Below are 104,921 nucleotides of genomic sequence, written 5' to 3'. Positions count from 1 at the left end.
TGGCAGCTAGACAAAACAATCCACGGAAGAACAGCACTTCCGAGGTCGCATCCATTTCCGTTTTCAGCCACGGACGGCTCTCATTTGAGTCGCAAGTCAGTACCGACTTATCAATACTAGATTTCCCCTACCGCGATGACCCACTGCCTCTCGACTCAGGAGCTAGCACCGATAGCGCACGCAAGCTCGACAAAAGCATCACTCCAGGCTCTGTGCTTGCCGATGACCTGTCACAAGAAACGCACTTGCGAGCCCTCCAAGGCTGGCCAACGTCACCGCGGTCGGTCGAAATCTCTACCAGTTTACTGATCTGGTACATTGTTGTCGACATATCACTACTGGCGATGTCATTTACTTTCTTTGTTTTCGCCATCTTGGTCCTCTCATTCGATCAAAAGCCAACAAGCTCCCATCAACGAGCAGCTCGGAGATTCGAGCAGGCTTCGAATTGGGTGAGTCGAAAGCTTCCAGATCTCGCCATCAAGCTACTTACTGGATCCAGGGCCCGACGATCTATCCCATACTCTTTGCTTCGGTTGTCGGGCGAGCCACCCATGCTATTCTGCTTTGGAGATTTGAGAAAGGCGAACGTATTTCGACCCTAGACATACTAGCTGGCAGTACATCTCTCACTAGTACTGTTGCTTCACAATTCCACCTGCGGACGGTAAGCTACGTAGGTCTGGGCTTGGTCGCTATCTGGATGCTATCTCCTGTGGGTGGTCAGTCGTCTTTTAGACAGATAACTTTCGGTCCAAAACAGCACTCGGAGGGCGCAAGTTACACTTATGTCGTACCCGGACCTGGTATGTGGGCGCCTGACCAATTCACAACCGAGTCGATTTTGAACAGCTTCTACGTGGCCGCGCTCCTCAGCCCAGCTACCAAAGAAGCGTCTCCGCGTGATGCATGGGGCCATGTCAAGATCCCCAGAATCGAACACTATGAAAGCATGTCCAGTGCTGACAAAGACGGCTGGTATCCGACCGACAACGGCACGGGCGACTCTTATAGTTCATTCATTGGCGTGCCGATGAGTGGCTTAGACTCACCGGATTACGCCGACTACGCAGCTAAGATCGAGGCTATGTATTTCCATCCGAGATGTTCTGATGTTTCATTCCCGGACGACGAATACAATCACTCAAGTTGGATCGGGAATCTACACTGGACCGAGAACACCGTGGAACGATCCAGACGTTCCGCTGAGGAAATAAAGCCTTTCAGTTTCGTCTGGAAAACAAGAGCGGAGCCTCAGCCGGATTATAAACCATTCGTTTGTACTCTGGAAACGGCCTACGTCGAGGTCGAAGTCTCGTGTGCGTCACACACCACTTGCTCGGCATCGCATGTTCGACGATCTCTTCTCAAGCACCCGCCTGCTGCGTACACGCAATTAGGGCTGATTTACCGGGAGAACGAAACCATGTGGGAGAAAGCAATCGAGTCGTCTTCGGGGCTACTTTCTGAAGGTTACGTTCAAGACCCAACAGACCCGAGAAACCAATTACGGACATCGAAGGAAGAATCAACTGCCGAAGTAGCTGGAATACGAATCGGACAGATGCTCAACGCATACTGGGCAACTATGAATGGCAAAAGCGTTTTCACTGGCGCGTTCAACGAGCACACGACGTGGCTGGACCAATCCATCGCTTGGAAGTACCAGGACGGCAGCCAACTGATAAGCTCCACTGGGCCAAACATCTACATTTGTCCATTTGGAAAGACCTCAAATTGTAGCTTCCAGTCGCCCGGGGCGGGCCAATCGTCGACATGGAACTATGATCACTATAGTTTAGCAAGAACATGGGCTACGACGGGCACGAAACGCAGCAATGTGGAGGTCTTCCACGCCCACTACCAATGGGTCGTGGCGCTCATCATCTCTTCGACAATCCTCATCATGGCGAGCCTGGTTCCTTTTTTCGTCCGGACGAGGCTTTCGTGTGGCCCGGACATATTGATGAACTTCTCCAGCCTGGCGACTAGGGATAATCCTTACGTGGCTTTGCCGGCTACGGGGACGCATCTCGACGCAGCTGATCGATCGCGGTTCATGCGACATGTGCGCATTCGTTTTGGGGATGTGGAGGGAGAGAATGCGATCGGGAGGTTGGGGATTGGGCGGTTGGATGGCGATGTTGCGCCGCTGAGGAAGGGGAGGCAGTACGCGTAGAGAGCTCAGCAGGTGGCTTGGAAAGGGCGTTACGACACGGTAATGGTTGCATCATTCCGAGCTCATATCAACTCCAACGATTCGTAGTATGCACGAGCTAGCGATCATCTTCTGACCCGTACGCAAACCAATGCGTATTCTGTCAATCTCGAAACCGATTCATGAATAAAACTGCTATGGTACCAGAATCTCGTCATAGGATACAATTGATGCCATGCAACAACATGAACAAATGCATCTTCGCGAGGCCGACGCAAATGAGGAAATAAAAAGCGAAAAACAACCCTTTGGCCAAAAAGAGGAAATAATGTTTGACGAAGCTTCGTCACAGGGTAGGTTTGATTGGAAGATATGTCTGGCAAGCTCATGGCCATCTCCCGGATAGAGGACCAGAACGGTTTGTCAGGCCCGGTTCAGCTTCTGCGGACACTAAGGTGCAGTCCTATTTGTGTGTTACACTTGGCGCTGCTTCCGGTTCCGGAGGCTCGTACTCTAGCCGCCGTAGTATGATATCACGCTCTTCGGTGTGATCATCTTCGTGTGTCATGCAGCGACCCTTCGTCCTTTTGCATGAGTCACAAGGGCATTCCTCCTTTGAGCTCTCGACGGACGATATAGGTACTGTTCCTGGCTCTTGAACACCGGAAGTATGCGTTTCGCTTTGTTTGGATGTTCCAAATACACTCTCCACTGCTCTTCGTAGTACACCTCGACGGCCTTGAATGGATGGATTCAGTTCGGCTAGCGCCCAGCCAATCACGTTGCAACTCTTCTCATAGTCCCGACGATTGCCCTTATACTGATCTCTTGGAACCAGGGCCCGAGGATAGATGCAGTTATCAATCTTGAATCCATGAGGTAAACTCTCAACGTCAACTGTCTCGATGTCACGCCGGATGGTATATTCTGTTGCAACACCATCATGAGAGTATTCGAATGTCGCCCACTGTGCACTAGTCTGCTCTTGGTAAAGTCGCCCATGCCTGTGGAACGACTGCTTAATGTCTTCCATCCCTCCAGATTTACATCCTTCAGTGGGGGTTTTGGTGATTTTGCTATCTGATGGATCAGAAGACGATTCCCTGTTGTTCTGCTGGTGGTAACGTCGCCCAAGCCTCTGGAACGAAGCCTTAATGTTTTTCATCCCTCCAGATTTAGGTTCCTCAGTGGGGATTTTGGTATCTGATGGATCCGAAGACAATCCATTATCGTTGCCTTCTGCTTTCGAAGAAGACACGTCGCCTTCGTCAGACCGGGCAATGCTGCGGTCACTTGAGCCGTCTGTTGATTCATCATCAGAATCAACACCAGAAGGTAGTATGGCAAGAGCTATTTCTTCCATATGACGTGCAATATGGAGTGATAACACATCACGGTCCCTTGAAGTGAACTCGACACACAAGGGGCACGTCACTTCTGAGACTCGAGCATCCATGCCGTGCTGATCTTGTAGATGGTGCATCAGCCCATCGCCGTTCTCCCAAAAGACGCCTGTTCCGTGGCATTCGGGGAAGAAACAAGCGTATGCGAGTATATCATCAAACACATGCTTCCTAGAATGAAGCCATTAGCTTTGATGCAGCACAGGCAGTGTGGAAATAGTCAACTTACTTCCAAGCTTTGGTCCGTTGAAACCGCACCTGCTTCTCGCAGATCTCGCATACGAAAGGTTCGCCAGACCGCGCTTGGGCTGGCAGTGGTGGCACACGCTTGTGACTTGCCTCAGCCCTGCTTGACATCATCGAGGGTTCGTAGACACGCTCTGCTTTTACCCCCGCAATTGTTTGTGCTGGTACCGACGTACCCAAACCAGAGTCGTGGAAGATGGTTTTCGCTTTTCCGAAAGTGGTCTCTTGAAGCTCCTGCTTCATTGCTTCCCGTTGCAGACGAAGAATGTGATTATATCGATCCCAGTTCAACCTCCCAAGTTGGGCCACCATTTCTGGGGGAGCGAAAGGGAACTTTTCTGCAACACTGCTAGCGTAGGCCTGCTCCGGTAGGGTTTCTCCGATGTCTTTGATAGTACGAGGCTTCTCTTCGTCGAAGATTTCTTCAGCCGGTGATTCTAGGCTGGGTGCCAACATGACCAGTGTATCGATCTTCGTACGGAAGGTTTGACACATTGTCTCCGCGTCGTGCTCGGGCTGATAAGCGTAATCATGTTGTCGACCGATCATGTCCGTGACTTGTTCCAGAACAGTTGCAAAATCGGTAGACTGTAATATCTCTTTTCGATGATGCTCGCTGACCACAAGGTGTATCAAAGCTGACTCGAGTTAACGTTAAGGCGATACACTGGTGTGAGTGAAGTTTACTTACAAGTGCTCACAAATCGAGAGATGGATACAAGAACGGCCAGGCAAGTGTCGCGCAACTGGGGAGAGTCTTGAAGCACATCGTCGAGCTCGCCTCGCGGCAGTCCAAGGTCGGTACCCCAGAATAACAAAGTTGCGCAGGTCGACTCTAGAGAGATGTAATACCTATCGTCACTGTGTTGGCTCCTGAACTCCTTCATGATGAGTCCCAGCGTCTCTGTGAGAGATCTGAATAGTGACCCAAGGATTCCTAGCTCCTGTAGCTCGACATTTTGCACAGTGTCCAGGGCGAGCGGTTGTGAATCCTCGTCCTCCTCTTTCTTCACAGAAGAGTGAGCTGATCTAGCTTTGCTACTCCCAGTCGTTTCCTTCACGTCTTCGAATTGGGGTTGAGAGTCGACATAAGGCGTGGGCTTCTGGTCCGAGATCTGATGTACGAATGACCCGATGTCATCCACGAACAGTGGATAAAGCAACTCGACGATCTTTTCCGCGTTCGCCAATTCCAGGGCACGCTCGAACGGAATCCAGACACCTTTGAACTGTGTTGGCCCGAGTTTAACCACGTGTTTAGTCTTCTCACTCTTCAGCAAGGCGCCTTTGCGTGCTGCTGTCATACCAGCCAACGTGAGCAGCTTGGTGCCGTTGATCATGCGATTGTCGTCGCGACGAGCTACGGAGACACCCCTAGTCTCGACTTGATAGCAAAGACAGCCTTCATCTTTCCAAAGAGCTGTAGTAAAGTTAGATGAGGTTTCCGGAGGAGCGATTTTGCCTGCACGACCGAAAGGGACCGGTGGGTGGTTCTTTGAATCGGAATCGGAGAAGGTATGGGCGCCCGGAGACCTTGGTAGTAATTGTGTTGTAGACGAAGTTGTTGGCTCGATCGCTGGCGACGACGCGGTGTCTTGCTCGCGTTCCATTTCAGCCTGCCGGCGCTCCCTCATCAAGTCGCTTTCTTCGGTAGCCGTTGCATTACGACGGGCCTTTGGTGGAAGCATGGGCGCCGACTACCTGGCACACCCCGATCTTCACGCGCGGTAACCCCCCTCCTAAGGCTCCTGACTATCGCAACGCGCGCTTTCTCTCTTCAATGCCCGCTCTGCGTCGAGGGCATGCAAAGAGCTTGCCCAGATGTCGTTGGCGATCTGCACTTTGCGAGCCCGCTGCGCTCTGTTCGACCGACTGTATTTAAATTGATTAGAAACCAGCGGGCACGGTCAGTAGATGCTCAAGGGCGGGGAGACGATGGATTAGGACATGCGCACCAGCTGAGATCATGTAGCTTTTGCCAGGATGCCGACACGGCTGAGCAGCCACACGTGAACGGGCTGCGCATTGGAGGGGTATGTGCCGCCTATCGTATTGGGGGCCAAACTGCGCCTCGCTCAATCGACCTTGGAAGACGGGCATCCCGAGACTCATCAACTCCCATGTCTTTTGAGACTCATCCTCCACACCATGTCCGGCATCGAAATCGCAGGTCTAGTGTTCGGTGTTGTGCCCATTGTTGTCGAGATTCTGAAGTCATACGGTACGGCCAAGCGCACATTGGCGACCTTCTCACGACACGCGGAAGTTGCATACGACATCCAGCTGAGATTCGAAGTAGCAGCAGCAAACTTTAGCAACGAATGCCGCCATCTGCTGCAGGCTGCCATCGCCCATCCGAGCGATGTCTCTGAGATGATGGAGGACCCGACCCACAGGAGCTGGCAGGAACAAAGAAAGGAGATCGAACAGCGGCTGCGAGATTTGATGCAGCACGATTACGAGCTATGCGAGAGCATCGCGACGCGACAACGCGATATCCTCCGTGAGACACGGAACAGCCTGTCCAAGCTCGAGAATAGCCTGGGTAACGCAAAACAGTCACAACACGAGTTCGCACGGAAGCTTTGGAACGCGTTCAATACAGCTCGCAAGGAGAACGAGTACCTCCGACAGCTCGATTCGTTGGATAGATGGAATAAGTCGCTGGGCAAGTTGTGTAAGCAGAGGCGCAAAATGCAGAAGCGTCGCAATGTTCCTTCGGCTTGCATTATCCGCAAAGCCGTGCCAAGGAGCTACCAGCAGATCCGCGTCGCCTCACAACAGTTAGGAGAGTCCATTCACGACTCGTGGTCTTGCACAAACACCTCTCACAGTGGACACCAGGCGAAGTTATCGCTCGACGCCAAAAGCGAGTACGATAATGTGCAACTCGACGTTGTCATCGCTTGCCAGCCAAAGCCGAATACGGCAATCCAAAAGTATGTCAGAGCGGATAGTTTTCGCAGCCCGAAAGGAAGTAGAAACGCTGTTGACTAACGACGATGTGTAGTTCATCTAGCAACGTCCCAATATGGCTGCAAATTCGGTCCATTACATCCCTCGCGATGTGTACGGCTCCAACGTTACCTCCACAGGCACTAGCGAACGCGTTTCGTTGTGGGATCAACGACGCGTCGGAAGCTACGACCCCAACGCCGCCCATCAAAGCCAAGTCCAAGAAAAGAGTCCGAATCAATGATCCCAAAGACGACATTAAATGTGTTCGAACACCACCAATAAGCCACACGTTAGCAACACAAGCACAATCTTTTGTCATGCTAGACCTAAAGACAACAAAAAGCGTATGCTGTCATGTAACGAGAGTGCGGTCATCTACATCGGCATGTCAAGATAGCTGCGTGGGGTTTCTTGAAGTCGCAAAGAGTCAGCCAACAACCCGCTTCATGTTCTACGATGCCAGCAAGCTTGCGACCAACGATGTGCCTTCTTGTAGCCGGCGACAAGGAGCGCTACCGATCAAGAACCTGGTGCAACGCTTCCAGATCCTGCAAAAGATCACACTCGCGCAAAAATTGGCTGAGGCTGTTCTCCAATACCATTCAACCTCTTGGTTACCGCAGGCATGGACACTTCAAGATGTAGCATACTTCACGGATCAATCTCAAGCCGACGCGAACAATGTAGCCAATGCACTGGACAGCTTGCATTTGAGCAACCGCTTCCCAGATCCAACTTCGCCGGACGGTGTATCACAACAATCCTCGCTTGATCTGAAGCATAACTTCGGCATCCGCAACCTGACGCTAGCTAAACTCGGCGTCGCGCTACTAGAGATATGTGCTCAGACGGATAGCACGACGCCGCAGCTGGAGGGATCGCCTCAAATCCGTGAGATCATCGCCGCGAGAAAGCTGCTTGATGAACAACATCATTCGATCACGACTTTAGGCTCGCGGTACTTGCAAGTCGTGCGCAAATGTCTATATTGCGACTTTTCCTGTGACGATGACCTCCATGGCGAAGCGCTCCAAAGTGCGGTGTACACCGAGGTCGTGTGTACTTTACAGGATATGGGAACTCAATGGAAGAAAGTGTTCGGTCTTTGAAGGTTCGCGATGAATGTTGGATAGTATGGATTCGGTAGATAGCACCCCTGCGAAGCAGAAGAGTGCATGAGGTGTGCAACGTCGAGGTGCAGCGTTCCATTCCGTTTCCGATCGGAGCAACATTTGAATGACGTCCGCATCTAGCCCGCTTCGGGTAACGCGTGACACCGCCTTCGCGCTCCCCCCAAGTCCAGCTCTCGGTCGGTGTCTACTCCGGCGCGCATGAGCAAGGATGAGTCGATTGACAGCGAGCATTTGAGCATTCCGTCGGATAATTTCGCGCGAGTAAGCGCTAGGAAAGGGCGTAATGCTACTACTATCACGCAGGTGTCTACATAACTGTGTTGAAGGGCGCCTGCCTAGGTAGCTCAACCTTGGAATGCCAACGTCGTCACATCCCGAGGTCCCCTCCTTCTGCACATGCCTCGACGCTGAGAAGTTCAACTTCAACAACACTCGCAAGCATGGCACCACAGAAAGCGGAGTTTATTAAAGTGCCGACTGATAACTCAGATGGCTTCCAGACAATGCCCGTAGAGCCCTCAAGACGGTTGTCGGAGTCGGAGTTGCGTATCGAGAAATGCACGCCGGATGATGCTGAGAAGATCGTGAGTTACTCCATCAACCTTGACCCAATCTTCCGAACCTACCCAGTCTTTCTTACCTATACATCTCATCATGCTAACCCCCGACCCAGGCCGAGGGCCTCTACCTGTGCTTCCCAGATGACTGGTGGGCCAAAAAAGAGCCCCCGGAGATCCGCCCAGCAGGCGAGGACAGCCTCCAAATCCGGATCCAACGCATGGCCCAACGACTAACCCCCGCCATCACCGACCCTCATCATTGCTTCATGAAAGCCGTCTACACGCCCACGGGCTCAACAATCGGAATAGCAGGCTGGACCCTTCCCACCAACCCCTCCGTGCACAACCTCTTCCGCCGCAGCGCCGCGACGCATTACTCCTGGGCAAAGTCGCAAAACTGGAGCGACGCCGATCTCGATCTCATGTGGTCGCACGTCAGCTCCGAAAACTGGAGCGAGCGCTTCGCCAAAGACGATGAGGTGAGGAGGGAGGCGACGGGCGGAGAGCGGCATTGGTATCTTGCGCCGTTGCTTACGTGGCCGGAGTGGCAGGGGAGGGGTGTGGGGAAGAGGTTGATGGAGTGGGCGTTGGGGCAGGCGGATGAGAGGGGGGAGGTTGTGTATTTGGAGAGTAGGCCGAGTGCGAGGGCGGTGTATTTGCATGCGGGGTTTGTGGGGTGTGGTGGGGAGTGGAATATGATTAGGTGGCCGAAGGGGAGGGAGGGGGGAAAGGGGGAGGGGGAGGAGAAGGGGGAGGTGGAGGGGGAGGTGGACGTGGAGGTTGCGACGAAGGGAGCGAACGCTAAGGGTGCGATATGAGCCGACTCCTGCGTGATGGGACGACAGACGAAGCCGCACGAAGGGTATCATGTGAATGACATATGGCACTGTGCAAACCTTGGGGATAGCTAAGCAGCTACAGGACTAATGAAGAAGAAATAGTCATTTGACCTACTCCATAACCTTACTATCTATCGAACTTCGCTTGTAGGGCGTAGTAGCCTCCTCGTCCTAGACGTTGTTCCTCCATCCGTTCCCGATATGCCATAGCAGCCTTGATCCTCGCCGACCCTTCGCTCAGCCCCTTCCCCAAACAAGATATCACATCAATCGCCAGTTGGCCCGCGCCACCCAGCGCCTTCTGGAACGCAGGTTGCAGCTCCAGGTGTTGGATCTGAGCCATGATGTAACCCAGTATCTCCTCTCGCAGGGCATCACGCTTCGAAGGGGTATCGTGGTCTTGAGTGTTGTCGTTGTTGTAGACAAAGGAAGCCAGGGCGACGATATCTTCGACCCGCTGCGGGGTTGTTACGAACTTTTCTTCCATGCATAGTTGTAGTGCAACGTGGAGCTTGGACATGGCGAGTTTCTTCAATGCGGGGATGAGGTAGTAGTCAGCGAGGCAGTACATCTTGGCGTGGAAGAGGAAGACGTCTTTGTGCTTATAGTTTATACCGCCCACATGTTGCTCTTTCATGTGCGAGGCGACTTCGTCCCAATCTTCTCCATAATAGCATGGACATTGCTCCTTGGCGACAAAGCGCTCGTAGGGCGTTGGGTAAAAATGTGGCATATGCCACATTTTTTCAGGAGTGGTTGCTTTGGCATATTCTTCTTCGCTTATTGTAGGAACCCAGTCGTCCAAGGTCTCGCACGATCTAGCCTCCATGTCGACTTCGACTTCGATATTGGGGTCAATTTCGCAGGAAAGGACGTTGTAGTCACTGCGATATGCGTATTCGACGAGGCCCAGGAAGACGTCGCGTTCGACATGGGGCAGAGCCGCGCACTTCTCCCGCGCTTCCTTCATTGGGCCGTTGATAAGGCGGTCTAGGGGCTCAGATACCTCTGACATGATGCCGGCATGGACGGTGACGGGCTCGCGGGTGGCTCCTAAAAGGAACGTGAACTGCGCGGAAGATAACAACCTGGAATGTGTTAGCAAGATGTGAAGAATGTTGCAATGTAATATACTTACTCTGTGAATGAGGGTGTCATTGTGTTCGGGCTTTTGGGATGTCTAGCGGTTGTACGTGACGAGTTGAGAAGTTGTATGTGTAGGTAAAGGAAGAATTGGCGCCGCGATTTGTAGGCAGTGTGGCGATGCGCAGAGGACTGCGCCCCTTGCCAACTTTGGAGTGACGACAAGGTAGGCACAGACTCGCCTTACCCGCGGCCAATCAGGCCTGTAATGCCATTGGATCAGTGAAAGTATAAGAGGTTTGCGAGTACACAAACTCTCGAAGAAGTTCTTGTACAGTGTAATCCAGACTGTGAAGCGGTACTGGAAGTGTGAAGTCGACACTTCCCATTCACTCGGCACTGAATGGACGAAAGACCGGGTGAAAGGCGTTGTTGAAAGCAGTATGTTGTGCGCATCGCTGATATAATGACACCCCCCGAGGGCGACAACCTGAAAACGTGCTTCCGTACCTTCATCCGCATATCTCTTGACTCTTCATTCCAAATCGACCGCGCACGCTTGCAAATCCTTTAATAAAACTAGGATCGTACCTGACGGCATGGAGGTGTCTCTTGAATCAATGAACGCGCACTCCTCACACACGAAGACCTCAGGCATCTCGAAACCCAAAAGCTTCCTAGATCTTCCCGGTGGTAGGTGATGACGATGAGCTTGCCGGCACTTTGCTAATCATTGTTCCAGAACTACGTAACCGGATATATGGTTACTGCCTCTCAGGCGTCGGACTGTCGACAGCGCTCGGTTTGGGCAATGCATGCCGAACCACTCGGTCGGAGTACATGCCTCTGTACTTTGGCTCGGTCAGGACTCGTATCCACTTTGTGCTGGTAGAACGCTTCCTCCGGACATTCTATAGTGAGACGTCGGCCTTTGCTCCACTTCCCGCCTGTAAGATAGTCGTCGGACTCAGTCGCGATCACGGCTGGGGACCAAACACCAGTGTCGACCTCAAATGGGTAGGCGAGTACCTGCGTGGTCACCCCAAGGCCGAGGTCGTTATTGAGAACGGCCCGATCAGTCTTTTTGAAGCGATTAATCATGTTCCGTCACTCTTGGGATTCTGTTTGTGGCTTAAGGATATGGATGCTCTTACCCTATGCGCACAGCCAGTGTCGTGTCATGCTCCGTCTGGTGTGCGTAGGCACGCGATTGATTGGGTGTTGACATTAGTCATGAAGCCAGAGGCTGCGCGCCGCATAAGGTGCTGCAATCGGAACCGAGTGGACTACTTTGGAGGGATCTTGACGCGTCTGCGTCTCCGGGGTGGAATTGATGGAGAGAGGATTAGCTCGCTTGAGTTCCGGGTGTCTGGCGGGGGTGAAGATTGGCAGGTCAAGATGGCTATTTAGAAGGCGTGGTGAGGTGCTGGTGACTACGGTAGAATGCATCTTCGTGGGCTGTGACCAGAGTCGGTGTTACCATGATACTCGTGATGGTGATGTTGGAGAGACGTTCGAGGCCGCCCGCGGAGGCGCGCATAGAACGGCCGGCTAGCCGGATTGGAGCTGGGACTAGCGCCAATTTGCGCGCGCCAGGCCCGCTCATGCAAACATGACGGACTCAGTCTCGCACCACCACCACCATGAGGGTGCGATTGACGCCGTTGCGCCTCGTGTGCGTCGCCATAACCCTCGTGACCTTCCTCTTCACCTCCTTCGTCTTCCGGCTATGGCGGGGCGAGCGCGGTTACGACATACTACAGGAGCGGCCCCCTCCCGCTGGGCCCGCGCCCGTCGCTCCGGTGCACTTTGGTGAGGAGTGCTCGCCCTTCACCGCCGGCGTCATGGAGCGTGTCACCATAGTGCTGAAGATTGGCGCCGGGGAAGTCGCGACCCAGCTGCCGCTATATCTCAACCGATTGGGAAGGTGCAAGCAGGACCTGCTCATCTTCTCGGACCGCAAGGACTCGCTCAACGGCTTCGAGATTGCCGACGCCCTCGCCCACCTGCGCCCGGAGTACAAGTTCAACAACCCCGACTTTGACGTATACGACCGCATCCAGGCCACGAATAGCACCCAGGACAAGACGGAGGAGGGGTGGCGGCTGGACAAGTACAAGTTCCTGCCCATGATGGAGTGGACGTCATACATGCGGCCCGAGTCGGAGTGGTATGTCTTCCTGGAACTCGACACCTACGTCAACTACGACAACCTCTACCGCTTCCTCTCCAACTTCAACCCCAAGACGGCCCACTATTTCGGATCCCCCGTTTGGCCCAAGAAGAAGACCACCTTTGCACATGGTGGGACTGGCTTCGTGCTATCGCGCGCGGCACTGGACAAGATAATGGCGCTTGGCAGGATGTTTGGCGAGAACAAGCACTTCCCCGGGACACACTTCTTCGGCGTCGACGTCAAGAAGCAATGCTGCGGAGACGAGATGCTAGCGCAGGTGCTGAAGAAGAGCGGAGTCTCCCTCCGCGGATACTGGCCCATGTTCAACGGCGAGAAGCCCTTCAGCATGCGCTTCGACAACGAGCAGTGGTGCGAAGCCATCATGACGATGCACCACCTCGGCGAAGACGACTTCACACGACTCTCCCAATGGGAACAAGCGCGATCGCATCCCGAACGGCCGCTCATGTTCGAAGAGCTCTTCACAATGATCGAGCCACACTTGCAGGAGAGGGCCGAAGACTGGTCCAACATGTCCGAAGACGTCACATACCGAAAAGGCAAGACAGCCTCCAAGTCCTTCGACAGATGCCAACGGGCTTGCGCGAAAGACGGCCGCTGTCTCCAGTTCGAACACGACGGCATCGAATGCCGCCTCGGATACTCCATCCGATTAGGCCACCACCAGAGCCGCGAAGGCGAGCGCTCATGGGTGTCTGGGTGGATGCTAGGCAGAATAAAAGCCTTCAAGCAGGCTCGCTCGCCTTGCCAGGGCGCACGTTTCGTTCATTCGAATCCTTGAGCGCGGCTGCGAGGACGGGATGGACGAAACGACGACATGATATATCTTTCCTGCACGATTTTACGGCATTGTACGGCGTTTGATACCCCAAAGGCGTTTTTGAGATGGCACGCTATTGTATATATTGTGCAGGTTGTCGGCATATACGCCATGGGTTGGAGAGGTCATGGGTGGGTTGGCGGAAACATGCCGCAATGCGACGCAGAGTAATGGAAGAAATTCTGCGCAGAGACCCTGCGGCGGCCACGATCGAGCCGGCGTATGAGGATCTCGAAGATCGATCTTTGGACGCAACACCGGCCGCGTACTGTGATGATTAGCGCATGACGCGCGATCTAGTCGTACCTTACACGAGATGGTTGGGACATTTCCACACATCTTCAACCTCAGTCTACGCTTCCGGTGCTTTCGAGGCCCAACGCTGCTCGCGAAACGCCAAGACAGAAATGATGGCTACAAGCTATTGAAATGAAGGGACGGACCAGTATGTAACTACTCAATGATCGTACTTAATACGACAATGATCGATATTTGCAGCGAGAAGAATTCTTTCGCGTCTCGTTAAAGGCTCGTCAATTGGTACTGATGATTCAGGATCATGAGGTGTGATCATGCTCAAACACCACGAGGGATTCGAGCAAGCTTCTCATTGTACTCACGAGGTATAGAAACCTTCTCCGCGCAGCCTTTTGGACGTTCACGATACGACTACTTCCCACTTCCACCATCTGAACATGGAGAAGACTAATACAACAAGCAACCAAGGCAAAGAAGTCAACTTCGAGAACTACTTTGTACAAAAGGTTCCAGGACTGTACATCGCCCTTGATTCCAGTAACGACAGTCATCAAACTTCCGTAGTCAGGCATGACAAGAATGACAACAACATGTACCCGGTATGGGACTCTACATGGAAACAGGCGCCAGAAACTCTTCCCATGCTGGAAGACCAGGCCGTTTTCACCACCGGCGGTCCCCACCATATCTTTGCTGTACCCACAAAGCTGGAGAACACGGTTTCCGTGCACTACAACCCACTCGAGGGCCAGCAGACCACTATTTACATACACCCCTCCGACAGTGTCGAGCAACGCATCCCTGGGTATATGAGGACGCTCGATGCGGCGGACGTCTCACCGGAGGATCTTGCGAAGCCGATTCCGCCATATGACCCTAAATCAGGCGGAGGGGCGGATGTGCACCAGAAGAAGCTCGGTACGACGGTGGGGCCTGCTTCAGAGTACGATGGAGGTGACGACCAGGATGAAGCACACCCAGGTGACGAGGAAAGTGAAGAGGAAGACGACGGCGACGCAGCGATGGCTTCCGCACCCGCTATCGCTGCGTCAGCGGGTGCAAACAACTGTGAGTATACTGAGATACATGCATGGCCTCACCCCCAGGTACTAACGATCCCCAGCACTCTTCCTCCATGCTCACGAGCACCGTACGAGCTACGCAACCCTCACCCTTGACGAGCACTTAAGGACGCTAACCATCAACCCCATAAAAGCCAGAACAAACCTTAAAGTCATCAATCTCAGAGGCGCGGACGGCCAAACACCCATCACCATCCAATGCTACCCCTTTCAAGAAGGCCGCACCCTCCGCTTTGTCGATTGCGGCTTCAAGACTATGATCGACAGAAAGGAAGTCTTGTACAAGGAGTGCCATGTTCATCTTCCGTCGGATAAGTGGCATGCGGGTTTCGAGCATGGGGTTTTGGGTGGTAGGGACAGGACGGCGTATGGTCCGCATGATTCACGGCATGCGGAACATAATGCTGGTGTTTTTGCACGGTTTATGGATGCGTTGGAGACGATTTTGGGAGTGGGAAATGTGGAGAGGTGTAAGAAGGTGGGTGATAAGATTGTGAAGGAAGACGCGGAGGAGGAAGACAGTGATGGAGACGTTGGATAGGTTGAGAAAGAGGGAGAAGATCTGCTAGAACAGTAGGTTTGAACATGCGGCCTTTGCAATTGTTTGTACTAATAAGACTATCGCAATCATGTCCAAGCTGAAAAGCAGGTTTGTGCAAGCTGTGCGCCGTACTCACGACATAAGAGGCTCGCCTTGTCGCCTAGTTCATGCTGGTCAGTTCGCCTCAACCAGGATTTACCCTATCAGTATGGAGAACCCCGAACAAAACACTATGGAGCACGAGAACGCCGAGCATCGAACCGCCGAGCACATTACCGCCGAACGTCAGACCACCGAATCGGATACCACTCAAGATGCCAAAACAAAGGGCCCAGAAGAAGGCGCCAAAGATGAGTACCGGCTATATGACAACATCGCCGGGCTCTACATCACGATGAACCCTGCAAACGTCCACGGCCGCACCACAGTGATCAGACATGCCGGTACCGAGGACTTCTTAGTGTGGGACTCTTCATGGGACCACACCCAGCCATTCGCCGAAATGACAGTGGAGGTAGCCCGCAACGCGGCTCATTCTGCCCTGGGCGTTGTAACCGATTACGAGAAGCTGAGTCAACCGATTACAGTCTATCATGCCCCGGTCAAGGGTATACCTAGCATTATGCGATCCGAGCCTAAAAGCGCGCGTCTTGAGTTTGTTCAAGAGTACGCGAAGGCACACGATCCGGCACGGGTGACTAAAGATGACTTCAAGGGGCCTATTCCGGCAGCTAGAATGGGCGATAACGTTAACCCGATAGTCACTGGCGACTCAGCGTCCGGCAGCACCGGTGTTGTAGCTTCAGGTTTGGATGACTGTAAGTACTCTATACCACATCAGCAAGTTGGCAAGACAAAGCTAACAATATATCAGCGTTATTCCTCTATGCTCATGAGCACAACGCAAACTGGGTCACTCTGATCCTCGACTTACAAGACCCGAGCGCACCAAAGATGCAGCTAGGCAAGAACAGACGCGTCGATCTTCTGCAGCAAGACGATACCGATGAGCCCTTTCATATCAAATACTACGCCTTCAAACATGGATATACCCTGCGTCTCAAAAACTGCGGCCATACTACACAGATCAGAGGCGGCCCTATAGAAGGGAAAATATTCAAAGGTAAGAGCACGAAGAGCAGCAGAGCAACAATCAAGTGGAAAGAGTTTCACCTGCATCTACCGTTTGATCGTTGGCACGCTCCGTGCAAGCACGACACGTGGGAAGGAAAGTACAATGGTAGGGCGCAGGGTATGCACAACAAAGACTATGCGAAACACAATGTGGTCATGTTTCCGAGGTTTATGGATAGGCTGGAGGAGATTATTGGGGAAGGACGTATATGGATGTACAAGCAGAGTGACGGAGAGCTTGATGACATAGATGCAGAAGATGAGGTAGAAGAAGAGGAAGGTGAGGATAGCGGTGAGGAGGATGATGGTGGGGAAGCTGCTTTGGAGGGTGGCGATGGAGGTAGTGAGTAGAGTACAGTAGACAACGAGAACACTTGCGATGCTACATGGAGGAAGGATGTGCGTTGATGGCGGCATTGGCGTCTGACAAGGTTCGCGTAATATTGCAGTAGGCCCTTGGGGCATACACTGGTCACGGCCAGGTCTTCATCGCCCAAGACGGCGCGAACGATGTCAGGCTAGGCCTTGGTGTTTGCGCATGCCATTCCTGAACACAAAACTGCATTGTAATCACGACAGATTGATGTGTTGTAAAACCAATCACGACAATAGAGTATGATGCTGCACTGCAGATTCGTGATAAGATTGAAAGGACTGGCGAGCAGTCTAGGAAGGAAATCACCATGCTATCTCACGCCTCGGGGAAGGTATTGGCACAGCTTCGTCCCCGCCACTGGTGACTCCAAATCTCAAATAACAGTAGTTGGCCTCTGTGACATGCGGTGAGTGCTTGCTGCGAGATCAAGCGCGACAGGCGCAAATGTCATTCTGGACGATATGAGTGTGCCATGCACAAACTTGTCGCATCCGCCAAGTTATAACACTGCAAGACGTCCAGCTACGACGGTCGCTCCATAGTCATATTGCAGCCGCCATGGACTACAGCTTCGAAAAAGACCCAAGCGTTCAAGTCACCTTCCAGAAACTCAAATCCGCATTCAAAGACTTCGAAGACCTCTTCTCCGGCCACGGCAAAGAGTACTTTGCCATCAAACGCAGAAAGGGGCTATACATACGCGCAGACGAAGGACGTTACCCACACCACTTCACGATCTTGCGTGAGTTCAGTGAACCGCCAAAAATCCAAGTTCTCTGGGACTCTGCATGGGAAGAAGAGAAGGTAGACCTCCACAGGATGGAGATTCAACCATGGCAGCTTGCGATCGAAGTTCATGGCCTTTTGATCTTTGGAAACGAGCTCAAAGAGGAACTGACGATCTTGATCAGACAGGGCGATGGTGAAGGTACAAGACTACGCGTTTCGCCTATGGAAGAGGGGGACAAGTATTGTAGGATTATGGACTATGTGAGAGACTCGAACAAGAAGCCCAACGACTTGCGGAAGAATAAGCGGGTTCTTCCCAGGGAATTTCTTGGATTGGGGGATGAGGACGATGCAGGTAAGTCGATTCTTATTGGGTTTTAACGAGAATGAACACTCACTATCATTAGAGGGCGAAGCGGAGTCGAAGAAGGAAGAGGACACATAATGGCAGGGCATTTGCGGTATCACTCAGGCGTCGACATCTCATTCGCACGGGTGATGACGACCACGAGCTCATGGTGTAGTTAGTATCGGGGGAGCTGTTAGTAGCTAGGTTGACTTCCATCGCATTTGTGCCATAGCTGCTGTGTCAAAGCAAATGTGAGTAGCTCATTGTACGTACCGAATGGAAGATGCCTAGTCTGCGCAAAACCGAGGTGTGTTGTACATGCCTGATGGAGCGTAAGACGGGACGACGGGTGACAAAACCGTATGGAGCGCATGGTTTGCTGATGTCGCGACGTTTGAAGACCGCCTGCTATGATCCAAGTGATCAATTACTGGGGTCAGCTTGACCTGACGCATGTGTGCTATCATCAAACTCACAACAAGGCCGACCATATAGAACGGCGCCTCAACCCAGGCTGTCACAGTTCTTCAACAGCTCAGTCAACTTAGACAATACGACAACAAGATGGCAGAAATGTACTATGTCCTTGATATCCCAGGAGTGTACCTCAGGACCGATTTCGCAGAGAGCCAGGTACGCATAGCAGTTTTGCAAGAGGACTCTGCAGACACCGGAGGAGCCCCCTTGTACGTGGTCTGGGACTCTCTATGGGAGTTTCCTGGTGTAGTCGATCATGAGACAGTGGACTTGTCGGGCACAGATGGCCTACGCGTACACAACCTCCTGGTCATCGAAGAGGAACTCTATGTGGGCGTAACGATCTTGAGTCAGCCACCGGGAAAAGAGGAACGCCGTTTGCATGTCTACCCTATGGGCGACTTTTACGGGAGGGTTCTCAACTATACCAAGGACAACGATGCCTTCCAAAATCCCAAGCTTCGATACAGGATGATACCTTGGCAACTATTCACGCCCATGGTAGAGGTTCCAGAGGAGGACGAGAAGGATGAGGAGGAGGCTGAAGAGGCTGAAGAGGTTGAAGAGGCTGAAGAGGCTGAAGGTAAGACAGCGCGAGTGCCTCGTTCTTTCATCGCTGACGAAGACGTAGCAGAGTCCAGTGAAGATGAAGACAACGAGATCGAGACCACACATGTATGCGTCCGTCGGCACGGCACAAAAACGTACTACCTCATCATCAAAGACGGCAAGCTCTTCCTCGTCCCCTTCGACCACGCGCCAGACTGGAATCGCATGCTGGAAGAGAAGCCAAAAGTCTCCGGTAAGCTGCTCAGGTTCGGCAACCAATGTAAGTCGTACCAGATCCCGTGTCTTCAAACGTCGCTAAAAGTTTCCAAAGCCAGCGTTGAGGTCTCCCAGTTTCCCAAGGGCTACGCCATCCACATGGTCAACTGTGGTCTCAAATCCAAGAAGAAGAAGGCGAATACTGCAGTCGGAGACCCGAAACGAGAGGCGGTGGATGACAATACTTTCTACCTCCTGCACCCAGCGACGAACACTCTTACCCACCGCGATTACAAAATGTTCACGAACAGGCAGGGTAACACGGTCGTAGAGGGGAAGAACTACCCACAGTGGCACACCGGCATTGCGCAGCACAATGCGAATGTGTTGGAGAAGTTCCTCGATGAGTTGAAGGCCCTGGTGACGAACGCTGCCGGCTCATGGACCGACAACAGGCATTGGTCGCGACATCGTAGGCATTGATCGCGACATCGTGGTGGTGCGGAGATCCAAAGGGGCCGGCGAGGTGGACATAAAATGGGCCTCGTGGGTGTTTTGGCATGTATCCAGTCATCCAATCTTGTCGAGAAATGCGCAGCCAAAACCACAATAAAAGCGTAAACGTGAATCGCGTCGCAAAGTGATGTGACAAGGAAGTCCAGAAGACAGGTCTTGTGCTTGAGCGGGGGGGGGCGGGGGGGGGGGGGGGGGGGGGGGGGGGGGGGGGGGGGGGGGGGGGGGGGGGGGGCTCCCCCCCCCCCCCTGACGAGCCCGCCCCACCGCCAAGCCCCGGCTCCATAAAATACCCGTCCTGTACCTCGGTGAAATTCCCCGAACACCAACATTTCACCATTACCCAATTCCGCATCTTTCCACCACAACCGCATCCTCTGACAATTGAATCACGCGGTTGCCGATCCGTTGAATGGAACTTCACGCCGAAGTTGCCTAGACAGGTAGGTATTGGGAAAACCGGGGGGCGAGGGTGTGAGTTACTGAGGAAGATGCTCCGTGGCCAATGAGCGGGAGGGATCGGTATGGAGGTATGGGATGGAGGGTACAGTCCGTAGGGGCTTGCGATGTGACATATGGGGTGTGGGTGTTGTTGGTGGCCGTGCTGTGACGGTAGATGAGGAGCTTGCCAATGGTTATGTTTGCATATAAACGTACTTTTGCGTGTATATGAGACTTGCAATGTGTTCAGATCATGGCCATGGCCGCATACATGTTCAGCGTAAAGACGTCACGTGGTGATGTCCCGCCCAGGTGCACGGTATCACGAGGGCACTTGCATTCCAAGGTTACCTACTTCACTCTGATGAAAACTATGCGCAATGCAAGACAAAGACAATACTCAGATGCGAAGATATGTATTCTACTATTACAACGATGGGAACTACATGCGATGCGAGAATATGTGATGCAGGGGTATTGTGTTGCCAAAAAACGCCAAATGGGACTGTGCTGGGCCGGAGCCGAATGATGTGATGCGAACGCCCAAACTACCGATGATATGCCGGGGGGTATCTTACTACAAGACTATCGAGAGAATGCGGAGAAGAAAAGGAAATATCGCTACACAACGAGCGATATTGCGCCACTGGTCTGTCTGTTGCCGGGTCTGCCGGGACCGCATTGGCCAGGTGCAGCAGCCATGCGTGGCTTGAGTGAGCTGCGAGATGCAAAATGCAATGCTCATGAATGAACACATCAACGACGCGACCGTCTCCGGCCACTCGACTCGCCACTCCGATTGCTTGGTCTAGCTGAAGCCTGCGAACTGCTTACGCAATCCCAATTGAAAGGTATCTGCGACGTCGGGATAGTAACACCTTCATACCTTCGCAGCCTCTCTCGTCGCGGAGGTGGGGAGGGTTGCGCGAATGCTTCTTGTCGGACCTCCTCAAGCGCCTGGTTGGTAGCGGCGAGTACAGCGAACCGTCTGTCAGGCACGCGACGAGCAGTTGTGTTTGGTGTACGAGAGCGCGCTTGGCGCGGAGAAGAAGCTGACTGCTCGTGCTGACGAGAACGGTGGTGGCGGTTTTGGGACCGTGATGATTCCGGGCTTGTCTGAGACGCAGTCGAGGAGCGATGCTGGCGGGATGAGCGGTTGCTTCGGGGTGAAGAATCCAGGGTCTGGTAACTGCGGTGTTCGCGCTTGGGTGTCTTTGGCGGGGAGGGTGCAAAGAGTGACCACCCCCGAGAAGGTTCTGGTCGGACATTCTTCTTCGATTTCGAATGTCTTACAGGGTCGCGCTTTGCTCCGCGCCCGCGCAGAGTGCTTTGCGACGTTTGCTTTGGGTGCTGCCGCCGACGGTGTTGACTTCGGTGGGGGCGTGGGTTCAGCAGAGCCTCTTGTGATGAGTTGACGCTACTTGGCTCAGCTGCACGGCGATACACCTGCGGCACTTCGACGTCCAGTGTCGAGCGGCGTCTCTCGCGAGTTCGGTATGCATCTTCGTACTGGTGTTGCGATCGCGGTCGGTGCTCCTCCCTCTCTCTTTCGTGGCGCGGTGACCGCGGAGATCGCGGGGTAGAGTCACCAGATCTTCTCCTTCTGCTCGAATCCTTTGAACTGCGCTTCTCGGAATATTCTGCAGCGACTGGCCTTCCCTCTCCATGAAGCGCGCTATCCGCCGGTCGGTCCCGCCTCTTCTTCTCGTCCGACGACGACGAGTCCTTACGCTTTTTGTTGCCTGGAAAGCCAAAGTTGAAGGACCAACACATTGCGATCAAGATGCAAGTCTCGGATCGCTATGCGCCTAAGGTTCAAGTCCAGTATCCAGGTTCTGAAGAGGTGATGACTGCATGCATGCAGATGCCGAAGTTCGGAAAGCTAAATTCGACGATGGGGGACGCGGGTGATACTTAAGACGCGCGACACAAGCCAATAGACAGGAACAATCTAGCGTTTCAAGGGAAGGAGACTTGAGAGAAGCGGATTGAGAATTATGATATCATGTGAAGACAAAGAGTGTTCCGGCCGGGCAAGGGAGCAAGTGCACCGCAGTCGCGGCGTGGAGGCCAAATTCCAATAGACGCATGGCCATAAGCTAAATCAAGAAAGGATTCAGTCAAAGTACCTTGTATCGAGGGTTTGCGCTCCAATCAGGGCACAGCCCACTTGATGGTGTGCGAGAAAGTGACTGATTCGTAAGTTTGCACACAGTGGCTTACTGGGCCACATGACACCTCGGGCTCCAGCTGATCGCCTCATTGTCTGGCGCACTGCAGATGTCGGTCTGCAGTGAAATGGAGTGTAGAACACTGGAACACCAGCGCAGGGCCGGCTGTCAGTCTTATAAGCTGCAGCGATCTGCCCGCGACGTTTATGCTTCTTTGTGTGCGGCTTCTGTGCGTACCTGCGTCGCTGCTACGTGGCACCTGTGCTGTACAGAAGAGCGGCGGGACGGTTGCGGGACGATCCTGGGTGCAGAGTTCGGCCATGCTGCGAGGGTGATGGGCATTGCTAGCTGCATGCTGGTGCATGATGGTGCAGGTTAGCTGCATGATGATGACCGCCTGACCAGCCGAGCGCTGCAACATGTAGGGTTCCTTATCCTTATCGGCCCATCAGCGACGTCATTGGTGCGAGAGCGCCCCACCGCCCCAAGCGAGCTGTGAATGCTGGCTGCGATGCCTCGCAAGGTTTCAGCCATTCCTCATCATCGCCTTCAAGGGTTGCACGGCCGCGGGAGTGTGCTGTTCCTGCTTTTGCACATCCTTAGCACAGACGGCGTTCGCGAGACACACGCTCCGCCTCGACGCCTTGCTGCAAGCAGTTCGCGCGCGTCGCGGAGTCTTGGTAGGTCCGAGATAGCTGGCCAATAGTCGCGCGCAGACGCCTTCTCCCAACCAAGTCATGGCGTTTCCAATGAATCGAGGAACCATTCGGAAGCAAGGCAGAGCAATCTATATTGCAATTGCCGCGACCGACACCATCAGAACGATATCGGCGGCGCCGGAGTATTGAGAGCAGCCTGGGTTAGAACATGTCGCATGCTATACGATGACTCATCCAATGAAGAGCTGGGCCTGAGCCGGAGCTGATCGACCCTCAAGAGGTGGGGATGCGGTAGAACCCGAGATCAAGTGCTCTGGACTCGTTCCGATGGCACCTGCACGAGTCCTGTCAGTTCGGTGTCGGGCTGTTGCATGGCGACTTGGCATGACCTCGCGTCAATGATATGTTGCGTCATACAGGAGAGAGACTGAAGAAATGATCTGAGAACATCGCGGATGGAATGCGACATGAGGAAAGAGCGCGAGGAGATGTCGGAAACATTCCGCTGTCCTGCCGAAGGCATCCACCCACGCTGTGCAATCACGCTAATTTCACTCGTGCCGCGCGCGCATCTTGCGGAAGCTTCATAAGCTACGGTGCACTGATGAGCGCAAAGAAGTCGAACTATCAGAAATATTATATGCAGGCGGAAAGAATGGATGGTCGAGACAGAAGCTGAAGCCCCAGGCAGTGCAATGGCTCAGCCCCAATGTTGTCGCGACTCATAAGCCCTGCCACGCCGCCTGCACGCTCCTCAACCTTCTTATTCTTGATCAATTCAGCTTGCTGCATTGAATCTGCCTCTTCAGCTAACAGCGAACATCCACATCAATGGATAGCTTACGAACGCAAGCGCGGGCGCGGTTTCTGTCAGAGCAGAAGTTCAAGTATGGTGCCGAATTACACGATGCTAGAATTTCGCTGTTAACCGTGGCGCAATATACGAAAGTCGAGACAACTGTCAAACTAACATATATTCATTGGTCCCAGACTTCTGGGATCTGTGACCAGATCAATACCACTATCCCCAAGAACGGCGACGCGACAGCAACAGCATCAATGCGGCTGATAAGCTTTGAGCGCGATTTTGACGGAGTCCTTTATATCGACCAGCGAACTTTCCTGGACATCTTTGACGACTTCGGGTATGATCCGTACTGGCTTAGCATGATACTGTCTTCGACGTACGGGTTCTTCTCTCGTATGAAGGAAGGTGGCACGCAGTATACTTACTACCTACATACCGTGTCGTATACGATGCTATGGACTTACGACTCTCATGAGATGACAACCAAAGCCGTGCTCATTCCCCGAGAACGTTCCCAATATCCTCAGCGGATCTTTAAGAGTGTGATAGACACCATCATCTACCACAAGGATCTTGTGAGCGACGCGCGGTTCTGTCCTCTCGTGTGTGCCATACAGATGGTCCGTTGGATCGAAGGCACTGCTTTCGAAAACTTGGCCCGCATTCGATCCATAGAGATTACCACTGGCCATGGCGCATGGCATGATGTGCAGCACGACTCTCCTCCAAGTACGGATGAGCTAATGAAGGACTCTAAGCGGCTAGGGTTCGTACTTACAGATCTCGCAAATATCTCCCGGCACGCTTGCATTGTGAGAGCAGTCCTCGACGACCTTGCATCAGCCCAGCCATTGTCATCTCGGCAATCGGCGCTTGCGCAATCCTCGAACACCACCAGTGTTCCAAGCCCCTTCGATGACATTGTCGATGCTGCATCAATGTTGGGAGGCCAGACGAAATCGGGCGAACTGCAGGCGGGCTACCTCCAAGAGCGAGGCCGCACACAACAGGCTGTAGTACGTTGACACCAAAGATCCAGGACGTCACACCACCAGCTGACCATGAACTTCAGATCTTCAATCTACTCACACGCGAAGATGCGAAGGTTAGCAAGGAAATTGCACTAGCAGCACGAAAAGATAGTTACTCGATGAAGACTATCGCGATCATGACCATGATCTTCCTGCCTCCTACCTTCTTCGCTACTCTTTTCGCTATGCCTTTACTCAAGTGGGACGGACCAAAGGTCATACATCCAAGCTTTGGCATCTATTGGGCTGCCTCCCTACCAACCACTGCGGCAGTACTTCTGATCTGGCATTGGATGTCATCAGAGGAGACCATCTTCGTTAAGGGATGGGCGTGGATTAAACCCGGAAGGCTCGAGAGCGACCAGGATGTTGACGTAGATAAGGCTCACAACGACTTGGAAGCGTTTCGCTGGAATGGACTGAGGTACAAATCGAAGCAATAGGGAGTGGGATACTCGCAGCATTTGTGTATCGACATCCATCAATGAGGAAGGTTCGTTCGGCTCTTCCGCATATCTCCGCGTCTTTATCTCCGGGTGGGGCACCCCGCTGTCGTCATCTCGCGACAACGACGGCAGGCGTGAAGCTCTCCATCATTAATCCTTACTCCGTACTACCGCACAACTCAGACAAAACGCCAAGATGCCTCTCATCGCGCAGAACCCCAAAGACCGAGTCATCCTCGGATTGATGACATTCGGTACGCTTCGCCGATCAACACCCCAACACCATGACTAATGCATCCCAGGTCCCGACGAGACCAGCGGCGCGCGCATCACAGAGTTTGACGAGTTCACCAAGCATCTCGACTACTTCCAGTCCCAGGGCTACGATGAGATCGATACAGCGCGCATGTACGTTGGCGGCAAGCAGGAGGCATGGACGCGCCAGGCGGGGTGGAAGGACCGCGGCTTTACTCTCGCCACCAAGGTGTATCCTTATGAGGCTGGTGTTCACAAGCCTGATAGGTTGAAGGAGCATTTCGAAACTAGTCTCAAAGAACTGGGAGCAGACTGCGTGGACATATTTTACCTCCACGCACCAGACCATTCCGTGCCATTCGAGGAGACACTCGGTGCTGTGAATGAGCTGCACAAGCAGGGAAAGTTCGTCAATCTGGGTCTCTCCAACTTCGCTGCGTGGGAAGTCGCAGAGGTGTACAACATCTGCAAGGAGCGGGGTTGGGTGAAGCCGACCATCTACCAGGCGATGTACAACGCAATCAGTGAGTATCTACCTTCTCATGCGGAGGGCATCGTCTAACCGTGCAAGCTCGCGCCATCGAACCCGAGCTCATCCCAGCGTGCCGCAAATACGGCATCGACATCGTCATCTACAACCCCCTAGCCGGCGGTCTCTTCTCCGGCAAGATCAAATCCAAAGACATCAAGCCCGACGAAGGCCGTTTCGGCACCAAAGCAGACCGCGTCGGAAGTATGTACCGCGACCGCTACTTCAAAGACGCCACGTTCCAGGCTCTGAAGATCGCTGAAGACGCTGCGCAGAAGCACAACCTGACGCTGCTCGAGATAGCGCTGCGATGGTGCGTTCACCACTCTGAACTGAAGACGCGTGTGAAGGGCGGAAACGATGGTGTGATTATTGGTGTGAGCAGCTTGAAGCAGTTGGAAGGTAACCTGGCGGATCTGGAGAAGGGACCGTTGCCTGATGATGTTGTCAAGGCGTTGGATGAGGCTTGGATGGCTGCTAAGGCTACGGCACCGACTTACTTCCGGTAAAGAGGTGGCATGTATAGCTTGATCTTATGCGCATCTCTCGATAGTCTTAGAATCGGAATTCAAATTTGAGGAGGGCTGTAGACCTCTGCAGGATCTCCGTTTACCTATTGTCAAACATTATTAATATGTTGCTCTGCAAGATGCAGGAGTCTTAAAAACTTAGGTTCAGGGCTCATGTGAAGCTGGAAGTGCTTGCGTCAACGCGTTACGACCTACGCTCCAATTCCCGAACTCTGTCCTTCACGCTACCGAACGTCTCATCACCACCTTGACCTTCCCCTGCTTCTACATCTGCCGCTCTCTCTTCTCCCTCGTTCGTCTCCTCCTCTTCATCATCTGGAACATCTGGATCTACGACATTTCTATTCGGATTCTTCCTTATAAATTCGCCCATTATATCTCTCGGATGTGGAATCTTCTGACCGAATCCACCATTGGATGGCTTCTCAGGAGGACCTTCAGACATTGCGCTAAAGCTTTGGATATGTTCTTGCTAAGTTCGGGGTAAGCTGGAAGTGTCGGTAGTGTGTGATCAGGGCGGTGGGGCAGGTCAATCGAGAGGCAAGAAAAGCGGTATTTATATGCCAGATCCAATAGCAGTTGTCGTTCGCTGACTGAGTGTCACTAGTGTAACTGACGGATTGAAACGGCTATGCAGGCCAAGATAGGCCGTTTGAACGTGTTACAACCAACAGTCTTATCATTGTCGCATCACGGCTCATACAAATCCATATTATCCTGCCCCCCCGACGCACCACCAGTACACGGCGTCTTAACAAACCCATCTTCACCTCCACCCTCGTTTGCCAGCTTCACGCTCTCCCCTTCCACGTCTTTGCCATCAACTCCCGTGGCGCCACCAACGTCCGGCTCTTTGACATATGGCGTATCATCAGTCTGCGTTCCCTTCGAGATGGTAGACTCAGAGGGATCTGGTGTATGAACAGACTTCTCTCCGTCAGACTTCTTGCGTGACTGCTCGTCCACGTACTGACCCCACAGGTTACGCCTTCTCTTGCGCTCGTTGACGTGTTCGGCAAAGCGTTCTATGTTGTCGGATTCTGATGCCGCAGGCTTAGCCTTGGGCTGTTCGGAAGGTTGGTCTCCGGCCATGTCGATGTTGCACGATGGTTGAATACGTGAGAGATGATGTTGGCATAACTACGAGGTTGCGCTGGACTTGAGCGAGCATATATACGTGGTGCTCATGCTACACCGACCCTAGGGAGGATGTCATGCAGGCGTTCATGTATCAAACGCATTCGATACCAACGTTGGCCTCTTCGCTCTGTCTATCTCCGCGCTCGCGTACATACCCCTCTTAGCCGTTTGCATCCCAAGTCTAACAAGACCAACCAGATGATGTACACCGGCCAGCACACCATCGATCACTTGCACATGACTTCCAACCGCCTCTTCAACAGCAGCTTTCATGTTCGTCATGCCAGCACACCCAAGCGTCAACACATCTGCACCATCAGCAACCAACCTCTTGCCTACGTCGCACATGGTACCAAGCACTTCCTCTTCAGGCTTCGATTCAAGTTCCAAAACCCCGAGATCACAACTTCTCACCCCAGCGCAGAACGACTCCAGACCGTAGTGTTTCACAGATTCCTCCAGCGTATACTGCGATCGTCGCGTTGTTGCGATGATGCCAAATCGTCCACCCAGCGTTCGTGCAGCGAACAGCGAGGCCTCCATAATACCAACAACCGGCTGTGAGAGTGCTTCACGAAGGACCTTTATGAGTGCGTGATCGCTGTAGCAAGCTATGAGGAAGGCGTCGTACTGATGTGCGACGGGTATGATAGCTCGGGCGGCGGCGGCTGCGGACATGATGTTGTCGAAGTTTGATTCTATAGCTGAGGGCGCTGGTTTTGGGGCTGTAAAGCCGTACACGGTGACGTCGGGTGGTAGTGTTGGTTTCAGCATTTCTAGACAGGCGTTTGTCATTGATTTGGTAGTGTTGGGGTTGCAGAGGAGGATGCGAATGTGCTTTGAAGATCTGGCGCCTGTGACGGAGGCCAGCGGCTTACGTTTACCATTGCTCGCTGTAGCCTTGGGTTCATGATGCGCGTATTCCGATTGTACTAGTCGCGGCGGTTCGACGACTCCCGTTTGCGAAGTCAAAATGCCATAATGCTCTGTTCGTCGATGCCTGGCAAAGTCAAACGTCCGCGTTTTTCCTGGTAGGCATCGATCAAGATCGCAATCGGCGACGATGATTTCATCCTCCTCCGTCTTGCTCTCAGCCATGATCTTCCCATCAGGCCCGATGATAGTCGAGCCTCCTACCAGATCGTACTTCCCATCGTCCAACCCGCATCTCGCTGCGCTGACGGAGAAGCATGCATTGGTGTATGAGTGGGCCTGCATGACTAGCTTGTGATGGAAGATGGCCTCAGCACGTGCCTCCGCTGGACTCACATCGGGGGACGCACCCCACATCTGAGGAGCGAAGCCAGGCGTGTTGAAGCCCACGAGAACAACTTCGACGCCTTGGAGACCCAAACACCTCCAAGCTTCTGCCCAACGTCGATCGTTGCATATCATCATGCCGAAGATGGGCTCGCCGTGTTCAGGTGTGGTCTCCACCAGGCCAGGTACTCGGAAGGCGTTGAACCCTAAATTACCCGGCTTGAAGTATCGCTTCTCAAGCTGGTTGACGGTATCGGGCTCGGGGAAAGGGTCAACATCTCCGGGTAAATGCACCTTTCGATACTTCGACAAAATAGATCCGGACTTGGCGTGATAATAGACGCAGGAGTTGTAGTGGTCGCCGTCATCTGTTGCCTCTGCGAATCCGATGCAAATGTCGACCTCCAACTCCTTAGCTCGTTCGAAGATAGGTCTTGTGTTTTCTGCTGTAGTCACATCGCCGTGCTCGAAGAACGACTCGAGTTCCGCTTCATTGGTGATGAGATAACGAGGCAAGAAGGTGGTAAAAGTACATTCTGGGAATAGTACAACATGTGCGCCTTGCTCAGCGGCTTGATTGAGAAGACGGACGAGTCGGTCTATGGTGTTTTCACGGATGTCAGTGCGATGGACTGCGCCAACCTGTGCAGCGGCTATGCGGAATGTGCGCGACATGCTGTTTCGACTGGCCTTGGAGGAGTACAGAAGCGTTCTGAGTGCGCACTGGCAACTCGAAAGGATAGTCGATCACACGTCTCGTCATTTCGAGGACCGCGAGTTGTTATGCGCGTCGATGAGCTTATCAAAGGTGGGATAGGGAGATAGTGATGAAGTTCTGGCGATAGAGGCGGCCAGTCGCGTGAAGCCAAGGCGGTCTTAGCGCCCCCCGCACTTCCCGAGGTCAAGCCTTCCCCGCTGCCGACCTTGCACTTCACTCCTTCTATGTATCCTATCAACTTCAATACAGGAGCTTGATGGCATAGCTTGCCTATCGATCATGCGCCCATGTAGATCTGCTATACTTTACTTACTCACTTGCTCCTTCTAATTCCGAATCTCACCAGAACAAGGCGGTGAAGCTATACTTAGCTTTCCTTCCGCATGCCGAACTGCGACGTCACGTGAGCGCCAGGTACCACCACATCATTAATGGAAAGCACAATGATTTCCGCAAGCGATCTAGCCATCGAACCGTCGCCCACGATCAACGCAATCCTTAGATGCGCATCCGGACCCGAGTTCGCAGGTACAACAATTAACATTAGTGATCGAGGTTAAGGCGTGCCTTGTGGGTTAAGCCCAGCCGTGACATCCAGCTTGGCATGCGACAAAGCCACACGACTCGCCCTGATCACAGCATTCCGGCCCCGATGCGTACAAGCCTTTGAAACGTCTGACTGTGCATGTCGACCACAGACTTGGCGGCTGATTCCTGTGGTACCTTTTTACGTCAATCGCAGGCTTAGCGTCATTATCACATAGCCGCGACCGCGAATAACTAAACAGAATCAGGCGTCCTATTGCACCACAGCGAAACAAACAAGGCTGACTACGATGTGACGTCAATCCAGCAGGGCGATGCAAAACCCTCGGTGCAACACGGTGGCTGGCCTTGGGATGTACAAGATCAACTCGACGCGCTCGTTCTACGTAATCATCACCACTCTCAATACCAAACAACCTCTACAAACACATTCCAAACATGGCATCAAGATCATCCCGACTCAGCAGCGCCCTCATCGCAGCATCCCTCCTAACCACCTCAGCTCGCGCCCAGAACAGCAGCATAACCTACTACCCCAACTCCGACAGCTGCCCCGACCTAAACCGTTTAGGCGACCACTACGAATACCCCGTAAACGGCAGCGGCACAGCAAGCGTCTCCGACCTGCGCATCTCCGTCACATTCGGCGAGTTCCGCGATCCAGACAGGTGGAGCAGGTCATTCGATGCCCAGCAAATGGTGTACCTCAGCGCTCCCCCCAACAGTCTCGACCAAACTTGCGTGTGGTTTTTTCACGGGGTTGATGGTGTTAGACAAGGCGACGACGAAAGCGGCTGCGATGGCGTACTACCGCAAGAATGCCTTGACTACCTGGAAAGCGAATTGACGCTCCCAGATGACGCGCTAGAGCAGATGACCAACGGCACCAGCGGACGCGCTTCGTTCGTATGCCCTCCACCGCACTTGAACGAGACAGAGATGAAAGAGATCTGTGGATCCGGTTTCTCGAGTAGCATGGGCATGATCGGTACGTCGGGTTTTTAGCTCCAAGTTCCCTTTATCTATGCGTTCGGTGTCTTTACTAACCCGCTTAATCTACAGGAGGCACCCTCAACACAACAAACATGACCTGCTCCGTCCCCCCAACCGGCGTCCAACTTCCAGAGGGCTACCACACCGCCCCGCTCGTCGGCTACGGTCCCGCCGGTGTAGGCAATTCGAGCTACGATCACGAGTTGGACAATTTCACCATGTACGACGAGTACATCACTCGTCCCCATCCTGTTGTTGTCGCATCTGTTGCGAACGGGAAGGCGAAGACAAGTGTTGTCTGCATCGCGCCCGACAATGTGCTTGAGGGGAGCCGTGTGCCTGCTGAGTCTGTCAATCAGCCTAGCGGTGATGGTGATGATGACGAGAGTGCTGCGGTGGGGATAGCATGGGGACGGAACATGGGTCTGGCTGTGCTGACGGCGGGGGTGGTGGGTATGTCTTTTGTGCTTGCGTAGAGGGATGTATGGAGAGCATGGCGAGTGGAAGTTAGTGTGTTATTAGAGATGATGGATACAATATACCCGCATATATCAAGACAGGTTTCACGAAGAGCTCAGTAGTTGGCAATCAGCATGTTTATTGACTCCAGATACTGTTCACGGATCATCGTGCTGGGCTTGAAACCATTTTTACACATCAACTACCTCGACAAAGTTCACCTCAGCATACTCCAATCCCTCAACACACTGCCAATCCCTCACCCATACCCAGGTCTGCCATATACACCATCTCCTTAACCTCCGCCTTCCTGCTATTATAGACCCCCCTATCAGCAGCAACCACAGCCATCACCGCCTCCTCCATGCGTCCCGCAACCCCCTCGTGGTCCCCAACCGCAAGATCCCGGGCATGCAGCCAACTCAAAAGTAGCTTGAAGTCGGCAAACGTATCCCTGGAGCGATCATCGAGGATATGTGGGTGCGATTTAGCCCACACAAAGAGCTCTACGTCTATACATGCTGACCTGTAGACATCGAGGTTCCTGGTCGTGGGCTTGGTGTGGAGACGGGCGAGGTCCATTAGTCTGTCTAGTTCGGTTTCGTTGGTGGGGTTGGAGAAGGTAAAGGTGTTGTAGGACCACGTGCGGATGCGGAGGAGCTGGGCTGCTATGTCTTCGCTTCGTATCTCGGCTTTGTTGCGCCATTGGCCTGTCTTCTCGCCCCACCTGTTTATCTTTTCACCCCGCCTGACCGTGTGCTCGCTCTGCTTTTCCGGTGTTGTCTCCTGCTTAGAGACGATGTCCTTCCTCAGGAACCTTCCAGCCCATTCACCTTCGGATACCGAGTTGTGGAGAGATGATAGGCCTGCATCCGCACCCGTTCTCATTGGCCTTGCTAGCTGGGCAGACTTTGTGCCTTCCCTCTGTCGTTCGCGGGGGTTGCGACGCAGGTTGTTTAGGTACCAGTAAGCTCGGCTGACGTCCTCAGGAGCATACCAGAAGTAAGGGGTATCGAAAGTGCCAGATCCACGGAATTGGGCGGGTGAGCTGCGGATCAACCAGACGATAGCCATCACAACTCGAAGGAGCACAGGCGGGGGGCCGGCACCGAGTCTAGATGTGGCACCGACGGTGATAGTATGGTGTTTGAAGTCTTCACGGTCGTCTACGTGCCATACCCATGGCTCCAAACTCTCAATGTATGCTGCAACAGTGGCAAGAGCCCCGCCGTCATTACAGATGATCCGCAAGACGTCGGTAAGGTCGATTCTGATGTGCGTGAGCGAGCTGAGGGTCTTGATGTATCCCCAGCGCTTAGGATCTGATTCTTCCCATGTGCGCATCTGTGCTGTATCTGAGAAGCAAAGGTAACCGCAGATTCTGCGTCGCCCGAAGTTTTCACCAAGGCACAGAATTTGCCAGCCAACTCTGTTACCTTGAGGGTCCCAGGAAGTCACCCTGCTAGCTTTTCCAAGCCTGACAGGGATAGTATCGAGTATAGGGTCGAAGTAGCGCGAAAGTAGAAAGAGGTAGCAGCGTGGGTCGCGGAGGCAGTGTTTGGAAATATACTCGTTTGCGCACTAACCCAATCGGGCGACTTCCTCTCTCACCCCGACGACGACCCCGATTAAACAACCGCGCAGCTCAACCCAAACCTTGCTTGCCCGATTTGAGTCCGAACCTTAATGGCTACATATCATGAGGCGTGGCTCGAGAGCCCAAGTCCAACTCCGCCATGTCATGGTAGAGTTCATCTTCATCTTGCTCCTGCTCGTCCACATTCTCAGTATACACCACGCTCGCATCCTCTTCCTCTTCCTCACCGTCCTCAATATACCCAACACCCGCATCCTCTTCCCCTTGTTCCTGGTATTGACCTTCCCCCGGCTCCTCCACATGCTCAACATGCACCACACCCGGCTCACCTCCCTCTTGCACCGCATTCTCATGCCCCTCGTCCCCCACCTGTCCTGCATTCACCGGCGATACACCATATTCCGCGGGATCCAACCATTTCCTAGTCCAATCCGCCTTTTTGCGCATCCACTCCGCATCTATAACAACGAAATGTAGGTCAATCTCCACATCAGACTGCCCATCGAGATGAGCCATTAGCCAAGGACCTATCTCATCAGGATCAGCGGTGCCAAAGTCTTCCAGTAACCGCGCAGATGCGTGGGCGGGAGAGTAGCCCCAGCTTTGATATAGCACCTCAGCTAGTTCCTTGAGAATCTGCTCTATTTCATCGAGCTTCGTGTAGATGGGTTGGAGGCGGGCTTGTATATCCCTCTTTTGACTTTCGAATTTTGCTGCAGACGTGCTGAGCTGGGACCGATACACCAGGTCTACGCTGTCACGAACGCTGTGACCGCCAAACATTATGAGTTGATCGAGTTGGTCGAGGTAGGATCGTTCATCCGTGATACCAGCTGCTTGCATGAGATTTCGTAGTCGGACGCGGATATTATCTCTAGAGCTCGTCAATAGAGCATAGGGGTCGTGACTGAACCCGAGCCTGAGCCTGTCTATGTTTATCCTGAGGCCTTGCATCTTTGCGCGCGTCGAAGCGGCATTGCGGTATACGACGTTCAACCCATTGATGGTTTCCTGATGCGTAAGAATCTCGCGGCATACAGCTCTGGCTCGGGCTAGGGGGTCGTATCGAACGAGTTCGGTCTTGCATAGCGGACATGATCGACGAGCGGCCGTGGCAGTGACGTCTCCGTCTATCCATGTGCAAATGCAGTCTTTGTGGAAGAAATGATTGCATTTCCAAATCTGTACGACGTTTCCAGAGGTAGTATGTTCGACCGTTGCTGCTGCAATCGCTGCAGCAAGAATTCTGTCTTGGGTCGTCATGCCGAAGACGTGTTCATCCGATGGCTGCTCTTCTCCTTGGTCTTGATGGGCGAAATCGAGCCGGCATATAGCGCAGTTTCCATCGGTGGGTGGGTCGTCCACAGGTACCAGTTCATTCTTCACAAAGTCCTCGTAGTTGCCGTGGAATCCCCGTGCCACGGGGGATGTCGTCATGAGGACGGCGTTGTTCGCTGGGGTTTGTGTGGGGTTGTCCATTTAAAATAATAGCCATGGGGTTTTTGTATAACGGAAGCAAGTTCAGAAATTTAAAAGTACTACATACCTGGGAGGTTTCCTTACCGCGGTACCCAAGGTCTGGGAGTATGTTTTGCTATGACATCGGGTGATTAGCGAGCCACTCACGAACCCGCAGCGCAACATATCGCATCTCATCCACGATGGTAGTCCCGAATAAGACGTCGCAAAGGTCAGAGATTGGCTCTGGTGACTGTACCATTCAGTCGAAAGACAGTGCACGCGCCACTAATTCTGGATGTTGGTTTCCAACTCTCGTATTTCCGTTGGACGAGGGGCATAATTACTGAGTGTCTGTTGAGAGGCAACCGATGTGTTCCGCGGTAGCGAGGAGCTGTACCACGAGTGCGAGTCTGGGGTTAGCAAGATCCGCTCCACGAGGCATGCGAGAACGATTCGAGAACTCTGCGAACGCTTTCTGGTACCCAGCAAGATCATCAAAGACTGTGATACATCATCGTCCTTTGGAATGATACCCCATCCTGCGTTGTACTCTTAGCTGGTCAATCTCACTTAACAGCCCTCCCGCCAGCAGTAGCTATGCATCGCCGTCGCGAAACGTTCGTTGACTTTGCTTCTGCGCTGCACCATCCGGAAGAAATGCGGGCTCATTGCGATAACATATCGCGACGTGTGACTTCGTCGATCATGGAGGCTGAAGATGTAGGAGGTTGACACGTCGTCCAACCGCGACGATCCTGCCTTGTTTTTCAGCCAATGCCCAGCCCCAGCCGTGTCTGGGCAGTCGCGAATCGCGTCACCGCTTTCTCCGCAAAACCTCGTACCTCAGCTCCTCAGCTCCTCCATCCCAACTGCTCTGCGCAGGAAGAAACATCAATCGCATCTCGCATCATCGACGCGAGACTGCCTGAGCTACTCAACAAACCTCAGGTCCATCACGTTACCGTGGGGAGCCAATCGAGAGCTGCACAGAGCTCCAGGGCCCTCGGCCAACCACAGCCCTCCTCACTCCCGAATACCCGGAATCCTCCCACCAGGTACCGTCAGCATGTCGTCCGCCCGCCACGGCCACGACAACTCGCACAACGTCTCGCGCGTCCTGTCCGACCACTTCAACAGCCGTTCAAACAATGATACCGAGTCTACACCTCTGCTGCACAACATCATCCCCTCGCACATCCATCCCGATGGCGAAAGCGGGCGCAAAGGGTTCCACCCATCGCACTTCATCAACGTAGCATGGCGCTCTGGTAGCAATGCCGCAAAATACACAAACCTCCTTTGGCCGTTCGTCATTGTAGCTATCGTGCTGCATTTTGCCGCGCCGGGCATGCCGATTGCTATCTTTGCGACTAGCTACATCGCCATGGTGCCGGTGGCCAATCTTCTGGGTTTCGCGGGTCAGGAGTTTGCGAGGAAGATGCCGAAGGTGTCTGGAATCTTGATCGAGACCGCATTTGGTTCGATTGTAGAGATCATCCTGTTCATCATCTTGATTGCCAAGCACCATTCTCAGGATGGGTCGAGTGAACATGGAAACCTCATTCCGGTCATTCAGGCTGCGATTTTGGGGTCGATTATCACCAACTTGCTTCTTTGCCTTGGACTGTAAGTACTATGGGATCTTCACGTGTATACAAATACTGATTACGTCTCTAGCTGTTTCTTCGTAGGCGGCCTCCGCCAAATGTCGCAAAAATTCCACGCCTCTATCAGCGAAGTAGGCTCCGGCCTCCTCCTCGTAGCCGGTTTCGGTCTACTCATCCCCTCAGCCTACTACTCCGCGCTCAAAGGCTCCGCCGTCGCAAAAGCGTCCAAGCACCACGAGTTCACCGAGAAGATCCTGCAGCACAACGTCCTCAGAATCAGTCAGGTGACGTCGATCCTCCTCATCATCGCTTTCTGCATCTTCATCTGGTACAACGCGCGCTCCCAGCACTCGCTTTTCGATGAAGTTCTCGAGGCGGACGAGCACGCTGATCTCGACCACCATGAAGATCTTGCGAAGCCCAAGTTTACGTTTACGGAGTGCGTCGTCGCGCTCATCCTTTCCCTGGCTATCGTAACTCTCCTCGCCGTCTTCCTCGTCGAGCGCATCGAAGATGTAGTCGAGAATGGCGTGCCAGACCAGTTCCTCGGTCTCATCATGCTGCCGCTCGTTGAAAAAGCCGCCGAGCACCTCACCGCCATCGACGAAGCATGGGACGGCCAGATCAACTTCGCGCTCTTCCACTGCATTGGCCCAAGTATCCAGACCGCACTCTTCAACGCCCCGCTTGTGGTTCTCGTCGGATGGGCAATGGGCAAGGATATGGATCTCAACTTTGAGATCTTCATGATTGTGCTGTTGGTGTTGGCTATTGTGGTTGTGGGCAATTTCCTGAGAGATGGAGAGTCGAACTATCTGGAGGGGGCTATGCTTATCGTAAGTCTATCCTTGTCTGATGACTGGTGATTGGACGCTTTTGCTAATAATTCGAAACAGATCGTCTACGTCATCGTAGCTGTAGCAGCGTGGTACTATCCCAACCCCGATGTCGCTACTTCGAACGGTGCGGAGTAACGGGAGACGTTAGGAGAAGAATTGGAGGGGCGCGGACTGCGGCAGTTGGTACGGCGGACCGGTGGTCGATTCATACTGAGATATTTTGGATCACCGGGGTTTGCAAGGTAGCTGGGGTTACTTTTTCTTGCTAGAAACTATTATGTAACCAAAAAGTGGCTTTGAAGAAAGTCATTTATTGGTTCCATAACAGTTTCTAATAGGAAAAAGTAACCCCAGCTGCTTTGTGAGCGATCCCTTGGTCAATTACCGCGGCGTTGGGGCGTGGATGGGATGCAAGGAGGAGCACGCGATTATGGATTGCGATATGATCACTGTATGATACACGACACGATACTGAACAACAAGTTACCATACAACATTACTTCATTCGCATGAATCTATCCTTTCCAAACAGAATTTACATACTCCTTCACCTTCCACCTCACACCTAGTACCCACAATCCGCTCCCGCCAACTTAACAAGCTTAGGGAAATTCGGAGTACCGAACCCAGTAACCGGGTCCCAACCTTCAGTAACAGGGAAACCTTCAACGTTGCAACCCCTGCTGAATCCCTTGGTGATATCAGTCAAGCCCTTGTACCCCTTCTTATACAACCACGGGTTCATGAAACCCAGTGCAGGCTTTCCGGCCGCCAACAACGCGTCGTTGACGAGTGCAAAGATACCACCAGTCAGCGGGCACGAGGCTGAAGTACCAGAGATAGTACCCTCAGTCCCGTTCCAGAAATACGCGAAATACAGACCCTGGGCCGCGAGATCAGGGTAGCCGCGCCCGGTCTTGTTGTACAAACCCTCATACGTATCGCCGAGCGACTTTACGTACTTAGGAACAACCTTATCCTGATACCAAGGCCTTGCGAAGTAGTTGCTAAACCCACTGCCACTGCTGTACAAATCGCGGAACCCAGCCGTCGTATTGCGGCTCGGGCGGTAAGCAGATTCCTCAGGCTCGAAGTTCATGGTTGCACCAACAGTCGTGACATACGGGCAAGACGCAGGGAACGCGGGCTGGAACTGGTACGTGTTCTTGCCGTCGTTGGTGTAGCAGGTATCCGTGCCGCCGAGACCGCGGTCGCCAGACGAGAAAAAGAGGGTAGTGCCGCGAGCGCCCACTTGGGCGAATTGCCGGCATACGCGCTCGGCGTAGCTTTTGGGGATGGTTTGCTCGGGCTCGCCGTACGAGGTCGAGATGATGCGCGGGATGGAGCGTTGGGTTAGGAGCCAATTTACCCAGGCGAGGTAGGGTTCGTTGGTGTTTGTGGGGGTGGAGATGTCGGGGACGAAGGGGGGTTGGCCGCCGGTCGAGTAGGAGGTTATGGGTGTTTTCCAGCTTATGCCTGAAATGGCTTGGACGTCTAGGTTGGCTTCGCGGCTGATGCCTTCGACGGTGGATTGGTTGTAGGTCAGGGGACCGTCTTGGACTGGGCCGGCGTCGATGGAGATTTGCTTGAAGGCGTAGGCTTGCGAGACGGCTTCTGGGCGGTACTTCTCGAGGAACATTTTGGTGTCTGGTCGGATGGGGATTTCGCCGAGGTAGTTTGTGAAGCCGATGCTGTTCTTGCGGCTGGCTTTGGTGTGGTACCACTTGGTCTTGTAGAGGGTTTGGAAGCATTCTGGGGTGACGGATGTTACGTTGCATACGGCAGAGATGGACGTGTTCTGGGGTGTGTGGTAGCTCTTGGGGACCTCGACGGCCTCGTCGACGAATGTCGCGGCGTGGGCTGCGCCGCGGAAGAAGGATGTCGTGGGCTGGACGGTGTCGATGTGAGCGTGTAGGTGGCGCGGGAGAGACCAGGCTGTAGTACGCGCAACGACGGAGCCATCCTTGTGCTTGTAGTTGTGGTATTCGGTGTCGAGCAGACTCTCGACCATTTCAATGGGAAGATGGACGATGACCCAGTCCTTGGCTGAGCTGTAGCCGAGGTTGCTGGTGTCGATTCCGCTCTCGGCGAGCCACTCGTGCACCAAGTCGTGGGTTGCAGAGCTGGGTGCAACGAGTTCATCGACCTCGTCGGCACTCAGATGCTGACCGTAGCGGGCATGGTCAGGGTCAGAGACTACACGTCATTAGCTCAGATGCCGCCGCATACCTCTGAATAAAAAAAAACATACCCTCATGAAGATGGCGATCAAGCTCCTCAAACCTCCCCTGCTTAAGACCAATCTGCAGCTGAATCGTCTTCCCGCCATGCGACCTCTCAAGCTTCGTCCACTCCCTCGGCGCATAATGCGTCTCCTTAACCACATACGGCGAGCGAGCCTGAATCGGCGAAGCCAGCGCATCCCGCGCGGCAACAGCAGCCAACACAACAGTGGCGAAGATCTGCATCGTAGGTAGCGATTGTATAAGCGTCTCAAAAACAGATGCAGACAACAACGCGCACGCCCAGTCCCACCAAGCAGCCTTGCCAGCTATTTAAGCTCCTGCGAAGCTCCGCCCAGACTCGCGTCATACAGCTTCATGGTACCTTGGCGACCCTAGGGCAGGGCGCCCCATCTGGAAGGACGATAGTAAAGCGCATAGTACATGCATGTCGATCGCCGTATCGTCGGAACAGCCTTGACTGGATTGCTATCGCCTGCGGTACGAGCAAGGCTAGACAATCTCTTCATCGCGACAAGCTCAGCGTTGCCAAGCTGGCGAAAACAACAGTCGGCCTGTCCATCGCGCGTCGTGATTCGTGCGTGGTGTGTGATAACGCAAATAGCGATGTTCACAAAGGCGGGGTGTGAAGTTGGCATGATAGCAAGGGCATATGACGGGAACGCTCTAGCCTGCGGAAACGGCCGCGCTAACGCTGGATTAGGCAGCTACAAAACTTCGACATCATCGTGCGCCGCGATAAACAAGCAAAGTCAAGCCACTAGCTGTTGGCTCCGACGGCGTGTTAGCTGCTCTTGGGCGTGCTTGACTTGCTCTTGGAAGGTGAGGGAGTGGATACGCGTTCCGGACCTCGAGAGAGTGCAGCTTGTACCCCGCCGCCAACCCGGTTGACGGCATGCTGATGGACCCAGCGACGTCTTTGCGAGTCTCTTGTTCGGGCGATGGACAATATGGTGCTCGCGCTTATCTGTGACTTGATATGCGCGCGCTCGTGAAATATCTGGGCAGCGCGGCAGTGTGGACGGAATGAGTGCATCTCGTTGCATCTGCAGGAGATCTAAAGCTTACCTAGGTACCTAAAGACGCCCACGTCACCACCTAATGGGTCGTACGGCATCGCATCTCCTTATCTCTTTAATCTTAAGGCAGGAGGTATCACCGTGTTCGTGAGGGAGAATATTTAAACACCTCGACGCCTACATCGACGCTACGCCTTCAACTTTGCTTGCAAGGTTACCATCATCCTAACGTACCTAGGTAGGCTGCAAGACTCTACGAGATAGTCTAAGACCAACGAGACCTTCCATGGAATGAAATCGACAGACTATATGTCGCGTTCACACGGAGACTGTACCCCGATAATAAACATTGACTAATTGTTGTCGTGATCATTTCTGCGTTGTGGAATCGCGATGTCAATCGCAAACCCCCAGACTCTCTTTAAAGCACACATCTGCTCTCTTGAACGTGTATCGCATACCTCTTCTCGGCTTTTTTCCCACGAGTAAACACTTATCTAAGCTCATACACTGAAGCAACACGCTACATATCTAGTAAAGCTTGAAGAACATGTCGACCTCAACGCCTGTCCAGGATGGGAAAGCGAAGATGGAGTCGCGCGAAGCAGGGAAGGCGCCGCCTAAGAAACGGGAGAACGATGGGAAAGACAATCAAAAAAGCGGAAGCGTTGAGAATGACGTTCACAAGGAAGAAAGGAAAGAGAATGATGGGGATAAGGATAAGGGCGACACTCATCTGGAGACATGGGCGGAGTTTCTGAAGGGATCGGAGACGTGATTGCGCAAGGGCGCAACTAGTAGCCATGAGCGAAGTATCGCAGTACCGCCAATTCCGTTCCTTGGGTTAGTTTGCGAAAAACTAGCTATGGATATACATCACACGACCAGTTCTTGTTTGACATACCTAGGCAGAGCAAGCTCAGCGACGTTTAGCATTTAGCATTTACTATGAATTCAACTGCTTTCCCTTCTTCTACGCGAGATCACATCACCCAAGAGTGCCAGGCTAATAAGAACCAGCCACTGCTTCGCTATGTCATCCTGGATAAAGTCATCGAAAACGACTCCTCAGGCCGATCTAGATGCCGCAGCTCAAGAACTCTACCTCCCCACCAGAATCCGCGGTTTGTACACTTCCCGTCCCATAAAATCCCTCCCCGTCCACATAAAAATCGCGATACGCCAACCTGGAGCGAACAATCTTCAGGTCGAGTGGTCATCGTCCTGGGACGAAACAAGAAAGGCTTGTGACGATGGTGTCACCATGCCAACCTTGAAGAATGCCGCTGATACAACCGTCAACATCCATGGCAAGCCCGGTGCACGTGTTCCTGGCATCTTCATCGCGAGTGAAGAGGTGGAGAAGCCACTGGTGGTCGTTTGGGCGCTGGAGGGAGGGACGAGGACGATTATACAAATTCAGCCCGTGGGTAAAGAGGGCAATCAGGAGAGGAGTGAGGCGGAGCAAGATGGATATGTGATGGTTCCGATGTTTTGAGAGGTTGGTAGTTGCCGTTGTATTCTTGCAGTAGGGGATGTTGTAGTTGGGTTCACTGCGCACTTACCTTTTGCCATCTCCCACGGAAGTCGCTCATCAACATGTTCTCCGACCTACCCTTCTCCCAAAGACAAACTAGTTGTTATCTTCTTGATCAATCTCTCAAATAGTCTGCGGACGTCAGATTATTCTCGCAGTTATCCGATAGATAGCCCGTCGTTTAACGCAGTGCAAACCCAGCGACCACTTACCACTCATCAGAACAACGCCCCTTCCATCTTTCCTAGTCATCAAAGTCAGCTTCCAACCTTGGAAATCCCGCCACCCAAACATACCATCCATCACTTCCCACCAACTTATCCACTTATCCACTCATCCACTCATCCCACCATGCCCGCCAGACCGCGCCTAATCGACCTAAACAATCGAATCGCCGAACTCACCGCCCAGCTAAGACTTGTCCGAAAAGAACTATACTTCCCCATCCAAGTTCGCGGCGTGTACATCTCCCCCAACAGAGACACATGCGAAGGCATCATCTCCATGACGGTTGAGCGGCTAGCACTATCGGCAAACGGAGAGCTCCAACCTGTACCCCCCCTCTACGCGATACGCCTGTCGAACCCGGCGTTCGAAGGATACAAACCAGAAGACATGGTGAACATGCACGGAAGGGTGGGTGTGCGGCTGCCTGGTGTGTTTGTTGCACCGGAAGAGGTGGAGACGCCGATTGTGATAACTTGGACACCGTTCGCGGTGGGGATGAAGAAGACGGTGGTGAGGATTGACGATCAGACGCATGAGGATCTTGTGAGGTGATATGGGTAGGGGAGGGAGTTTGGGGAAGATATCTGATGGCCTGAGGAATGTCTCTGCAGATGGGCAGAAGGATGAGCTGAGCGAGTAGTAGCAGGCGCCGAACATAGATTCTAGGAACTGTCTGCTTCAGCCGTTCGAAGCGAGAAGAAGTGAAATTGTCATCTTACTCAGCTGTTCAAGCGAAGCGCTGATGTGATGTTCACTGCGCACTTACCATTTGTCAATTCTCATGGAAGTCGCTCGTCAACATCCCCAGACTCACCTTCCTTGCAAAGACATCACCTTCCAGCAGCTGCGTCCTCGCCGATGCGCACGTCTCATGCACCCCAACATCAAGCCATCACACCACACAAGCCCCATCAATCAACCTACCGCAGACCCACTTACTCCCATTACTTCCATCCATCTATACAACGAAACGCGCTCTTCTCACCCATCTCAACCCACTCAGATCTCTTACCATCACCACTACCACCCCTCTCCATCCACCTCATCACCCAACCACATCATGCCTCCGCCTCCGTCATACAGATCTCAACTACAAAAAATGATCCACGATCACACTGAGTCACTCCGAGACAGCAACCCCCGGCTCTACGCCGCAACGAAAGAAGTCGATGATCTCAAAACGTCGCTCCGGGACAGCGACGCTCGACTCCACAACGCAACGAAAGAAGTCGATGATCTCAAAACGTCGCTCCGGGACAGCGACGCCCGGCTCTACGCCGCAACAACAGAAATGTATGCGATAACCCCGTTCCGCGGTATCTACGTCGCGCTCGATCCCAGTGCCTTCTCAGGCCAAGTCCAAGTACAAATCAAGCTGCCGGGGGAAACGCAGTACAAGATCCAGTGGTCGACCTAGGGCGACGACCTTGGGATTATGTCGCGCCGTGGTGACAAGAACATGCATGGGAGACATGGGATACGGTTGCCGGGGCTGTTTGTGGATCGAGAGGAGGTTGATAGGAAGGTGCTGATTTGCCATACGACTTTGCAGGGGATTAGGACGTGGATGAGCTTTGAGGCGAGGGGTGAGGAAGGGACTGGGTAGGGTGGTGGTATGGATTTGTGTACGGATGGGGGGACGGGTGAGGAAAGGATGGTAGATGGTGATGGATAACTTGATGCGCATGCTGTCGGGTCACGCAACGGGCGTCACTTGACATGACACAAACACTATAACCATCAGTATTAGTACAATAAACCCCCATTCTTCATCCCTATGTCCCTCAACCCATCACGTCACGTATCACCACCACGACTAATACCAAAGACCCAGAAAACCCATCCCCCCTTCTCCTTACTAGTCCACTCTACCATGACAACAGTACCAGCACTCAAGGCCGCCCTCAACAACGTCAACGCGCAGCTCACAGTGCGGGACGCCCAACTCGCCAACCTCGAAACGCAGCTCAAGAACCTGAAAACGCGGCTCAACAACCAAAGCGGGCATCTTATTCAAGCGGCACAAGAGCTATACGCGCCCATGATTCTCCCTGGGATATATGTCTCGCTCAAAGGGTGGGTGGGGGAGGCGGAGGGGAGGCGGTGGGGCGGTGGAGGGGGGGATGGTGGAGGTCAATTCATCTAGAGGGATCAGCGTGGAGATGTAGTCAATATGTATGGGCAGCATGGGACTCTTGTACCGGGTCTGTTTATTGATAATGTAGCGGTTGATCGGTGGGTGATCGTTTGCCATACGGTCGGGGCAAAGAGGACGTGGGTGACTTTTGACGAAGGTGGTCAAGGGGCTGGCTTCAACGTCTAGGCGACGATGTGGCTTTGAAGTACTTCCAAAGCATGGTTCGCGCATGAGGTGGCAGGCTCGTGATTAGAATGTATGAAATGTGGTTATTGAATGACATGACGGTTCGCAGCGCCTTTTCACAAGCATTGACAGCTCACGAACCGCGAACCACATATTTGCCAGCATCACGCATCACACCACTCCAAATCTGCTTGCAACATCAATCACAGCAATCGCGCAATCAACCCAGCGCAAACCCACCCACCATAAACACCCACTATAACCATCCACATCCCACCCCCCACCACACCAACACCCACTCCCCTCATCCGCCCGAAACCGCCCGAAGACAAACCCTTAGCAACGCTGCTCACACTACTCATCAGTTTAACCATGTCACAAGATAGCATAATCGTGGGAGCGGGAGGGAAGCGAAATGCGGGAGGGATCCAGAATGACGAGAGGAAGAAGGATGAGGGAAAAGATAAGGGGAGAGAAGAGAAACAGGGACAGAGTGAGAAGGAAAGGGAGGAAAAGGATGGGGAGAAGAAGGGGAATGCACGGAACGATGAGGATGAGGAGCAGGATGCAGAGTAGGCGGACGGATATGCCAAAAGCACGGCCAACAAAAAGGACGGAGAGACAATAACTAAGATCTTCCAAGACGAGCTTGGACTGAGGAAGCGGCGATAAAACGATGCTGGCGCAGCAAGGGAGCGAAACTGATTGTCGAAATTCATTAATTAAAAATCGGTGCAAGTAGCCCCAAAATATCTTCTCTTGAGTGAACAAAGCAATATGGACTTCGAGCGATCAAACACAAACCCTTTACTCCAGATAGCCAACCAATGTCCCACAATGAACATACTGAGAGACGTACGAAGAGAGGCTATACCGAGTACGATTGCTGTAACCCAGTGGTAGCATGGACTCATCCCAAGTCGCATCGCATCTCCTCTGTAGTCTTCGCGATATACCAAACAAACATTTCACTTCCCCCAACCCTAGCAGTTGCACCCACCAGGCCCCTGAGTCTGGTTCGCCTCAGGCCTGAGGTTAACGCCCTGTCGTTGCTGTCCCGGTCTCAGGTTCCTGGGCCCCGCCTGGTCGATGGGCAGTTTCTTCGCGATAGCCGTGAAGAGCTCCTTCACGTTCTCGCTTGTCTTGGCGGACGTCTCGAAGAAGAGGAGGCCGGCTTCGCGGGCGTATTGCTCGGCGTCGGCGGTGGAGATGGCGCGCTTGTCGGGGGATTCGGTCACGAGATCGAGTTTGTTGCCGGCGAGGGCGATGATGATGTTCTCGTTGGCTTGGCGTTGGAGTTCTTTGACCCAGGCTTTTGCTTTGTCGAGGGAGGCCTGGGTGTGTTAGTCTCATTATCTAATTATGAGATGGGGCGAGCGAGGGGAGACATACCGCCTGTGTGATGTCGTAGACGACGACGGCGCAGTTTGCGTTTCGGTAGTACATGGGCGCGAGCGACTTGTAGCGCTCCTGGCCGGCGGTATCCCAGATCTCGAACTTGACCGTCGTGTTCTCATCGAGGGCGATGGTTTGGGTGAGGAAGGCGGCGCCGATGGTGGATTCCCGGTAGTCGTCGAATTGGTCCTGGGTGTGTTAGTGCTGGGTTCGTGTCGGGGACATGTGATATGGCGTACCTTGACGAAGCGCAATACTAGAGACGACTGCGGCATGTTAGCTTATGTCATGGCTGCCTTGATAGGCCTGCGCACCTTTCCGACGGCGGATTCACCTGGGGACGTTAGTCATGTCTTGATACACATATCATAGTAATCTCGTACCCAACAGCACCAGCTTGAACTGTGCGAATCTGGAGCCTCCGGGCCGTTGGCCTTGCTGCATCCTGGCCGACATGATGGGGGTGACGCGGCGCTAGCGGGTTGTGGCGGAGGGGGTGGTGTAGAGCGGGCGAGGGTGGTGGTGCGAGTGGTGGGCGGTCAAGTCGGGACCGGGTCGGGGTATGGGTGAGAGAGGCGTGTCGGGGTGTGGTGAGGGTGAAAGAGCTGGATGGTGCTGTGACGAGGTGCTGCGTCTGGTGGCCCTAGCGCGCGAGTCGGGGACCCTTGGCCGCAATGGCCGCCATGACGAAACCTCCCGTTTGAGAAAACACATCCAAACACATCGCGCCAACACTATACTCAACACCACACTCCTAGCAGTTGAGATCCCCGTATACTCGCCCAGGTGGACGACATCATGAGCGTCGCTCTCCCCTACCGCGACATCAACGTCCACTCGTCGCCCTCGCACTACGCCTTCTCGTCGCCCTCGTCGCCCTCGGCCCCTACACTCGTGGTAGACCGCCCGTCAGGTGACATCCGCCTCCACGATGGCAAGCTGCTGGGCTCCAAGCGCGTGTCGAGCATTGCCGGCATCCTCGGCATGATCAAGCTGCGACTAGGTATGCCTCCTGCACAGCACCAGGGGAGACGAATGCTGATGCACGTGAAGACAAGTACATCATCGTCATTACCAAGGCCCAGCCCATGGGCCGGATAAAGGGCCACATGATATACAAGATAGTCTCGACCGAGTTCCTCTCCCTGCGCGAGAAGCCGCTGCACGACGCCGACGAGGACAGCTACCTCAGCCTGCTCAAGACGCTCATCAAGACGTCCCCGCTGTTCTTCTCCTACTCCTTCGACATCACCAACACCTTCCAGCGCCAAGCCCACCTCGACCCCGCGACGCCCCTGTGGAAGCGCGCAGACGACCGCTTCTACTGGAACCGCTTCGTGTCCAGCGACCTCATCGACTTCCGCGGAGGTCTCAGCGGCGGATATGGCAGGCACTCGAGCGGACACCAGCCAGGCGCGGACCCCTACATCCTGCCCGTCATGTACGGAATGCTCGAGATCAAGAACACATCTATCAAGGGCACCCCTCTCACCTTCATCCTCATCACTCGCCGCTCGCGCCTCAAGGCGGGAACCCGCTACTTTTCGCGCGGCATCGACGAGAACGGCAACGTGTCCAACTTCAACGAGACGGAGCAGACCATCATCCTGAACGACAACGCATCGGGCGGCCCCGGCGGATTCGGCTCAAACCAGAACGGCGCAGCAGGTGGAAATGCCGGAAAGGAGACACAGGTGCTTGCGTACGTGCAAACAAGAGGAAGCGTCCCTGTCTACTGGGCCGAGATCAACACCCTAAAATACACGCCCAAGCTGCAAGTCCGCGGCATCGACAACGCGCTGCCAGCCGCCAAGAAGCACTTCGCCGAGCAAATCCGGCTCTACGGCGACAACTGGATGGTGAACCTCGTCAACCAAAAAGGCCGCGAGCAGCGCGTCAAAGAAGCCTACGAGCAAATGGTCAACCTCCTCCACACATCCCCGGCGGAAAACGTCGAGGGCGACCGCATAACCTCTGAGAAATTCCACATCATCGACCCCGCCAAAGCGCAAACCGTATACGACCGCCTCCACTACGTCTACTTCGACTTCCACAACGAGACAAAGGGTCTGCGGTGGGACCGCGCCAAACTCCTCATGAACGAACTCGAGCCCCATGTCCTCAAACACGGCTATTTCTGCGGCGTCGACATGCCCGGTGATGGCAGCGGCGTGGAAGTCCGTAGACATCAGACGGCCGTGGTACGCACGAACTGCATGGATTGTCTGGACCGTACGAATGTGGTGCAGAGTATGCTCGGCCGCTACGTCCTCAGCCGCATGCTCATCGACTGCGGTCTCATGCGCGAAGGCGAGTCCGCAGAGGAGGATCAAGCATTCGAACACCTGTTCCGCAACGTCTGGGCCGATAACGCGGATGTGGTGTCGAAATCATATTCTGGTACCGGAGCCCTAAAGACAGATTTCACACGCCTGGGTGTAAGGACAAAAGCCGGTGCCTTGCAGGATCTAAACAACAGTATCACGAGGTATTGTCTCAATAACTTCACCGACGGACCGAGACAGGATGCGTTCGATTTGTTCTTGGGCAACTACCTGCCCAGCGACTCTAGTATGAGCGGACAGCTTCTTTTCGCGGATCGGAGGCCGTTGTTTGTGCAGTCGGTGCCCTACATCCTCGCTGCAGCCGTGTTTTTCATTTTCGTAGGCAGCTTCACCCAGCGCGCCCCCGACGCGGCGATCTGGCCGTTACGTCTTCTCCTCTTGATCTCCCTCCTCACCGCGGCAGTTTGCGCGAATTTCATTTGGAATCATGGGACGTTATATGTAAGTCTTCGGCTTTCCCTTTCCTTTTCCTCCCTTCCTTCCCCTTCATTTATCCACCGATCCACCCATCAGAACCTTGCGTGTCAGACTCGCTAACGCTCGCTCGCAACAGGTCAACTTCCCCAAACTCAACCGCCAACCCCCGCAAATCGAAGCTTTCCAAGAGACGCTGGCTAAAGTAAGAAATAACCCTGTTGTCGGGCCGCTGGTCGGAGGGGCGGCGAAACATGAGCGCGGGAAGAGTGATGCGCGGTTATTGGGGCTGGAGGAGGGGAAGAAGAGGATTGAGTAGGATTGAGTTGGGTTTGTGAGATGAGGAGGGGGGATAGATGGGAGGAAGGGTGGGTAGATTGAGGGAAGGGGAGGGTAGAGATGGGGGATTGGAGGGGGAGGGGATAGGGGAAGGGGGGTGTTGGGTTGGGATGGATATGTATAATTAGAAGTTTTTAGTATGTTTTTGTAATAATCTTGGTTGAGGGATACAATGGGAACATTCACAACAACATGTTCATGCAAGACGTGGTTTAAGGTATACACCATCACCATCCAGAAGTACACAGATTTCCAAAAACGTGGTTTGAGGTATACATCCTCACCAATCACATGCACACAATTCCCAAAGACGTGGTTTGAAGTACACATCATCACCATTCACGTGAACACAATCTCCGAAGACGTGGTTTGAGGTATACAACTCTCACTCTCATCACCCTACCTCCACTAAAGTATCCATGTAGTCATAAAAACAAACTCTAAGTCGCGACAAATGGGTATCGTAAAATCGCTTTTCCGCCAATACACATCGTGCAAATCGTAATCGTGAGTCCCCTCGTAGTCGTCCGGCCCATTCATCACCCTACGCTTTGCGCAAAACAACGACGTCGAATTCCTCATCCTCATCCAAATCCTCGTCATCGGGCTTAACGAAATCCCACCCCTCCCCCTCCATCCTCGTCCGAAGTCGCTCCAGATTCGAGTTGGCAGCGCGTCGTAAGACTCCGGCCCACTTGTTCTCCGGTCCTGCAGTCACTGGTGCGTCCAACTCCGCCGAACTCGAAGGCGTTAGAATCGCAGACTCAGTCTCCGTCTCATCTTCCTCCCAATCATCCAGCTCAGGCAAAATCCACAAATCCGCTTCTGAAGTCTCGTCTTCGGCGCTGGCATTGAGATTGAGGCACGTGCTCGCGTGGATATTCATGCCTTGCTGTCCTTGCTGTCTTCTGGCGAGCGCGCTGCGTTTGTTGGTGGGGTTGGGGTTGGGTGCGGGCAGCCAGGTTGGGGGCGCGTTTTCGCGGTGCAGACTTATGGCTTGGCGGCAGAGTGTGCGGTTTGCAGTGCCGGTAGTGGTAGTGGTGTTTGAAGCCATGCGGGCTGTGCTGCTGCGCTTCTTTGACGAATTTGATGCGGACGCGGAACTTGGAGATGCGGCGCGTGATCTGCGCGGCGATATATCGGTTGCGCAGCTGGGGAAGGCGCCGTATATCGCGTTGCTGAGATCGTAGGAGTAGTTTGTTGTGGCATCACGCGCGGTGGCGGAGCTGTGGGATGATGGTGTGGTAGACATTTTTGCGGGGTGTGTTTAAATTTTCCTTTGCGGGGGTTTGGGTTTTGCGCGGAGATCTTTGTCTTGTGCGAGAGAGTTTTGTTGGGGGAGATTTTCTCGGCCCGTGGTATGCGAACAGGTGTTCGGAGTGAAGATGCTCAGCTGACCAGAAGGTGAAAAGTTCAAATTGGCTGGCTGTGTTGCTGGCGGGGTTTGGGTTTTGCGCGGAGATCTTTGTCTCGTGCGAGAAGTTTTGTTGGGGAGATTTTCTCGGCCCGTGGTATGCGAACAGGTGTTCGGTGTGAATGCTCAGCTGACCAGGAGTTGAAAAGTTCAAATTTGCTGGCTGTGTTGCTGGCGGGGTTTGGGTTTGCGCGGAGATCTTTGTCTCGTGCGAAAGTTTTGTTGGGGGAGATTTTCTCGGCCCGTAGTATGCTGCGAACAGGTGTTCGGTGTGAAATGCTCAGCTGACCAGAAGGTAAAGATTTGAAGTTGCTGGCGGTGTTGCTGGCGAGGCTTGTTGTGACGGAGCAAAGGTAGCCGAGGACAAAGCCACACTCGGAATTTGCTCCTGCAGACGGATCTGGAAGGTGGGTCTGGTTCTTGCGACGATCTCAGGCGCTCGAAAGCTGTGTGAGAGTGCGCGGGTGATGAAGAGTTGGAAAAGCGGCTGCCTGGTGTAGCTTGTGATGGTGGCCGTAATGTGCTGACGTTGCAAGATTGCGCAGCTGGGCTGACTTGACTGGTTTCAGTTGGGGTCTGCTTTGGATAGAATTTTGATTGAGAAAGTGATGTGAGAGAGAGATGGTTGAATTGAGAGAGAGAGAAAGAATCGACAGTATATAAAGGAATCAGTATGAGAAATTCGTTAGCAGTCAACCGTACATTGCTCTCGACCAGAATAACAAGAGGCGCTGTGAGTGGGTGGCTGCAAGTTTGGATCAGTAACCGTGGGCTCGCGCGGCAAGGGAAGCCGAAGTGAAGCTGCGGTTAGTCATTGAGCAAGATTGTGAGTGTGAGTGGATTTGGCGCAGCATGTTGTTGGCTGTCATCAAATTTGGAGTGGTGGTGAGTTGTCGTGGGAGCATGGGGTGCGGCGGACGAGAACCTGGGACTGCCGAGAGTCCGTGCACCCTGACGTGTTGGTCGAGCTCCAAATCTTCATGTTGGCAGACGTCCAGCCCATCAACAACGCCGAATTACCTCCCCCCCATCACCCATCCGCCATTCGGAGGCAGCCCATTATGCTGCGCGCCTCCATTCTACGGGCCCGTCCAGCTGCCCGCCCATTGGCCCGCGCCGCTCGCCCGCAATGGCTCCCAGCCCAGCGCTGCTACGCCGATAGCAAGAACCTGGGCGAGACGGCCGTCCCCAATCCCGCGCCCACCACCTCGCCCTCCGACCCCAAGGGCACCATTCCCACCTCGGACATTCCCAAGGCACCGCCGGCGCCCGACAGCACCGTGACTGCAGGCGCATCGCGTGATGCTCCCGCCATATCGCCCAAGACGACACCCCCCACCGGCCCCGGATCGTCCAGCATCGCCCCCGACCCCATCCAGCCCAAGCCCAAGAAGAAGAGACGCATATTCCGCAAGCTGCTGCTCTGGCTGACGGTCCTCTCCGGTCTTGGATATGCCGGCGGTGTGTGGTACTCGCTCGTGTCGGACAACTTCCACGACTTCTTCACCGAATACATCCCCTACGGCGAGGATGCCGTCGCCTACTTCGAGGAGCGCGAGTTCAGGCGGCGGTTCCCCGGCCGCGCTGGCGAACCGCGACTGCACCCCCAGATCTCGGGCGAGAACAAGGTCACCATCCCCGGACGGAGCGGCTTGACTGCGCGCCCGGCCCAGGAGAACAAGAGCGACCTCGCCTCCAAGGGCCCCCATCTGAGCGCCGTCGATGCCAACAAGCCCCAGGACAAGACCGAGTCGGGCGGACAACAGCCGAAGGTCTCATCAAGCGCACCCGCACCCGCGGAGAAGAAGGCCCCAGTCAAAGAAGTTAAGGAGGTTAAGGAGACCGCCACGCCCATCTCCCAGCTCGACCACCTCAGCGTACCCTCCGCCACCGAGCCCGTCGTCCAGGATGTCGTCAAGATCGTCAACGACATCATCACCGTCATCAACGCCGACAACGCCCACGACGGCAGGTACAACTCAGCCCTGGACAAGGCCAAGAGCGAGCTCGCCAAGGTCGTCTCCGACATCAACCTGATGAAGGAGAGCCTCCAGAAGCAGACCGAAGACAAGGTCAAGGCCGCGCACGCCGAATTCGACGAGGCCGCCAAGGAGCTCGTCCAGCGCCTCGACCACCAGATGCAGGCGCAAGAAGCCCAGTTCAAGGAGGAATTCGAGAACGAGCGCGAGCGCCTGTCGCAATCCTACAAAGAGCGCCTCCAGTCTGAACTCCAGGCCGCCCAAAAGGTCTACGACCAGAAGCTCAAGAACCAACTCCTGGAACAGAGCATCAACATGCAAAAGTCCTTCACAGCCAACGTCCGGGAGCGCGTCGAAGCCGAACGCGACGGTCGTCTCGGCAAGCTCAACGAGCTCTCCTCGTCTGTGCACGAGCTCGAGAAGCTGACGGCCGAGTGGAACAGCGTCGTCGACGCCAACCTCAAGACGCAGCACCTCGTCGTTGCCGTCGAAGCCGTCAAGTCAGCTCTCGAGACACAAGCCATCCCCAAGCCCTTTGTCACCGAGCTCGCGGCGCTCAAGGAAATCGCTGCCGATGATCCCGTCGTCAGCGCCGCTATTGCGAGCATCAACCCCGCCGCCTACCAACGCGGTATCCCCAGCTCCGCCCTCCTAATCGACCGCTTCCGTCGCGTCGCTTCTGAAGTCAGGAAAGCGGCGCTTCTCCCTGAAGACGCAGGTGTGGCTTCCCACCTCGCCTCCCTCGCCATGTCGAAGGTGCTGTTCAAGAAGTCTGGTCTGGCTGTTGGAGGTGATGTTGAGGCCGTGCTTGCACGAACGGAGGTCCTCCTCGAAGAAGGCGACCTTGATGCCGCAGCTCGTGAGATGAACGGTCTGCAAGGTTGGGCCAAGGTACTAAGCAAAGACTGGTTGGGCGAGTGCAGGAGAGTGCTTGAGGTCAAGCAGGCGTTGGATGTTATTGCTACGGAGGCGAGGCTGAATAGCTTGCTCATTGACTAGACGGGGACGTGGACATAGCTTGTACCCCTTTTTTATGTTCCTGGCACGGTATCCTGGTAGTTTTGTACGAGTATTAGTCTATAGACAACGTGTTCTGTTCGTCCTGCAGCTGCTTGTCCTTATCTCACTCAATCCCATGGTACTGCGATGACCCAGAGGCGACCCAGAGACGACGAGCCAACCACATCTCCCGCAGTTCATAAGACTCATACGCTAGGAAACATTCTACGAAAGAGAGAAGTATCGCATCTCCAAGAACCTCTTATCTCATTCGCAAAGCTTGACCAATTTATTGGTTATGCTCAGCTTCAACCCCCATTCACGTCCGTGTACACTGCAAAGTCTCATGCCGATCAGCAGGGCCCTGCACCCATACTTATCCTCATGTATTTCTACCGTTGCTTGCAAGACAAACTCGATGGAATCAAAATACGTATGCGGACCAGCAGCCATCTCTTAACTACAACTATTCCTCCAGATCCATATCACAGGTATGTACTAAACCATAACTAGCCTCTCCAACCGTCCGATGTAAAGTCACTCCTCAGATGAGAGACATGGCAATCGTCACAGTCATTCGCAGATTTCATTGCTTGGTCCACGGACGATAACCAATGCGCATAGAATGAAGTGTCACGCGGCGCCTTCACCTTGACTTCTACGACACCAACACTGCTAGGTACCTTTGTGTACATGGAGACGTGGAAACCGCGGATTTCAGTGGGGACGTAGAGGGACTTTTGGTGGAGCTTGTGTGTTTGGTTTCGGAGGGAGGCTTTGGTTTTGGAGGGTTTGGGGTTTGGTATGCTGGGGAGGTTGGATGCGGTGAGGCTGGATGGGGTTGAGATGTGAGAGTTGGTAGGGGAGGAGGGGGAGGAGGGGGGGAGACGCGGTTGATGGATTGAGGGAGAAGGAGGATGGTCACTGGTGAAGACTATGTCAACTGATGTGTATTGTGTCATCTGATAGCATGGGCAGTCTGGTATTGGGAGAGCTGTGCATGGATTTTGAGGCAAGGTTCTATGGGAAGGGGAGTGGTAGGCTACACCGGAAGGAATGTCGATGAGGAGAAGAACTGCTCGTGAAATGGGTTTGTGGTCTTTGTTCCTTCGGTATCTCTGGCGTAGAGCGTTCATTGACTGGTTCAGATTGTATCGCGTGTAGAGTCACAGAGTGGAGTTATTGTTGGATCGTTGGACTGCGTCGTGCGCTGGAACTGGATGTCTGGTTGCGCCTGTCAAGCCGTTGGACTAGTCTAGAAATTGACTAGTTTCAATGCTACGGATACGGCCTCGATGCTGCAGCCTTCCGAAGACCGCGCCATCACTGCACTGCACCATGGATAGACTTTGCGAAACAGACTGTTTTTGAATAATATCGCCGTTATAACTACTGCATTAGCTGTGCAAACAATCATATAGCGCTGCAAGAACAGGCGGGCAAATACATACCCGCATCCACGACACTTCCTTCATCCACCCGCTCGTTCCCACCTCCTCCCACCATAGCTACCACAACCCCCCTCTACCCATCTATCCCTCCAAACCACTCCTGAACTATGCGCCTATCCTTCCAAAACTCCTCCTGCTCGGCATACGACGCCTGCGCAGATTCGATCAAGGTCTTGACAAGTGCTGTTACATCGTCTTTGTGATACCACTTTACGAGTAGATTCTCCACCTTCACTAACATTGAATAGTAAGCGGTGCGGGCTTCTTCGATGGTGGCGAAGGATAGGTGGCCGATAGGGGGGTAGTCTTTGGTTGGGGGGTTGTTGGATAAGAAGGAGGATAAGAATATGGAGGAGTTAGAGGAGGCATTCTCAACATCCTCCAGCTCTTCGTCATCCTCTTCATCGTCGATATCTTCCCAATCATTCTCATCGTCGACATTTTCCAACTCCTCGTCATCGTCGACATCCTCCCATTCATCCTCATCATGGACATCCTCCCACTCATCCTCATCATCAGCTTCAAGCTCTTGTGCTAACGATTGTACGGCTTCAGACAACATGCCCATCAACTCTCGCAACCTTCTCTCGCTTTCAAGTGCTCTATTGGCCAAATTTCGATCCTTGAAAGCACCACCACCTACAAAAGGACGCTTTGCGTGTGCTGTGTCTGTGGTCATGTTGTGAAAGGAGTGCGGGTCTGTTGTTTGGTGGAGGTGAAGAAGGAGGGTGGGTATGTAGCGGGATTGGCGCGCTGTAGTGGTGAGGGTTTGGTGGTAGTGGTGAAGTGAAGTCTTGAAATACGCGTATAGAATGATGCTGTTTTGGACGCTGTGAAGGTACTCTGCTGGGGTGATGGGTGGATGGTAGATGTACAATAGGCCTACAACAGCACCAAAGCGCATTGTTACGTCATTCATGCGAGATTTTGAGGTATACGTAGATCTAGGGATATATGGACGAAAGTGACCTGCTTTCACTGTAGTCAACTAAGTCATATATCCTATTCCTCGAACACAAGCCAACGACACCCGTCGCCGCCAAACCTATCCTTAATCTCAGCTTCAACCCACCCAACTCCCTACATATCCCTCTCAGCCCTCTTCCTAGCCCGCTCCTCTCTCTTTTCCGTCCTTCTCCTAGCAGCCTCATCCTTCCTCGCCTGCCTATCCTCCTCCTTCTTCTGCTTAACCATACCATCAATCCGCTCAATCTGTTGCTCCCCCGTCAACCTCTCAAACCTAACCTTAACCGCCTTAACCACCTCCACCCCAGTCTTCCAATGCGGCCCTTTGATCTCCTCCATAAAAGTCCACTCCGGATACTTGATCGATTTGTTGACGATATCCACAACCGGCACCATACTCCCCTCCATATTGATAAACTTGCGTGAAGCAGGAATAACAAGCCAAGTCACATGCTCATCTTCTTCATCAACCCATTTCTGGAATGTGGATTTGGATGTGGATGAAGGTGAAGGTGTCTTGATCTGCGTGGGGTCGATCGGGCGCTTCGTCTCAGCCCAGTCGAACTTCGTCATCGCGCCGCCGACGTCGCGATTGCTGTTGTTGTTGGCGAGCATGGCGGGGGCGACGTGTCGGACGTGCTTGGCTGCGAGCGCGTTGACTTCGGTGCGGCGCTCGGCGCCGGTGGGGACGTAGCGGGGGGTAGGGATGGAGCGCTGCTTTCGCATGCTGTCGAGGAATTTGTGGGCGTTGGTGGTGGATGGCTTTAAGGATGCGGCGGTGGCGGCGGTGCGGTATCGTCGGGTGGCTTCGGATTCTTTGCCTGGGTTCTTATTGTTTGTTTCTTCATTGGTGGGTTTGGCCTTCTTGGATAGCGGGGAGGGGAAGGAGGAGGAGGAGGCGGAGTCGTCGGTGGTAGCGGAATCGCGTTTGCGCTTCTGAGGGCTAGCGATATGGGTGTCGTCTGGAGAGGAAATAGGTGAAGATGTCGGCTGCGAAGCTTGGTCAGAAGTGTTGATGGAAGGAAGCTCAGATTGACTCACGATAGGCGGTAAGCCAAGGCCCCAGGTAGTCTCGTCCTCGAATAGATCATCAAGATCGTCGTCATTGGTACTCTCAGAGGCCGTGGAAGACCGGCGATGAGGCGTGAATGGCGCTACTTCGTCCAGCGAAGTTGCGCGCGAATGCGGAGCATCCACGCTGACGGAGGCGGTAGGTACGATAGGGGTGGTTGTCGGCATTGTCGGAAACTGCAGTGTAGCAACGTTGAGTGACTATTGGATAATGAATGATGGAGTACAACTATGATGTGTGTAGATATCGAAATCTCGTAGTTTGGATTGGGGGATGAGATTTGAGGCGACTGCGGTGACGAGAAGCGGATGATATAGGTCCGGACCTGGCTCAAGCTCTATTGAGAGGAGAAGACTGCTATTGTAGGTAACAAGTCTATTGTATCAGTGGGCGAAAGTGAATGCGACGGGTCGAGTTGTTCAGGAACAATAGCACTGAATGACGCAATGGCTGAGCAGTGACTGGATTATAGTACGAGTGAAAGGGGGCCTTCGATGCAAGCACCGCCGCATCACAGCGCAACGTAACGAGAACGAAACGGGAACACATGTGACAATGGTGGAATGTGTTGATATAGTAGTCTCAACCTGCCCGAGCGACGTGTTGAGGTGATGCCTCCTCTTCCAATGATAAAGACTTCAGATCGAGGTGACGTTGGCTACCAAACCGTTCCTTCCCACTCGCGCTCTCGAATCAAGAGTAAAATAACGCAGTTCTACCTACCAAGACGTATCCAATCGCGCCTCGTACTGCCGCCTCGATCTGGTACTCGCTGTTGCCGTGGTAGGTTACCGGAAGGTATGTGTTCGGCAATGATGGATGGACTGTGTGGACAACAGCGACGTTGGAGACTTCTCTCACTCTCGTGAACTCGTTGTAGAGGAGTCCACGCATCTGCGTCAGTTGTGCCGGCTCCTCCGAGTTTGTTTGTCTTCCTTCGTCTCGTACAGCCGGCGTTGACGAAGGGTATGCTGGCGATATGGGCCATTCTCCTAACGATGCATCGGAGAATATCGGGACCGCGGAGGAATATGATGGCGTCGATTGAGAGTACAGTGGCCATGTGGGAGGGAATCGCGGAGAGGGGGGAGAGTATCCTGGTGATGTGGGCGATTCTCCTAGCGATGCGTCGGAGTACATTGGAAACGTTGGAGAGTATGCTGGAGATGCGCTCCCAAAGTCCGCGGAAGACGGGACTTGCAGCGACAAATTCGGATTGAATCTCATGTCCAATGGCGTCGCAACCTCCTCACCGTCTTCATCGGAAAAGTGTGTCGGTTCATCCATGTCATCAAAGTCATCGAGACCCTCAACCGAAACGCCCATGGACGTGAACCAGAGGCGCTCAGCTTCTCTCGCTGCAGCGTACGGCCCCAATTCTGATAGCCGGCTCTCAGCGTCTTGGATTGCCTGCGCTTCCTGCATGGCCTGGATCTCATGGGCCGTCATTGGCGTGTACTGGTACATTGCCTCCCGACACGAAGGGCATTTGTCGCGGGGCGAGCCCCAGGTTTCGGTCCACTGGATGATGCACTTGCGATGGAAGACGTGCGAGCAGCTTTTGACGGCGACCATGTCATATGACGCATCGTTGAAGTCCTCTTGGCAAACAACGCAGATACCGATGTCTGCGAACTTGGGGGCGCCTGGGAGGATGCGACAAGGCGCCAAATGATCGCGATAGAACTCGGTGCGGGTGGGTAAAGCCATGGTGCGGGTTGGTGGATGTGAGTCTTTTGGTATTGAGTGTGGGCGTAGGTAGTGAAGAGGAAGCAAGTTGGTGGACTAGGTCAGGGTCCGCTTGCGGAGAAACCAGGATTGCCCGATTGGGTGACGCTCGCCTTCACCGTGAGACGTAGTCGTGGTGTGTAGGGTTGACAATGCTTCAGCCATGAATAATAGGCGTATCCCTATTCATTGTCTTGGCCGCCATTAAGCAGGATGTTATTGGCGAGGCATTCGTTTCTCAGGCCGCTGGTTGGCCTAGTGTTTGGTCGCGAACCATGGATACGCACCATATTTCCTCGCTCAGATCCCACAGAGTTTCTGCGGGATTCCGTATAAAACGAGCCTTCAGCACACAATTCTTTCGAGATCGAAACATCTCCTGTTGAAGCCACAATCCAATTCGCCATTCAAGTCACCATTCACGCCGCCATCCAAGCCTCACTCGCAACTTCACAGGTATCCACCATGACCATCCCAACTCTCTACAAATTTTACACCACCAGCCTCACTGCCTCCACACCCAACAATATTGACGATGAGTGCCCCATCTGCGCCATCTCATATCGCGATGCTTTGAGCGACGTGGCGCCAGACGTCGTCGCGACCCCCTGCGGCCACAAGTTCCACCGCGACTGTCTCGACCATTGGCTGAGGGACGGTCCAAGTGACGAAGCTACATGCCCCAACTGCCGCATGGGTCTTTGCCAACGCCCTAGACCGAAAAGAGATTTCGCTCTACAGTGTCTTGATCCTGCTCTCTCAGAAAACTGGGCAGAGGAGAGATGGGAGGCAATATATCTCATGGAACATTTGTTAAAGACTACTGGCTTGACGGACACGCTTTACGAAATCGTCGAAAAGCTGTTCGTGATACTTCGCAAGTTACGAGAAGATGCGACTGGAAAGTTGTTAACAGGTCTTGCATGGGCAGACATTTTCCAGCAAGCATTTCCTTTCTACAAAGTCCTACTACGTAACGCCGCGCAATCTTCCGATAAGAACCAAAGGGGAAGGTCGCTCGAGGAAGAATCATTGTTGTATCCTGGCGGGCCAGGAGAATACGTTGCAGTGCGCACGATCTTGAGGGCAATCGCGAAATCTAACAGGGAGAGAGGATGGGTCGATTCTGCTTTATTGGTTGTACTTGACCGGTTCGGAGACTGGGAAAAGGAAGAGACGATGAGTATCGTTGAGGCTTATCGGGGGCTCGGATTCTTCGCGTTGGCAGACGAAGCAGAAGAGGAGGAAGATGTTGAAATCTGAATGGATTGAGGTGGCTGGTTCCTAGCCACCTTGGGGACATATAGGGGCGTCTCCGCCCACTTGTCAGTATTCAATCAATCTTCATCTCATCCCATACCAATAGCAGAAAGCGTGAGATTGGACAACTTCTGGGATGATGTATCCAGCATGATGCGGACAATGAGTTCTGAGTAAGGTCGGAACCTTGTGCATTGTGTTTGGGGTCGTTGGGAACATCGGCGGTTGGCATTGCGCTCCCAAAGTTAGTTAGCGAATCAATCCTGGGCATACCTATATTAATTCATGTCGACGGGTCAACTTCGCGATGTAATGCTGAAAGCAATCGTGCGCTAAAACCTCCGTGGACATTGTCTGAGCAAGACTTGAGACAGATGTCTCGCGACTGGAACGTGACTTTCTTCGCGAAGACATGGCCAAGCTAGTCGCAAGCTACAAGACAGCTTGTGGAGCAGCGCAGAAGACCGCTTCGACCGCATCTCAAGCATCATGGGTGATAGCCGGTCAACAGTAGCAAGCTGGTTAGCAGTACGAAGCTTATCGAACGTGTCGAGCTTGTCGACGCAATCGACCCCGACCTCAAGCATTATGGGCGATAGCCGTTCGCGAGTAGCAAGCTGGTTGAAAGTGCGAAGCTTATCGGACGTATCGAGCTTATCGAGCCTGTCGACGCGATCGACCTCAATCTCCACCACGTCCAGCGCCGCTGTTCCTCGTGAGGACATGTCCTTCAACCATTCGGCCATTCTCCGCGGCATACACAGGACCTTAGTCGAGAAGTCTTGTCCGCAACAACCAGATATCAGTCCTTCGGTTCTCGAAAGCTTCGGCGAGAGGATCGTCGAACGTGTTCAGCAGGACGTCACCACGATCGTGTCGACGGAGGGTTTTGATCCCGGGATAGACTGGAATCAGCGCGTTCTCAGGCCGATGATCGCGACATTCGAGATCGAAGAGGATCTCGGAGTGTGTCAGGGGGATGCGGAGTACGTGTTCCTGCTGGTTGCTGTGCTGTCATTAGCGTACGAATTCTTGCTCTTAGCAGACAAGAGCAAGGCAAGCAGAACGCATGCATTCCTTGAACAAGTGTTCGACGAGTGCTTCGTAGAGCCAGAGATCTGCCGGACAATTGGACTTATACTCGACGCTGAACGGGAGCGACTGGCTCGAATGAAGGCCGAGATCAAGACAACGAAGGCGATCCAGGATATGCGAATGCTCCTGCCCGAAATCAACATGTGTATAATGGCGTGGGATGTGAGCATGCTTCATAGCCTGCGAATCAGCGATGTTCCGAGTTATGTCCAACGACACGTGCGCGTGTACCATGTGCTGGAGCCGGAGGCACGCATCTCTAGGTGGAGCGACGAGGCGGCCACCACGTTTTTCCAAGAAGCTAGGACATTCGCACCAGTGCGATATGCTGCCGAGGCCGCTCCCGCTGTGCAGGTGAAGGTCTTGCTGGAGCGCGGTTGTTCATTGCCAATCTACTCCGTAACATCCATCGCCTTCCGTGGGGATCGCGCGATGATACACACGTCCGAGGGTCTGAGTATGGAGCTCGAGGAAGGCTGTTCGATCTCTTCAATTACTGGGGTCTGTGACCGGATGCGCCTTGCGATGTGGGAGGGTTCCAAGGATGGCTTCATTGGTACGATATCCATTCCTCCGGGTTGCTCGTATCGCGCGGCCAACGTGGACTGCGTAGCCGAGGGGATAAACAATACGCTCCCGACGGTTATTGATACAGCGACTGCGACCTATGAAGTAGATGGAGAAAATTATCGTATCAGGCCTGTGAATTTCGGTAGTAGTATTGTGGTGGAACATCGCTGTCAGTAAGGGGCGCTGCTCGCATGCGCATTAGGACACTTGTCACGTCCATGTCCGAGCGTTGGTTGTGGAGAAGGAGAGGAGAATGGGATATCGCGTATAGAAGGACTCTGAAATCGTAGACTATATCCATTGTTGATGACGCTGTCGTGCAATGTGGTGATGCTTGTGTCGCGTTGAAGGAAGCCGCATGCGCCATCGGCAGCTCGGCGGATTGAAGATGACTAAACATGCACTAGGCCAAGCACGGCGATGACGCACCACCTGGGCGCAGAACTTCGCGATTGCGCACCACCAAGCGCAACTCGCGTTACGGTATCAGATCACTCTGGAAAGCCACTCGGATGCTTACTAGTCGCAACCTGTGATACCTTACCTCTGCGATACCAAGCTTCCTTCGCGATGCGGCGCACACGGTAATCCCAATAAGCTTCTTCCGGCGGTACTCAGACACCCAGAGTTCAGCATAGGATATCTATTGCACGCGATACGCTGGAATACGGTCGCATATTCAGAGCCATAAATCCCTACCCCGTTAGGAGCGTTAATAGACCACAATCGAAGCTACTATCGGTCATTCTAGATGTATGTGGCCGGTGCGCTGAGATTTGATCTCTGGTTCACTCTCTTTTTTGCGCACCTCCCACTTCGTTTATGCTAACTACGGAACATCGCTGGATGTTGAGACCTACTCGGCGAGGCAAGTAGCCAATTCAGAGCCTGATGCAACTCAGCTGGTAAACTTGGAATAGGTGACAACCATGGTTGAGAGAATTCGCCGCATTTCGAGGCGAAAATCTCATCACCGCACTGCCGTCGGATTTCGTATATAACATGCCGGATATCGTGCACACTTTAACTCTTCTGAAGATACAGTATCACCACTAGTACAACGACAGCTACCACTACTACAATTTCAACTACAGCTTCAGTTACAACAACTTCAACTACTACCACCACTACAACAGTAAGTACTACTACTACCACAAACCCCTTTCACAGAGACGCTAACTATCAAGATGCTGTTCACGATTCTCATCACCAGAATTCTGGTCTGCCTTGTAACCTTCGCCAACGGCGCTCCCGTCAACGTCGATCCTCGGAAACCACCACCAACGCAGGGCCCCGGCGGATATGTCTCAGCGCCTGCATATGTATCGGACAGCTGTGGCCTTGTCACCCCCACCGCCGAGACCTGGAGGCAGAACCTACCGAACATCAAGGTATTTGCCGCCGCGTACTGGAGCGGCTATCTGAACGACCCAGGCTACAACTCATTCCCGCACTATCTTCGCGACAAGCTTGCGCCCAATGTAGCGCCAAGTGCCTCCTATTGCGACACCGTTGGAGGATGCAGCTTCTCTTGTCAAGCTCTCAAGCCCTCGCTATCGCAACACGATAGGCAGATGGCTTACTTCCTCTTCGAACAGATCGCCGGTGTAGACCACCTGTTAAAGAGCCTTCGCGAAGGCTTACAGGAAGGCGCATTGTATGCGGATGGACAAGTGCCTTCACTTGTGGCGAGATACAGCGCTGCATCACGTATCTCGACGCAAATCCAACAGGAGAAGAACGACCACAGGAGGATGGAGAAGCTCGGCATGACCGCCGTCTCCGCTCTACTGATGATGGCTGGCGGGGCACTAGCTATCCCAGGTTTCATTGGACTCGACAAGACTGCCGCGCCTTCGATGGTTAACATGGCCGCGTCTACCTACATCTCCGTCGTCGGCACAATCAACACCGCTCGAGCTGACCCTGAGAAGCTTCCTGACAATATCGAGGATGTTATACGCTCATCCCTAAACGACTTTCGCCATCACAGTATGATCAGCATTGCACATGAGTCGAAGCAGCTCATGGAAGGGGACAAGAACAACCATGGCCAAGACCTGCTCGGTCTCATGCAGGGTCAAGACTTCTTCAGAAGAGATGGCAATATCCAAGAGGATATCATGAGGATGTCCGAGAAGGTCTTCAAGCATGCTGTGATCAACGCATTGTGGCAATGGGAACGGCCCTATATCGTTGATGCTGACGTCCCTACAGGTGCCTGTGAGGTAGACATTCGTGGACCGACCGAGAACCGAGTGTGCCTGCCGGAACGTCCGGATCACTCATACTGGATATACGCCTTGGATATCTCGCAGGAGAACGACCCTGTTAAGAACCACAAAGCGTTGATCCATGGCCCCACAGGATATCGAAACTTCTTCGAAGGACACAACTTCGACGTCTACGGAGCTACCTTGAAGGATGTCGTCCGCTCATCCCTTGCGGTTCACGAGCACAATCTGTATGACGCCCTACAAACTGCTGACTTCCAGACGGTCCAGTCGGCTCTAGGGCAAGCGATGAATTGGGGCAACGGCCAATTCAACCTCATGGGCGCCTACACCTTAGCGATCGCCCGCAACCCCCGCGGCGAAGCCATTTCCAGCGTCTGGTCCACTCACGGTCGGAACTACCCTTGCATGGTCGGCGAGTTCGGATGGAACGACAACACATACAATCTTTACCAAGACCAGACCTTCAACTTCCTGGTTCGAAGCGGTCTCATGTTTTCAGAAGATTGGGAGAACCTTTGCCACAACGAAGGCCATTGCAAAGGCGATAATGATGTCGATTGGCATTCCAAACTCGACGCGATGCGCAAACCGGGTGATCCGCCGATTCCCGATAGCCTGAAGCATCCGTTCAAGAAGTGTAAGCAGAAGACTAAGCATGGTTACGGTGAACCTTCTTCCGACTTCAATCCGACTCGTGAGAGGGGTCTGAGTGTTGGGTTCGCGAATGCGACGATGTCATGGGCCTAGTCGGGCGCGGGGAGAGGTGGGGTTTATCGGGAGATCAGTTCGGGTACCTGGAGAAGTCACGAGACTTGTAAGCATTGGTCAGCGATTGGAATGGTTCAATGGACGTGTCGCGTGGAGTATGAACGAGGGTTGCCATCCTGTCATGTATACACTAACATGACTACAAGCCGACATGTGGCTTGCATGCCATCTGCCTATTGGGCCGGCATACAAAATGTAGTAGTAGAGCAACTCAATAGTGTCTCGCTATACTTACCTGCATGCCGACATTCACCTGCGGTGATACTGCTCTTCTACGTGCAACATCATGTAACCAGCTTGTCCACCCGACATACCTTCGTCCCCATCGCAATAACCGCGATACATGTTTGAGTCCCTGAGACGGTTTCGTCAAAGATTCCCGAGCCCACAATGACTATGAATGAACACCCCTTGGTTGCATCCAGTATCCACAACGGCGGGTCGCCTGCAAGTAACCGTAGTCTTCACCCGGTATTGGGACGGCAGAGGGTCGTGGGCGAGTATGTGCCTGAGTCCTAGTTCATGTTGTATAACTAGGAACAACCTAGCAAAAATTGTGCGGCAGAAGGCCCGATGCGGCGTCAGGTAAACAATGGCGACAGCCCACACGTGGCGGAAGACGCGGGCTTAACAGCGTGCGGCCAAATGAGGACATGGCATGATTCTGGCGTTGAGCGTAGAAGCCTCGTAGTTGGGCAATGGTTCGGAGGCGCAAATGCTGACTGCGCACGATGCTGCACGCCTTGTTTTCTTGGGGCAGCGCGCCTTTCTGGGGGCGGGCTCGGCCAATGACGGTCAAACGGAGCCGCACCCGAATCATGTTCCTTGGGCGGATCGATCCTGCAGATGACATTGTCGAGATACGTCCCGTTACCAGATATACTGTGGGTATTCGCTGCGACATCAGCATCTGAAGCCGAAAGAGAATGTTTCAGCGCCAGAATCGACGCAGAAAGAGACATATGCCCGGGCATCGAAGTTCAAGCAACGCCAAACCTCGTCTCGAGAGCACGCCGATGTGCTCGTGCATTGCGCGCGCTATGGAATTAGGTGCACGCCACTGCCAGCCTCGTGGCAGCCGTGTCCCGGCAGCGCAAAGGAGGGCGTATCAGCCTCATATCGAGTCAGGGGCCTGAGCGCGAACATCGTCCATGTATGCGGAGGATATCGCACATGGATCCAGCGGTGTGGCTTTTGGAACCGATGGAGCGAAGGATTCATCGTTCGAGCATGTAGGCGTCATACGTGAACGAGTCGGTACATACACTAGCGATACCCACGCCGCAGCCATCAAAGAGTGGCACGAGTGGGTAGCAGATGGGTTCTGCAAAATACATCGGCACGCGTAAGCTCCAGTACCCTGGTGTCGGCGCTATATGACCGCACCCAATGCCGCGAGAACTGCACGACCTACTTTACGAAGGTTTGTTGAACTGTGAACACTGCACGTCAGCGTGCAACAGCCACACCGCTGTCAACGGGTCCGTGATATCCGTGATGTCGGCGTCCTCGGAGATATTCGCAGCCATTTGTCGGGTGCCGATGTTCAAGCGGCACAGTCGTTGTGATTCCTTCGCAACATAATTAGATCGAAATGCCCCCGTAGTTTTGAGTTCGACGATGGAGGATACGAGTGGGGCGGAACAGCAATGGATCGCTGCAGGGTGACAAAGATCCGACGCTAGGCCCTGTTCGGTCGGCGCTAGCGTGGGATGCCTGATCTGACCTGGCCGCACGCACAGGCAGACCTTCCCTCCACAACTACGAACCCTTGGATCAACACCATGTTTCGCGTCGATTGCTGCATTCAACACATGGTTTCAGGGTCTAGAAAGTTTCGACGATTTATACAGCCCCCCGTTATTGCCGGATGATACTGGTTGGTGCCTCCCGGAAGCTTCCAATTCGGCCAAGACCTAGCTCCCGTAGCCACAGGTGGCACGACTCGTCCATTGGAGGTCCCTGTGACCTGAGACATGACCGTGTTCTTGTGCAAGGGACTGCCATACTCGTTGTCGTGGCGGCATGTTTGTACTGCCGGCGAGGCGGAAATTGGTGTCCCGTAAGCCAGTGTCCAACCAAGAACCATCTTTGCTACCGACCGGATGGGCAGAATGGAATTATCTCCGAGGCCATTGGGATGCACTCAAAATGCCTGGGCGGATCATGAAGGAGCGAACCCGTCCAAGTGTTCGTCATTGCTGCCCGGATCGTGCGGTTGGCAGAACCTTTTGTCGTGATTTTGGGTTCCACCCATCACGGAGAGTTCGTGCGCCGCATGCAAGACCCCGCTGATGCGCCACGATTATCGTGCCTTGCGTACGGTCCGTGTACCTTCCGAGCTTCGAAGCCAATGCGACACCAGCGTCGTGACGGTAGCCAGCGCGCCATTGCGCTTCATGACATGGATGGAGCTAACGGCCATGTGCGCAGCCCCACTCTTCACTGAACACAACCCTCGAGACCCTATCCTAGTGGCAAGCTCTCGATCTCGTTTCTTTGACCTGGCCCGTCTATCCGCAGCTCGTCAATCCTCCACGCCCACATGTCGAGCATACTTCCCCGGGCAGGCCCACGATAATCCAGTATGCAGCTGCCTCCGGTGGACGTCCTGTTGGGTTGGCCGACTCCGAATTACATCGATCCGGAAACGCGCGGCCCTGCCCTCCTCATCGTCAACAGCATCCTCATCGCGTTAACCATCCTCGTTGTGATTGCGCGGTTATACACCCGTATTGTCATCAAGAGGTGGTTCGGTATTGACGATATTTTCATCCTCTTTGCGCTGCTCTTCACGTGCGGTCTCACTGCCGTCGTTCTCCTGGCAAACCTTCGATATGGATGGGATAGGTAAATAGCCCGATTTCCATTCGCATCGCATACAGCTGATCATCAAATCACTATAGACATGTTTGGGATATACCCTTTCACATGTTCGTTCCGGCCTACAAGATCGCCATGACCGCCAAGGTCGTCTTCACAGCAGCCGCGAGCTTCACGAGACTCTCTCTGCATTGCTTCTACTACCGATTGGTCACAGACTCGGGGAAGACGTGAGTACTATCGGCGTTGCTACTGCATCCCAACAGCCTTGCTAATTCGTCTAGATGGTTCAAGTGGGCTGTGCATGTCAATGTTGCCTACACACTCGGCATCTTGATATCGTTTCCCTTCATCGCCATTTTCTTCTGCACCCCAATCAAGAACTACTGGACCATCGGCGCACCGGCAGACACTTGCATGGACGAGGGGACTGCGACTCTCATTTGTGGAATTATCAACTGTGTCGCGGATTTTCTGACTACCCTAACACCAATACCTTTGGTCATGGGCGTGAGTTGGCTCAACCCCATATGCAAGGCAAAACACTACTAACTGATTCCAGCTTCACATGCGTCTGCGTGAGCGCATGGCTGTCGCCGCGCTATTCGGTATGGGGCTAATTGTCTCTGCTGCTGGTATTGTGCGTACCTGGTTCATCTATCGGAGTCTCTTTAACAACGAGTACGATCAAACCTGGTACGCATATCCACTGTGGATTGCGGCCGCTGTAGAGATAGACTTGGGTGTAGTAAGTTATTACGTACGACTGCTAAGCAGTGACATGATGCTTACTGGCCACAGATATGCGCCTCGGCCCCAGTACTAAAACCTCTCCTCGCGAAGATCCCTTTCAGTCTATCGCAATCCTTCTCAGGTGGCATATCCTTCAAGAAGAGCGCGAACTCATCAAAGACGCTAACCGCCAATGCATCAGCGTCGCATTCCTCCACGAACCGGAAATCCACAGCACCGCGCAATGCGCCAGAACTCGCAAACGACAAAGGCAACAGCTATGAGATGAAGCATTGGGCGGATACAGAACAGGATCTGGAACGAGGAAGCCAGGAAGCTATTTTGGAAGAGGAGGAAGCTCCTAAAACGGGGATGTCGCGCCTGTGGGGCAAGGTCCGCCCGAAAAGCAACAATGGAAACATGACTACCGACACCGACATGACGATCACTTTGACCAGCGAAGTGGAACTGCAAGTCGAGCGCATGAAACAACGTCCGGCGCGGTACGAGACACACGGTGACCTTCACGAGAACCACATGCCATTACCACCGTTGGCACCGCGATCCAGCGGACACGACCGGTGACACCACGACCCGACTTGCGCGATCAATACGGATAGCGACAGCGTCCTCGAACCGACATCAAAGATCTCACGTCGCGCATCATGTACGCGCAAGCGTGAAACATAAAGTTACGACTGGCATATTGGGGGCGCTTATATCTTGGTGGACTTTTCTGCATCGCTTTAGCATATGATACCACGTTCGACGACTCTATCAAGGGTACAAAAATAGACATCTCAGAATACAGACGGCCTGGACGCCGAATACATCAATAATCTCAGTGCGACGCGCCACTACGTCCACACGCCCAACTCGTGCATCCGTGTAGTGAGCGGCCCGCATTGGACGTCAATGACGGAAGGCTAACATGTCGGCAGTATGACAGCTCTTAGCTTCGCGCACAGGAATTTCAACGACCCAGCTCAACACTTTCGCAGCCTTGGACTGAGAGAGAAGGCGTTCTACGCCATCTTCATCCTATCCACGGTACCCTTGGATCGCAGCCCTTGAGCTCACCCGGCGAACATCGGCAAGACTATTGAAGCAACTCCAACCACCCAATTGCGAAAGCGCCCGACCATAAGCATGCCGTAAGCGGTGAATTCTGGCCCTGCAAACCTTCGCCGCGATACTATTGACACCAACGAGCTTCAAACTGCATGAGTTGGCTCACTTCGCGTTTCAAAACAACGATTCAAGGTTTATACGTCACACGCATACCTGTCGGCATTGTCACAAAAGGACGATCGGATCTAGAACGCCATCGGAGGTGGATGCCGAGACGAACTTTCGCACTTCGTGACGGTGGAGCATCAGGAACTGTAAAATGTTCACACTGCCTGGTATGGAAAGTTACGGATACGTTCTCACGTGTATGCGGCGTAACGGCGTAGACTCCGACGGCTCTTGGAAACGCTAGCCTAGGTCTTGTCATCCGACTGATGTTCCTCGGCAAAGCTTATTTCTTCCGGCACTACGACCTTAGACCTTGTCCAAGGATGGGTGGAGGAGGCGGCGGGGAGGCGGAGGGGCGGTGGAGGGGTGGATGGTGGATTCCGTTGTGTCAAAAAAAGAAAGCAGAGAGGATGAATCGTGATGTGTTGATGGGAGGTGGTTGGTATGTGGGTAGTGAGCGCCTCGTCAGATGGGTGTTCCTCGGCAAAGCTTATATCTTCCGGAGCTACAGCCTTATACCCTGGTCTCCCCCGCAATCTACACAGCCAAAATACGGGGAGCGCAGGCGCCAGAGAACCTGGAGTTGCAACCTCGTGACGTCCTTAGGCTGATAAAAGTACAGGCCTTGTCGCTGTTGGAGGAGAAATTGCACTCCGTGCATTTCCAACTGCCTTTCTCATCTAGTCCACGGACGCAAACACGAACTATGTATATTGACACAGTAAGAACGAGGCTGCAGAGACATTTGTTTAAATGTGGGCGATGTACCAATACTCTGGTGATCCAGACGATCGCCTGGTTCTTCTCTCGTGGTAATAATAGTAACAGCCAGTCATGCCTTCCCCATCCAAGATCGCCGCGCTTGGCCTAGTCGCTACAGGTTCTTTCGTTGCCGCTGGACCTTGCGACATCTACGCCTCCGGCAACACGCCTTGCATCGCTGCTCACAGCACTACTCGCGCACTTTACAATTCCTTCAGCGGTTCCCTCTATCAAGTCAAGCGCGGATCCGATGGCGCTACCACCAATGTCGCACCTCTCTCCGCTGGTGGTGTAGCCAATGCCGCGACTCAAGACAAATTCTGCGCCAACACCACATGTCTCATCACCATCATCTACGATCAATCTGGTCGTGGTAACCACCTCACTCAAGCTCCTCCCGGAGGCTTTAATGGCCCGGAAGCTAATGGCTATGACAACCTGGCCGGAGCCATCGGCGCACCAGTCACGCTGAATGGAAAGAAGGCATATGGTGTCTTCGTCTCACCAGGTACCGGATATCGCAACAATAAAGTAAGCGGTTCAGCGACGGGCGATGCAGCAGAGGGCATGTACGCTGTGCTCGATGGAACGCATTTCAACGACGCATGCTGTTTCGACTATGGCAACGCCGAGACCAACAACCTCGACACAGGCAAGCACACTCCCACACAACCTCATCACTCATTTCACTAACAAACACCACAGGGAACGGCCACATGGAAGCTATCTACTTCGGGACGAACACAATTTGGGGCACTGGCGCCGGCTCCGGCCCCTGGCTAATGGCCGATCTGGAAAACGGTCTCTTCTCCGGCATGTCCCCGAAGAACAACCCAGCAGATCCCACCCTCACAGACCGCTTCCTCACCACCGTCTTGAAGGGCGGAGCAAACAAGTGGGCTCTTCGCGGCGGCAACGCTGCATCCGGCTCTCTGTCAACATACTACAACGGCGCGCGACCCAGCGCCTCAGGCTACAACCCCATGAGCAAAGAAGGCGCCATCATCCTAGGCATCGGCGGCGACAACAGCAACGGAGCGCAAGGAACCTTTTACGAGGGAGTCATGACATCCGGCTACCCCACCGACGCGACCGAGAACGCAGTGCAAGCCAACATCGTCGCCGCGAAATACGCGACAACAAGCCTAACCAGCGGCCCCGCCTACACAGTCGGATCATCAATCTCGTTCCGCGCCACGACCGCTGGATACACGGATCGCTACCTCGCGCACACTGGCGCTACGGTCAACACGCAAGTCGTTTCTTCCTCCAGCACCGCACTGCTCAAGCGACAGGCTAGTTGGACTGTACGCGCTGGTCTGGCGAATAGCGCTTGTTTCTCGTTTGAATCGAAGGATACGGCTGGTAGTTATATTCGTCATTTCAACTTTGTGTTGCAGCTGCAGTCGAATGATGGGTCGAAGGCGTTCAAGGAGGATGCGACGTTCTGTCCTCAAGCCGGCTTTACGGGCTCGGGGAGTTCGATTAGGGCGTGGGGGTATCCGACGAGGTATATTCGTCATTACAACAATATTGGGGATATTGCTAGTAATGGGGGAGTTCATGATTTTGATGCCGCGGCGAGTTTTAATGCGGATGCGACTTGGAGTGTTGGTACGGGGTTGGCTTAGGGGGGTGGGAGCGGAGGGGGGGTGGTGTTGGGGTAAGATATTGGAGGATGGGGTTGTTGTCACTTTGCATATATCTTTGTTTTCTCAAGTCTATTCATGCTTCGACGAATGACATTTCGACAGGTGGTTGTAACACTCAAAGAACCCTCCTAGCAGACATTGCAGCTATGAAAGGGCTGTCTTGTATGTTACGTAGTTTCTTCGGGTGTTACAACTATCTGTAGTGAATGATACGAAGATTACTTTTGCATGTTTAGCTCAGCTGGTTACAATGTGATCGCGTCTCTTGCATCTATGCATGACTGGATGCATGTACACCTCAAGTCCTTCTACGTACAACTTGACTACACATCTTGATGTCTTTGTAGTCCCCTAGCGTAACTGCGTCTCCCACAGTTGAAGTTCGTTGGACCAAGGTAGCTCGCATCCTCAACCACGGGTCTGTATTCCAAGATACGCTACGTCATTGGTGAATGCAGTTGACCATTCACTTTTCAATTGTTCCTCAATGGGTAGGAACTATGGTTCTACAGCGTACCCACTATCACTCATCTCGCCCCAGACAACTCTCGACAACTCTCGACAAGCACACGGGAACGCACAACACCACCCGCTTGACATCGACGCCACAGCCACCAAATCCCAATCGCAACTCCACAAGGAGCCCAGGCGCATACGATGTCTCCACCGATCGCGGGATCGCCGGCAGGTAGCGATACGTCGTCTCCTCACATTACGTTCACGGCGAGCACACCACCTGGACTGAACCCGTATACGCCTACCTCTATCCAACCACCCATGGCTCACCAACCGCAAAAGCGCCCACGATCAGAAGATGAATCGCAAGAAGCGCTCGCAAAGCGCGCCCGCAACGACTCCATCACAACCTCGCAAGAGCAGCGCTACAACTCCAACAAACCCGCAATCGAAGCCTGGTGCAAAGCGCAGCAGACGCACCCCAAAGCACGTTGGTACGAGAAACTGCACGCTTGGGAAACGAATGGCTGTCGCGACGTGCGACGTAAGTCACCCTCAACAACATCACCACCAACTCCCGCTCCCATCACACAAACCCCCGGAATGGACTCGCCAGCCGAGATCCTCGCCATTCGACGGAAATGGGGCGACACAAAACCTGACCGACGCGTACATCCCCTCGACAAAGCCCCCGTCCCCGAATATCCCACCGAAGACTCACTCGCGGTGTGTACAAAGAGGCCTGACGGTCTTTACAAGTGCCTACACCCTGAGGGTAGCCACCACAAGTGTTGCTCGGAAGGTCTTACAGAGAAGAACAAGAAACATGCTATTGGCAAGCAGATACGGGCGTGGAAGACGAGGGTTGAGGAGATGGTGCTTAAGGGGGAACTGCATGTTGCGCATAAGACGTGGGGGGATTGGAATAAGAAGTGTAAGGGGGAGTTTGGGGGGGAGGTGGGGAGGTGGGATGGGGTGTTGGGGGGTGTACAAGGAAGGAGCAAAGGGGGGCAAGGACTTGGGACGCCATCTCCTCGTCCTGTAGCGTCGTCAGTTCCTCGTCTTGCAGCGGCGCCTGCTCTGAGGACTCCAGTCGAGGCTGCCCGTCAGGCTAGTCCACAGGGATATGCGCCACAGCCATTCGTTCCATCCGCGTCGCCGACTCAGCAGATGTCCCCGTTGCAACAGAATACACCCGCACACGCGACATCGCGGCAGTTCCAGCATCAGTCTCCACCGCAGTGGCCAGTTCAACATCCAGTCGACACGGGCAATACAGCGAGGTCACCAGCCCATCCTGTGTATCACCCGCAATCTCAAGCGCAACCTACCTTCACCACTTCGCCAAACCGAGCTTTCGCCACCTCGGCCATATCAACAAGTCCCGCTCCAGCAGCAAAGCGTCAAGCCGGCGAACCTGCATTTGGCTACAATGGATTGCCTCCAAATGGATCACATCGACAGCAGGAACTTGCCAGCTTCTCTCCTCAGCGCAGGTCGCAGGAGCATACTGCGATTGCATCTGCAACAGCCCCCTCTTTCGCTCACCATTTGGCGCAATATGCAACATCGCCGCCTCAGACACTGTCGCCAGTCGCCTCTGCGCAGCCGGATCATCATGGTGACGATCTGACTACACCACACTCTATGAATCGAAAGCAAGAGCAGCGCCAACAGCAACAGCAAGCTCCGAAGCCAACTCGCAATGCGATTCGACAGCAAGCTGACGTTCAGCTGCCGCCATCAGGCGCGGCGACAAACCGTACAGTTGGACCAGGTCCAGCACCAACCCAAATGGCTACAAGCCCAAGCACAGCACTAAAGCGCACTTCCGCTTCCACCAATACCCCAAAGATGTCCTCCACCACCCACACACTCTCGCCGGACAAGTCTTCCACGCTTGCAGCTTCGTCGCCTGTGGCACAGAAACCTGATGTAAACTATTCACCGGCAGCGATGCGCATGCTGCAACAGCAGATCAGAGACCGTGAGCCTATTATGCTTGGCGGACTGAAGATCACTAGGGATGATGTGAACAGCAACATGAGTGGCTGTGTAAGACGACTGGCGACGGCACTGCGATTGGACGCTGAGGAAGTTGCAAAGAAGGAGGCAGAGGCAGCTGCAAAGAAGTCGGTCGAAGAAGCTGCACGGAAGGAAGCCGAGGCAGCTGCGCGGAAGCAAGCTGAGGAGACTGCGCGTGCCAACTCGAAGGACGCTTCTCAAGGCCAAGCTGAAACTACCGACGAGATTGCGGCTCTCGCGGTCTCAAACGACAACGAAGGCCACGAACTAGACTACCTCTTCTCCGACACCCCCATCAATCCCACTCACAGCCACCCCATCGATTTCGGCAACGTCAACGACTACCTCTTCGACGACAGTACCGACAGCAACGAATGGATTATGCCCGACCTACCCCCCAACTTCGGCAAAATGGACCTCATCGGGATGACACAACGCGCCTTCGCCGAGGAACCCTCACCCTCACAGCCAGAAGAGCAACCTGAGCCTGAGCCAGAAGAAGACACACTAGCCGACCTAAGCTACCCAGAAGCCTGGTTCATAGAAGACGTCGAGGACTTCGTGACCAGTGGTCCGCTTCCTGAGTGGATGCTACGGCCTACGACGGACTTCACTTTGCGGGAGATGGAGAAGATGGAGAAGATGGAGGGTTGGGATAAGGATATGGTGACGCCTTCGGATCCGGAGGAGTGGTTGCAGGCGACCAGGGCCTGGCAGAAAGAGAAGAAGGCGGGTGCGCGTTGATTGGGGATGTATCGAGGTGATGACATGGTTGTCATGCCTGAATCGTCGCGTGTCTCTTGCTTGGTGGTTGCGTGCGCATATTACTATCATAGATGAAAACGTTGCGCGAATGCCATGGTCGTGTTCATACTCCAGCTTGGGTATTTGTTCCAGTATGTGATGTTTGACTTGGCTGTTCCCAAGGTTCGCAGCGCACTTACGTCAGCGCTTGAACCGACGTGACTGGGTCGACAATAGCAATCGAGGTATCTGAAACGTTCTGCGGTAGCGCAGACTCATCGAGCGGTCGATATTTTCAAGTTCGCAGCCAGTAGAAAGCCCGCAGCCAAAGTCGCGCTCACTTCGAAGTCGATTCAGAGAGCTGTCATTGGTCCCCAGGCCCTTTCACCTCGCCCAGCCTCATCGTTTCCAACGTATCGTCTGCTATTGTGCCCTATAGAAACCAGCCGTCAGCGAAAATTTGCATACTCACCTTCACTTTTGCAGTCCTTGCTATTGTAATACCAGCAGAATAGACGTCGTCCCAGCCAAGAAGTCCTGACTATATAAGAAGTCTTTTCGTCTCCAACTCTTCTGTTCTCCAGCTCTCTCTATCCATCTCACACATCCAATTACTTTTCAAACACTACCATACCACTACACCACTACATTCAAGACTAGAATTGAAAACAAGTCATACCATACTACCACTTCACCACCACCACACACCCACACCACATCCGCGACCAAGCCAAATCGCGATCATGTACGCCTCGCCCCCCATCCGCATGTACGGAGCCGGAGCCAAGGAGGCCGCCGACGCCCGCCTCCTCGACGAGGTCAGGAGCCGTCGTGCCGCCGCCGCCACCACCAAGACCAACGTCGTCGCCGCCGCCGCCAAGGCCGCCCACCAGGACTCCGCCGACGGCATCCAAGAGCAGCTCGTGGAGCTCCGCCGCCGCCGCCAGTTCCTCGAGGAAGAGCTGAAGAAGAACAAGGCGGCTGAAGAGACTTTGCTCCGCAAAGCAGATCGGGCTTCGGCCATGAAGAAGACTGTGGGTGGGTTGGCGGAGAAGAAGGAGGAGAGGGAGAGGAGGAGACAGGCGGCTTTCGAGCAGAAGAGAAGGGAGGGGGAGATGGGGAAGGGGCCGGTGGGCGTGGTGAAGAGGTCGCCGGTGAAGCCGGCCTGGAAGGGCAAGTTCAAGGACTTGTAGGCGGTTGGGGGGTTTGGGGGGTTTGGTGGGTGGAAGTATGTAGGGGTTGATGTCGTCGCCTGGCTTGAAATCTGGCCTGAATGAATGATGTTTCCCAACGATGATGTATGCCTCAACTGTGATTTTGTATCCTCACATCTCCGGGCGCACGGTGACATGTCGTCGTGGAGTCACTTTGTGTCAGCGCAGATACTCACCCCATTATCACTGGATACCTCCTGGCTACAAGCTGTCGCGACGTGCGTACCCTAAAAATGCGATGTCTGCCTCAAAATGTGGTGGTGGCAGAAGTCAAGTTCGACGTACCCCACAAAAGCCAGCTATGCGGCAGCGCACGGACGGACGGTGACGTACTGCGATATCGTGACCGACACGCACCTATCACGCCTGCGTGGCGACGACAAGCACCTATCTCCTTGCATTCAACCACTTCCCTCACCTTTGTCAGCGGCAAACCTCTACATCAATCTCTCTGCTCCTCCTCACCCTCTGCCGTCGCACCCGTGACATTCCCGAGCCGCCTTACCCTTGCAGCGCATCATCCGATATCGCAACATCGTCATCATCGCAAAGCAACATCAAACACCAGACACCTAAAAGAGCAGGTACTCAGCGCGTCCAAGATACGCGAGTTGGTGCTTTGATCTTGCATAGCGCTCGTATTCGCTGCTTGATCACGCCAATCTACCCCGGACTTGTTAAGGCTAGGCGAAGGTGGGAAGGTGTCACCACGGAACGTTGCCGAGACGGTAGCATCGGGTGGAAGAGCGCCCTGCAGGACCGACGATTGAGGCGTTATATTGAGTCTTGGGGTGACGATTCACTACTCCTCTTTTCGGTGCGGGTTGCATAAAAGAGGTCAAGAGGTAAGAGGGACGGACGTGGTTGCTACTTAAGCTTTTCGCCACCCTGGCTGAGGTACTTCAACGGTCGATCGATTCCTAATAAGAGGCTGCATACATCTTCAAGGAGCTCAACACCATCAATCGATACCATGGAGCTACGGATTCGCGAGACAGAAAGCCCGGCACCGCAGACGCCCATCCCGCCGCTGCTGAACCTCCCTTCGGAACTACTCCACCATGTGCTCAGCTACCTCACCCTATCAGACCTCCTCACCGTGGGCATGGTCAGCAAAGTCTTGCGCACCCACACATTCCAAGACACGCTCTGGCAGGTCTTCGTAGAAGCCGAGGTCCCCAACATCACGAAACCAGCGCGCCTCACCTGGCGAGAACTATACCAAGAACACCACCCATACTGGTTCATCGCACGCCGCAAGATCTGGTTCGCCGACACAGCCCACACCGGCAAACTGCTCATCGCGCGCTACGACCACCGACTCAACGCAATCGAAGCCTACGCCCTCGTCGCCGAACGACGATCGCCCGTAGCTCTATCCTGGGACCAACACCCCGAAGCCATAATCCACACCTTCAGCCCCAACGTGCGCCTCGACCTCAACGCGCCCATCGTGCGTCTAAACCGCGACGCCTACGACGAAGCCGTCGGGAATATAGGATACCGCCTCCAGAAAGAAATCCGCATGTCCCTCTACCGCGACCGCCAACAACAAGCCGCATCCCTCTTCTCCCAACTCATGCTCACCCGCCCCTGGCCACCAGCTATAACAACAGACGCGACGCCCGTCTGGCCACCCCTCACCCTCCCCAGCGCAGACCGCACGCGCAACGACCACTCCCCCTCTGGCTACCGCCAACCAGGCCAGAAGCCCGCGACCCTCTCCCAGCTCTCGGAATCCACGTTCCGGATTCGCCGCTGGATGGAGTTCTCCACGCGCGTACTTGGAATGGGCATGCGTATTGGTGAGGACGTGACGACGTGGGCGACCCTGCCTGAGGAGAGCTACACGCCCACGCCCCAGAAACCATGGCAGGGGATTTGGTGCGGCGACTACGCGGGCCACGGCTGCGAGTTCCTGGCTATCATGCAGCCGGATGAGCGGGATGCGACGCCGTTGCCTGAACGTGCGCTGTGGGCTATGCGGGCGAGGGAGCGCGAGGAGAGTGTGAGTAGTGAGGGGAGTTGGACGACGGCGCCGACGGATGCGGCGGGTTCTTCTGCTGACGAGGAGGGATCTGTTGATGGTGGTGTTGAGGTTGGTGGGCCGGCGATGGAGAACGCGGATGATCTTGAAGATAGCGTCGCCACTTTACAAGAGCAGTATCACAAGTACGTTTCTGGATCGGGGGAAGTACTAGACGACAGTAACATCGCGGATAACGAATCGGTATACACGGGCCGCATCGAAGCCGTCAAACTCACCGGCGACCCAAACATCCCCCGCGGCGAATACACATTCATAGCACCGGATATTGGTCCGAATGGCTTGATACGGGTTGCGAAAGAGGAGATTTTCAAGGGCGCGCGCATTGTGAGGAGTGTGGGGCATATTGCTGCGACGGGGTTTAGGGATGGTATGTTTATCTTTTCCTTCGGTACCTAGGTAACTGTGAAGGGGTTGTGGAGGGCGGAGGATGGAGAACGGGAGGGGGACTTGATATGGGGGAGATGAGATAATGTGTGAGAAGATGGATGCTAACTTCGAAAACAGATAACTACATGACAAGCCAGCTTATCCTCATCAGCCATGATCGGCTGGCGCAGTATTGGGAGACGTTTGGGCATGTGAGCTTTTATCAGAGGGTGGATGTTGATGCTTTTACGAGGGTGTGAGGGGAGTGTTTCGTGTTGACGCGCGGGTACGGAAGTTGGTAGGTAATGGAGTGTATTGACCATTAACTCATGCTTCACTCACCATTCCTTCCGAAACTTCGGTGTCAACGATGCACGATATTGTTTTTCGGTACCCTGAACCAAATGCGCACTCGCCTTGATGCCACGCCTAGAGTGACAGCGCCCGCCGCATGGCAGATCGCGCTTTGCTGGTTAAGGGCTAGTGCCGCAATCCCTGCTCCCGTGCGGCTTCGGAACGTCATCGCTCATCACCAAATTTTGGGGCAGCGCGTGTGATCAATACTGACGAACATTACGAAGATCCCACGCAGCACTTCAGGCGTTACTCACTCGTATAGAAAACCTATTCTTTACTCGGATTTGATCTCCAATCCAGACTTGACACATTAGTTAGCCTTCCCAAGCAAACATGGCGACGCACGAGCAGTACATACTGCACGTCACGGCGGGCGCAACCTACGACACGTCAAAACACGAAGATGTCCTAGTCAACAGCGAAAAGCCCGTCGACATATCCTCCGACTTGATCGACGCGCGCGTACACATGCGCATCAAAGACTACCGCGGTACGCCTCCCACCCGGACCCCTCGTCCTCCTGCCCCTCCAACGCTCCAGCCACTAACTCAGCCCAGGCCTGCCAGAAGGCTCCCCAAAAACCTCACCCTACTTCTCCACACCCCAGCACCCGTACGATCGCTACTCGATATCCTTCTCCTTCACACCCAAACAAGACATCGCCGGCGACAAGCTAGTCTTTGGCAACGACTTCGATCACCCTATCCGCGACCGATTACCGCCGCTGTTCGACAAGGCGTTTGGGGTAGTTAGGTGGTGGATTGACCCAGGGCTAGACGGCGATGTATACGCGGACGAGCCATATCTCTACGGCGCGCTTCTTTCCTCCATAAACGTCCTGCGCATCGGCAGCAAGAAGGACGCGGACAAGCCGGCCAAGGGCGACCTGGAAGGCGAGGCACAAACAGAAGGAGACGTGGAAGTACCTGGCTCCGATGGCGAGGCTGTTGTATACGAAGAAGGCGCAGATGGCGACGGCGTGGACGTCAGGAAGAGCAAACACGTACCCGACAGAGCCAGCGCGCGACAAAAGTTCTTCCTCACGGAGCAGAACAGGAAGGACTTTGTGTTTGAGGCTGGCAGGGAATACAAGTGCGATTTCTTCAACCCGTATCTCGATTTCAATGAGTTTGCGCTGAAGATCGGGTATGGATTACCTGTTATAAGTATGATTGGGCACTGGGACGGACAGCCGCTGCGGTAAGTCACACATTCCTTCAACCTCCTGTATCCCCCATTATCGTCGTCACCACAACCACTACTACCACAACCACCACCACTACTACTACTCCCCCATTTCTTTGGACCTCGGGATACGGAGCTGACTTGAAGGCATTCACTAATCAGACCGCACACGCTTAGATATGTGCTCAAGAACCGGGAAACCAACCAGGAGCTCTTTGTCGTGGTTATAGAACTACTGCCGACGGAGCAAGCTAAGAAAGAGGGTGCGGAAGATCCGAAGGAGAAGTTTGAGGAGGTTCATGGTGGCGGTGGGAAGAAGGAGGATGGGAATAGCGACCTTGATTAGGGGATTGGGTCTTGGTATCCGCAGTTTGTTTGGTGATGGTGATGGGGGGTTGGGTTGGGGGTTGGATTGACTGGGGGAGGGCATTGGTATGGCGTTTGGGAGGTATGGGTATTGTGGGATGGGATGGAGTGGAATAGGCTGGGGCTATTGTTAAGGATGGTATGCAATCGCGCTCGGTATGGGCAGCAAATGCAGCAGTCAATATAACTTTGACATTAATTTCCTTGGATGGCAATCTCCGTTCTCCCCCGCGGGGACACAACGTGGGCGCCGGTAAAAGAAGCTCGGACCTCCGAACTTCGGCGGCAGCTGCAGCAACACCAAAAATTCCACCGCGAAGCTGTCACACCCGCATCACATCCCCAACATGGCCGCACGCACTTTGAGGATAGGTAAGACGATCAATTGATTTGCCACGCGCCAATAGCATCAATTGCCATGCGAATCGACTAACACACCCCAGGCCTCATCCCCGGCGACGGCATCGGCCGCGAAGTCATCCCCGCGGGCCGCCGCATCCTCGAAGCGCTGCCCTCGTCCTTTGGCCTAAAATTCTCCTTCTCGCACCACGAAGCCGGCTGGGAAACCTTCCAAAAGACCGGCGCCGCCCTCCCGGACGCCACGGTCGAAGCCCTCAAGTCTGACTGCGATGGCGCCCTCTTCGGAGCCGTCAGCTCGCCCACCGTGCAAACCAAGGGCTACTCGAGCCCCATTGTCGCCCTCCGCAAGAAGATGAAGCTGTACGCCAATGTGCGGCCTGTTAAGAGTGTTAGGGGCGCGGCGAGGGATGTGGATTTGGTGATTGTGAGGGAGAACACCGAGGATCTTTACGTCAAAGAAGAAAAGACGTACACCGCGCCCGACGGCTCCAAAATCGCCGAAGCAATCAAGCGCATTTCCGAAACCGCGTCTTTCAACATCTCCGAAATGGCCGGCGACATCGCCCTCCGCCGCCAACGCGTTCGCGACGCCGGCGCGCAGTCTATTCACTCCTCCCCACTCGTCACCATCACACACAAGAGCAATGTGCTATCGCAAACAGACGGCCTCTTCCGCGAGACCGCTCGCCGCGCGCTGCAAAACAGGAAATACGGCGGCGTAAACATCGAAGAACAAATCGTAGACTCCATGGTCTACAAACTCTTCCGCCAACCCCAAGACTACGACGTCATCGTCGCCCCCAACCTCTACGGTGACATTCTCTCCGACGGCGCCGCAGCCCTAGTCGGCTCCCTCGGTCTCGTTCCCTCCGCCAACGTGGGCAAAGACTTTGTGATTGGTGAGCCGTGCCATGGGTCTGCGCCTGATATCGAGGGCCAGGGTATTGCGAACCCGATTGCGACGATTAGGAGCACGGCACTCATGTTGGAGTTTATTGGTGAGGAGGAGGCGGCGGCGAGGATTTATCAAGCGGTGGATGGGAATTTGGAGGAGGCGAGGTTGTTGAGTCCTGATATGGGGGGGAAGGCGAAGACGGAGGAGATTGTTGAGGATATCTGCAAGCGTTTGTAGATGCACGGTACGAGAGCAAGGGGTTTGAAGTGATATGATGGACGGATATGCTTGGGGTCGGAGTAACGCTGTAGTGCTCTTGGATGAGCCCACAAATCACCAGGGTAGATCCAAAACGCTGCTAAATTGCTCAACTAAAGACTTGTATCATCGCAGTGTAAAATCTTCTACAAAACTTTGGTTGAGATGAATGTACTCGTCCATTTCAGACATGGTGTCGATATCTACCCCAAACATGTAACAATCACCGCTAATGAGAGCCCAACATCCATCTTGATCTGGCCTAAGGAGACATGGTGCGACTGCGCCAGAAAACATGCAAAGCACATCGCCGGGTTTCGTAGCATGGGGTACAATGACGAGGTCATCGTTATCCAGTAGGCCAATCATGCAATGCTGAAGGGCTTTGTAAAGATGTTCAACGTTTTCTTGGAGGCTGATCGGATTGTTCTGGTGGTGAATCAGGAGGAAAGCTGGCATCGGTGAGGGAGGGAGAACTCACAACATTGCCATGACCGCGGTGAAGGTAACAATGAAGCTCGATACCATCTATGAGAGACAGAGCTTTGGTTTCATCAGTCTATAACACAAATTCGGGGGTTCTTGAGAAGTTGATCATCGCTTACCGTCATGAACCCTTTGGCTGAAGAGATGAGTCGTGGTGGCAAATGTGGTCTTGCTTGACTCATCGAGATTTTGCCTGACGTGGTCGAGGGAGTTGTAAAGTCGACGCATTTGAAACTCTGCGTCGTCAATGCTGTCAAACACAAAGTTTTCGCTACACTCCACAATCTGCGCATGTCGATATCCCACAACGTGCAATCTCGGACTAGTTCCAAGCCCGGTACAAGAGTATGAACGCAGAACGCGTTCACGATCGTCTACAGTAGCGGCAATCGACATGTCATAAAAATCCATCGCTTCTTCGGACTCGAACTCAAAAGCTGAACGCTCGAGCGGCAGGTTCTGAGACCAGTCTGGGATCCAACTAGCCATGTTTAAACTATGCGGGTGACGTACAGCAAGAAGCATGCGGAGGCCCACCACAGGTAATAGGAAGCCTGCAATGCGTTTGAAGCAAACTTCCACACTCTGCGCGTAGTCAACAAGATAGTCCATTTCCGATTGGCGAGAACCAAGCAAAGAATTCAGAGCGAAAATCTTGTCTCGAGGATCGGTCGCTACACACTCTCTGCTGTTGTGTAGCCGATTCCATAAAGTGAACTGTAGTGTCGAGTACTCCTGCGCGGCGCGACCAGACTGGATGAACTGCAATGGCAGAGGCCACTTGACACGTGTTACCCTAGTGCTACTATAGCCATAGTACAGCTTCTCTAACTCTTCGAACTCTATAGCCGCAGTGCCATACATCATTGTTACATTGGCCTTCTCGTACACTTCCTGGAGAACCCAAGTTCTTTTGAACCATGGGTCTTCGAATAGAGCTTCCAGCTGTCGCACGCTGCCTCTGTCAGGTGGAGCTTTCAACTCTCTATATTGTTCCTCGGTAAGATCGACTCTTCCCGCTTGTGCGTCAATGAGTTCCCTCGCTCTAGCTAAGCCTGCCAGTAAGAGGCGGCACTCGGGGGGAATATCGCTGAGCATTACCATGACCTCTGACGCGCCACTGTAAATATTCCTCATCACACAGACTTGACGTGCTCGCTCCACGAGGTCCTCTTGATTGATACAGATAGCGTCGATCCACAGTATTCGATCTTCATTCGTTAGCCGTAAGCGCCGGAGAGCACTATGGCAGTTCGCTCCGATAAGCAGTCTCTGCCGGGGCTGGTTGCAGAGTATTTCATGCGTTAGACCGCTGTTTCCCCAGGTGTAGGAAACCGCTTCGTATTTGAGGGAGTCGTCAGAGAGTCGTTCGTGAAGTATCGTGCACGTGAGGGGGTCCAACGCGTTTGGAGTCGGGTGCAGGACAAGGATACGAAAAGAGTCGTAATGTTGCAGCGCTTCGTATCGATAATTGAACACTGCCATGGTCGTTATGTGTAGGCAGAAGCTACCCTAGAAAGGAGCGAAACTGTGCAGCTTGTCAGCGTTTAGGCAGCAGAGGTGCTATGCATGGCCCTTGGCTGCATCTAGCAGGTGGGGTCTATACTGTGGCGCAAGCAACGTTACACAAGTCCGCGCGGAGTTGAAGACGTCTCCCACATCATCCTGCAAACATGGTAGCCTGCGCGGTTCAAGCAGGCACTGGTGTTTCGGTGGAATAATCAAGAAATGCCATACGTAATAGCTGCTTATCTCTTCAGCAAGATCTTAGGTCTCCAACTCCTTCTCGCCAACAGCATTTCGTTGGGCCATTCCGCGCGCATCAACACTATAAGGCGGCTAAGTCACTTCTAAAGCCAGGAGGACTAATATTCACTCCCCTCTCACTGCATCACCTTTAAAATTCACACCCCTCAACAACCTCCCTGCAATCCTTGATAACCTGCTCAACCAAACTACTCTCCACAACACCATCCTGCCAACAAAACCCCACACTCAACCCTCCATCCGCCCCCGTAACAACACTCGTCGTAACCGCCGCACCAAACACAACGGCACTACGACTAAACACCATCCTACCCATACGCCAGTGTGCGGCATCATCGTCGCCACAACGAAGATGGCCCAAATTTGATATCTCGAACGCAGCATCGCGGGTCGTGCCGAGCAGAGACGTGAACACCGCGGCAACGTCCGGGATGAGTTTGAACGGCGCGATGGACGTGTATGGTTCGCCAGTCGGCGAAGAATTGGCGAGATACCTCTTGATCTCTTTCGACGTATATCGCGCAGCTCGCAGACCACTCATCCTGCTTTCTCCATCCTCACCGCCTTCCCCATATTGCTCACGCCTGACCTGCACTTTCATCGCATCGATAAAACTTCCCATCGCCCCATCCGCCTCAGTCGCAGGTAAATCCAGCCACGGCCGTAGATTAATCGGTATGATACCCGTCAGCGCTTCCACGGTGTCTGGCAAAGCAGAAAAAAGAGCGCCAGCTAGTACGGCGGTAAGACCGGATGTAACTGTTACGCCGTTGTCCTTGCATTTCTTTGCGAAGGCTGTGGTGGTTGGCGGTGAGAAGAAGAGTGTTTTGTAGTGCGTCGACAGGGGAGTGTGGATTGTGTTTCCGAACCATTCTTTCGACTCCGAGGCGCTGTCTGCGCGGTGGGAGCGGGGATGGGGGTTGAGAGGAAGGGGGTGTAGGTGCTCTAGGGGGGCGAGAAGATGGATGGCGGGGTCGATGGGTATGTATGTGTTGCTGTGGGTGTCGAGAGAGGGGATGGAGATAGTGTTGTTCAGCCCCTGCAGGAAGGACGTGTGGAAGATTGACCCTGTTGCGCCATCGCCGAGACTATGGTGGAAGATGAACGATGCAGTGAAGCTAAGTTTCGTCCCAGCATCTTGGAGTATGATCAACCGCCAGAAGGGCACATCACCATAATCGGATTTAAACCCGACATTATGCTGCGCCTCAAGAATCTCATCAAGCTCCCGATCTTCCTCCCCTCGCGTAGCACACCCCGTCCGCGTCTTCCACAACACGCACTTTGCAAGATCGATGACCTCCAATCGCGCAAAGTACGCGTCCGGCGTCGCTTCGTTGATGGGAATGGCGGATAGGATAGGATGCTTTCTTATGACATCCGCCAAAGCCGCATACACCACGCTTTGTAGATCAGGTGGTTGGGTAGTATTAGTATTGGATAGGGTGTAGTGGGCGGACATGCCGACATTCTTGAAGAAGCCGAGGGCGTGGGATACTGCGGAGAGCTGTTCGGATTTGCCTATGGGGGCGGTGAGTTAATATAGAGGGTGTAGGCGACGAGTTGGAGTTTGCGTACCTAGTGGTCGTAGCATGGGAAGGCATTGCGGTTTGGGCTTCTGGTCTGGTATGTTGCGCGTCATTTTGCAGATGGTTGCTGTGGTATTGCGAAGGATGAGATGCGTTCGATGAGTAAAGGAACTCACGACAGAGCTTCCAATGCATTGTGGAATGAGGTGATATGTGTCTGATAACCCGGGTGGTATACGCAAGTAGTCTAGGTTGTCGGAACGGATACAACGAATAACGCGGCATAGCCGAGCAATACCAAGCCAACCAGCTGTTGCACTAAGGTCTGTGGATACTTCGAGTCTAGTCTTTTTTGTTCTTGGCTATATGAGCAATTTATTAACAGCCATTCGATCCTTCGGTGGTCACTGTAGCGCTTTGAGGTTGGTGGATGACAATATGTTCGAGGCTAGGCTGGATACGCCACAAGTCCCAAGTCGCTGTTTAACCCAAGAAAGACATTGAGGCATTGGTGAAAAGGCTGACAGCAGACTACGGGTATTTGACAGTGAGCTCGCGAAAGTGATCATGCTATCAAGGACACAGTTTCGAAAGGGGTAGACTTTGCATGTTGGTGGCCACGACGGTGTGCCAGCAATGCTGATCACGATGAATTAGCTGCGAGGCACAAGTAGAGATGCGGGTAGTAGGGAAGGCCAGCTGCCTGGATCGCAAGCAATGAACATGTTAGCGTACGTTCATAACGATATTTCGAACGGACGCAAGAACGAAGAATCTCGACCTGGACACGTACGCAACACCACGGCAAGCATAGCACTTCATGCCGTGCTGCCGTCATCACCCAACGGCAGCATAAGCCTCCTCAGCCAAGCCCTCTTCGCCGCGATCGCAGCCCCCACAACCGACACCTTCGGATTCTCAACAGCATCAAACAAGTGCGTCCCACCGGGCCAGACATGCAGCTCACACGAGGAACCACACCGCCACATATTCATAGCATACATGACTGCAGGATCGCGGAAGACCTCGCATTCAGCCGCATCGATGTAAGTCTGAGGTAATTTGGACAGGTCGGTAGCGCGGGATGGGGCCTGATATGCGGTGACTGTGTTGGTGCCACGCTGACCAGCAAGGGCGTGGTTCCAGGCCGCGCGGTTCGTGGCGCCGTTCCAGGGCACGCCGTACTCGAATTGGTGGTCTGAGACGCTGTCGCAGCGGTCGTCGAGCATGGGCGACAACAGCATTTGCGCTTTGATCGGGACGGCTGGGGTTGCCTTGTCGCGCGCCATGAGACAGGTTGCTGCAGCGAGAGGCGCACCGCCTGAGGACCCACAGATCACGATCGCGGCTGGATCGATGCCTAGGCGCGCGGCGTTGGACGAGAGCCAGACGAGACCGTCATAGCAGTCTTCGGCGCCGCCTGGTGCAGGCGTTTCGGGTGCGAGCCGGTATTCAATCGAGGCGATGACGCATGGGATGTCTTGGACGAGATCGACTAGTTGCGCAACAGCGCTGAAGCGATCGCCTGAGATCATGCCGCCACCGTGTATGTAATACAGGACTGGTAATGCATTGGGCGAGGCCTTCGGGGCGAAGACTGACAAGGCGATGCTGTGGCCGCACGAGCCGGGTACGGCATGGTCCGTATGCGTCAGATGCGGGTTCGCGGCGAGGATTGGTTCGGGACTGCCACCAACATCGAAGCCGCGGAGGAAGGCTACATCCAACTCTTCCGGTAAAAGCGCAGAGTCGATCAAAGGTGCTAGACCAGGATCGATGGACGGTCGCGGGAGGGTGATGCGCGGATCTAGCTGCGCAGCCTGCGAATACGGATATGGGTATGGTGTTGAATCGTGTGTCATGTTGGCCGGTGAGAACGCGATAGCGAGCCGCGACGCATCATGGCCTCGCATGTGTACATGTACTGGACGTTTGCGGCGGGCGTAGAGGCGCCATGCTGACAGTAAGCGGGGATGCAGACACGACCCGCGAACCAGGGTGAGGTTGGTGAAGCCGTCTGCGAGCACGGACCCTGTCCAACGGCCCGCTCCACTGCAAGCGGTCTGAGGGCATATTACCCGCTGCTGTGGGCTTGGTTCCGACGCCGTCATCCCACGCACCAGGCCTTCAACACATGTCGCCCACGAGTGCGCAGCCGAGTCTAGTCCTTGCCATGAGGCACCCTGCCGGATCAGCCACCTAGCTGCACGAGATAAGCGCCTTCTCAAACAAGCGCATACTGCCGTGAGCGCGTTTTCGAATGAGCGAATTTCGCATGAGCACGTTTTGGCTATCAGCTGCTCTTATTAGCAAGTCTAGCGACGCATCTTTTGCCGCTAGAAATGTCATGTAGAAGTCCGACACACGACTGAGCTCCTTCTTAACCTCCTAGGGAGATATACTCCGTAGCCAAGATATGGACCCCGCCCACAGTAATCCGGCTAGCGAAAAGACGATGGAGAAGAGGGTATCAACTTGTATCGGTGGATAACCGGGAGCTTTGCGATGAGCGCGGAGACATGGGCGGCATGTTGGAGGCACGGGTAGGTACGGTCGGAAGACTACGAAGAAGAGAATGCGCTTCTGGCTCAAACTAGAGCCTGGTCTCGCGTCGGGATGATCGTAAGACTGCTGTTGCTGTCAGCTTTGAGACTCCCACAATACGGCGATGCTTACTCGGTTCTCTTAGCCTTCAGATGTAGCTCGTATTGAGCCGTTCTCTTTCCACTTCTCCACCGGGAGGCGGTGGCTGGACAAAGCTATATCGCAACATCGCGTAAGCTAGGGATGGTTGGCGTTGACGCCGCTCTAATCCGCCTGAAGTCAAGGATTTGCGATGGCGATTGTGATGTTTGCAATTGCGTGGAACCTTGCACTAAGATTGGCGGATGAGGAGCATCGTTGAGATGATGTTGAGAGCATTGGTAATGTTGGTGTCAGCGTGTTCCTAGACGGCAACACACGATTGGGCGACATGCTGCTCGTAGCCGGTTAGCATATATCGCATCGTTAGCTGTTAGTTGTGATCAAAGCGTGAGTATAGGCTGTACTGAGCCTGCGTCCGCCTGGTGGCGGCGTGGATGCAGTAGAGGAGATGCTTGGCGATGAAGCGCGACGCGACAGATGAGAGGGTTTCGCGCTCGGACTGCCGCTAGAGAACACGTGACGCTTGGCACCCCTCGTCAAACCTCACCGCGGCAGGCGTCGCCAACATGCCCTCACACACCAACCGACCTGCATCCTCGACCATCACGCGTCCTAGCCCCCATCCGGGTTATCGATCGCCGGATCGGGCTCGTCTTCAGTCAGAATGACTATACTCCAGCGACACAGCTTGGCCGGACCAAACATGCACACTAATCGTAAACCCTCCACCTCCACCTGGTCTCGTGAAGCCCAATTGCATCAATGGCAGGAGCATCTCATAATGCCAGCGCTGAGAATGATCGCCATGACTCGCACGATGCGCTGACTGTATGCTGCCTGGGAACAAGCGACCCGGTGAACGTCCGCTCGCCTCGAACAACCTCATATTACCTCAGCCGCCCCTGCAATGCCGGAGCTCGGACTGTATTTGCGTGCCGTTCCCGACACTACACTGTCATCGTGGCTTCCGTCAGCCTTCGTCTGGCCTGAAGGCTCGTGTGGCAATCCTGCATCTTACCTGCATACACAACACAACTCTGACCATTTCATTCTAGGGTCCTTATATGAGCGACTTCAGAACCTGAGGACAGGCTTTACTCACCTTCACAGACCACAAGTGTTTTGATGTCTCACTGACTATGGTGGACATGACCATACGCCTCAACGGCTTGACTGGCAACAGCCCCAACGGCCTTGGTATCTCGCTTCAAACCACAAACCCGCCAGTTGCTGGATCGTCTTCGGACGTAAGACTTACATCGACCAAGATCCTGGATATCATCTACGAACATGCTCTCAACAAGTTCGACGATTCCAAAGAACGCTTAGCGGCAGGAACGGCGAACTTCCTGGCCGTAATCGACCGATTCGTCCTGGCGGGTGAACGCGTCGAAGCATGTTTGCCGGCCTTTCCCTTCAAGTCGGCCAACAAGGTTTACAAAGTGCTTGGTTCCCTTCCCGACAAGGCTGAAGAGTTAGCGCTTCAACGCCTGAACCACATGTGCGCAAGGATCAAGGATGTCTACAAGCCCGGAGCCAGAGTCACCATCATATCTGATGGCATCACCTACAACGGTATGTGTATGTATGATGGTTACGGATGTTCTCTACTAATGCATAAAACAAGACTTGTTATCGATATCTGACCGTGAGACATGGATCTATGGCGAGGCTCTGCGGCAGATGGCAGTGGAGAAGAAGTTCACCCACGTTGCCTTCTCTCGCTTGAAGGACATACTTGACCTTCCGCTCCCGGACAAGCTGCGAGAGATCACCTACGTCGCCAATTGTACCAACTTCAGACGACTGCTTTTGAACAAGCATGGAAGGCCGGATATCGATATCGACAAAGAGATCAGGGAGAATGCGGATACGAGACTGACTTATCTCGGCTACCGCAAGTTTCTCGAGTCGGATCTGAAGCACATCTTCGCGCTTGGAGAGAACCGCGGCAGCAACCAATACAAGAGGGACGTCAAGTATCTAGCCAAGCAGATGCTTTTCAGAGGATACGTAAGTTTCAAGAACCTTCTCCTTACGTGGCTGAGCTACCGGACACTGACATCAGGTGCAGGCTTATGCGGGAGCAGTCAAAGCAGCCTTCCCAAACCACCTGAGATTGTCGATACACGAATCGATAGGCGACCACAAGATCTCCATAAGTCTTCTCAACACCAAAACGGGCTACACCACACCCTGGCATTGTAGCGTAGCCATGCTAGCCGATGGGGAATGGGTCAGCGCACCCAAGGGCGAGTTCGAGAAGGACCAGCGTCTCGAGCTGATATACGAGGACGGACGGCCAAGCTACTTCAAGGAGAGGAAACTGCTACGAGCCGATATGCCGTGGATCAACGAAGCAAACACCAGCTATCTGCAAGCTCGCAGCCTGTTTAACGGCACGAAGAGCGGATACTCATCCCCAAGTGCGATGTCGATGGCCAGTGGCGCTTCGACACCACCCACCTCATTCGCACAATCACCACCGCGATCCCCACCACGTTCTTCACCGAACATGAAGACCTCGGATTCATCGTATACGGACGCCATTGGAGGAGAGCCTGACTATGGCCACCGTCTCATACCTCAAATCATGGACCAAGTCGCGAGAAATCACCCCAACCGTGTTGTCTTTTCCATCGCAAAGCCTTCTGGTGCAGGTCTAACATACCGAGATATATCAGTGCATACGTTTGCGAAAGCCGTAGACAAGACTGCTTGGTGGCTCCACGCACAGATCGGCGAGTCGACATCTGTGCGACCAGTAGGCTATATCGGGCCACACGACCTCCGGCATGTCCTCCTTACATATGCGTGTGTCAAAGTGGGCTACGCCGCCCTCAACCTTTCGCCCAAGAACAGTGTTGAAGGCGCACTGGCCGTGCTCGAAGCAACCGACTGCGAAATCTGGGCCAAAGCAGGCGAAGTGCCGGCAGTACCTCTGGTAAAGAACTTCCTGGAAAGGCGTTCGATGAAGTTGTTGGAGCTACCACTTTTAGACGAGCTCCTGGATACAGAAGACACCAAGCCGTTTCCATACACCAAAACCTTCCAAAACTCGGCTTCAGATCCCTTCTGCTATCTTCACACATCGGGCTCGACAGGTGTGCCAAAACCTATTCCATGGTCTCACAGCTTGGTCGGAACGATGGATGCGATTCGCCTACTTCCACCTGTCGACGGCGATGAGGGGTTGGTACCATGGACTTCGGACTGGAAGGAAGGAGACCGGATCTACTCTTCCTTTCCTATGTGTCACGGCGCTGGCATCATCATGAACATCCTGATGCCAATATTCTTCGGTCTACAGGTTGTCATGGGGCCAACAAACGTTATACCCAACATGTCGCTGGTCGAGAACCTTGCCGATAGTGCGAAGATCGACATTTGGAGTATGGTACCATCACTTGTCGATGAGCTTGGAGACACACCTGATGTGTTGGCCAAGCTCCAGCGATCTAAATTCATCTGCGCATCGGGTGGCCCGGTCAGCCCGATTAGTGCCGGCAAAGTCAACGACGTCATCAGAGTGCTCAATTTGACGGGCACGACGGAGGGTCTCTTCATCGGCAACCTCTTTGTTGACAGGGAGGATTGGTTCTGGTTCGCCTTCCATCCCTACTCCGGATTCGAGTTCAAGGAAGTGGAGCCGGGTGTCTATGAGCATTGGGTTCACCGCAACGAACATTCATCCTTGTTCCAAGGCATCTTCCACACATTCCCGGAGAAGACCTCAATCAACTTCAAAGATCTCTACAAGCAACACCCCACCAAACCCAATCTTTGGGCATTCACAGGGCGCAACGATGATCTTATCGTTCTATCCAACGGATACAAGATCCTGCCTTTGGAGTTCGAAGCACTAGTTGGCACTCACTCTGCGATCGATGGTAGCCTTGTTGTTGGCAGCCACAAGCGTCAGGCAGGCCTTCTCATTGAACTGAAGGATGCTTTGACCAAGAGTGACGAACTCATGGACAGCATATGGGCCAAGATCGAGACAAGCATGTCCTCAGCCCGACACACAGTCAACTTGACACGCGACCACGTCATCTTCGCGCAACCAGACAAACCCTTCGTTCGGACAGATAAAGGGACTGTCAAGAGGAAAGCAACAATGGCGCTTTATGACGACTACATCGAGCGGTTCTACAGTTTCCAGAGTGAAGAGAGGTCTTTCATCGTTGACAGTACCTCCACATCAACGTTGCAGCAGTCAGTCCGAGAGATACTCGCATCCTCTCTTCCAGCCACCTCCAATGCCACTCCAGACGATGACCTGTTCGCCCTCGGTCTAGATTCTTTGGGAGTGTCTGCAGCCGTTAGTGCCATCCGAACAGCTATCATAGGCCTGGACAAACTTGCACCCCGTCATCTCTACGCCAATCCAACCCTAGCCAAGTTCACCGCCGCTCTCGAACCATTGATCGCTGGAGCAAAGAATGGTGCCAGATCAGGTGACGATCAAGAATCGAAACTGCAGCGCATGATCGCTCAGCGAAGAGCGTGGCAGTCCTTCCGGCTGAATCCCTTCGACTACGTCAATCCGAATCACTACATGGGCCTGGTGTTTTACTTTCCGCTACAGGCAGACGCGTCGTTCGAAGAGACGTTTGCAAACATGCAAGCCGGACTCAATCGGACTTTTGAACTCATACCAGCCCTTGGTGGAAAGATGATTCGCTCTTCCAAAGACGAGATTGCACATGCAAACGGCGATCTCACCGTTGCCGTGCCACCCTTTGGGCAACCCACTCGCGACCGGTTAGTGTACAAGGACCTATCAAATGTGCTGCCGACTTTCGAGACCCTACGAGAAGGCGGTTTCGTCCCATCAGCCTTCAAGGACGAGTTGGTACTGCGACAAGATACCTTCCCACAACTACCCGCCGATATCCTTGTTGCGCAAGCCAACTTCATCAAAGGCGGTTGCATCCTCGCCATTGACCTCAACCACTGCTGCCTGGATGGTGTAGGTGCTATCATTGCTATCAAAGCGTGGGCCGAGAATTGCAGGTACCTGCAAGGGGACTCATCAGCAACATGTGCGTGGTATGATGCGGAGAGCTTCAACCACAGCCTTCCCGAAGTACTGCATGAGTTGGAAGGACATGCGCGCTCGGTAGATGAGATCGACCCTGATGTCTGGGGCTTACTTCCATTTGTTCCCACGGACGACGTCCTTGCGAAACATGCTGCCAGGCCAGCGGGACCTCTTGGCCGACCGCCACGCTACCCGCTGCACTCGATATGGCCTTTGCCGGCTGCAGAGAGAAAAATGGACACTACTCTCTTCTTGATCCCACCCGAGAAGGTCGAGTTACTCAAAGCGGACGTCACAAGCGATCCGGCTGCGAACGGTGTCAGTACGTCTATCAGCGATATGGTACAAGCCTTCTTCTGGCGCTCGGCATTGCGGGCTCGCTACGCTGTAGCCAAGGCCAATGGCCAACAGTTCAGCCCTGACGACTGCTCCATTCTCGAGTTGCCAACGGACGGACGACCTTACTTCTCCTCCCTCTTACCAGACTCATACATGGGCAGTCTACTCACGCTCAACCGGACAAGCATGCCAGTAGAAGAACTCTGCGCCTCCACAACGAGCATTGCAAGTATCGCGCAGATGCTGCGTGCTTCTGCAGCGCGCATGACGCCAGCACTGATCCACGATGCTTTTACCCTCCTGCAGTCACTGCCAGATCACAGCAGGTTCTCCACAGCCAACATGGGTCTTGACCACATGCATGCCATGATCTCCAACATGATACTTTTCCAGATGAACGAGATCAGCTTCGGTGATGTCTACTTCGCCAACCGAGGTTCGCCAGAGACGATGAGACCCCAGCTAGAGCGTGGAAGCGGGCGATTCAGGTTCTTAGTAGTGTTCCCACTGAAGGCAGATGGTGGCGTGGAGTTGGTCTTGGGTACATTCCCCGAAGAGCGGGATATGCTTGCACGTGATGAGGAGTTCACTAGATATGCGCAATTGGTTGATGTCGCTGCTTGCTGAGCTAGCCAAGACTAGGCGCTTTGGCATGATTGTGGGGGAGTATGATAGCTATTGCGCGTATAATTTGACTCTTGACCCTATGCGAGCGCGCGTAGTGTTACCTTAGAATGCAGCGTCAACGCTTGAAAGATGCAGCCGCGCTCACCGACCAGCACGATGACAGGTATGGGCAGGCTCGTGCGACAAGTCTCCGCGGGCATGATATAGCCCCCAGACGCATGTCAGCCGTGCATCTTGAGCCCCCACGCTTGCGCATCAGCAAGGTTCAGGGTTTCGGCCGATAACGATCGCAAACATGCTCTTTGCCCAGCCGCTTGTACCACATGCATGTCGTGCCCGTGTTGTGCCGTCGACTCGGTGAAGGCGTCAAGTCAGCTTAGCTCAACATATCGTAGCTTTCTGACCTGCATGGTTGCTACGACTATCGGCGGCTGAGCTTCTAGTGTAGTTAGCTCCAAAGTCGTGTCCGCACAGTAGCCTTCAGTCCCGTCGATACAACCACCCGACTCTCCCAAGACCGCAACTCTGCGACATGCATTCCCCCCGCGCGTCGATCGAAGAGCCTCTCCTCTCCCCATCCTCTTCGACAACCACATTTGCCGAGCCTACAAAATCCAGCATCGACGACACCCACCACACCCACCTCGAAGACCCACCAGCCAATCATGACCCCTCTTCCACCACAGCCCACCCAGGCGTCCTCGCCATCGAAGCCACAACACGCGCCTGGACAAAGCACTCCCTCACAACAGCCTACACAATGATCTACCTCATCTACTTCGTCGAAACGCTGCTCGCCGGTACAACAGCAGCGCTCATACCATACGTCACATCCGCCTTCTCCATGCACTCGCTCACGCCCACCGTGAGCATACTGAGCAATGTAGTCGGCGGAGTCACCAACCTGACGATCGCGAAGATCATCGATGTTTTCGGGCGACCGCATGGTTTCATCCTCTGCGTGATCCTCGGCACGATGGGCTTGCTTTTGATGACGGTATGCGAGGGCGTGGGAACGTATGCTGCGGCTATGATATTTCATATTGTGGGGAATAACGGGGTGCAGTATATCTTGTCGGTGTTCATCGCTGATACGACGAAGTTGGAGAATAGGGCGCTGATGCAGGCGCTCATGAACTCGACTGGCCTCATCACAGGATGGGTTGCTGGGCCCTTGGCGCAAGCGTATCTGAACGGCATGGGATGGCGGTGGGCGTTTGCCATGTTCGGTGCACTTGTTCCGCTTGTTACGCTGCCGCTGTTTGGACTGTTGGTGTGGAATTACAAGAAGGCGAAACGTATGGGACTTGTGCGCGAGCGCATGAGCGGTCGTAATGTCGCGCAGTCGGTGGTGTACTACAGCCGGGAGTTTGATGCGATCGGCTTGTGCTTGGTCTCGATGGGCGTTACCCTGTTTCTGTTGCCGTTCAACCTTCACACATTGGCGGGCAACGGTTGGGCATCGCCAATGGTGGTCGGCATGTTCGTAGTCGGCATTGGTCTTCTCATCGCATTCGCATTCTGGGAGAGAACTCGTGCGACAATTCCTCTCCTTCCATACAACTTGCTCCTGGACCGAACCGTCTTTGGCGCGTGCCTCCTATGCACATGTCTCTTCGGCAGCTATGCCGTTTGGAACAGCTACTTCGGCTCATACCTGCAAGTCGTGCAAGGTCTCAGCGTAGAGGAAGCGAGCTACGTCGCACAAGCCTATACCGTGGTCAGCGTGGTATTCGCGGTCCTGGCCGGCTACATCATTCATCGCACTGGCCGCTTCAAGACCGTATCGCTTGTCATTGGTATCCCGCTCAGCATGCTGGGTCAGGGTCTCATGGTCCTTTTCCTCGCTCCGGGGAACACCGGGTATATCATCGTGTGCTTCCTCTTCATCTCCATTTCACAAGGCGTCCTCGTCGTTACGGATGAGATCGCTATCCTAGCCGCAGGGTCACACGAACATGTTGCGGCGATGCTCGCTCTCGTTAGCATCTTCGGGAACATAGGCGGGGCTATCGGTTTGACCATCGCCGCCTCGATCTGGTCGGACGTGCTTCCAAGTCGACTTCGGCAATATCTACCTACGGAGGAGGTGCCAGATCTCCACAAGATCTTTGGGGATCTGGCGAAGCAGCTGTCTTATCCGATCGGCTCGCCCACGCGCATTGCTATCCAAGATGCCTACGAAGACGCGATGTCTCGGCTTCTGCTCGTGAGTACGGGTATCTGGGTCTTCGGTGCTGTTGGAGTGTTGATGTGGCGGAACATCAATGTGAAGCAGGTTCAACAGAACAAGGGCCATGTTTGGTAATGCGGACGGTTGGCGGAGTTATGAAGACGGCAATACAATGGTAGTAAGATATAAATGAAGCCGGACGTCGAGTTCATGTTGCGTGGTTTTAGAAACTGACAGCGTGTGCGCGTGAAGACCGGAGCAACAGGGACCGTTCATCTGACATTCGGGAATAGATACACCGTGGTAGGGCGTTTCGGGGCGTAGAACCGCCACGCGGAGCTTTGAGCACCTGCATCGCAGCCGTCCGCAACACAACGCTTCACGAAGGTTTGCGGCTGTTGAATGAAATCGCGCTTCACCCGAAGGCGACATATACCTCTCTCCGACTTCCGAAGTAGGCCGCGCCTGAGATCCAGAAGCGAGAAGCCATGCAACACGCCCGACAGCCCCCGCAGCCAGCGCCGGACGCACAAAACTTCCAGACGCTCTATTGCACCGAAATTCAATCCTCGTCACTACGAAGCGAAGACCGTACTTGCTCGCTTTGCGTCACGCGATATGGCGACCCTAGTCCTGACGAGCAAGGAACACCTGAACGTCCTGTTCAAATCCATTTCGGCGACTGTCACCACATCTTCGGCCATCGTTGCTTGCGCACATTGTTCGAAGGTCGCAATGCGTGGAGCAACAAATGCCCACTCTGCCGCACCCATTGGTTCAACACCATCCGAGATATCCCAGCGAGTGTTCTTCTGGAGATCATACTTGCAATGCAGGAGCCAACTAGGGACAATGCCGAGGCAGCTTGGCCCACAAGACCATTTGAAGATCCATATAGCTTTGTCGAAGATACCCTTTCCGCAGAGATACCTGAGATTAGCCGTATCGCAGCTTCCGGCACTGTTCGTACGGATCGCGTACATTTCACGTATCATCCAAGGGAACCAGTACCATCTCCATGGCCGGAGCGTCGGCGAAGGTTGGGTACGGCGGTGAGAGACACGATTGCGCGACTGCGCGGCAGAAGAGATGGAGATGGGCGTAGCAACCGAGCGGATACACCGCAAGCTGCAAGATCCGAAGGCGTTGAAGGACATGCAAGGCTTGCAGGGTCCTTAAGACCGGTAAGGGTCGAAAGAGCAGGAAGACTCGTAAGGATGCTGGGATCCCCACGACAGACAATAACGATTAGACCTGGCAGCCTTGCGGTGGAGGCTAACAACACGCATGTTGCGGCGGCGAGTGCTCGGTCTGACAGCTTCAGCAGCTCGAGTAGCTGTAGTTCCTCTACTACATCTCGCAGCGAGGAGCATGTATTTTTGGGTGGTTTGCGGCGGAGTAGACGACGTATTGGAACCCGGGGGACTGTTAGAGACTTGTGGACGGTCGTCCAATTGCTCGAGCAGGCCGATCGCATGGGCGTCACTACTTGTGAGCGTTGCGGACGGGCTAGATCCCATAATGTGAGACGGGGCTGTTGCCGGCGGTAAAGTCGTGTAGTCATACTGAATGGAGTCAATTGAAGCACGCATTTCTGAATGTCTCGCGATGAACATGTGGAATGTGTGATGCGAGTCCGATAGCTTCAAGCACAGCAGCGACTTCAGAGGCGCGACGTGAAGCCCAGAACGACGTATAAATTCTCTTCGCATGGATATCGTTTCGCACATCCTTACCATTACTCACCAGCGTGCGCACTTGTAGAAACGCTTGTCAAACCCAACATGCCCAGTCAACGAGCTGAACGACGCATTCGCGAGTACCTATCGCATCTAATACCTGTGCCATTACTCGATGTACCGGAAAGCGATCGGATATGTCCGTTGTGCTACGAGGCCTTTCCCCCGCTGGAGGAAGGCGGCGACTACCCAGTCCGTGTACGCTCCACCCACGCCAACTCGACTTGTCGGCATGTGTTCGGAAGGACGTGCATCGAAGCGCACCTGAGCAGTCCTAGAGGATATAGCATGTGGTGCCCATTATGTCGCGAGAGCTGGTTTGACGACGCTGGGGCCGGGGCACTCGGAGGCGTCGACGAAGAGCCAGACCCGACATCACTTCTGGAGAGGAGTCTCTTTCGTGTACCTGCGGTCGGACTGAGAGGTCGGCGAATTGAGCTTATCTTCGGGTTGGAGAATACGAACGAGCAGGATGTTCGGCGATTCTTCCAACACATAGGTGAAGCTCTACGTGCTATACCTTCCGCAGAACTCAATGCTCAAGCAGCTATCGACCAGACCATTCAGGCGATTGCTGACGCCGAAGAAAGGTTGCGCGTGATTCGCGGCGTCGAAGCCGATCTCGCAGCGCCCCCAGCTGTGGACATGTCGCAAGGCATGCGTCGTGGCAGCGCAGAAGAGGAAGACGAGGAGATGGCACGACGAATTATGCAGGCGGGGCTTCAACAGGCCAGGCCGGCGGTTGAGGATGCGGCCCTACAACCTGCTGCGGCGACTGCGGCGGCCCCGGTCGCATTATCACGTGAGGAAATCGAGCGGCGATTGTCAGATCGAGAGTCTCAGCGGGGACATACACCGCCAGCGTTGCGACGCCGCGATAGATTGTCTGAGCGACAACACGACGCGATCCTTTCGAGCGCAGGCCGCATTACAAGAGCGATTGGCTTCCTGGAGCAGCTTCGCCGGATGGAAGAGGTGACGATTGATAGTTCTGACATAGTTGAGAGAGTGCAAGAAGTCGAAGATGCCGTAAACGCTCTATGGCGGGGTGTTGAGGGCGATAGGCGGCGGCGGGAAAACATCCGATTCGTGCGTCGCGACTCCTAAGCAATAAGTGAGCAATGCGATTAGCTTTTGTAAATGCAAGTGTTCCTGTGTTTGGTTGTCATGATGTGAAGATGGAGTGGGTGTGCTTGGGCGGCGATGCGTTCGGGATCCGCTCGGATATTGCGATTATCTCCGACGTTGCGCTAGTCGCGTCTGATTCTGCACCCACCAATTGCGCCAACGCGACTTCAATCAACGCGTACGCAAGCGCGCGAGCTCTACAACATCGCCCATACCAGCATATATTGATACTACAATTGATATCCCGGGTCGATATGTCAGACCAACAAGTTGACCAAGATTTCAAAGGCGCCACAGATCGCTTCCTGGCGTGGTTCAAGGCTGGTGGTGGTGTCTTCCGCGACGACCTGCTCGAAATCCAAGACCTGAGAGACAAAGACGCCGGCCGAGGAATCAGTACGCCTTACGGACAGACAAAGCATTGCATGAACTTGTGGGTACTAATACTTTACAGCCGCGAAGCAAGATATACCACAGGATACGACGCTCTTTACCATTCCCAGAGACCTGATCATTGGCGTAGAGACTTCCGAACTTCCCAGTAAACTGCCAGAAGTTTTCGACGCGTTTGTCGGTGGTGAAGGCGACGATGAGAAGGAACCACTTGACTCATGGATGTCCCTCATACTGGTCATGATGTACGAGCATCTACACGGCGATGCATCACGCTGGAAGCCATATCTGGACGTACTACCACGGAAGTTCGATACACCCATCTTCTGGTCCGAAGCAGAACTGAAGGAGCTTGAGGGCACTTGCCTTTCGGTCGATAAGATTGGAAAGCAGCAGAGTGATGACATGTTGAGATCGCGTGTGGTTCCTGTCATCGAGCAAAACCCGAAGGTCTTCTATCCGGAAGGCGCGGCAGAGCTGACAAGCCAAGACCTTCTTGATCTTGCGCATCGTATGGGTAGCACGATCATGTCTTACGCTTTCGACCTGGATAACAAAGACGAAGAGTCCGACAACGAAGAAGACGGATGGGTTGAAGATCGTGACGGCACCACTCCCCTTGGAATGGTACCCATGGCAGACATACTGAATGCGAATGCCGATTTCAACGTGAGCCGCATGCCAGCACAGACGCACACTTCAGTGAGCTAACAGACCCCGACAGGCACATGTCAATCATGGCGACAGTCTCGAAGTTACGTCGCTTCGATCAACTCTGCCAGCTGGGTCGGAGGTCCTCAACTACTACGGTCCCTTACCAACGTCTGAGCTACTACGACGCTATGGCTACGTAACACCTGAACATGCTCGTTACGATGTAGCGGAGCTACCTTGGAGCCTCGTCCGCACAGCGCTCATAAAACAGCTCACAGTGTCGGAAGAGGTCGTTAGCAAGGTCGAGGTACGACTATGACTGTAAAACTCCCAACAGACGCATGGGCTGACAGTGACCCAGGCCAAGCTTGAAGAGAACGAAGAGTTCGAAGAGTACTTCATCATCGAGCGCGACTCCGGCGACCCAGATTCAGAAGGCCAACTCACGTATTCGGCTCAGCTGCGCGAAGTCTCTCCTGAGCTTGAAGAGCAAGTTAAGGCCGTGTTCAAGGGCATCAAGAAGCAAGAGCCAGAGCTATTTTCGGAGAAGCGGAAGCGCGTTGACGACTACCAAGCGATCGTATCGAAGGCTCTGACTGCAAAGCTTGGGACGTATCCGACGACCATGGACGAAGACGAAATGCTTCTCAAAGGTGACGACCTGGCTAAGCGTCATCGCATGGCTATCGCGGTCAGGCTCGGTGAGAAGAAGCTGCTTCATGAAGCTCTGGCACTTCTGCAGCGGGACGACGCGGATAACGTCGCAACCCAGATCGGGAAGAAGACCAAGCAGAAGGCATAATGTACACATCAAATCGGGAGAAGGCGGTACACATGTCGCATTCGCGCCATCTACAGATACACGAATCGAACTCCTCATACTTCATCGCATCCCGATCCATCTCGCGCTAAAGATCCTGTTGTCGCCTGTGATTGCCTCACAGAACCGACATCCATTCAGAGCGTCGCATGCCATGCAACGCGGTTATCACTGAACTTTGGCTCCCGAAGACACTCGCCACGCGCGTATGCTGCGACCGCGACATCACACCGAAAGCTCTCACTCGCAATACGCAAGTTTTAATGGCAACTATTGTCACAACAGTAGACTGCCGCCACGTCGGAATGTTCACAATGCCAGTGCTTTGGTTCACCGTCGGAAGGCTCAGTTGTTGTTGCGCATTACACGCAAGCAGCTTTGGGGTCCTGGACTTCACCCGATACCATCACTCCAGCCCGCTATGAATGTCTGTCACAGCCACGAAAGGCTCGCATCATTCACTCACTCGGGCCACGTCTCATTGCGTCGGTGTTGATCATATCAAGCGTCACATCGCCAGCACATGTGCGTTGCTCACTCTCTGGAACAACGTGTCAAAACGCTCGCTACCCACGAGGAACCAAGAGACGCGGAAGAGTGCGGCATATCACAAGCTGAATACCCTGAGATAGACCCAGCGGAGAGGCAAGAGGAAGAACATTTGTATTGCTATTATCTTTGGACCCAAATGATGCACATCCATGCACGATCCGGTAAGTTCCTATAGCCATCGATGCGTGTGCAGTATCTCGCGCATCCTGATCAACGCCACGTCGACGGCTTCCAGCTCGCGCCTCACACCTTCGTCATTCGCATCAAGTCGCGCCAGTCTCGCGAGAGCGCCATTCAACACCGCAACCATCTCCGTCCGCCCACCGTGCGGCGCGGGAAACCACTCGACTCTACATAACGGACAGGTATGGCTCCACGGGTGGCCGCCGCGAATGTGTGTTTCGATACATCCCCGCCCGAAGATGTGCGCGCATGCGCCGCGGTTCTGCACCTGCACGGCGTACTCGCGCTCGTCCTCGTCCTCACGCGATACGGGTCGCGCGCAATCTGTGGGAGGCTCAGCGAAGGCTCGGTGGCATATGCAGCACTCGCGGTCACTTGGAGCGTCGCTCGGAAGCGATGCGAGCGCGATGGGCACAGTGTTGGAGGTAAGGAAATGAGCGATCTGGTAGTCTTGGATATGTTGTGGCATCGTTCGTAGGGCTAGGAATAGTGCTATCGCGAGGCGATCGCCGGAGAACAGTGTTGGTAAAGAGCTTTCGTTCGCGCTTCACGTTTCTCTTGCCGTAAGCTTGAATAGGAGGGTTTATCGTCGTGAAGACATGTATTTAAACCGCGTCGCTTCACACGACAACATTTTCGCAACGCACTCTCTTTAACGTGTTACTACGCGACCTGCGTGTACGCAACGTGTGCCTTGGTAACACATACTCTTGCGACATAGACTTCGCGACGCAGACTTCGCGACGCAGACTTCTCGACATAGACTTCGCGGCGTAGAGCTTCGCGATGTAAGGCTTTGCGATAAGAGCTCGTAACAAGAGCTCGCGATATAAGTCTCTAACTCTATTACACAAAGAATTAGAGTTAGATTCTTTACTTTTGCTAATAAATCGCTAACGCCTATATTAGCTACTTACTATATTTCTTTATTACTTATAGCTATAATTATTTTTACTTAATTATAAGAATATATTTTATACTTTTATTAGTAGTAGTATTTATATATATACTCTCTTTTTTAATACTTTCTATACTTTATATACTTTATATACTTTTAATACTTTCTATACTTTTATATATAGTTATTTAAGCTAAAGTTATAATAGAAATTAAAGATTATATATAACTCTAAGTAGATACTATAAATATCTTTATAATAAACTATATTATAGTAGAGTAGATTATACTTATTATAGATTATATAGAGCTAGTACTTAATAGCTTATTAAAGCTATATAGTTTATAAAGAATAAAAATATAAAATCTAACTATAATATATTAAGTATAATCTTCTTTTATAAATAGTAACTAATATATAACTTAAAAGTTTATAAGCTTATATCTTAGAAAGGTTAAGAAAGATATCTAGTATACTAATTTAGTAGTAATATATATACTTAGTCTAATAGCTTATTAAAATTATAAAGTAATATATAGTTACGCTCTAGTAGCTAAATACTCTAGAATAGTTATAACTATATTATTATATAGTATCTAAGCTCTAAAAGCTTATTAAAACTATAATATATATAAAATAGTATTCTAGAAGTATAATAAGTAAAGCTATATCTATAGAAATATTACTATAAAGAAGTAAATATTAGAAATATAATTATAAAAACTAACTTTATTAGATTTATAACTTCTACTATTAAATTTTATAAAATTTAGTTTATATACTAATAGATTCTAGTACTAGCTCTATAGCTTAAGCTAACTCTAGAAGTATATTCTATACTATAAGCTAGCTTTAAAAGTATATTCTTTACTATAAGTATTTTTAGAAAGTATACTCTATAGCGTAAGCTAACTCTAAAAGTCTACTAGTAGTATAAGTTAGCTCTAGAAGTTTACTAGTAGTATAAGTTAGCTCTACTCTAGAGAATATTTTAAAGCTACTAGATCTAAGTAATTTTTAGTAGAAGTAATAAGTACTAATAAAAAATAGAGAGTAGCTCTAAAGTAGTAGCTCTAAAGCTTTTAAACTTTACTACTAAAAAGCTTAGATAAAATCTAAGTAGACTATTTTATATAGAATAATAGTAAGAGGCCTAGAGAGTTAGGTCTACTATAAATAAAAAAGACTTTTCTAGTTACTCTCTTAAATAGATTTCTACTACTACTATAATTACTTACCTATATACCTAGTACTAAAAGAATTATAATTAAAATTATATTACTTCTACCTTTTTAGAATTTACTATCTACGTACTATTACTTTATTATATATAATATAGTAGTGTAGCTACTACGCGTCTACGCGCTTTATACGCGCTAATTCTAAAGTAGATTATTTCTAATACTTTAATAAACTAAATATTTAGCTTATAGATAAAGCTACTATTATTATTATATAGTAAAGTATATAGTACTAAAAGAATTATAATTAAAATTATATTACTTTTATATCTTTAGAAATTAGACTCTATATACTCTTATAGTGTTATATACCTTATAGTAGTATAACTACTACGCGCCTACGCGCTTTATATACACTAATTCTAAAGTAAGTTATATCTAATACTTTCTATCTATATACTTTATATCTTCTTCTATCTTATATACTTCTTATCTTATACGCTTTCTTACTTTTTACGCTCTCTTACTTTTTACACTCTTTTACCTTTTACACTTTCTTATCTTTTACACTCTCTTACTTTTTATACTCTTTTACCTTTTATACTTTCTTACTTTTTATACTCTCTTACCTTTTACCTTCTTTTATATACTTTCTTTTACCTTCTCTTTTACTTTATCTTATCTTATCTTACTTTCTAGATAATACTAGCGTGTTAGGGTTTGGGTTAGGGTTAGGGTTAGGGTTAGGGTTAGGGTTAGGGTTAGGGTTAGGGTTAGGGTTAGGG

The 104,921-nt window shown here is 53.3% G+C and overlaps 37 protein-coding genes across 37 annotated transcripts; 25 read left to right on the top strand and 12 right to left on the bottom strand.

Annotated features, from left to right (window-relative positions):
• Nucleotides 1-3,786: 3,786 nt before the first annotated feature.
• Nucleotides 3,787-5,147, bottom strand: J4E92_010087 (uncharacterized protein; the record flags this gene model as incomplete). Its single annotated transcript, XM_051501428.1, has 2 exons — nucleotides 3,787-4,445; nucleotides 4,499-5,147. The coding sequence occupies 2 exons, from the start codon at nucleotides 5,145-5,147 to the stop codon at nucleotides 3,787-3,789; spliced, it is 1,308 nt and encodes a 435-aa protein (XP_051348357.1).
• An 808-nt stretch (nucleotides 5,148-5,955) lies between these two features.
• On the top strand, nucleotides 5,956-6,804 carry J4E92_010086 (uncharacterized protein; the record flags this gene model as incomplete). The annotated part of the gene is made up of 1 exon (XM_051501427.1): nucleotides 5,956-6,804. The coding sequence occupies one exon, from the start codon at nucleotides 5,956-5,958 to the stop codon at nucleotides 6,802-6,804; it is 849 nt and encodes a 282-aa protein (XP_051348356.1).
• Nucleotides 6,805-7,211: 407 nt separating this feature from the next.
• J4E92_010085 (uncharacterized protein) lies at nucleotides 7,212-7,874 on the top strand (the record flags this gene model as incomplete). Its single annotated transcript, XM_051501426.1, has 1 exon — nucleotides 7,212-7,874. The coding sequence occupies one exon, from the start codon at nucleotides 7,212-7,214 to the stop codon at nucleotides 7,872-7,874; it is 663 nt and encodes a 220-aa protein (XP_051348355.1).
• Nucleotides 7,875-8,338: 464 nt separating this feature from the next.
• J4E92_010084 (uncharacterized protein) lies at nucleotides 8,339-9,276 on the top strand (the record flags this gene model as incomplete). Its single annotated transcript, XM_051501425.1, has 2 exons — nucleotides 8,339-8,482; nucleotides 8,572-9,276. The coding sequence occupies 2 exons, from the start codon at nucleotides 8,339-8,341 to the stop codon at nucleotides 9,274-9,276; spliced, it is 849 nt and encodes a 282-aa protein (XP_051348354.1).
• A 148-nt stretch (nucleotides 9,277-9,424) lies between these two features.
• On the bottom strand, nucleotides 9,425-10,455 carry J4E92_010083 (uncharacterized protein; the record flags this gene model as incomplete). Its single annotated transcript, XM_051501424.1, has 2 exons — nucleotides 9,425-10,385; nucleotides 10,436-10,455. 2 exons carry the CDS (start codon nucleotides 10,453-10,455, stop codon nucleotides 9,425-9,427), a joined length of 981 nt encoding a protein of 326 aa, XP_051348353.1.
• Nucleotides 10,456-12,023: 1,568 nt separating this feature from the next.
• J4E92_010082 (uncharacterized protein) lies at nucleotides 12,024-13,358 on the top strand (the record flags this gene model as incomplete). Its single annotated transcript, XM_051501423.1, has 1 exon — nucleotides 12,024-13,358. One exon carries the CDS (start codon nucleotides 12,024-12,026, stop codon nucleotides 13,356-13,358), a length of 1,335 nt encoding a protein of 444 aa, XP_051348352.1.
• A 734-nt stretch (nucleotides 13,359-14,092) lies between these two features.
• J4E92_010081 (uncharacterized protein) lies at nucleotides 14,093-15,278 on the top strand (the record flags this gene model as incomplete). The annotated part of the gene is made up of 2 exons (XM_051501422.1): nucleotides 14,093-14,723; nucleotides 14,779-15,278. The coding sequence occupies 2 exons, from the start codon at nucleotides 14,093-14,095 to the stop codon at nucleotides 15,276-15,278; spliced, it is 1,131 nt and encodes a 376-aa protein (XP_051348351.1).
• Nucleotides 15,279-15,366: 88 nt separating this feature from the next.
• J4E92_010080 (uncharacterized protein) lies at nucleotides 15,367-16,763 on the top strand (the record flags this gene model as incomplete). Its single annotated transcript, XM_051501421.1, has 2 exons — nucleotides 15,367-16,096; nucleotides 16,153-16,763. 2 exons carry the CDS (start codon nucleotides 15,367-15,369, stop codon nucleotides 16,761-16,763), a joined length of 1,341 nt encoding a protein of 446 aa, XP_051348350.1.
• A 426-nt stretch (nucleotides 16,764-17,189) lies between these two features.
• Nucleotides 17,190-17,898, top strand: J4E92_010079 (uncharacterized protein; the record flags this gene model as incomplete). The annotated part of the gene is made up of 2 exons (XM_051501420.1): nucleotides 17,190-17,194; nucleotides 17,331-17,898. 2 exons carry the CDS (start codon nucleotides 17,190-17,192, stop codon nucleotides 17,896-17,898), a joined length of 573 nt encoding a protein of 190 aa, XP_051348349.1.
• Nucleotides 17,899-18,191: 293 nt separating this feature from the next.
• Nucleotides 18,192-19,591, top strand: J4E92_010078 (uncharacterized protein; the record flags this gene model as incomplete). Its single annotated transcript, XM_051501419.1, has 2 exons — nucleotides 18,192-18,198; nucleotides 18,390-19,591. 2 exons carry the CDS (start codon nucleotides 18,192-18,194, stop codon nucleotides 19,589-19,591), a joined length of 1,209 nt encoding a protein of 402 aa, XP_051348348.1.
• A 1,092-nt stretch (nucleotides 19,592-20,683) lies between these two features.
• Nucleotides 20,684-22,555, bottom strand: J4E92_010077 (uncharacterized protein; the record flags this gene model as incomplete). The annotated part of the gene is made up of 3 exons (XM_051501418.1): nucleotides 20,684-20,780; nucleotides 20,949-21,804; nucleotides 22,471-22,555. The coding sequence occupies 3 exons, from the start codon at nucleotides 22,553-22,555 to the stop codon at nucleotides 20,684-20,686; spliced, it is 1,038 nt and encodes a 345-aa protein (XP_051348347.1).
• Nucleotides 22,556-23,951: 1,396 nt separating this feature from the next.
• On the top strand, nucleotides 23,952-25,174 carry J4E92_010076 (uncharacterized protein; the record flags this gene model as incomplete). The annotated part of the gene is given in 2 exon segments (XM_051501417.1): nucleotides 23,952-24,716; nucleotides 24,734-25,174. 2 exon segments carry the CDS (start codon nucleotides 23,952-23,954, stop codon nucleotides 25,172-25,174), a joined length of 1,206 nt encoding a protein of 401 aa, XP_051348346.1.
• Nucleotides 25,175-25,373: 199 nt separating this feature from the next.
• Nucleotides 25,374-26,470, top strand: J4E92_010075 (uncharacterized protein; the record flags this gene model as incomplete). The annotated part of the gene is made up of 3 exons (XM_051501416.1): nucleotides 25,374-25,431; nucleotides 25,480-25,956; nucleotides 26,004-26,470. The coding sequence occupies 3 exons, from the start codon at nucleotides 25,374-25,376 to the stop codon at nucleotides 26,468-26,470; spliced, it is 1,002 nt and encodes a 333-aa protein (XP_051348345.1).
• Nucleotides 26,471-27,715: 1,245 nt separating this feature from the next.
• Nucleotides 27,716-29,566, bottom strand: J4E92_010074 (uncharacterized protein; the record flags this gene model as incomplete). The annotated part of the gene is made up of 1 exon (XM_051501415.1): nucleotides 27,716-29,566. The coding sequence occupies one exon, from the start codon at nucleotides 29,564-29,566 to the stop codon at nucleotides 27,716-27,718; it is 1,851 nt and encodes a 616-aa protein (XP_051348344.1).
• A 1,027-nt stretch (nucleotides 29,567-30,593) lies between these two features.
• Nucleotides 30,594-31,624, top strand: J4E92_010073 (uncharacterized protein; the record flags this gene model as incomplete). The annotated part of the gene is made up of 2 exons (XM_051501414.1): nucleotides 30,594-31,143; nucleotides 31,218-31,624. 2 exons carry the CDS (start codon nucleotides 30,594-30,596, stop codon nucleotides 31,622-31,624), a joined length of 957 nt encoding a protein of 318 aa, XP_051348343.1.
• A 223-nt stretch (nucleotides 31,625-31,847) lies between these two features.
• On the bottom strand, nucleotides 31,848-32,951 carry J4E92_010072 (uncharacterized protein; the record flags this gene model as incomplete). Its single annotated transcript, XM_051501413.1, has 1 exon — nucleotides 31,848-32,951. One exon carries the CDS (start codon nucleotides 32,949-32,951, stop codon nucleotides 31,848-31,850), a length of 1,104 nt encoding a protein of 367 aa, XP_051348342.1.
• Nucleotides 32,952-33,297: 346 nt separating this feature from the next.
• On the bottom strand, nucleotides 33,298-34,683 carry J4E92_010071 (uncharacterized protein; the record flags this gene model as incomplete). Its single annotated transcript, XM_051501412.1, has 1 exon — nucleotides 33,298-34,683. The coding sequence occupies one exon, from the start codon at nucleotides 34,681-34,683 to the stop codon at nucleotides 33,298-33,300; it is 1,386 nt and encodes a 461-aa protein (XP_051348341.1).
• A 1,048-nt stretch (nucleotides 34,684-35,731) lies between these two features.
• On the top strand, nucleotides 35,732-37,246 carry J4E92_010070 (uncharacterized protein; the record flags this gene model as incomplete). The annotated part of the gene is made up of 3 exons (XM_051501411.1): nucleotides 35,732-36,291; nucleotides 36,343-37,108; nucleotides 37,169-37,246. The coding sequence occupies 3 exons, from the start codon at nucleotides 35,732-35,734 to the stop codon at nucleotides 37,244-37,246; spliced, it is 1,404 nt and encodes a 467-aa protein (XP_051348340.1).
• Nucleotides 37,247-37,676: 430 nt separating this feature from the next.
• On the bottom strand, nucleotides 37,677-39,579 carry J4E92_010069 (uncharacterized protein; the record flags this gene model as incomplete). The annotated part of the gene is made up of 2 exons (XM_051501410.1): nucleotides 37,677-39,307; nucleotides 39,363-39,579. 2 exons carry the CDS (start codon nucleotides 39,577-39,579, stop codon nucleotides 37,677-37,679), a joined length of 1,848 nt encoding a protein of 615 aa, XP_051348339.1.
• A 5,865-nt stretch (nucleotides 39,580-45,444) lies between these two features.
• Nucleotides 45,445-46,312, bottom strand: YPT5 (GTPase Ypt5; the record flags this gene model as incomplete). The annotated part of the gene is made up of 5 exons (XM_051501409.1): nucleotides 45,445-45,795; nucleotides 45,854-46,045; nucleotides 46,096-46,122; nucleotides 46,171-46,190; nucleotides 46,240-46,312. The coding sequence occupies 5 exons, from the start codon at nucleotides 46,310-46,312 to the stop codon at nucleotides 45,445-45,447; spliced, it is 663 nt and encodes a 220-aa protein (XP_051348338.1).
• A 342-nt stretch (nucleotides 46,313-46,654) lies between these two features.
• J4E92_010067 (uncharacterized protein) lies at nucleotides 46,655-48,934 on the top strand (the record flags this gene model as incomplete). The annotated part of the gene is made up of 3 exons (XM_051501408.1): nucleotides 46,655-46,859; nucleotides 46,910-48,642; nucleotides 48,755-48,934. 3 exons carry the CDS (start codon nucleotides 46,655-46,657, stop codon nucleotides 48,932-48,934), a joined length of 2,118 nt encoding a protein of 705 aa, XP_051348337.1.
• Nucleotides 48,935-49,498: 564 nt separating this feature from the next.
• J4E92_010066 (uncharacterized protein) lies at nucleotides 49,499-50,206 on the bottom strand (the record flags this gene model as incomplete). Its single annotated transcript, XM_051501407.1, has 1 exon — nucleotides 49,499-50,206. The coding sequence occupies one exon, from the start codon at nucleotides 50,204-50,206 to the stop codon at nucleotides 49,499-49,501; it is 708 nt and encodes a 235-aa protein (XP_051348336.1).
• Nucleotides 50,207-51,429: 1,223 nt separating this feature from the next.
• On the top strand, nucleotides 51,430-53,346 carry MIC60 (MICOS complex subunit mic60; the record flags this gene model as incomplete). Its single annotated transcript, XM_051501406.1, has 1 exon — nucleotides 51,430-53,346. The coding sequence occupies one exon, from the start codon at nucleotides 51,430-51,432 to the stop codon at nucleotides 53,344-53,346; it is 1,917 nt and encodes a 638-aa protein (XP_051348335.1).
• Nucleotides 53,347-54,870: 1,524 nt separating this feature from the next.
• On the bottom strand, nucleotides 54,871-55,476 carry J4E92_010064 (uncharacterized protein; the record flags this gene model as incomplete). Its single annotated transcript, XM_051501405.1, has 1 exon — nucleotides 54,871-55,476. One exon carries the CDS (start codon nucleotides 55,474-55,476, stop codon nucleotides 54,871-54,873), a length of 606 nt encoding a protein of 201 aa, XP_051348334.1.
• Nucleotides 55,477-55,877: 401 nt separating this feature from the next.
• J4E92_010063 (uncharacterized protein) lies at nucleotides 55,878-58,545 on the bottom strand (the record flags this gene model as incomplete). Its single annotated transcript, XM_051501404.1, has 3 exons — nucleotides 55,878-57,011; nucleotides 57,559-57,827; nucleotides 58,089-58,545. The coding sequence occupies 3 exons, from the start codon at nucleotides 58,543-58,545 to the stop codon at nucleotides 55,878-55,880; spliced, it is 1,860 nt and encodes a 619-aa protein (XP_051348333.1).
• A 2,001-nt stretch (nucleotides 58,546-60,546) lies between these two features.
• On the top strand, nucleotides 60,547-64,472 carry J4E92_010062 (uncharacterized protein; the record flags this gene model as incomplete). Its single annotated transcript, XM_051501403.1, has 2 exons — nucleotides 60,547-61,080; nucleotides 62,676-64,472. The coding sequence occupies 2 exons, from the start codon at nucleotides 60,547-60,549 to the stop codon at nucleotides 64,470-64,472; spliced, it is 2,331 nt and encodes a 776-aa protein (XP_051348332.1).
• A 2,952-nt stretch (nucleotides 64,473-67,424) lies between these two features.
• J4E92_010061 (uncharacterized protein) lies at nucleotides 67,425-68,633 on the top strand (the record flags this gene model as incomplete). Its single annotated transcript, XM_051501402.1, has 4 exons — nucleotides 67,425-67,546; nucleotides 67,601-67,826; nucleotides 67,879-68,064; nucleotides 68,118-68,633. The coding sequence occupies 4 exons, from the start codon at nucleotides 67,425-67,427 to the stop codon at nucleotides 68,631-68,633; spliced, it is 1,050 nt and encodes a 349-aa protein (XP_051348331.1).
• A 1,488-nt stretch (nucleotides 68,634-70,121) lies between these two features.
• On the top strand, nucleotides 70,122-71,680 carry J4E92_010060 (uncharacterized protein; the record flags this gene model as incomplete). Its single annotated transcript, XM_051501401.1, has 2 exons — nucleotides 70,122-70,701; nucleotides 70,755-71,680. 2 exons carry the CDS (start codon nucleotides 70,122-70,124, stop codon nucleotides 71,678-71,680), a joined length of 1,506 nt encoding a protein of 501 aa, XP_051348330.1.
• Nucleotides 71,681-72,188: 508 nt separating this feature from the next.
• Nucleotides 72,189-74,926, top strand: J4E92_010059 (uncharacterized protein; the record flags this gene model as incomplete). The annotated part of the gene is made up of 2 exons (XM_051501400.1): nucleotides 72,189-72,192; nucleotides 72,342-74,926. 2 exons carry the CDS (start codon nucleotides 72,189-72,191, stop codon nucleotides 74,924-74,926), a joined length of 2,589 nt encoding a protein of 862 aa, XP_051348329.1.
• Nucleotides 74,927-75,669: 743 nt separating this feature from the next.
• Nucleotides 75,670-76,119, top strand: J4E92_010058 (uncharacterized protein; the record flags this gene model as incomplete). The annotated part of the gene is made up of 1 exon (XM_051501399.1): nucleotides 75,670-76,119. The coding sequence occupies one exon, from the start codon at nucleotides 75,670-75,672 to the stop codon at nucleotides 76,117-76,119; it is 450 nt and encodes a 149-aa protein (XP_051348328.1).
• Nucleotides 76,120-77,113: 994 nt separating this feature from the next.
• Nucleotides 77,114-78,586, top strand: J4E92_010057 (uncharacterized protein; the record flags this gene model as incomplete). Its single annotated transcript, XM_051501398.1, has 1 exon — nucleotides 77,114-78,586. One exon carries the CDS (start codon nucleotides 77,114-77,116, stop codon nucleotides 78,584-78,586), a length of 1,473 nt encoding a protein of 490 aa, XP_051348327.1.
• A 660-nt stretch (nucleotides 78,587-79,246) lies between these two features.
• J4E92_010056 (uncharacterized protein) lies at nucleotides 79,247-80,444 on the top strand (the record flags this gene model as incomplete). Its single annotated transcript, XM_051501397.1, has 3 exons — nucleotides 79,247-79,403; nucleotides 79,471-80,113; nucleotides 80,276-80,444. 3 exons carry the CDS (start codon nucleotides 79,247-79,249, stop codon nucleotides 80,442-80,444), a joined length of 969 nt encoding a protein of 322 aa, XP_051348326.1.
• A 367-nt stretch (nucleotides 80,445-80,811) lies between these two features.
• Nucleotides 80,812-81,956, top strand: LYS12 (homoisocitrate dehydrogenase; the record flags this gene model as incomplete). The annotated part of the gene is made up of 2 exons (XM_051501396.1): nucleotides 80,812-80,836; nucleotides 80,908-81,956. 2 exons carry the CDS (start codon nucleotides 80,812-80,814, stop codon nucleotides 81,954-81,956), a joined length of 1,074 nt encoding a protein of 357 aa, XP_051348325.1.
• Nucleotides 81,957-86,577: 4,621 nt separating this feature from the next.
• Nucleotides 86,578-87,621, bottom strand: J4E92_010054 (uncharacterized protein; the record flags this gene model as incomplete). Its single annotated transcript, XM_051501395.1, has 1 exon — nucleotides 86,578-87,621. One exon carries the CDS (start codon nucleotides 87,619-87,621, stop codon nucleotides 86,578-86,580), a length of 1,044 nt encoding a protein of 347 aa, XP_051348324.1.
• Nucleotides 87,622-89,553: 1,932 nt separating this feature from the next.
• J4E92_010053 (putative NRPS-like protein biosynthetic cluster) lies at nucleotides 89,554-94,415 on the top strand (the record flags this gene model as incomplete). The annotated part of the gene is made up of 3 exons (XM_051501394.1): nucleotides 89,554-89,980; nucleotides 90,033-90,418; nucleotides 90,474-94,415. 3 exons carry the CDS (start codon nucleotides 89,554-89,556, stop codon nucleotides 94,413-94,415), a joined length of 4,755 nt encoding a protein of 1,584 aa, XP_051348323.1.
• Nucleotides 94,416-94,947: 532 nt separating this feature from the next.
• Nucleotides 94,948-96,723, top strand: J4E92_010052 (uncharacterized protein; the record flags this gene model as incomplete). Its single annotated transcript, XM_051501393.1, has 1 exon — nucleotides 94,948-96,723. The coding sequence occupies one exon, from the start codon at nucleotides 94,948-94,950 to the stop codon at nucleotides 96,721-96,723; it is 1,776 nt and encodes a 591-aa protein (XP_051348322.1).
• A 2,986-nt stretch (nucleotides 96,724-99,709) lies between these two features.
• Nucleotides 99,710-101,304, top strand: J4E92_010051 (uncharacterized protein; the record flags this gene model as incomplete). The annotated part of the gene is made up of 4 exons (XM_051501392.1): nucleotides 99,710-99,851; nucleotides 99,910-100,517; nucleotides 100,573-100,809; nucleotides 100,864-101,304. The coding sequence occupies 4 exons, from the start codon at nucleotides 99,710-99,712 to the stop codon at nucleotides 101,302-101,304; spliced, it is 1,428 nt and encodes a 475-aa protein (XP_051348321.1).
• Between the last annotated feature and the right edge of the window lie 3,617 nt (nucleotides 101,305-104,921).

The sequence above is a fragment of the Alternaria infectoria genome (genome assembly GCF_024043175.1).
Source record: "Alternaria infectoria strain BMP 0036 chromosome Unknown scaffold_31, whole genome shotgun sequence".
Taxonomy (NCBI): Eukaryota; Fungi; Ascomycota; class Dothideomycetes; order Pleosporales; family Pleosporaceae; genus Alternaria; species Alternaria infectoria.
This window is presented reverse-complemented; position numbering and strand designations above follow the sequence as displayed.